This window comes from Perognathus longimembris, chromosome 1 (genome assembly GCF_023159225.1).
Source record: "Perognathus longimembris pacificus isolate PPM17 chromosome 1, ASM2315922v1, whole genome shotgun sequence".
Lineage (NCBI taxonomy): Eukaryota > Metazoa > Chordata > Mammalia > Rodentia > Heteromyidae > Perognathus > Perognathus longimembris.
The window spans coordinates 103,875,913-104,020,091 of NC_063161.1; the positions used below are offsets into that span (position 1 = coordinate 103,875,913).

At 42.6% G+C, this 144,179-nt stretch overlaps 3 protein-coding genes across 3 annotated transcripts; 2 read left to right on the forward strand and 1 right to left on the reverse strand.

The window, feature by feature from the left end:
• Nucleotides 1-15,579: 15,579 nt before the first annotated feature.
• Nucleotides 15,580-72,825, forward strand: Spin1 (spindlin 1). Its single transcript, XM_048338101.1, has 6 exons — nt 15,580-15,701; nt 38,652-38,859; nt 51,699-51,747; nt 59,232-59,485; nt 64,131-64,364; nt 69,256-72,825. The coding sequence occupies exons 2-6, from the start codon at nt 38,808-38,810 to the stop codon at nt 69,453-69,455; spliced, it is 789 nt and encodes a 262-aa protein (XP_048194058.1). The 5' UTR covers nt 15,580-15,701; nt 38,652-38,807; the 3' UTR covers nt 69,456-72,825.
• A 22,730-nt stretch (nt 72,826-95,555) lies between these two features.
• LOC125352508 (40S ribosomal protein S27-like) lies at nt 95,556-97,920 on the reverse strand. Its single transcript, XM_048347653.1, has 2 exons — nt 97,829-97,920; nt 95,556-95,896 (listed from the first exon to the last, which is right to left on the reverse strand). The coding sequence occupies exons 1-2, from the start codon at nt 97,918-97,920 to the stop codon at nt 95,611-95,613; spliced, it is 378 nt and encodes a 125-aa protein (XP_048203610.1). The 3' UTR covers nt 95,556-95,610.
• A 2,288-nt stretch (nt 97,921-100,208) lies between these two features.
• On the forward strand, nt 100,209-108,920 carry Nxnl2 (nucleoredoxin like 2). Its single transcript, XM_048351952.1, has 2 exons — nt 100,209-100,510; nt 108,415-108,920. Exons 1-2 carry the CDS (start codon nt 100,209-100,211, stop codon nt 108,581-108,583), a joined length of 471 nt encoding a protein of 156 aa, XP_048207909.1. The 3' UTR covers nt 108,584-108,920.
• The last annotated feature ends 35,259 nt before the right edge of the window (nt 108,921-144,179 follow it).

Consider the following 144,179-nt stretch of genomic DNA (forward strand, 5'->3'; position numbering starts at 1 on the left):
CCCTGCTTTATATCTAGGGCAGGGGCAAGGGGTGTGGCCAGGTGGATTAGGAGGTGACCTCAGGGAAAGGGGAGGTAACTGCCTCCAGGTCTGCAGGTTACCCAGGTAACTGGGTGGAGACTTAATGAGGTGGGGGCATCTACATGGAGCCCTCAGGGAGAGGTCCTAACATTCCAGCCTTTTAATAGTTATGAAAAAGGGCGAAGACTCTCTGGCTGTTTCCTGCTGGCAAGGGGCAACAGCATTAGGGGTAAAAGGCAGAAATGTGGCCTCTCCTGGAGAAGGCGAGCAGCAGGGTCCCTTGGTGGTAGATGCCAGTCCTTGAATGAAGCCTGGAAGAAGTCTCATGAGGCAGGGGCTGGGCAAAAAAAATATTAAGGCAAAAGGAAGGGCTTAGGGCACAAAATTAAAAATTGGGTGACTTGGACAGTTCTTATACTCAGGTATGGACATTAGATGGACAAGCTACTATCTCTTGATCCCCTGGCTCTGATTAATTTTGAAAGGGTGAGACAAAGTGACTCCATTTTGGATGCGATCATTTTCCTCTTACTCCACTCCATGATACTTGTTCCCAGAACTGGCTGAGTCCCAGTGGTCTAGGTGCTTGTTGCTGGGATGGCTTGCCCCCCGTTGGCAGTCACAGGATTTGAACTCAGGGCCTGGGCACTGTCCTTGAGTTTCCTTTGCTCAAGGCTAGCATTCTACCACTTGAGCTACCATGCCACTTATGGTCTTTTCTGTTAATGTGGAGCTGAGGAATCAAACTCAGGGCTTCATGCATGCTAGGCAAGCACTCTACCACTAAGCCATCACGGCACCATATATGTTAGGTTTTTAAAGTAGGTAGCCGGTAAAGGAGAACACCACGCAGTATTCAGGCAGGAGAGAAAGGTCTACAGGTTACCCAGGTAACTGGGTGGAGACTTAATGAGGTGGGGGCAGCTACATGGAGCCCTCAGGGAGAGAACCTAACACAAAGTTACAAAGGGCAAAAGAGTTTATTGCCAGCAAAGGAAAATGGCACCGGAGTGCTCTCTCAGGGGGTCTTTATACCTTCAAGCAACTAAGGTGGGAGGTGCTCTGTTTGTCCCTCAGGCATCATCAGCCAAGGGCGGAGTCACATTGCCAAAGGGCAGATCTTATGTTTGGGCCGGGCATTCTATGAGTTTACAGTTTCATTTTCAGTTTTCTCATTGCTAGTATATAAATATGCAACCTATTTTGTATATTGATATATCGTACAGCTTTGCTGAACTCTTTTTTTTTTTTTTTTTTTTGCCAGTCCTGGGGCTTGGACTCAGGGCCTGAGCACTGTCTCTGGCTTCTTTTTGCTCAAGGCTAGCACTCTGCCACTTGAGCCACAGCGCCACTTCTGGCCATTTTCTGTATATGTGGTGCTGGGGAATCGAACCCAGGGCCTCATGTATATGAGGCAGGCACTCTTGCCACTAGGCCATATCCCCAGCCCCTGAACTCTTTTTTTTTTTATTATTAGTTCTAATAGTTTTTTAGTAGATTCTTTAGGACCAAATGACTTATACATATGAAAGGAGAAAATGTTATGGAGTTCAAGGGAGGGGATTCCCCATCCATCCAAGAGTCCACCACTCAGAGACAGTCTCAAGCAAAAAGATGAAAAAAGATGGATTTATTGGGGAAGTAAAAAAGCGAACTGACCCACCAGGGTGGCAGCCCAGACTTGAAGCTGAAACTGCGACCAACCGTAAAAAGCAGGCTGATGGGCCAGGACTGCAGCCCAGACTTGGGGGCTGGGACTGCACGATGTGGGGCCGTGCTCAGGGTCAGGTTATAAAGGCAAATACCACATGGTCAAGCCAGGTCACACATAGGTGGCCAATGGAATTACAGTCTGCCACATAGCAACTGTTTGAACCAACCTATCATTCTAGTTAGAATTGGTAAGTGAATTTGGTGGGTTCCCACATGATGCAGGCTGATACACCTACTCATGGGAGCCCACAGGTTTAACCTTGAATGTTCCATAACCCAGGTGGTCAAGCAGTTTATACAATCTTATCACAGGGAAGGGAACCTTTCCTGGACAGGGCAGGGCCCTCAACTCTGAAGCTCTGGGGTGGGGGAGATCTTAGTGAAGATGGGGTCAGCTTCTGCTTTCTCTAACTAATCTGAGATGGAGCCAGTCTGACATCCCCCCAACATCAACTCTCTCTCTGTCCTAGAGATTGAACCCAGAGCCTCAAGCTTGCTGGGCAAGCAAACAAGGGGTCTACCACTTGAGCTATATACCAAATTCTCAACTCTTTTAACAAGAAAAATGCACATCTAATCTATTATGGATTATAAAGAAAATCTAATAAACCGATAAAGATTTTAATTTTTGACAGCATTGTATAATGTTTTTTTTTTGGGTGGTGGTGCTAGTCCAGGGGTTTTAACTTAGGGCCAGGTGCTACTTTTTATGCTCAAGGATACTTGAGCCACACCACCACTTTCAGCTTTTTCTGTGATTAATTGGAAATAAGACTGAGACAGTCTCACAGACTTTCCTTTTGAGGCTTCAAACCATGATCCTCAGTTCTCATCCTCCTGTGTAGCTAGGATTACAGGTGTGTGCCACCTGTGCCTGGCTATGGGTATTTTTAAAAACAAATATTCAGTCTTTATTGGGTGTTTCTGCTTCTAGGAATGTATTCTAGAGCAGCTATCATTTTGTTTGGGTATATAACAGGTGCTTAAAAGCTGCTTCCAAGTCTGGGAATGTGACTTAGCAGTAGAGAGCTTGTCTAGCTTGCATGAAGCCCTGGGTTCGATTCCTCAGCACCACATAAACAGAAAAAGCCAGAAGTGGTGCTGTGGCAGAAAAGATAGAGTGCTAGCCTTGAACATTTTTGAAGCCAGGGACAGCGTGCAGGCCCTGAGTCCCAAGCCCCAGGACTGGCAAAAAGAAAAAAGCTGCTTTTGCTGAAAAGCACTGACTTTTTACTTGAGGGTGTAAATTAAGTAAAATCAAGAGAAAAGCATGAGGTCCCTGCCCTCATTTGTTATTAATTTTATCTAAGCCATCCACCATCTACTCACCTTGGAATCCTGATATAACTAGATTTGGCAAGGATGTTGCATACCAGATATCCAGGTAGGCCTTGAACCCACAAAAATAGTCACTAGCACTCAGTCAACTGGGCCAAGAGTCTTTATTTAGCTGTGCACAGCGTTTGCTGGCTACCACCGGGATGGTGACAAACAGCGCCAGGGCCAAATAGGGCCGGGCTTTTTAAGGGCAAGTATCACACGTACCACTCGCAGGTGGTCGTGGGATAAGAGTCACATTTACCACACACAGGTGGTCTGGCAGGTTAGGCAAAGCAAGGAAGCAGAATTACTGTTAGTGATTACAATTCCAGTAAGCCCCAGCAATCAAAGCAATACCATTTCAGGAAATTCCAGTAACAAGGCAAAGCAATACAACTTCAGTAAACTCTGGTGAACAAGGCAATGAAAACAATACAATTTCTGGTTCTAGGTGTTACTAGTCTTAGCCTTACGCTTTCTTTTCCAAGAACTTCCCCTAAGCTGAGTGGTCTTCCTCATTCCTTTCTTTTGCCTAGGTCCAGCTGCTTTGGGCTCCTGTTATTTGGCTTAAGTTTGCCCCTCCCAGGCCCACTACCTTATCTAAGCCTGCTGTTTCTAGGGGCCCAAAGAGTGGGCTTCCCCTTCACCTTTCACTTGGTTTCCACAAAGGACATTTGGAAGAAAGTGCTCCAAAGGAAGGGCAGGTCAGAATGTCCTCAGGACAGATATAACAGATGTCTTTGGACCCCTCCCAAGATAAGGACTGAGATAATGGTCAATCAAGCCACCCTAGACCTAGAGTATTAAATCATTATACATGCCACTCTTCCAAGGTCTCCATTGCTTTGTCAATTTAAACGTATAGCTTATGTCTCCAAAGACAGCTGAAGATGAACCAAAGTGCTCTCTTCTCATGGCTGCTTGTGACACATAATAAACTTCCTTCTGTTATGCCAGATTTCCGGTCCCCAAAGACCACCAAGGAGCCAATACCGATGCAAATGCAGAGTCTTTATTGCAAGCTGGAGCCTGGACTCCCAACTGTCACCGACACAGCAGATCTGGATTGAGAGTCCTGGCCCTCAGATAGGCAGGGTTTTTATTGTGATTATAAAAGGGGCAGGGTATTTCCAACTTGGCAGATACTTGATTGGATGGCATTTAGCAAGCAAGTCTTGTCCTATTTCTATTGGCTTTCTACCCTTTCAGTTATCTATTTTGGCTTTGATATCGGGAACTGGCCTCAATATCAGGAATTGACAACAGGTGGTCACATAGCACTGATGCAGGGGGTTAGTGCAGGGGGTAAAGCAAGTCACAAATGGGTTAAGCAAGCTGTTTACAGAAGCAGAATATTGTGGTCAGGTTGACCTAGTACCAACTTTATTTTAACAATTATGACCATGTTTTCCCATTACCACTGTTGTGCCAAGTCGCAAGACCACCACCAAGAAGACCACCAAGACTCAGACATTCCGAAATGCAATAGCAAGGCAAGACTTTATTCAAGCGGGGCCGCGGCCCGGGCCTCATCCTACCCACTGACACAGTGGAGGTTAGGAGGGAGCCTCGAGCTACGATTACACAGGGCTTATAAAGGCAAAAAACAAAGTTACAACAGTCAGGTGTTCAAGCAAGCAAGATTAGGACACAGGTACAAATCTGATTGGCTCAGGGTTCGAGGCACCTCAGGGGTGGTCAGAATTAAGCATTCCCAGCGGTTAGAGTTCTAGACTGACTGGGCCCTAATGGGCTTATCCTGGGTCTGCTCACAGGGCCTGCTTATCTCAGGTTCACGTGGTAAAGTGTGGTTCACGTGGTAAAGTGGGGCCTGACTTCAAAGTCTGGCACTTCATTTCCCCCTTTTTCTTTTTGGTACCTTGGTAGCCAATCATGGCTCCATTCTGTCCATTTCAATGGCTTGCATGTCTAGGGGATGATATAGAGGTAAGGCATGGGCCAGTAGGGCCCAATGTAGTAACCAAAGGGCCTGTCACCATTTCTCACAAGTACAGTCTCTGTACCTCTGTTTTGCGTGCCTCTAGTTTATCCTGCTTCATCTTCCCCAAAACAACTCTGGTCCCTTGGTTTTAAAGGGGGGCTGATAGGTGAAGATCATCCATCTTCTGTAACTTCTTCAGGCTGACTCAGGGGCATTGACCTTACCTAGCCAGGAACCTATAACCTTAGTCTACTTTACCAAAGGACTGCAGGATTACCGCAAACTGAAAATTAACTTTCATCTATACAGACTTACCATTAGCTGTAGAGTGTTTAGTATCCAAATGTAAGCAACAAAATAATACATAAACTTCTCAGCTGTGCTCTAAGGGTCGGGTGGCTATACCCGTATTCCTGAGCAAGCCCAAAACTACCTAAAATAAGGGGGTCACCTCACTTTGGAGTGAGCTGCCAAAATAACATCAACACTAGCCAGGGTAGTAAGGAAAGAAGGCAAAAAGAAAATTATAACAATATTCAGTCTTTCTTTTCTTGAGGCGAAGGCGAAGCGGCTGAGTTGGGTGCTTGGAAACCTCCCATGTTCCACCATGGTAGTTGTCGTCCTGGGCAAAGGGGTCAGCTGGCCTGGCGTGGAAGCAATGAACCCAAGTGGCGATGCCGTCTAGGGTTCCTTCCACCGTGGTTCTAAGGATTTCAGTCCCCTGGTCTGAATAAATGGGGGGTAGGGACAGAAGCAGAATCATATAATGCCTTAAGTTGGGGTCACATTCTTGTGCACGAGCTGCAAATAATCGAGTTTACACAAAAATTCAGCATCATTCAAATCAGCAAGCAATTCAGTCTGAAGGCTAGGGATAATGGGCGGGGGGTACCCGTACATTATTTCAAAAGGAGTAAAGCCAAGCTGATAAGGGAGAATTTCTTACTCTAAGCAGAGCAAAAGGAAGGAGTGACACCCAGTCTGCGCCAGTCTCTAAGGCCAGTTTAGTTAAAGTTTCTTTTAGAGTCCGATTCATTTTCTCTACCTGTCCTGAACTCTGGGGTCTATAAGCACAATGCAATTTCCAATCCGTCCCCAGTGCAGCGGCTATTCCCTGACTTACTTTTGAGATGAAAGCCTATCCGTTGTCTGACCCAATGGTGGATGGGAAGCCATACCTGGGTAGGATTTCTTCCAGGATCTTCTTAGCCACTACATTCGCGGTCTCATGCTTTGTTGGATAGGCTTCAACCCATCCTGAAAAGGTGTCTACAAAAACTAGCAAATATTTGTATCCAAATTTTCCAGGTTTAAGTCTACTTCCCAATACACACCTGGCCTATCCCCACAGAGGCGAGCTCCTTTAGTAATTTGTTGATTGGGGGCATTGGTAAGCTGACAGGCCTTGCAATTTTTAACAATATCTTCAATAAGTTGATCTCCTTGTCTAATTTTCACTTTGGAGTGTCGGAGCAAGTCCTGCGTTTTTCGGGTTCCCATGTGAGAAGCTCTGTCCAGGGGTTTTGTGGGCCATGGGAATTTTCTTTATCCACTCCAAGCCTTCTTGGGAATACTGGGGCACAGGAGGCAAAGCTCATGGCCCTGGGTCTACTAAAGTCTGTTCCCAGGAACTCTGACTTGTCTGGTTGATTTAGGCACAGGGATTTTCAGCACAGTCTACGTGCATCTGACAGCCAACACTTGCTCTCCTGACTGGCTGGGGAACTGATCTCTGATGACCTAAAAAGTTACCTTTGCAGGGCTTTAACAGATCTCAATAAGGACACAATCTCAGGTCTACAAGCTTTCTTTCCTAAACAGATGTATCAGCTTAAAATTCTCACTGCCAGTCAGAGCTTTGAGTAAATGCGGGGGGTTGAGATTTTAATATATCCTCTCATTTGACAAACTTACCCTTACTACCCACTATCACAGATGACTGGCAAGTTCCTGCCCAGTAGACAGACATGGGCATTAGAAAGGCATGCTTACAAACTATTCTTCTAGGACTTTCCGGCTTTGATTAACTTTTGAAAGGCCAAACAGGAGTGACTCTAGGATCTGACACCATCTCTGCCATCCAAGCAGCGGCTTACTGCCTCTGGATGCTCCATCACTTTTGTCCCAGGAGGAGTGACTTTCCACTGGACTTGGACTCAGGGCCTGAGCGCTGTCCCCCAGCTCTCCAGATCAAGACTAGCACCCTACAACTTTGAGCTCCACACCACTCCGTTCCCAGCACTCTGCTAGCTGCTTAGAGACAAGTCTCTCACAGGGACCTTTCTCTGCCCGGGCTGGCTTCAAACAGCCGATTTCAGATCAGTGAGTCTTACAAGAGGCCACTTTACTCCAATTATAAGCAACAAGGTAGTCCACACAGAAATAGTTTTTAAGCATGCTCTCTTATCTGGAACTTATTAAGGGCCAGTATTAGATCTTGACAAACTTGTAGAAATCACCTGTGCTTCTCTGTGGGCCTGCTGGAAACTGTTACAAAAAACCTACAAAGAAGCTGGAATGGCAATTAATCATTTTGGTAGCCATAATTCTCCTTTTCTCACTTTGCAATAATTATTTAGGACAATTTTACTTCCAAATTTCTTATCTAGAAATGTATTCTTGATTTCCAAAGCCTTTTTAACACTAACACAACACTTTAGCTTTTATCCGCATCGGAAAAACTGAAGCTCACAGGCATTCTGAAACCAGGTGCCGCCCTTTGCCTATGGGCTGCTTGTTTCAAAAGAGCCTTTTTTTTTTTTTCTTCAGTCCCAGTTACTGCATGGCATGAAGACCTTTGAATTTTTCCTTAATGCAAGAATTACAATTAGAAATACTTATCCATTCAGCTTTCCAATATATTAGTGAGAAACATTGGCCCATTTTGCCATTTCTTCCTACATACATAGAGTTAATGAGAGTTTACTTCTATCCCCATTAGTTTAGTATATATATATCCTTTTAAATCCAAATTTCTGACACTTAGCTCTGATTTTTTTTTAAAATTTTAATTAAAGAACCCTGAGAAATCCTTTAAAGCAGTTGGTAATGCCCAAACTTGATGACCCTTTGAATTTAAACTTAAACTTAGTTTTGCATCATACTGCAGTCTTGAACATGTTCACACTCACACATGCACACACATATACATTTTCAAAAGATCTTAAAGTGCGCAGAATAAGCATCGGCCGTACATTTTCCAGTGGCAAGAGGTATACAATCTTACTCCTGCAACACCCAAATTTTAAGACAAAACTTTTAACAAATGATTTTAGCATTCTCCAGCCTCATTTTCCAGGGCTTGATAGTCTTACTAAAACCCTTCTTGGTTTTTCTTTTGTCTGAATGGCCCAAATGAGGGGTGTAGATTAGGTGTTGCAAAGTCCTGCCTCCCTCGGGTGGCCAATTAGTTCCCTTAAAGATGGGCCATTCTGACTTGCACAGGGTGATCCACTTTTCCTTCTTAAGGGCCACACTCTAGTTCTGAGCTATCTCCTTAACCTCCCTCCAGTGAGCTAGGATCAAGTCTAGGGGCCTAGATGGAGGTTCCCATGATAGAACGTTACCCATAGCTCTGATCAGATGTTCAGTCCAAAAGGCTACAAAAAACAAAACAATTATAACAATACAAAAGGAGGAAACACACAGGCAAGAACAAGAACAAGAAAAACTACGAGTTGGAGATGGAAATTTCCCAAGTTCGCCCACAGCCTCCTGCAAGGGTGCAGAAGGAGTGGACTTAAGTTGAAGGCGGGGCTCCAGGGGTCCCCCTTCAAGGGTGGAGAGTCTCCCCAGGATTGCCGAATAAGCACGTCTGCTTCAACAACCCCTTTAAGAAATAAGCAAAAGCAAAACAAACAGACACATTACAGGACAAGACAAATGAACAGGGCTGTTTTCTTACCTTGGAGTCTGGGTCTCGGGGGTCTCTGGGGCTATCCCAGACGAAACCCCAAATGTTATGCCAAGTCGCGAAACCACCACCAAGAAGACCACTGAGACTCAGACATCCCGAAATGCAATAGCAAGGCAAGACTTTATTCAAGCGGGGCCGCTGCCTGGGCCTTGTCCTACCCACCAACACAGTGGAGGTTAGGAGGCAGCCTCGAGCTACGATTACACAGGGCTTATAAAGGCAAAAAACAAAGTTACAACAATCAGGTGTTCAAGCAAGCAAGATTAGGCCTGCTCAGGTTCACGTGGTAAAGTGGGGTTCACGTGGTAAAGTGGGGCCTGACTTCAAAGTCTGGCACTTCACCACTAAGGAAGCTTGAGCGGACTAAAACAATCCAGTACTCAATCATAAGTAAACCAGCCCAATAGTTACCATGGCATTTCTACTACTATTATGGTTATTTCTATAGTCTATGACTATGATCATTTTTTACTGTCCATTACCATGGCTGCTACCCAGGTATAGAGGTGAATAAGTGCTCCCTACATTTTTAAATGTCAAACTATAAGAAACTAGTCTCATGGGTGGGGGTGCAGCCCTCTATCATGGAGTCATCACCAGGGTTTAGAAGCTGTTATAATTTTAACACTAAAACTTATATTTAGTTACTCCAGTTTTCAGGTCAGCCCTATCACTTCCTCTTCACCTCACCATATCTCTCATAATATATCGTGGCAAGTGGCTGGATCTGACACACAGAACTCCAAGAATTTAGGCCTGGGGTTTAAATATCTGGTTTCAGGTACAGTAAGTACTCCTAGGGATATATAAACAATGCTGAAGGAACATGTGATACACAGGCAATGTTTGATTCCATTTAGATACAGTTCTAGGATAGGCAACATGAATCTGTTGAGAAAACAACTGTCACCATCCTATTGCTTGATCAAAAATCCTTCATATTGTTTCTCTAAAAGATGAATACTTCCTCCTCAGTTGAAATAATTCTTATTCTCCAATAGAACTCTACATAATCATCAAGTAATCTGTGGCCTTGCAGTTGGAAAACTATGGTTATGTTATCCTTCGAATAAAGCACTCCATCAGTTCAAATCCTGCCTTCAACAGGGACCTTCTAGTCTCCTATATTTAAAACTTTTCCCTCTAAGTTCTCTACATAGTGCCAGATTGGTTCTACAAAGTTTACCCCCAAAATTTTACTGAAATCGTCAATTGTTTCCTACCATGAGATTCCTTTATATGTGTGAAGTTGTGCAGAGAATTTATTTTAACCTTTGACATAATGTGGTTAAATACCTTAAATTCTCCCATGTCCTGATATCTGAGACTCTTCACAAGCTGTATGTAATAAATCCACATTCCTGGATAAATGATGCATTCATTTATAGTAAATAGTATTGAAACCTACTGGATTCTAGGTGTTATGCTCAAATGCTGGACCCCCACAAGGACCACCAGAGACCCACACCAATGCAAAAGCAAAAGGAGTCTTTATTGCAAGCTCGAGCTTGGTCCTCCGTGCACTGGGCAACCAGTGACGCTAAGTGGCCCTGAGGCTAAGGCTTCCAGTTGTTTTATACATTCTTTGGGGAAGGCAGGGACTTAGCATACATCATAGCATCTTTTAACAAATCAACACACACCGCTGAAAAATTATAAAATAATCCTAAAGCATGTTTGGCGCATTTGGTAGCGGGAAGGAATCTGGAAAGGGTCATTGGTCAGATCAAGGGACCCACGCATTTAAAGTTGATTGGTTAAGCAAGGGGGATACGTGTACAGCTGCAGGGTTTTAATTAGATACTGGAAACCACACCTGGGTAGGGGAGTTCTGGTAACTCCAAAACTTGTTTTTCTTCTCTGCTGGCCACTCTTATGGTTGTTTATGGTTTTTAGGGCTTACAGTAAGGTCAGTCAGGTACAGAATGGGGTCTTAGTACAATATGGAGTTTCCTAGGTCCTTAGCCACAAAGCGGTTTACAGAAGCAAAACTAGCAGTTAGTAACTACAAAACGGTGGTTACCATTTTTAGTTTCTCACTAGGGAGTCAGTAAACAGACCAGTATTAGTGTAATAACAAGGATCAGACATTGACAGTGTTATATAGGAATTCAGTCACAAGAAACAAAGACTTTTGTCACAAAGTCCTGCAGCCCCCCCTGCAGCCCTTAACACTGTTGGAAACTGAGCCACGAGAGTAGTAGAGGAAAGAAAGAGCAGAAAAACAATACAAACAAATCAGATCAACTCCAATGGAGAAATGAAGTGGGATACCATGGTGACCAGAAAAGCAAGAGACTTGAGGCAAAGTGTAACGATGCCTAAGCTAGTCTGAGCCTAAACATGATCATGGTTATAGAGAGGCACAGGACTGACAGGTTCAGTAACCTAACCTTCAAGTCCCTGCCTGTAGGAATTCAGGCATGCTCATCACCAGAGGTGGGACTTGACCTTACTCTACCAAGAAGATAAAGTGCCAGTTAAATCCAATTCCCTATCATCTACCACGTGGCCAAGATGGCACTGGTTAGACCTGGTATCCTTATTTCAACAAGACATTGTAAAAAGAATGAACTGTGGTCAGGGGCGGCTTCTGTGAGGTCATCACTTAAAGATGAGTGAAAGCTTTGCTCAGCTTCCATGAAAAACCACAGGTCCTTGAGATACACTCAGAAGAAGCACTTTAGTGTTTCACATAAAATGTGTCTCACAAGGTTAACATTTCAGAAGGGATGTTTTAGTATCGAAACCAGATTTTTAGTTAACATTCTCAGGCCCAACGTCCAGGAATTCCAAGTTAGGTCTACTTCCTCACCTTCATAAGTCAAATAGAAACATCGTGAAGGTCAGAGAAAGGAGATTTATTTTATATGGCAGCCATGGGAAGACAGCACTTTAGTACTTCTTTAGCTGTCTCCAAGGGTATAGACAATTGGCTTTAGGTTAAATAAGGAAAATTAGGCATAGAAGGGTGGAAAAGGGATGTATAGTTAAAACAGTCCCAGGTCACAGGTATGGCCTGCTTGACCAATTGCTCAATCTTTGTCCCTGGAGGAATGGAATGGGAACAGGAAGAAGTTGCCTGGTTGACCTCCTGAGCTTTTGGAGGTTATTTCTGGAAGATGGTTACTGGTTACTTCAGTTACAAAAAAGGTGTGGCCTGTATGACGGGCAGTTTGCCTTCCACAAAAGATACTTATCCATAAATTTTCTCTTTCCAGAAGCCTAAGGTGATTGCAAAGGGACTTCGGTAGAGAATAGCTCAAAGGCCACAGATACAAAGCTGAGGGACTTTTAGTTAATTCACATAGCTCAGGAAAAGCATCTTTTAGGTTGCCTTTTATAGTATAACAGGTTGAAGTAAAGAGAAGTGGGGAAGAGAAAGAGAAATGTTTCCAGCTCCTCATGAAGGAAATGGAGGTCAAAGACTCAAAATGCCATATCCTACCTATAGCTTTCATTCTGGTCAGTCTAGCAACCTAATCCTTATAGAACTGTTTTAGGTGGGTAGGAAGGGTGAGACCTACCCCCCAGGCCCAGGTTTTGCTGACATGCCTTTCATTCTTTCTACCTCTATCTATTCAAGAATTCTCAGATTCTTACCATTTCAAAGGAGAATGCAGTTTTAGATAACTCCTCTCACACATGGTAATATTAATGACCAGAAAAAGATGTGGTGGAAAGGGAACTTAAATGCCTTTTCAGATTACTTCCTGTTTTTAACTTTTGAGTCTAACCCTTTTCATATATAAAAAAAATTCATTTTCTCTTCCACTGTCTATCCTGCTACACTACGGTGAGTTGAGACTCAATTGTTTGGATTTCAGGCAAAAACCACTGGTACCTGGCGAAGCTGAGAAATTTAGTAACACTCTCCAGTATATATAAAATCCACCTAGAAAGTTCCCCAATTGTTCTTCAAATCTCAGCTTTTTCCTTCAGATCAGTTGATGGACTTGGCTGTGGTCTTCTTTGGTCCAATGCCCTAATTTTCCTTCTTCCTTCCTTTCTGTCTTTCTTTCTTTATATACATATTTTATTTTATTGCCAGTCCTGGGGCTTGGATTCGGGGCCTGAGCACTGTCACTGGCTTCTTTTTGCTCAAGGCTCTACCACTTGAGCCACAGTGCCACTTCGGGCTTTTTATGTTTATGTGGTGCTGAGGAATCGAACCCAAGGCTTCATGCATGTTAGGCAAGCACTCTTCCACCAAGCCACATTCCCAGCCTGAAAGGAAATTATCCCAGAAGACCACACAGACCATGGACAAAGTCATGTGGAGCAGAAGAGTTTGCCAGCAGAGCGAGCAAGGCCTCATAAAGGAGTAAGGACCTTTATACCCTCATGCAGCTAGGGTGGGCAGTGCCCCACCTTTCCCTCAGGTATCATCAACAAGGGCAGAGTCACACTGCCTAGGGCAGATCTTATGTCTGGGCTGGGGCATTCTATAAGCTTACACAGCCCACTAATTTTCTTTGTATTTTTCCTGATACTGGCTTTTTAAGAGATCACTGAAGTTTTTTTTTTTTTTTAATTCCTTCTCAATCTAGATTTATCTGAGTTTTCCCTCACTTTGCCTCAATTTATTTTTTGGCAGGAATATATGGATGATATAGAATACTTTGGACAATCATAGCTCTTGAGTATAGCTCTTTCTGATGGTAAATTGTGAAATGATATTGGCTCCATCACTATTATTATTTTGTGGTACTGGATATTGAATTCAAAGACTCTTGAGCGGTCCTGGGGTGTTAATTCAGGCTCTGGATACTGTCCCAAGCTTCTCTGCCCAAGACTAGTGCCCAATCCGTTTGAACCACAGCTCTATTTTAGGGCTGTGTGTGTGTGTGTGTGTGTGTGCGCGCCCGTGCACGCCCGCTGTGGTGGTGGCTAATTGGAGATTAAGAGTCTCCTTGACTTTCCTTCCAGGGCTGTCTTTGAATCACAATCCTTAGATCTCAGCTTTCTGAGTAGGTAGGACTACGACATGAGCCACCAGTGCTGGGGCATCCCAAGTTCCTGATAGTCCTGTGGGCCTACTGATGGGAAATTTAAATCGGGTTGGGAGAGGGGGTTTGCTATTGGCTTCTAGTGTGATGCTGCCAAACATTCCATTATACACAGGACAATCTTTCTAAAAAAGTCATCCAACAGGTAATCCTAGCATTCTGGAGGCTGAGGCTGGAGGCCAGACTAGACACTCAAGGAGACTGTCTTAAACAAAACAAAGAAAGCAATCTTTCTATAATTAGCTTAAGTGGTCAATAATGTCGAATGGAAACCCAAGGGGGTCTCACCAATGACATGCAGATATTCTCACTAGTCTTCTTTCCACCATACCCTCCTGGTTCCTGACATACTCTGCTACAGAACATTAAACACACAAATTAAAGCTAATCATTTCTCAGGATGGACTGATTGTATCTGTATTGAATGAGCCCATCCTGAGCCTGCCAAGTATGTCATCTGAGACAAATATTTTAATTAGTGCAGGTACATATTAATCTTATGGGGGGAGGGGTAAAAGGTGCCAGTAAAATCCCAAAGAGCATTGCTAATCCACGATTGTGCTGCAGGTTGGCGTGTACCAAGTGCTTTCCAATAACGGCTTGTAATTTGACCTGACAACACTGTGGGAGGCGGCTTTAAAAGATGCGGCCATGCAGTGGTACTCGAGGAAAACAGGTCTGTGACCCGCTGGCTCCGGACACTAGGCTAAGAGGGACTGGAGAGACAGCCAGGCTGGATTTAGAGCCAGACTCAGCCTCCAGATCCCTCACTCCACTCCGCAGGAAGGAAACCCATCCTAGACGCTTTTTCTCCCCCTGCACGCGACCAAAAAAATACCCGAAAGGCGTCCTCCTTTAAGCCGAAGTCAAATGAATTTACGTGCGACCGTGGGAACTTGAGCGCCTGACCTTGCGAGGGGAGCTGGGTAGGTGCTGCAATGGAGGTTGGAGTATGCAGGTTTCTGGCCTGGCAGAAGCCAGATCCCGGTCCTTACCCAACCCGGGCTAGGACTTGAGGGTACCAGCCAGGCGGAGGGCGGCCGGGTGAGAAGCGATTTTCTGCGCGGAGCCAGAGGTGCGCGGTGACGACGCCGCCCGGCCCCTCCGCAGTGCGGTGGAGGGAGGACGGCTCTTTTCAGGGGAGTCACGGGGAGCAAATCCATTCTTTTAAAGGGCTCGCATCCCGCAGCCCCGAACCTGGACGGTGGGGCCGAGCTGCGGGGTTCCGCGTCGTTGCGAGCGCAATCCCGCGCGCGGCCGCGCCATGTGATCCACCTTCATCCATCTTCCCGGCAAGCGAGGACGGGCGGCCGACATCTCTGGACAAAGAGGACGGTGATCTTCAGAAAGCCCTCCTACGGCACGAAAACAAAACCCTCCAGGCTTACCCGGAGCGGCCGCGCCCATGCGGGCTCCACGCGGGCTCCGGGAATCAGAGATTCCGCTGCGCAGACCTCCGCTGCTTTGCAGCCCGCACCTAGCTTTCCCCAGCCTGTGCCCCGCCCTCCAGGTGAGCGGCGCCAGGCCCCGCCTCCGCACTAGTCCCTCCCCTCCATGCGCATGCGTAATACGACCGTCGGCGCCAGGCGCCGGGGCGGCGCGGCCGTCGCAGTTCGGCGGGCGCAGTGCGCGTGCGCCGTGGCGGCTGGGGGGCGGGCGGCGGCCGCGGCAAGGAGCGGGGGTGGGGAGGAGCCGTCTGGCTCGGGCTGGGCCGGCGGGAGCGCGAGCGAGCCACGGCGGACCCTCGGGGTCCGCGGACTGCGGCCTCGGCGGCCGGCAGGTGAGATGTGCGGGTCGGGCGTGCACCACGAAGGGCGCGGGCTCTGGGCGCAGCGGTGGTCTGGGGACTCAGGTGAGCGCGGGCCCGGGGCGCATTGTCCGCGGGCGGCGCCCCTTAGCGCCCCCTGCCGGCCGGGCGTGGCGGGCCCGGCACAGCAGGCTGGGCCTGGGGCGGGCGCGCGCTCCTTTGTTCGTCGCCCCCACCCGGTCCCCGCCGCCCCCGTCAACATGGCGGCCGCCCACCCCCACCCCCGACCCCCTTCCCGGCTCCCCGGCCCCTTCGCCCGCGCTTTGTTCCGCGCTGGGCGGGGGGCTGAGGGCGGAGGCGGCCGCCCGCAGCTTCGCGGGCGGGGGAGCGTTGCGTAACCCCTGCCGGTGGGGGAGGGGCGTGGCGAGACCCCCGGGGTCGGGTCACCCGGGGGACGCGGCTCAGCCCCGCGCGGCCGCCCGGGGCGGGTAGCTGCGGCTCCGCTGCAGCTGCGTGTTCCTGGGGGCTCGGGGGACGCCCCCTCCCGGTGCGCCCTGTCGGGGGGCGCGGTACCCCATCCTGCGTGACCTTGGGTGTGCGCGCAGGAATGCGCCCGGATGGTTGTGCGGTGCGGGACCGCGCCGCGCCGGGGGTCGCAGCCCTCCTGCGGGTTTGGTGCGTGCTGGGTTTCCACCGGGGGCTTCACTTTGAGGGATGACATCCGTCATCAGTGTCATTGCACGGCGCATCGCAAAGTTTGTTTACGCGATTGTTTTTATATTGGTGTGCTTTTTCGTCGTGTGTGAATTTGATTTCGGGTTTTGCAGAGGATTTCCCTACGTGTGGAAGTGGTTTTTGGTTACGTAGCATGTGCATCAGAAAGCATTAAGAGGTACCTTTAAGTCTTTTAAAGGATTTCACAGTGTAATGTGACTTGTGCCAAAGACTGTATCAATACTGAAATGTGGAAAGACCTCAGTAACTTTGTTCGAATTTCCTGGATGCAAAACTGCAGTCTGAAAGGGGTGTTGGGAAGGAGAGTAATTGCATTTTACATAGCTTTTGTTAGGCAATGGAAATTAAGCCTCAACTTGGGGAGAGTGCTCCTATGAACACTTTTTCAGAGGTGGTGAAAATTTGGAGCCGTCAAGTGAAGTGAGGCTACTTCAACTCATCTCTCTTACCATCTTCTCCACTCCCTAGCTTTAGTTAATGGGCAGACATACACACACACACACACACACACACACACACACACACACAAAGTGCAGTGGCTAGTATCCTCAGATTTGATAATTATATAGTAAGGTTGCACAATATGTTTATGTTTCAATTTTGGGTAGCATTAGTTTCTTATGGGAAATAGAATTTATTTATTTTTTTTAGTAGCAGAGTAGTGCTAAAACGATTATGAAATGGGTCAGGCAAAAGGTCTGATTATATTTTACTCATTTTTTATTTATTGGGGATAAGGTTTTACTGTATAGCCTAGGTTGACATTGATTAGTGCTCCTGCCCCACTTTTGGTAGTGGGATTACAGGTGTGTGCTGCCATGCCCAGCCATGAGGTCATGCCCAGCCACTTTCTACTGCTATGCCCTGCTACACTGACACTTGAGTATGGAATGATGATGAGAGAATTGTGTACAGTTGAATACAGACACACTTTTTAAACATTTTCAATTAGATTGGTTGACTCCTTGAATATGAAACCGGTGGATAATGGTAATGCTGACTGGCCTGCTTTTGAGTGTGCCTGTAACAGCAATAATATTGGCAGAAGTATTGAGGTGACTGTGTGTGTGTGTGTTGGTACTAGGGCTAGAACTTGTGGCCTGGGTGCAGTCCCGAAGGTTTTTGCTTAAAGCTTAGTCATACTTCCTCTAATGGGTTTTTGCTGGTGAGATAAGTCTCACAGACTTGCCAGCTCAGGATGGCTTCCAACTGTGATCCTCAGATCTCAGCCTCCTTTAGTAGCTGGGATGATTACAGTTGTGAGCCAGCAGCAATCTGCCTAGGTGACATTCTTTGTCAGAACCTTGCTAGTTCTGAGATTGGAGATACTACCCGGAAGATTGAGGTTCCTCCAGTAGGTAGCTTTGGGAAGCAGTGCTACTCTTTCCTTTTAGGGTCAGAATCCACACTAACATTGGAGGATCTGAGGAGTGTTGCAGTCTTGTTCTCCATATTTTGCCTCTGAACTGTTTTTCTTTTGTTCTTGGTTCAGTATCAGTGAAACTCAAGAAGTCCAGTGGACAGTGGATATTCCTTGGAATAGCCTTTGCAAAATGTGGGTCATTGATGTTTTTAAAGAATAAAATGACAGTGTAAAGATCTTGCCCATGTGATTCTAGAACTAGACATTTGATTTTTATAAAATATCTGTTCTAATGACCTGAGCAGGGAAATTGGTTTTATTTTATTTATAGGTTTATTTACTTTAAAGTTTTTGTTCTTTCAAACCTAGGTTTCATTGTGTTGTCCAGGCTGGCCTCAAACTCCTGAGCTAAAGTGAAATCCTTGGTTTCAACTTCTCTAGTGGCCTGATCTACTGGCTCTGGACTTAGAAACTAGTCTCAGACCAAAAAGGGCCAAAGAAAGAAGGAACAAAAAGGACAGATGACTTTAAAGTCACTTTCTTAATAGGTGGGGTGCAGGGGACATAGCAATATGACAATAACTGATTACTTCAGTTACTTTTTGTAAGTATTAAAGCCGAGGGAACTTTGTTATGTGGATTAAAACTGGCCTGATAGGAAATGTGGTTGTCATCTCCTGAATTCTTTGAAGGTCAGTTAACAGCTTGGTTTCAATTTGGTTACTTGAGTATGACTCCATTTTGATATATAGTCCAGTCTTGGACATAGTACAGGAGCCTACTAGGAAACTAACAGTGACCTCTTGTGATTCTTCACAGTGTCCTGCTGTATCTTAGAAAATGGTGCCCCTCCCTTACTTGGGAACTGAGAGTTCATGAAATTAAGGTGTTTTGTGTATGCCTTTATGTTTTATGGGCACTGTATCAAGTTTGGCTCTTACATTGATAAGAGTGTGACTAGGCTTAACTGGAAGAAGGTTAATTATAGTGTTTTCAGTTTCCAGTGGCGTACCTGATTACAGTTAAATCTTCACTGCTGCACTCCTTAATTGTTAGCATTCTTTTTTCACATGCTAACTTAGAAACACATACAACATTTGAAAAAGGTAGTATGGTGTCTTGAAAAGGATTAAAGGTTGCAAATAATGCCTTCCAGAATTCCTAAGCCATTAGCAGAATCTCCATTTGTGGAGGAGCATATAAGTATAATAAATGTTAATTTATTAGCTGGTTAATGTGTATTCCTTTTCTTTTCCTGAATGAGAAATTGGAAGAAGAACATGAACTATTTTGCCAATTGTTTTGTTCAGTCTGGAAAAAAATAGTGTTGTGTGAAGGATATGGGCTCTGAAGTGGCAAGGCCATACAAGTCAGGACCCTTTTAGCTGAAATCAAGCACAAAGCTGCGTAACTGATTCATCGTATAGGTTTTTAAACCCTCCATACCTTAAGCTCAGCCTGGCCTGAAACCTATCATATATGGCTGTTAGGAGAATTGAATGAATCTTCCAGAGTTCCCAGTACAGTTCCTGAAATACAACAGTTGGTGCCAGTGGATGTGGATTTCTTCTCCCTTCTCCTTTTGAAGTTTGTGTCACTAGAGTATTTTTTCCAAATTAAAGTAAACAGTTTTCTTGGTTATGTGTCAGTATTTGGTTTAATTAAGTTACAATTCAGAGTTAACATCTTTTTGCCAATACTAGAATTTGAATTCAGGGTCTTGGCATTCAGCTTGCTTGTGCAGTTGGCACTTTACCAGCTAAGCCATGCCTTCAGCCTGGCTCTTTGCTGTTTGTATATGAAATCTTGAGACGTTTTCTTTCCTGGCTTATAAGTTAAATCTTTACGTGGTGCCTACTTTCTTACTTTAAATTGTTCTATGCCCTTCCTAGAACAATTCTTGTATGATTCAAGTTCGTAGCCAGAGGTGTGTCTTTACAGTCTTGTGGGGAAGATATGCATACAAACCATGAAGGAATTTTATGCTAAAGGATATCTGGGTATTAGAGTAGGGAGGAAATATTAGACATCTTGTATTAGAAGAAAGAGAACAGAAATCTACAAGATGGGGGACTACAGAGAAGAAGAGTTGGAGACCATCCAGGATTTCTGTACTGGAGAGTCCAGGTTATGTTTTGCTCCTGTGTGGGTGGGTGTGTATCACTTCTAAGGAATGAGAAGATCTACCTCATCAGGTGAAAGCTTTAAAGGCTGTGAAGTAAATAGGGCTCCTGACATGAGGTAAATGTCCAATGACATTTTGATGATAACAACACTTGTAGATTTGTATAACTGCCTTGGGGGGGGGGGGGGGCGCTTTGTGTGCTTACCAGCTAGTTCTGAGGGCCTCTTGCTCTTCCTTGGCTTTTTCACTCAAGACTGGCATTCTACCATTTGACCTGGAGCTCCACTTCCAGCTTCTTGCTGGTTAATTGGAGGTAAGTTTCCTGTAGATTTTTCTGCCTGGGCTAGCTTTGAACTGCAATTCACAAATTTCAGCCTCCTGAATAGCTAGGACAGGCTTGAGCTACCACCAATACCCAGCTGGGGCTAGATTTTGAATATTATATTTCACATGAATATAGTTGGTATTTGTTTGTTTACTTTAAGTTGGTTACAACTATTGAATGTAGGGTTAAGTTGGACCTTGTTTTAGAGCAGAATAGAAGGTATGCTGAAGAATTGCTGGTGTAGCCAGGTGCCGGTGGTTTATGGCTATAATCCTACCTACTCAAGAAACTGAGATTTGAGGATGGTGATTCAAAGCCAGCCTGGGCAGAAAAGTCTGTGAGACTATCCCCAATTAACCACCAAAAAGCCAGAAGTGGAGCTGTGGCTCAAGTGGTAGAGTGCTACCCTTGAGCAAAAGAAGCTCAGGGACAGCACCCAGGCTCTTGAGTTCAAGCCTCAGGACTGACACACAAAATAAGACTTGAAAAATTGCAGGTGAGCATCTCTGGCCTCTACCATAGCCTTTTAGAGAACTGAGTGGTCACTGGAGGATGAGGTTTGTCTGGACTTGAAGTTTAATAACATGAAAGGTGTCATCTACCCATCATGGATGTTATCCAAATGTTGGGGTAAGGCTCCTCCTCCCCTCTACACCCTCCAAGTACATGTTGAAACAATAAGACATTTAAAATATGTATTTGAGATAATTTTGGATTATCACTTTGTAAGATAAATGTTCAAAAAACCTTTGTAGTTAAGTCATCCAGTTTGCCTGTAGTTACATCCTTTCTGTTGCTAGCCTGAGTTGAATGAGAAGGAAAGGGAGGGAATCTGATTTTTTGTTGTTGTTCTTGGTTGTAGGACTTGAACTCTGGGCCTGGCTCCTGTCCCTGGGCTCCTTTTGCTCAAGGCTAGTGCATAACTCCACTGCTAGATTGTTTGAGGTTAATCAGAGATAAAAATCTCCTTCTTCTCCCAGAAGAAGGCTTTGAATTATTATCCTCAGATCTCAGCCTCCTGAATAGCTAGTTTAAAATTTTTAGCTTTTTTGTTTTTGAGAACAAGATCATATTTCCCAGACTGGCCTTGAACTCACTTGAAAACCTTTTGTCTTGGTCTCAGAAGTGCTGAAAGTATAGATATGCACTGCCATGTTCATCCTGCTTTTAGTTTTTATTGTGCTTTTTCACCATGTAAAATATTTATGTGGGCATTTATGCAGTTCAGAAAGCAGAACTGTTTTAAGGAGTCATAATCCTTGTCTTCTGTTCCCTTTAAGTTTCCTCTTGCTCTAGTACTATCATTAGTTTTGCACTATTCTTCTGAGGTTTCTAGTTTTGCAAATAAAAGCACACACTTCTCTTTCTTACGCCACACACACATTGCTATTCTTTCTATTAACTAACAATTGCCTCTTGTTTCCAAGGGTTCTGAATCCCAGGACTCAACTAACCATAGGTTGGAAGTATTTGGGGGAAAAAATGTATCTGTTAGTGAACAACCAAAGATGTAGTTTTCTTGTTATGATTTTCTATACAATACATATAGCATTTGTACTGCATTAGTTATTACAAGACCGCTAGAAGTGGTCTTAAAGTATGTGAGAAAGGATTTGTATAATCTTATGCAAGTGCTACCCCACATAAGGGATTGTAGCCCCTCAGGACTCTGGCAACGTGGTGGTAGCACAGGTGATGGTGGAGTCATGGATATTGAGGAAGGGCTAGCTCTGAAGATCATTTCATTTAATTCTGTTATCTGTGCTTGCAACCTATTTTTTTTTTTTTTTTTTTTTTTTTTTTTTTTTTGTCAATCATGGGGCTTGAATTTAGGGCCTGAGCACTGTCTCTGAACTTTTTCACTCCAGGCTAGTACCACTTGGAACCACAGTGCTACTTCCTTTTACTTGCTTTTCACTGAGTTCAATGCCTTTTCTATTTTTCTTAAGTATTTACCTTTCATTATGGCTGTTACTTTTGCAAGTTGATCTGTGACAGCAAAACTAGTATGAATTTCTTTTTTGCTCACAATTTTAATGAGAATCAATTCTTACTATAGCTCTTTGGCATATGATTTTTTTTTCATTTCTTAATTCTAGAACATTTGCCTTTTCATTAAAGGAGGCATTATTTTATATTTCTCTTCATTTGGCATATCCAATTTGCCACCCACCATCACTGTTTCCTGTACTTTAGGGTCGTTATTAAGTAAAATAAGAATTGGTTGGGCACATGTACTTTGATTCTGCCACCAGTGGATTTGATAGCCCAGATGGGCTACCAGTGCCAAGTAGTGTATATAGTGTGGTCCCACGAGGCAGGGGATGATTGGGCAGGACAGAGCAGGTAGCATAGGATACCGTCATGCTACTCAGAACAGTGTACAATTTAAAGGTTCAAATTGTTCCACTTATTATTTTCAGTTCGCATTTACCCACTGATAACTGAAAATGGAAAGTGAAACCATGGATGAAAGAGGACTGTAATTCCTTTGGTCCTGTATACAACAATGTTCTCTGCTTTTTTTTTTTTGGCCAGTCCTGGGGCTTGGACTCAGGGCCTGAGCACTGTCCCTGGCTTCTTTTTGCTCAAGGCTAGCACTCTGCCACTTGAGCCACAGCGCCACTTCTGGCCATTTTCTGTATATGTGGTGCTGGGGAATCGAACCCAGGGCCTCATGTATATGAGGCAGGCACTCTTGCCACTAGGCCATATCCCCAGCCCTGCTTTCTTACCTCTAGCCTTACTGGGACTTTCTGTGCTCACTGTCCTCTCCTTCCATCTTCATATTTTTCCTTTTCTCTGCCATGTTTTTTTTTTATTTCAAATATGCCTGTGCTGGAGCTTGAACTCAGGGCCTAGGCATTGTCCCTGAGCTTTTTTGCCCAAGTCTTGTGATTTACACTTGAGCCATAGCTCTGCTTCTAGCTTTTTTGAGGGGGGTGGGGGGTGGGTACTTAATCAGAGGTAAGAGCTTCACAGACATTTATTCTTACCTGGGCTGGCTTCAAACTGAGCCGTAGATTTCAGCCTCCAGAGTAGCTAGGACTACTGGTGTGAGCCACTAGTACTCGGCCCCATTGTTTCTTTTTGTGTGGAGAGATTAATCTTCACTGATGCCCATTGCCTGCTACAACTACCAGTTTTCTGAGGTTCTTGAAATTTTTTTCTTGACCTCCCTAAAGTTAAATCTTACTACTTTTAAAAATTGCATTGTTATATTGCCTTAGTTTAGTGTGGAGAACAGAGTGCAAACTGCCCTGCACAGAAGTCTAGGGTGAAATGCTTAGGCAACTGAGCATTTAAAGGGCTTGGTCTGCTCCGCAGGTGCCTATCATGGTATTATTCAGGAAATATTATCTGTGGCTTTGGCTCCTCCCTCTCCCAATATTGGGGTTTGAACCTGGGGTCCTACACATGCCTTAGCTAATAAATACTTTACCATTGAACTACATCCCAAGCCCCGTATTTTTTCCTTTTCAATATTACATAGGCTTTAGTCAGAAATAAAACTACTAGGGTAAGTAAATACATGGATGTATGTTGTGAGGAAAGCTGTCTTTTCTATCGAAGTGTGTTGCTTAAAGTTCCTACTTTGGCCTGGTGGTTAAGGAAAAGGATTTTTGAATGTAAAGTTTTGCCTTAAACTGGTTTCTTTTCAAGGTGGAATTAATACACCTGTTTGTTCAAGAAATAGCAGAAGTACCGGGCATTGGTGGCTCATGCCTGTAATTCTAGCTACTCGGGAGGCTGAGATCTGAGGTTCATGGGTCAAAGCCAGCCTGGACAGTAAAGTCCTTGAGACTCCAATTAACCACCAGAAACAGAAGTGGTGCTATGGCTCAAAGAGGTAGAGTGTTAGCCTTGAGCAAAATTGCTCAGAGACAGCACTCATGCCCCTGTTCAAGCCCAGGACAGATAACAGGAAAAAACATTAGTAGAGGTTGTGAGTATGTTTTCAGATTATTTAGGTACTGTTTATTTCAAAAGTCCCCTTAGGTAAATACATTTTACCCTATTCAAACCAGTCATGGGCAGATTAGGAGCCTGAGCTCAACCAGTCTAAGCAGAGGGCATGGCCTCCTGCATTAGGGATAAAAAGAGGAGCAGCTTGCCTGCACTGTGTGCTTGCTTGCCAGATTTTTAGCTGATGGCATACCCTTCTGCAGAAGTAAAATTTGCCTTGCTGAGATAGTTCTTCATTTTTCTGTCTATCGTTGTGACTCCAGTGGTTCTTGGAGAGCCTATTTATAGCAGTGTATTATTTCAAGGACTTGATACAGTCAGTTGAGTTTACACAGACTGTGAGCTGGGTAAGCTGTGGTCTTTGTGCCTGATACTGGAATTTGAAGTGAAGAGAATGGACACTTGGGAAAGGAAGTTGAGTCCAAAGTAGGGAAGATTGAGCTGGAAGTCACATGTAGGGTGAGGGGAAAGCTGTGCCAGTTCTGATTGCCTCTGGCTTTGGTTGAACAGGTGTCCTGTAAGAACAGGCCCTTGACAGGAAGCTAAATACATACATCTAGCTCAGGGGCTACAGGGGGGAGAGGTGAGTCAGAAATTGGCCCCAGAAATGGTTGCACAAAATTGCTGCTCCTCCTGCCTCCTCCATCTGCTGTGCAAGACTCTTAGGGCCTACCCAAGCCAGAAGCATATGGGGAAGGGGATTCTGAGAAATGTAGTTCAGCAAAGTCCTAGTTTTAAGCCCTCCTTCACCCCAGCCCCCCCCAAAGACTTGGATGTTCTTTAAGGGACTGCCATTAAAGACAGGCAAATAAAATTTCCGTTTTGTTAGTAGTGAGAGGATTGATTGGGAAGGAACAGAAACTTAAAAATGGAACTGGAGGCACATAGTGAAGAGGCTGTAAGTTAGTCGGGGGCTGGAGTGCTGCTGTGCTGCATCTTGTCACTGAGAGCAACCTGTCTAGCCATACCTCCCCTGCTGCTGGCCTCCTTTTGGGCAGTTCCCACCATTACTCTTGTGGGTTTGTGATGGGTAAGCCATGAGGAGGTAAACTTACAGTCCAAAAAGTCTGTAGTTTCACCATTGAAACAGGAACCTCTGGTACTACTTGTGGAAATGGATCTTACGGCTGTGGGTAGTTATGGAAAGACTAGAAAGATTAGACAGAATTTATTGATAAGGACCCTTCAGGTGGCGATTCTAGACTCTGAAGTGTAGGCTACAGCAGTTTAGTGGTTGGTTGAACCCAAGCTAAAGGAAGTTGAAAATTATGAAAGCAGAACTACCTTGGAATTCTGTTGAAGGAAAGGATTCGGAGGCTTAGAGAGAGAGAGAGGCAGGTTGATGTGGATTTATCATGTAATGGGATACTTGCTCAGCACTCTTGAGGATTCAGAAGTCATTCCGGATATTGCAGCTGTAAGAAATATTTGTAGCTGGGAATGTGGCTTAGTGGAAGAGTGCTTGCCTAGCATGCATGAAGCCCTGGGTTTGATTCCTCAGTAGCACATAAACAGAAAAGGCCAGAAGTGGTGCTGTGGCTCAAGTGGTAGAGTGCTAGCCTTGAGCAAAAAGAAGCCAAGGACAGTGTCCAGGCCCTGTGTTCAAGCCCCACACTGCACCCTTCCCCCCCCCCCCAAAAAAAAAGGAAGAAGGAAAAGCAAAAAAATTGGAGGAGAGCTCCAGTATTCTTGAGAGTGCTGGATATTCTCCCCTGGATGTCAGAAATTACTGTGGGGCTCGGTGCTACTGACTGAACTGGCATTTTTTAAGTATAATGAAGTTGAGGAGGGTGGCCAAAAAAAAAAAAGGTGAGTGTGGTTGCTATAGTGGACAGCTGTGTCAAAGCTGGAATCAGAACATGTCTGGGCTATGGTATTGGCCAGTTGATTATGCTATCCCTAGAACTAAGATATAGCTTTGGAAGTCTGAATTGATCTGTTTAAGTAGAAAAGCTCTAGATCTAGTGTTAGATCAATGCTCAGTTGATTGGTCTGACCAGAATTGTATTTATGTTGTGAGTATTGAAGATGGGACTCACGGTCTAGTGCAAACTAGGGAAATGCTCTACTACTGAACTACATCCCTGGCCCCAAACAGTTTGTGGTGTAAATTTGCAGACTTCAGTTAGTTTACAAACCCGTACAGTTTGAATGAAGGAGAGAAGCCAGATCTCACTCAAAAGATCATTTGTTGTTTTTTAATAGAGTATGCTTGGAGAAAAGGATGCAGCCTACTTATTTTATTATTTGTGTGTTCTACATGACTATGTTTGCCTAGATTTTTCCTCTTATCCTCTCCACCTAAAAGCTTAAACTTTTTTTTTGATTGGATAACTTAGGTTTTTGGTATAACATTTACAGACAGGAAGTGGTGCTGTAGCTCAAAGTGATAAGTGCTAGCCTTGATCAGAAAAGCTCCGAGACACCACCCAGGCCCTGAGTTCAAGCCCCCACGACCACAAGAACAAAACATTTACATAAAAGTGTACACAGTGAAAAATATTTCTTCTCTCTTGTCTCCTGTTAAGCATGTGATCTTGTGGGCACTTCTGTTATTAGTTTCTTAAATAATCTGTACATAAACCTTTAAATGCTCAGGAAATACATTCTGACATACTTTATTTTTAAAATTCCTCTAAAACAATTTTGCATCCCAGAAGAAAAACAATACCACATAACCTTTTTCCTCCATATGTAGATTTTTTTACTTGAGATTTTATCCCACCTGCCACAGGAAACGTGAACAACTTTGTTGAGGGTCTGGATCACTGGCTCATTCTGTTGTTGACAGCATCTCAAAATTCAGAGAAAGGCTTGAAGAGCACACAGCTTTTGTGAACTAGACACAACATTCAAAAGCTAAGCAATGTTTTTGTAGTTAGTTCTTTGAGATAGGATCTTGGTCTATTGACTGGTCTTGAAGTCCTGGGCTTAGGTAATCTTCCTGCTTCAGCCTCTGGAGTAGCAAGAACTACTGGTGTGTATGTACCATCATGCCTGGCTCTATTAACAAATAGTAAGAGTCTTAAATCACTCTTCTTCTCTCCTCTTGAATTGGAGAATGTGGATGTTACCACTACTGCGGCCTTGCTGCCCAGCTTCCTGTTCTGTCATCTGCCCACTCCTACCCCTTGGGTTTTTCTTTCTTGTTTTAATCTATGGGACTCAAACGTTTCTTCAGTAATACTGCTAGTGATAACATATGGTATAAAAATGTCTCAAGCTTATTCAAACATTGATTTGGAAGTATTATTCCTTATAATTTCTAACTTGTTACTGGCCATTTTTTCTTTGTGGAAACCAAAGAAAGGTATATGCACACACACATGCACATACATACGTACATACACACGTGCGCACACACACACACACACACATTTGTATATGGCATCTGATGATCCACAGAAACTCCAAGAGCAAGTTTTTCTGCATTTCCCAGATGCCGTGATAATACATTGCTGGTAGGTGGCCCTTAGAGTTTTTTGCATTCTCAATTCCATATGCTGTTAATCAGGAGTGTGTGATTCCAGGTTGCACTGAGAATGAATTAGAAAGATTTGGGGGTTGGGATTGGGGAGCTAGACCCAGAGGAAGAAAGGGTAGAAGAACCGAAAAATACAGTCTCAGACATCAAGTACAACAAGTGGTGCAAATGTAAAATCCAGCGATGCTGGTGAGGTGATAGATTTGGCAACATGAAAGTCATTGTTGAGTGACATTGTAAGTCACATTAAGTGGGGTAGCTCAAGGGAAGGATTGTTTTTGTTTAACGGTGATGAAAGTTTTTAACAGTTTCAGTCAAGAGAAAGAGTGGAACAGTAGAGACCAAATAAAAGAACTATCTTGAGCTTTAAACAATGACTTTCTATGTCTCTACATGTCATTGTTATTTTATCCGGGAAATGAATGTGCTTTGCCTGAGTAAGATTGATGTTCCTTGTGGGTGGCAAGAAAGTGTTGTTAGTGATCTGGACAGATAGAAAAAGGAGATGTGAAGTTGGGAGGCTTCCCCATGTGCTCTTTTACTCCACTGTGTACCTGCTTTCATTGAGAGGTGCTTTGTCTGATAGTGTTATTTGCTAGCATTTTCTCATGCTCTAGAAATGAGCTAGTATTCCTTCATTGTAGGCCTGCCTGGGTTTGCTCCTGAAAATGTTTTGTTGAAGTTTAGTTGGTGGTGAAAATACTCTGAAAAATGTTTTTTGTTTTTTTTTTAATCAGTTCTCTGCAAAGAACCTCGTAGAATATAAACTAACTTGAAGTTAACCGAGACCTACTTCTAGGGTCTTCAGTGTGTGTTATGCCCACATTCCTCCCTTCCATTTGGGCATATGGGCACTAATACTGTTGACATTGGTTCTTTATTGGTCAACTCATGGGATCTGTTTCCTAGACTAATTTTTTTTTTTTTTTTGCCAGTCCTGGGCCTTGGACTCAGGGCCTGAGCACTGTCCCTGGCTTCTTCCCGCTCAAGGCTAGCTAGCACTCTGCCACTTGAGCCACAGCGCCGCTTCTGGCCGTTTTCTGTATATGTGGTGCTGGGGAATCGAACCTAGGGCCTCGTGTATCCGAGGCAGGCACTCTTGCCACTAGGCTATATCCCCAGCCCCCTAGACTAATTTTTACATTTAAAAATTTTTTGTTCTGTTTTGCTAAATTGCTATTTTTGAAGGTTATTTAAAAATTTATTGTTATTATAAAGGCAGTGTACACAGGGATTACAGTTTCTTAAGATAGGTAATGAGTACATTTCTTTTTGGACAGTGTCATCTCTTCTCTCCCAGTTTTCCCTCTCACCTCCACTCATAAGCTGTATGGTTTATTGTTTTTGAAGGTTAATTTTTACAAGATACTGTTTTTCTTTTGTCTGTCATAGGGCTTGAACTCGGTCTGATGCTGTTCCTGAGTTTTTTTGCTCAAAGCTAGCACTCTATCACTTTGAGCCACAGAGCCACTTCTGGTTTCCTGGTAGCTAGTTGGAGACTGACTTTCCTACCCAGACTGGCTTTGAACATCGATTCTCAGATCTCAGCCTCCTGAGTAGCTAGGATTATAGTGCCTGGCATGCAAAACAGCTTTGTCGTAGAGATCTGAGAGTGAGTACAGCTGATACTTGGTTTTTTAAAAATTATTTATTTATTTATGCTGGTCCTGGGGCTTGAACTTAAGGCCTGAGCACTGTCCCTGGCTTCTTTTTGCTCAAGGCTAGCACTCTGCCACTTGAGCCACAGCACCACTTCTGGCTTTTTTCTATATACACGGTGCTGAGGAATCGAACCCAGGGCTTCATGTATAAGAGGTGAGCACTTTACCACTAGGCCATATTCCCATCCCCTTATTTATTTATTTATTTATTTATTTATTTATTTATTTTTATTTTTTGCCAGTCCTGGGGCCTTGGACTCAGGGCCTGAGCACTGTCCCTGGCTTCCTTTTGCTCAAGGCTAGCACTCTGCCACTTGAGCCACAGCGCCACTTCTGGCCATTTTCTATATATGTAGTGCTGGGGAATTGAACTCAGGCCTTCATGTATACGAGGCAAGCACTCTTGCCACTAGGCCATATTCCCAGCCCTAATTTATTTTTTTAATAGCTTTTGCCTAGAGGCTGACTTTTTTTGTTGGTCAAAGGCTTGAACTCGGTGTGGGTGCTGTCCTTGAGCTTTTCTGCTAATGCTCTACCACTTTGAACTCCACTTCCTGACATGCTTAATAATTAAAATCATTCTGTACAGAGGTCTTATTTAGTATTTCTAACAATTTCCTTTCCTTAGTATCCTGAGAATAATAAAAATGATGAAAAATGCATTGTTTTACCCCAGTGCCAGCGGCTCATATCTGTAATCCTAGCTGAAATCTAGGAGGCTGAAATCTGAGGATCTTGATTTGAAGGAAACTGGGGCAGGACAGTCTCTGAGACCCATATATCTAATTGGTCATGAAAACTCTGGAAGTGGAACTGTGGCTTAAGTGATAGAGTGGTGGCCTTGAGCTTGGGGACAGTGCCCAGACCCCTCAGTTCAAGCCCCAGGACCAGCATACACAATCACATAAAAAAACATGGTTTCATCTCTGGCTTAAAGCAACTTGCTCTATTTTAAAACTCTGATGTTATTGTTTGACCATGAGATTTTTCCATTAAATTTGAAAATTTAAAGGTAATTTTAGGTATTTTTCCTTCAGAATTGCTCTTTATCACAACCTTTTTTATTTATTTTTTATTTTTGGCCAGTCCTGGGGCTTGGACTCAGGGCCTGGGTACTGTCCCTGGCTTCTTTTTGCTCAAGGCTAGCACTCTGCCACTTGAGCCACAGCGCCACTTCTGGCCGTTTTCTGTATATGTGGTGCTGGGGAATTGAACCCAGGGCCTCATGTATACGAGGCAAGCACTCTTGCCACTAGGCCATATCCCCAGCCCTATCACAACCTTTAAAATACTAACTCATAAAGTAAGGTGTGTAAAGTACTAGCCCTTAAACAACCTAAATTACTAGTGAGACTTTATTTGTTGTTGTTGTTGTTGTTGTTATTTTGCTTAGTTCAAGTCCTAAGGCCTGTACAATGTCCCTGAGCCTCTTTGTGTTCAAGTCTAGTGTTCAACCACTTGAACCACAGTGCCACTCTTGGCTTTTTTTTTTTTTTTTTAGTAGTTTATTGGAGATGAGTCTCATGGACTTTTCCTGCCCGGGCTGGCTTTGAACCATGATCCTCAGATCTTAGCCTCTTGAGTGTGTGTGTGTGTGTGTATGTATGTGTGTGTATGTGTGTGTGTGTGTGTGTGTGTGTGTGCTGGTACTATAGCTTGAGTTAAGAGCCTCTCCACTCTTAGCTTTCTTGCTTATGACCATTGCTCTACCACTTGAGCCATGCCTCCTGTCTAGTGTTTTGCTATTTGGAGATGAGTCTCTGGCTACTTTGTAGAGGCTGGCTTTGAACAGAGATCCTCCAGATCTCAGCCTCCTAAGTAGCTAGCTTTATGTATCAGGGCCTGGCTTAGAACCTTTTTGAAGGGTGGCTTCACTACACTTAAATGAGCTTTATCTATGTATGTGTGTATGTATTTATATGATGGATCTGGAGCTTGATCTCAAGTGCCTGGGTCCTTTCCCAGAGCTTTCTACTCAGGCTAGCAGTCTACCACTTGAGCTACAGTTCAGCTTGTGGCTTTTTTGGGTAGTTAATTGAAGGTAAGAATTTTGCTTGGACTTTCTTGCTCAAGCTAGCTTCTAACTGCAACCTGAATAGCTAGGATTGCAGGCATGAGCCACTGGCACCCAGCTTAAATAAGATTTTAGGTACATTTACTCTGTTTACTCAGCAGTTATACAGTTAGGAGTTTATTGTATAGTTGAACTTGTACAGGTATGCAATAAAGATGTGCAAGGTATTTCATTGTAAGTGGTGTTAGTGACAGTAAACGATTAGAACAATTCAAAGAGGAGGTAAGGTAAAATATATTTAAAAATAATATTTCAAGCTGGGTGCTGGTGGCTCATGCCTGTAATCCTAGCTACTCAGTAGGCTGAGATTTGAGGATTGTGGTTTGAAGCCAGCCTGGACAAGAAAGTCCTTGAGACTCTTACCTCTAGTAAACTAATGGTACAGTACTAGCCTTGAGCAAAAGAGCTCAGGGACAGTGCCCGGGCCCTGAGTTTAAGCCCCATGGCAGACCAAAAGAAAAAAAAATCATTTCAGTATCTTGGTATTTGATTCTATCTCTATTAAACAGAAGAAGCTGATAAGGAATTCACTATACTACATGTGAGATTTAACATTTGATACCAGAACTAAGCTGTGATAGTTTCATAAAAAAGTATTTTGTGTGTGCCAGTACTGGGGCTTGAACTCAGAGCCTTCCTCTCTTGCTTAGGTTTTACCTTCAATCAAGGCTGGCACTTTAGCCACAGCTCCACTTCCTGTGGTCTTTTCTTCCCAGGCTGGCTTTGAACCACAATCCTCAGATCTCAGCCTCCTGAGTAGGTAGGGTTACAGATGTGAGCTACCAGCACCTTGCTACTCCCTCCCCTCCTTCCCTCCTTCCCCGCCTTCCCTCCCTCCTTTCCTCCCTCCCCTCCACCTTCCTCCCTTCCCCTGCCCTCCCCTCCCCTTCCTTTCCTGTGTTGGTCCTAGGGCTTGAATTCAAGACCTGGGCACTGTACCTCAGCTCCCCCCCCCCCCCCCTTTCTCAAACTAGCCCTCCACAGGTTGAGCCACCATTCCACTTCTGGCTTTTTGGTGGATAATTGGACATAAGAGTTTCACAGGTTTTCCTCCAAAACTGGCTTCAAAACTGTGACCCTAAGATTTCAGCCTGCTGAGTAGTTTAGGATTGATTATAGGTGTGATCCACCAGTGCTCAGCAGTTGTGTTTATGTGTGTGTGCTCGCGGATGCTGGTCCTTTGGCTTAAACTGAGGGCCTGTGTATCCTGAGTTCTTTTGCTCAAGTCTAGCACTCACTTGAACCACAGATCTACTTCTGGTTTTTTGGTAGTTTATTGGAGATGTCTCATGGACTTTGCTGCCTAGGCTGGCTTTGAACCATGATCCTTAGATCTTGGGGCTTCCTGAGTAGCTAGAATGACAGGAATGAGTCGCTGGTATCTGCCTCATTTTTTCCCCTCAACTACAGGTTATAAAAGCGTGTACTCATAAAGAGTGTTTCGACATTTGATTTCTATCTTTGTCTTGTCTATGGTCCTCTTTAGAATTAATTTATAGATCTTAAATAAATCTTCCAGAGATCTTTCACTAGCTTTTCTTTTTTTTCCTTGCCAATCCTGGGGCTTGAACTAGGCACTGCTCCTGAGCTTTTTAAAACACATGTTTGGTAAAACTTACCATTTTCTTTTATCAAATTTTTTTCTTACTAATTTTTAGCAAGATAAACATTCTGTTAACTGACTGTATTAAGTTTATTTTATGTTTTTTACATAGTTGTCCATCAGTGTTTTCAGTCTTACATCTCTTTGAGCACAGTAATTATTTCAGTTTTCATTTAATAAATGTATTTCAGGGGCTGAGGGTATAGCTCTTAAGCCTGCCTAGTATGTGTGAAACTCAGGATTGATCCCCATCATTGAAAAACATTAAAAGATGAAATGTATGTACCATTCTCCCATCTTGAAGTATTATTTTTCAAATCCAATCCTGAGTGACCCATGATTTTTTTTCTACTGAGTTTTATTCATTTTTATCTCCTTATGGGTCCAGTTTGTTACATTTTTTTTTGATAGATCCAGGTAGGATTTGTGCTTGCTCCTACCAGGCATTTGAGAGAGTCTGAGTTCATCTCAGTTCAATTGTAAGGATAGAGATGAATTGAGATTGTGCTATGCAGTTTAGTGCCTGACTACCCCTTGGCTTCCATGCAGCAAGTCCAGGATTTCAACTCAAGATGATTCCAGGTCAATTTGAGTTGTGTCTAACCAGAATTTCCCTCTCTTTGGGAGTCCTTAAAATACACACCTTTACAGAAGGAGCCAACTATATTTAAATAGTTAAAACCTGTTACTAAACAGCAATGTGGACAACAAGACTATCAACACCTAAATAATTCAGCATTAGCTTTTATGGTATTAAAATGAAGACTTTGATGTCTGTTAAAATAGGTTATGGGATTACCTATGACTTACTTCCTTTTTTATATGGTAGCCAAGTAATTATTTAAGGGGAAAACTAATGGGCATTTGAGATGAGAGTCGTTGTGCAGTTCTGATACTGACCACACGAGAGCTCATTTCTTCCCTAAGACGCACCTCAGACACAGGCCACAAACTGAAGGGATTCCAAGTTACCTGTACTCTAGAGTACCTTACTGCAAATTTGGAGGTTCCTTCAGTCCCCCTCAGGTTTGCTAACTTCTTAGAGTAATTCACAAAACTCAAGAAAGTGCAATAGTTGTGATTGTAGTTTTGTTGTTGTTTTGATTTTTGTCTGATTCTGGAATTTTAACTCAGGACCTGGGCACTGTCTTTGAGCTCTTTTACTTGAGGCCAGTGCTCTACCACTTTGGAGCCACAGTGACATAAAAATCTAAAGGACTTTCCTGTCCTGGCTGGCTTTGAACTGTGATTCTCAGATCTCAGCCTCCCAAGTAGCTTACAGGTAGATTACAGGTGTGAGCCATAGCACTCGGCTTGTGATTATAGTTTTACATCACAGGAGTATACAAACCACAGCCAGCCAGAGATGCATATACAGATGGGGTGAGGACTGTGAGGACACTGAATATCTACATTCAATCTCTCCTTTGTGCCCTCCAGTGTAATCAGGCCAGATTATCCTCCCAGTGCATACAAGTATGACTGCAGCATGCAGAGTACTGTCAGGAAAGTGCACATGGGCCTCTGTGTCCAGAGTTCTTACTGATCATTCATTACATCACCAGTAAAATTCTGTTGATTTTGTGTGTGTGTGTGTACGTGTACGTGTATGTGTACGTGCACCATTATTGGACCTTGAACTCAAGGTTGAGGAGCTGCTGTCCCTTAGTGTTTTTTTGTTCGAGGCTTGTGCTCTACTTACCACTTGAGCCATACCTCCATTTCTAGCCCTTTGGGTGATAATTGGAGATAAGAATCTCAAGGATTTTCCTCCCCAGGATGGCTTTGAACTGCAATCCTCAAATCTCAGCCTTCTGAGATTACAGGTGTCAGATTAGGATTATAGGAGTGATCCACTGGAACTCAGCAAAATTACTATTGTTATTATGTAGTTGTACAAAGGTGTTACAGTTCTACAAGTCAGGTTATGAAGCACTGTACAGTGCTTCTTAGTGTCACGTCTTCCTTTGTCCTCCATTTTCTCTACCTGTTCCTACCCTTAATTTATGTAGTTTTTTTGTGTTTTGTTTTGTTTTCTTGCATAATGTACACTGGCTATAGTGACTGTTCTTAGCACAATTCTTAGTTGAATTGCTGACTAGAGTTTGGACTTCCTCTCTCGTTCCTTTCTCTGGATATTGAACTGCTGTTTTGAGGCACAAAGCACCAACTTTTTAATCCTATGACTGGTCTTTCTATTGTGGCCAGCCTCTTAAAATTGACACCCATCATTGTGGTGTTGATGGACCATCCCTGGGATTTCTGCTAGATATAAGGTGGTTCATCCAGGAGACTCATAATAGGACAATGAAAAAATGGTTTAAAAAACATAGATTGATTTGTAAAATCAAAATATAAAAGCTAAGAGATCTCTGGAATAAAATAATTATTGAACTATTAAAATGTTAGCTAAAAATAAAGGACTAGGCTTTGGACAAATTCTCTTAAGTTATTAGCATCTTAGCCACAAAGCACTTGAAATAAATGTGCACCAGATCCTAGAAGCCAGGATATTTTTATAATGAAAATGTATAGAGGAGGTATAAACTGCTTACATTGAGCCTACATTTGTTTGGGGCTAAGTGGGATGGGAAAACACCAAATAGAGTCCGGAGGCAGGATTGTCCAAGAGGGGAGTGCTTGTGTTGCTTCCTGGTTGATTGATTATCTAAACAATGTGATTTCAACATGCTAGAAAGAAACATGTAGTGAGTTTTCGCCCTTTTGTAGCGAGTTTTTGTCCTTTGTTGGTTTATGTAGCTCAAAGTTGTGGTATAAGAACTCTTTATCTCTTCCTTTTCTCCATCATCTGTAGAGTAGCCAGACATAAGAATTCTTCTCTTATCAGATGTATCTAAGAATTGTTCAGAGAGGGTGTACTAATGTTAAAAATATGGACTAGTCAGAGGTGATTTTGAGTGAGATTTCAACATAAAGATTTTGGGGATGTTGCAGTTTTTGCTGATAAAAAGATCTAACCTGAGACAATTGAATTAACTGGCTCAAATGTGGCAGTAGTTTGAAGTGAGGATTTCTAAAAGGGATAGTGTTTAAAGATGTGTATGGATACTAGGATTGCAGGAATGTTGATAGGAATGCTGGTGGAAAGGAAATAAACCAGATATCAAAATCTTCAAAGTATGCAGATGACTGGAAGATTAGGTAAGATTAGCAGAAAGGTATAGTAGAATGCTTGCTTTTCTTTATCGAGATTAAGTAACTACATAAATTTCTCCCCTCCCCTCCCCTCCCCTCCCCCTCTCCCCTCCCCCCCATTTTTTTTTGCCAGTCCTAGGGCTTGGACTCAGGACCTGAGCACTGCCTCTGGCTTCTTTTTGCTCAAGGCTAGCACTCTACCTCTTGAGCCGTAGCACCACTTCTGGCGCTATATATATGGTGCTGAGTAATCGAACCCAGGGCTTCATGAATGCCAGGAAAGCACTTACAACTAGGCCATATTCCCAGTCCCCACCACATAAATTTACAGTACATGTTTTAACCTTCACAATGATAAGCATCATCATTCTAGTCTACAAAGCTTATGAACTCTTCGAACATTAACTAAAACTGTTTCTTCTAGATCGGGTAATAGTACTTTTCTTTCCTTTTGCTTAGTATCATCTGTTTCCTCTTTCTCATTTCCTCCCTCCCATCACTGCCCTTGGGTTGTTCAGTTCACTTTCACCAATGTCCCATGCAGCTGAGGGGGCCCCTCTGCTGTATTTTTTCACCTTCTTTCCAGTCATTCTGCAGTATACACATGTTTTCTGGTGGTGGTTGGCGTAGGAACAGTTGTATAACATAGATGGTAAGAAATAAAAACAGCTGTAGTGTTACACAGCTGAATGGGCAGGGTTCTAGGGTAACAGTAAACCACATTTTTTGCTCAAGCCCTTTGCTTTCTGGAGAGTTTGGGCAAGAAGGGAGAGGAGAGATAATATTAGAGTTGAAATAACTTTCTGGTGGTAAATGAGGTAAATGAGGATGAGAGGCTTGGTGTGGTAGGTTATGAATAGTCTCTGGGAAAAGATGGGTAACATTATTTACCCATGAATGTCCTAGCGTTCATGCCAGGAAGTTGTCATTTGACATACTGTTCCTTATTATAGATGGTTTTTGCAATGGTATTTGTAGGGTAGTGCTTTGCATTTTTGTTTTTTGTTTCATTGGAAGTTTGAACTCAGGACCTTGTGCTTTGCTAGACAGGTGTTCTACCACTTGAATTATATATCCCCAACTCTTTCATTACTTTTCTAATAGGGTCTTGCTTTTTATCCTGGTTGACCCAAATAGTTAGGATACTCAGCATGGGTCACTGTGCCTAGCTTGTTTTCTTTGTTCAGATAGGTTCATGCTATATTGTTTAAGCTGACCTCAAACTTAGATACTCAACTATTCCTCCCCCTTCAGCCTCTTCAGTATGTGAGATTTCAGGTGCACTGCACACCTGTGTAGTTTAGAATTTATTTTCTGATGTTGCTGCAATTTGAACTTGGGGGCTTTTACTTGCCAGGCTAGGCTCTACCACCTAAGCCACACCCTGTATCCCTTTTTGCTTTATCAAACAAGGTCTCATTGCTTTCCCATGCTAGTCTGGACCACCATTCTTCTATTTATTCTTCTACGTAAGTAGGATGACAAGTGTCACATACCCAGCTTTTTATTGGTTGGGATGTGGTGGTCTTGTGAACTTTTTGCCCAGTCTAGCCTTGAAGCAAGATTCTTGTAGTGGCTAGGATTATAGACATGAGCCACTGTCTGTACGTGGCTTAGTTTAGGACTTTTGTCTTAAAGTTAGATTTCTCTCTTCTTCACTAGACATCTTAATTGTTTTAATGATTTTTTAATACTTTAATTTCTAGGCAGTTAATTAAGCATTCTTTCTAATTCTTTAAATTCATGCAAGTAATTGACATGAAATGTAAGCATAAAGATTAATATACGAGAACCAGATGTCATCAGTGAAATTTGTAGTGGATTTTTTCATGTTTTATGAGAATGTATATGAAAATATGTTTCACTATGAGGACATTAAATTTTTGAAACCAAATTTGTTCTAAATGATAAGGCTGTTTTCATAAAATTACTTAAATGTTTGTATGAGTGAGGAAGTTTATTTGAGGTTTTTCTCCAGTTAATAGAAAGTTGGGATTAGAAAGATAAAGCTCAATTTTGTTGGGTATAATTCTTGGTCCCGACTAAGCCTGCTGATTTTCTTACCCTCCACCCAGCTGAGCATCTCTCAGTTATGACCCTGCCCAACTTTCACCTGCCTTCATAATCTGGCTCTTTTTTCTCCGCTGAGACATCAACTATGCTAGAATAAACCTTTCCTGAAATCCCAGTGTCCCCTTTTTCTGATTTCTAAGAGCACATGCATTAGAATATAGTGGGGAAGTATCTTCAGCTGATCTATGAGTAATTTTACTTTGGAGTCTTATTTTCCTCTTCAAAAGGATCTGTTGCCTCCTGTTGGCCCTTTAGTCTGTGCTAGGAACCCAGGTCTTCAGGAAATACAGGTAATTGTTGTGGGGGAGGGAAAGCACATTTTACTAAAATTTAGGTCTACATTGTGTGTTCTATTTAGTGGCTCTTGAGGTGTTTTGCTCTCACTGCTGTAGTAATGAATTACTTCACTATTTTGCAGTGTGCTTGTGATTCTATGCAATTTTGCTGAGCTCCTAGAAGAGACACTTGGATGGTGGATTAATGAGAACACTGGCATTCCGTGGGAAGTTTCAAGTTGGAGAGTTGAATTTTCACCCTAGTCAAGCAGCTCTGCTGCTCACATAGATACAGATGAATGAAGACCCCATTCGGAAAGACACCTGGCCAGCGGTCCAGAGCTGATGCAGGTAAGCAGTGCAACTCTGCACTTTTAAAAACAAGAACTTTGACATATACTTAGTGGTTTGCTATTCATGGTGCTTAGTGCTTTCCAATATGAAAAAACAAGTCTAGTTTTTGGAAAAAGGATGAATCATAATAAATACCTTCTGTATATAGGCTGACAAACATTTATTATTTTTATTATTATTATAAAGGTGATGTACAGAGGGGCTGCCATTTCATAAGTCAGGTAATGAGTACATTTTTGTTTAGACAATGTCATCCCTTCTTTGGCTCTCCTAGTTTTTCCCTCCTGCCTCCCCCTTTGCCCCCAAATTGTATAGTTCATTTTCAACATAGTATCTACTGAGTACCACTGCTGCATTTGTTCATCCTTTGTCCCTTCATCTTCTTATCCCCCACCAACAGACCTATAAACAAGACAGAAAGGGGGGAAAACCGTCTTGTTTCCATTTCTTGAAGTTCATTTTGGTAATCAAGGCATGGAGGTATTACAGTACCTTTGTGTTCCTCCCCTAAGAGTGTCCTTTTGTCTCACTATGTGTGAATGTCTAGAGTACTGTATAATTTATCATGTCCTGGTGTATTTTAGATCTAGCTTTCGCATTTGAGAAAAAGCATGCTCTGTTTCTCTCTGAGCTTGGCTTTACCCAACTTAACATGATTTATTCTCTCTAGATGGTCCATTTCCCTACATGATAATGTATTTTTAGTTGGTAAATTTTGCAAGTGAATATAAATACAAGATTATTGTATTATAAATCAAGGTTATTATATGTGTATTTGTGTCTGTGTGGGTACGAAAGCTTAAACTCAGGGCCTTACACTTCTTTTTGGTTGGTAGTGGGGCTTTAACTGAGGTCCTGGAACTCCTTTGCTCAAGGCCAGCTCTCTACCATTTTGAACACAGCTCCACTTTAGTTTTCTGGTGGTTAATTGGAGGTAAGTGTTTCATGGACTTTCCTGTCCAGGCTGGCTTTTAACTGCAGTCCTCAGACCTCAGCCTCTTGAGAAGCTAGGATTACAGAGTCACTGTTGCTCAGTATGCCTCATACTTTTGATTGGCCTTTTTGCTCCTGCCTGGTAATATACCATTTGAGTCAAACCTCCTGTCTGGCATGCTTGGTGGCTAATTAGAGATAAAGGACTTTCCTCTTCTAGCTGGCTTCAAACCTGGATCCTCAGATTTTAGCCTTCTGAGTGGCTAGGATTACAAGTGTGAGCCACTGGTACCTGGAGGACATTTTTTTTTTTTTTTTTTTGAAGGAAGGTGAAATGTTAGATGAACATCCTGGCTTGTTTTTTTTTTTTTTTTTTTTTTTGCCAGTCCTGGGGCTTGAACTCTGGGCCTGAGCCCTGTACCTGGCTTTGTTTTGCTCAAGGCTAGTGCTCTGCCAACTTGAGCCACAGTGCCACTTCTGGCCTTTTCTATATATGTGGTGCTAAGGAATAGAACCTAGGGCTTCATATATATGAGGCAAGCACTCTTGCCACTAGGACATATTCCCAGCCCTTAGATGAACATCTTTAAAGAAGAAAAATAGTAGGTTTATTTGAAGGAACTTTACTAGTTTGAATATGGAATTAATATCTAAGAGGAATTAAATCAACTGACATTTGTTAATAAAATGAGAATAAATATTTAGATTTTGGCTGATTACCCCACTCCTACTCCCAAGTATTATAGGGTACTTTATAAAATAGATACACGATACTTTTATGGTACTTACCTTATTTCAGATAGTATTAAAACATCATAGAAAGTCTGTGATAAAATTGTAAGATTCTTTGGATCTGAGAATTAATGCTATAAAAAAATTACTGCCTGTGCTGGTGGCTCACAACTGTAATCCTAACTACTCAGGAAGCTGAGATTTGAGGATCTGGGTTCAAAGCTGGGTAGGAAAGTCCTTGAGACTCTTATTTCCAGTTAAACACCAGAAAACTAGAAGTGGCATTATGGCTTAAGGAGTAGAGTGCCTTGAGCTGAAGAGCTCAAGGACCACCCCCAGGCCCAGAGTTCAAGCCCCGTGACCAACAACAAAAAAAAGAGAGAATTACTAATATTTCAGAAGTTGTTACTGTATGTTTGAGAACTGTGTCTCAGATTTTTGTGTGTGCATGTGTGTGTCATGGGGCTGAACACAGAGCCTGGTGTGTGTTGCTTAAAAGTTCATGCTTTGGCTTGGTGGCTTGGCTCTTGTTGAGGAAAAAAGGATTTTTGAAAGGTAAAGTTTAGTCTTATGAGGGACAAGGTAACAAACAGTACAAGAAATATATCCAATGCCTAACGTATGAAACTGTAACCTCTCTGTACACCAGTTTGATAATAAAAATTTGAAAAAAAAAGTTTAGTCTTAAACTGGAATTAAGACATACCTCAGATTGTTGAAGAAATAGCAAAGGGTGCTTATATGTTTTGAGATTGTGTACTGTTATTTAATTTCAAAGTCACCTTATGTAAGTATGTTTTCCTATTCAAGCAGTTCACAATCTCAAGCAGATTGTGAACCTGTGCTCAACCTGTCTGAGCAGAGGGGCAGGGCCTGATGTGTTACAGATGGATGGGGAGGGGCGGGGGAGCAGCCTGCCTGCTCTGTGTGCTTGCTGACAAAATTTTTGGTAGATGTTGCACCTTTCTGCAGAAGTAAATTTTGCCTTGCTGAGACAATTCTTTATTGGCTATGGTTGTGGCACTAGTGATTCTTTTTTTTTTTTTTTTGGCTAGTCCTGGGCCTTGGACTCAGGGCCTGAGCACTGTCCCTGGCTTCCTTTTTGCTCAAGGCTAGCACTCTGCCACTTGAGCCACAGCGCCACTTCTGGCCATTTTCTGTATATGTGGTGCTGGGGAATTGAACCCAGGGCCTCATGTATACGAGGCAAGCACTCTTGCCACTAGGCCATATCCCCAGCCCCGGCACTAATGATTCTTAGAGAGCATATTTATAACAGTTAAGAACTAAATGAGATGATTCAGATGTTTCATTAGGTGCTTGGCACATTTAATAATATGATTATCATTGATCATAATGTATATAATAGGATACTTTTATATTACTAGTGAAAAAATGCCCTCTGATGTATTGACCAGTGATTGAAACCTCCCAGTTTTCTGTTATTTGAAGTAACAATTACTTTCCAAAGTTCTTTTATGTCAACTATTTTAAGTCTAGCTTACCTGATTTTAGCATCCTCTAGTTGGGAAGTAGCATAGTAAGAATAACTGATGGAGCTCACTTTAGAGACTTGTTTGTTTTAGGGGGTGATTCTGTATGTCAACAAGTACTTTGATCTTTCCTTTTCTTCTTTTTATTACTTCTTATAGCATAGCATAGGCCAAAGATAAAGAGGTTCTCTGTAAATGCCAGTTGGCCTGTTAGTTATTTTTGCATGGGAGACTAGAGATTTTGCTTTCTTTTTCACTGTTGGGTGGGGAGACTAAACGTTTTTCCTCCCTATTTTCTAAACTCAGTACAACATAATACCTTTAGTCACCAGACTGTTGATGCAGTGGATTTTTGCTGTCAGCACCCAAGCAGTTCTATGGGGAGCTACCACCCAGGCAACACTTCACTCCCCTGTTTCAGTTCAGTTTTACATTACCTGGAGTTAGTGTCAGAGCTAGTTATAAATTTTATTTCCCACGGCCTCATTCACAAAACTCCAGAAACACTAGCTTGTACCTGCTTACTATGAAGGATATTTCTCAGGACATAGATGATTGAGTTGTTCAGGGTGAGGTATGTGGGAAGAGGCACAGAGCTTCCTACCTTCACCAGAATGCATCGCCCTGCAGGCATCTGATCTGGGTATGAGACAATCAGGAAGCTGTCCAAACTCAGCTCTCTTGGACTTTGATGTAGTTCTTTTTATAAAGGCATGATCGATTACATCACTGACCATAGGTGATCAGATAACCTTGACTGAAAGTTCTAACCTTTATGGTCTGTTTTGGTCTTTTCCATTGACCAATCTCCCATCTGGAGCCTTCCTCTAGTTGCTGTTTATTTTCTTAAGAACACAAAGATGCTCTTACCACTGTAGAGATTCCCCAGTTCTAGAAACAGGAGGACCAAATTTATATTTTACAAGTTTATATCCTACTTCGGGAAGATTGCTAATTCCCGGTCAGTATTGCTTATAAAATGTTTACTGATTCTTTCTGACAATGTGCTCTGTCCCTTTTAAATTCCTGTGTTATTAATTTGTCTATTTGCTAGTAAAAGGAAATTTACCCTTCAAAAAGGCTTAAATGTGCTCTCAGGCAGGGTCCATCCCAAAGGCTTCCTGGCTCACATATTTATGTCCTGGTCTGGTTGGGCTCTAGGTGCTTCAGCTGCTTGATCTCCTAGGGCCTCTACTGACATGGAGGATTTCAGAGCAAGTAGAATTCAACCTAGGCTGACTTCTGCTTTCTGTTCACTAAGACATCTCCAAGACCTACCAAAGTTCAAGAGGGAACCTGGACCCTGTGCTGGTTGGGAGGCTTGCCAAAAGACTTGTAACTTTGTTTTAAAATGGCCATGGTAAATAGATTGTTGCCAACTTCCAGTGTCTGCTCCAGTGGTTGTACCTAACTCAGCCTTGACATAGAGGATGACTAAGGGAATAGACAAATTAAATTTTATTTTCTCTTTAATTCTTTCAATGTATTAGAGATTTCTGTTTTGAAAATAAGGCTTATCTATGTAGTTATGAAATAGTTGGTGTTGCCTTAGAAGTACTATTTTTGGGGTACTAGGCTTTTCTCAGGGTCTAGGCATCTGAGACAAGGGCTTTCCTCACTGGCTCTATGCTCAGTCCAACATTTTTTTTTTTCTTAAATTGTATAGTTTTCCTTGACAGCCTTTATTTGACTGGTTTTCCAAAGCTTCTGGTATTTCTTTTTTTCTGACATTTTAATTATATTGACAAGTATAGGGAATGATATTAATGCATATTTATGTACCCAGGTACTAATGTTTAACAGACATTTTTTGCCACTATATGTTTATTTTTTGTTCATTTGTTTTTCTGAGGGTCCTAGAGCTTGAACTTGGGCCTGGGCACTGTATTTGAGCTGTTGTGCTTAAGGTTAGTTGGAAATAAAAGTTTCATGGACTTTTCTGCCTGAGCTGGTTTTAACTACAATCCTCAGATCTCAGCCCTTGAATAGCTAGGGTTACAGGCATTAGTCACCGGCACCTGGCTGCCATTAGATATTTTAAAGGGTTTTTTTTTTTGTTTTAGAAAACTAGATTCATTGTCTTATCAAATTAATAAAAATGTGTGCTTGGGGCTGGGAATGTGGCTTAGTGGTAGAGTGCTTGCCTAGCATGCATGAAGCCCTAGGTTCAATTCCTCAGTACCACATAAACAAAAAGCCAGAAGTGGCACTGTGGTTCAAGTGGTAGAGTGCTAGCCTTGAACAAAAAGAAGCTCAGGGACAGTGTCCAAGCCCTGAGTGCAAGCTCCAGGACTGGCAAAAAAACAAAACAAAAACGTGTGCCTTGGATGTGCCAAGTTGTGCTATGAAGCTTCTAATAAAAAGTAGGATCAGGCACCACAGGCTCTCACCTATAATCTTAGCTACTCAAGAGGCTGAGATAAGAATATTGTGGTTTGATGCCTACCTTGGCAGAAAAAAGCTGGAGCTGGAGGTATGGCTCATGTGGTAAAAAGCCAGCCATGATCAGAAAAGGCTGGTGGAGAGCCCTGAGTTCTAGTGTCAGTACCAGCACCAAAACCAACAACAAAAACAAAAAATATAAACAAAGAAATAAGTTCTTAAAATATAACACTTCAGAATTTGTAAATAGTAAGAATATTTCTATGTTTTGCTTTGGCTTCTGATGAGGAATTTAGCTCTGTAGCATACATTTTCTTCCACCATACTCCTAGTGGTTTTGGCTATGAAAAATATTTTTGGTTCTGAGGCTTGACCTCAGGTTCTGGCATTTTGCTGGTTCATTGGAGATCAGAATCACATGACTCCTGCCAGGCTGGCTTTGAACCACCATTTCAGATCTCAGCCTCTTGCATAGCTAGGATTACAGGAATGAGCCACCAGCACCCAGCTGCTTTTTTTTTTTTTTTAATGATATTTTCTGGATGCTATGTTTCCGTTTTTGTTGTGTACTCTTGGTCTAGATTAAGAGTGTGTCTTCAGGAATTTCAAGAGGAAGCAGCAAATGAGTAGACTCTTAAAGCTATAAGTAGAGTGTGGGGTGGTCTCTTCATGTACTCTACATTTGTGTATGTTTGAATAGTAACAACTTTTCAGAAATTGGCACAGAAGATGGATTTTCCCTTTCTTATTTTCTCTTGGAGACAGGGTTTCACTATATAGATGAACTCATGATCCATCTGCCCTGTTTTCCCAAGTGCTAGGAAGAAGGTAGGTTTTTGATCCTGTTGACACTGCCTTTACTTTACCCTTATTTATCCTTGATCATTTGCCTGGGTAAGACTAAGTTTGAAAATCCTTTCAGTCAGAATTTCTAAAGCATTGTTTTATTCATTGTCTTTGAGGTTCTGTTGTTACTATTTAGCCAAGTGGTGCCATTGTTATTTCTTATACTTAGTGTGTGGCCAGCCTTTTCTTTCCTTTCTGGGAACTCCTGAAATTGTCTTTTTGTTTTGATCATACTGGAGCTTGAGCTCAGGGCCTCCTGCTTGCTTGGTTGCCACTTTACCACTTGAGCTAAGTTTGCAGCCTGGCTTTTTGCTGCTTATTTTGGAGATGAACTCTCTCTGACTTTTCTGCCCAGGTTGGTTTTGTACCCAGATCCTTCCTAAGTTGTTAGGCAGACTCTTAAATTGTTAGGATTACAGGTGTGAGCCACTGGTGCTAGGCTGAAATTGTCATTTTTATGTGTTTTATAACTTTATGATAATTTCTGTTGGTGTATCTTTTTTTTCTTTCCATTTATGGTTTCAGGCTTTCAGCCTGTAGTTTATTTAACAACATGACATTTTGTGTTGCTGCTTTGATCCTTTACTTTCTCTTATCTCTAGATACATGCACCTCTGTTGATTTTTTTTCCTTTTCCAATTATTCATTTTATCATCTTATTCTTTTTAAGGGAAATTTCTTGACTATTCCAACCTTTTGAGTGTGTGCATATGTGTGTTTCAAATTTTAGCCAACATTTTAAATGTCCTGGAGCATTTTCAAAATTGTCATACCTGTTACTTAGTGGATGCAAGTAGCTTATATTTCTGAGAATATAGATTACATTTTTAAAGTACATATGAAATTAGCCCTGCATCTTGTGAGTTTCTCTGATTTGTTTTCCTTAATTCTGTTGTGATCCTGTAGCAGGGCACTAGAAATTGGTGGGAGCTATGTGACAGGTGGCCCTTGTGGCCTGGCACTATTCACTTACATTGTTGGGGAGTTCATGCATTCATATTTGTGGGTGTTTTCTCTGGAGATAAAGTTATTCTTTTGGATATTTGATACCAGGGGTTAAATTTAAATATTCTGTTTTCTCCCTTAAAATTATATAGTCAGATGCCCCTACCTTGTGCTGAAACTGCTGTGACTGCTGCTTGTCATACAAAATTGGGCTTAGTGAATTATCTGGGGAATAGAACGTGTATTACCTTGAAATTTCTCAAGTGGAAAGAGTACTGTAAGTCTTTACTTCAGAGGATGAACTTGAGTTTAAACAGTTTAGGTATATTTTGTTTTTCTTGTGCATCATGGTTTTGGTATAGATTGGATGTTTTTCAGTCATAACAGCTTATTTTGTAAATGATGGTTCTATTTCTTCCCCGCGCCCTCCCCCCCCCAATAAATTGATTGATGAAGCAAGATATTACAGAGGGTTTTTGTCGTTGGTGGTGTTTTTTGTTTTTTTGCTGCAAAGTTGGTGATCCTCAGATGGATGATGTAACTCACATTCTCAGTGATATACTGATACCAGTGCCCAGGTAGTATGTATAATACTTTGTTCCTTCTATTGTTACTTGCTCATTTCACTTGACAGTGTGTTTTAGTAATTACTTCAAGCAGCTTATAGAGATCTTCCTTGTTGCTTTTTACAATTGAATAGCACAGAGACTCTGTTTTTGTTTATTCTGTGATTTATTAAATAGTTACTGAGCATTTGGGTTGTTTCTGTTTGGCTGTTTTAAATAGTATCTGCAAGATATTGTTTGCATATCCTGGCAAGTATATCTTACCAGTGTGTCACTGGATTTCTGAAGTAGAATTTTTATTTAGATTAAAATGGAGGTGTAATTTTGTGAGAATCAAAGGATTCCTCTCCATAAATGCTACTATTTTATAGTTCTACCAGTAATATGGAAGAGTTTTTTTCTCCAGGTTTTCTAGTGACAAGTATTGTAAAAAATGTGGATTTTGTTAGCCTTGTGGTTAGGAAACTGTCTCACCTTTCTTTAATGTGATGCTGTATACCAAGTCCTAGAAAGGCCCTGTTTGGCCTCTCTCTCTGTTGTTACTGTGTCCATTTTTCCTCTTCACTTTTACAAGCCCTTTTTATGTTAGTATTATTACTCTCTTGTCTGTGATATAGGTTATTTATCTTTTTTTTTCTTTGTTGCTGGTCCTGGGGCTTGAATTCGGGGCCTGGGCTCTGTCCCCGAGCCTCTCTGTGCTCAATGCCAATGTTCTACCACTTGTGCCACAGCCCCACTTCCAGCTTTTTCTGTTTATGTGGTACTGAGGAATCAAACCCAGGGCTTTGTGCATGCTAGGCAAGCACTCTACCTTTGTGTGATCAGTTTAGTCTTTTGCTCACATCTGTATGGACCTTAGCCTCTATCACAGAAGTCAGACTGCTCTTTAGATTGGATCTTTGGTTTCTGGAATTTTATGTGTTTATTTCTTTTCTCTCTGAGTTTTCTGAACAATGTGTATGAGATGTAAATATTAGCACATGTATGTGTGGAGTGTGTGTCCTGAGTTGGTAGTTTAGCTGGGACTGAGTCAGGGTTCAGTCATTTTGCCATTTTGAAAGCATCATTCACTATCTTCATTTTCACCCAGTGCTGATTGCAGAAGAGTAGTAACTGTCATGTTTTTTAAGCTTTTATTTTGAAATAAGAACATATAAAGTTACAAAGGTAAGACCTTTAAGGACTTAATTCTTTAAGGACTTAAAGGGCATATTTAAAGAATTGTCTTTTTTATGAGCAGTTTTCCCTTCCTGGAGCCTTTGTCCCACTGACTCTAACAATTCCAGGTACAGACAGTTTAGGTTTTCTTATCCTGGCACTGCACTGGTTCTTATGGGGAATTGTGATTGGGTAAGTTGTGATCTTCTGTATTTACCTGACTTCTTTTCATTTTAGGGGCAGTTGTTTGTTCTATGGCATCAATTCTCTAGTCAATTGGAGACTTGCTAATTCTTTAAACTTTTTTACTTGCTAGTAGAATATACTAATGCATATGAAAGGTGGTGAGGTAAGCCAAAATGGCTCTCTTGGCATTCAGATTCCTGCCTTACTATCTTTTTTTCTGGTCAATTGTGGGCCTTGAACTCAAGGCCTGCGTGCTGTCCCTGAGCCTCTTTGTGCTTTAGGCTATGGCTCTACCACTTGAGCACCACTTCTGTTTGTTGAGTGGTTAATTGGAGATGAGTCGCCTGGGGCCTTTACTGCCCAGGCTGGCAAGATCCTCAGATCTCAGCCTCTTTGAATAGCTAGGATTACCCAGCCCTGCTTTACTATCTTAATCTCTCATCTATAATGGTATTCTTTCTAGACCAATTGACCATTTAATGCCCTTATTTATTGTTGAATGATTGTAAATGTATCACTACTACAGCTATTTTGCGCCAGTATTGAGGCTTGAGCCCAATACCTTGAGCTCTTGCATGGCTTTTTTCCCCCCCCTCAACGCTGGCTTTCCACCATTTGAAGTGTATTGAGGCTTGTATTACAATTCAGACTATGGTTTTTATCTAGTTGAATGTTGCCATGTGAACTAAGGGAAAATGTGTATTTTGCATTATTCATTTCAAATTGGCTGTTCATGATTTACAGGTATTCTGAATCCTTTCGGATTGTATCAATTGCTAAGCGAGGAGAGTTGAGTAATTAAGTGTAATTATATGGCTATTACTTTGTCTTCAGTTGTGCCAGTTATGCTTCATGAATTTCAGTACTCTCAATTACGTTTATATGCATTTAAGATTATTATGACTTCTTGATTAATCAACCTTTCTATCATTTTGAAATGTCCTTTGTGATCCATGGAACTATTGTTTGTCCTGAAGCTAATTTGTGTATTAATTATTGGCTCTTCCCTTTCTAGTCTCTTAATTTGCTCAGTTTAGACTATTTTCATCTACCATACTTGTCCTTGGTGTTGGAGGTTGGGAGTAGAAGACTTGACTAGTAATAGTAATAGTACTACTAATGGTAGTCTGAGCCCATAGGCGAACTGATTTGCTTCTTTTCCTGCACCTGAGAGATTTATGCTGGTGTCTCCTAGCTTACATTGGCTGTTCTTTAATTTACTTTATTGTTATTTATAAAGGTGATGTACAGAGGAATTACAATTTACATGAGTCAGGTAATGAGTACATTTTCTTTTGTACTATGTCTTCTGCCCCCTTGTTCCTACTTCTTCCCTCCTATCTCTGTCCATGAGTTGTGTAGTTTACTTTCTTCTGTGTCCAGTGAGCTTCACTGCTGCATTTTTTCACCTTTTCCCCCTCAAGTTCTATACACTGACTGTTCTTTTTTTTTTTGGCCAGTCCTGGAGCTTGGACTCAGGGCTTGAGCACTGTCCCTGGCTTCTTTTTGCTCAAGGCTAGCACTCTGCCACTTGAGCCACAGCGCCGCTTCTGGCCGTTTTCTATATATGTGGTGCTGGGGAATCGAACCCAGGGCCTCATGTATACGAGACCAGCACTCTTGCCACTAGGCCATATTCCCAGCCTACACTGACTGTTCTTAACAACAATGTGAAGATTCTGCTATCTTTACTTTTCTGTATTTCATGTATTTTCTATTTGGAGTTTTTTTTTTTAACATTTTATCAGTGGTTCTGAAAAATTGATCAGGAAGTAGACATGTGCCTATGACTCACACCTGTAACATTAGCTTCTCAGAAGACTGAAATCTGAAGATGGTGGTTCAGAGCCAGCCTGGGTAAGAAAGTCCATGGGACTCTTATCTCCAGTTAACCACAGAAAGCTGAAAGTGGAGGTATGGTTCAAGTAGTTGACTGCTAGCCTTGAGCACAGAAAAGCTTAAGGACAGCTCCCAGTCTCAGAGTTCAAGCCTCAGAACTGGGGGAAAAATAAATAGTTTTTATTAGGAAATAGTGTGGAGTGGTTTTCTTTGAGTTTTCATCTTCTTATGCCTTTGATGTGCTTGTTGTTATTGTTTTCTTTTTTTTCCCCCTACTGATTGCCCCGAAAGAGGTGATGAATAGAATTTTACATTATCCCAGAACTCTTTATGTGAAGATCTATGTCAAAGACTGAGCCTCCCCTCCAGATTACTGAAATCAGTAGTGTGTTACCCCTCACCCTCATTACTGAAGCTTCCCTAATGAGAAGGCGCCTCCTGGGCTATACTCTGTTCCATATTTCCAGTCAACACTTCTCCCTAATTGTAGTGTGGTTCTCCTCTTGACAAAGCCTGTACCCCTTCATATTCTATCACCTAGATATTGGTCTCAGGAGTGACTTCAATGTCAGGCCACAAAGGGCTTGCTTTTTTGCTCGCAATTCCTATAGACATTCATACATTCATTGCCTGCCCACCCCAGTGTGGAAACCAGATGCTAATACATTTTGTCCTATTTTCTACTTGTGTATGAAAATGTAGTTCTGAAGCTCCAGCTTCATAGCAAGAATTCTGCATTCTTACAATTCTGTTCACATGACTCTAGTTATGGATAGGGAGGGAGGAAGAGAGAGAGTATGTGCATAAGCATGCATGTGTGTGCCAGTACTGGAGCTTGAACTCAGGGCTTGAGTCCTGTCCCTGAGCTTTTTTGCTCAAGGCTAGCACTCTACCACTTTGAGCCACAGCTCTACTTCCAGTTTTCTGGTGGTTAATTGGAGATGAGAGTGCCTTTTCTGCCGGGGCTGGCTTTGAACCACCATCCTCAGAGCTCAGCCTTCTGAGTAGCTGGCTTGGTTTTGTGTTTTAATGGCTGATTTGGGAGTCGAGTATTGTCTCTGCCATTTTGTCTGCCCAGACGATCTCCTTTTGTAAAAGTTAAGTAAATAAACAATTGCTTATGTTGTAAGGCACAAAAATGGAGGGGCCACATTTTTGAGAGGTTGAATTTTGGAGTCCTTATTAAAAGGCTGGTGACTGCATGGTGGACTCTTGTCTCAAAGATTAGCAGCCAGCAAATATACTTAACACAGTTAGGAAACTGAGCCTGAGCTGTGAAGACCAGAGAGGAAAGAAAGAACAAAAACAATACCAACAAGCCAATTCAGCTCAAATGGAGAGCTGAGTTGGGATGCCATGGTGATTGGAGAAGAGATAGGTGACAGTACATGAACATGGAGACACGTGGCATGGCATAATGGCACCTGAGCTGGTCTGGGCCTAAATAGGGTCAGGTCAGGGGACAGGGTCACAGGGAACGAGTCCTAGACACTGGGCTGACAGGTTTAGTAACCTATCATCCAAGTCCCCACCCCTGCCGCCAGGGATTCAGGCACACCCATCACCTAGGAGGTGGGGGCTTCACCTTATTCCACCATGTGGCCAAGATGGCTCTGGCCAGATCCCCAGCTCCCCACTTCACTTAACCTGTTGGTTTATTAACAGACAGATGTACTATTTTTGCAGAAGTTAGAAATTTCCCAAGATCTGGTATATTCTTTCCACTTTGCACTAACTGCAGATCACTTTCTTGCAGGCCATGCTGGAGTGTCTGCAAATATGATGAAGAAGAGGACATCCCACAAGTAAGCAATTTGGAAACTTTTTAGTTTTTGTTTTTATCAGATATCATGGGTGATGTGCTTCATTGTTAATTCTCTGTACATTTATACTGTATTCTAGTCAATTTCATCCCTTCTGTCATATTTCCTGCCCCCCCCCCAGCCCATTTTTCGGTAGCTCTGACCCTTAGTTAACTAGCACACTTAAGTAACCTCCTTTTTGGTCAGTCCTGAGGCTTGAACTCTGAGCTTGGGAGTTGCCCCTGAGCTCAAGGCTATCGCTCTACCACTTGTCACAGTACCACTACTATTTAAATACCTCTTTAAAAAGCAGATTCCCAGCTCACTTTAGTCCAGTGTCTGATAACAGTACAGTCATGTTTCCACATTGTTCCCTCTGCTTGGTCTGGCTGAACTGAGCTTGGTTGTCCCTCATCGGTTGAAACCTTTAAGAATCACGGTCTGCTCCCATTTCTGTGGAGCCAGCCTAGTTGTAGGAAATAGCAGTGGTGTGCAAGTTGGCATATGGTGAACCTCTCCCATGTCTCTGGCAAATCTGATCTGTCTAGATGCAGGGTTTCTCCCTTTGTCTATATTTGTGATTTACAGGATGGTCCTTTGTACAGAAGCTGGGTTTCATGCTAGAAGGCTGCCTGTAATGCTGCACTGACTACTTTTTCTAAACTAGCCATTTAGAGAAAGCATACTCACATTAAAATGTGATTTAAGTATCTATTCCTTGTTTTGCTTTGCTGATGGTCTCAGCATATAGTTTATGCTGGTATCAAACTCACAGTCCCTTAGCCTCTTACATGCTGAGAGTATAGGTGTCCACCCCCACATCCAGAAGTAAAGTGACAAGTATGTTCTCAGTGCTATAATCTGTAGGTGTCTAGGTACAGAAACAGCTATTCACTGCAGGCTGTGCTCTTCCACCTTAGACCATGCTACAAACACCTTTACACAATCACTATATAGCAGCCACTTCCAAATTACTCATATTGAAAGTTTATGCCCTTATTGTATTCTAGTGACCTCAAGAGTATGGCATGTAAGCAAGCATTCATAATATTCATTTTAAGAAATGACCTAGAGAAGAGAAAATGAAAGATTAGATGAGTATGTTCTTGTTTCTCTGATGATTGCTTAGGTATTATTTCTTTTTCCTTTTGCCATATCCAGTGGTATGCTAATTAATGATAGATGTACTTAATATCTCACTGCCATACATGGTAGGCCACTTCTTGCCAAAAATAGAAGACAAAAATACACACAGAAATATGTCACAAATTGTAGGCATTGACAGGGAAGCAAGACCAATAATACATTGAAAGTAAGTTTTGCCACTGGAAACGTTTTGGTCAGTGTCACTTCTTCCATCATTCTCTCTCCATTTTCCTCTCCATTTTCTCCTTCCTATCCTTATACTAAAGTTCAATATCTTTCACATAGTGTACATTGAATATAATGACTGCATTTTCCCCCCCTTCTACCTCCATTCCTTTGCCTTTCCCTCCTTGACTAGCCTCCCAAAACATGTTTTTCCTTCCTTTGTATTCATTTTGATAAACAAGAGCTGACATTTTAAAATATAACATAATCAGTCAAGCACTTGTAGCTCATACCTGTAATCCTAGCTATTCAGGCAGCTGAGATCTGAGAATCATGGTTTAAAGCCAGCCTGGACAGGAAAGTCTGTGAGACTCCTATTTCCAATTAACCCCGAGAAAATTAGAAGTGGTACTGTGGCTCAAAATGATAGAGCACTGGCCTTGAGCTGAAGAGCTCAGGCCCTGAGCTCAAGCCCCACAACTGACCCCCCCACACCACCAGATGTGTGTGTGTGTGTGTGTGTGTGTGTGTGTGTGTGTACATACATACATACACACACATATGCTTTTCTACTTGGGATGTTCTTGGAGTAAATGGTCCAGAAAGCTTTTCCTTATTTGACATATTTCTAACACTTTACTTTGTCTTGTGCTCCTATTCATATGTTCACTTCATGTGGAAAAGCTTTAATTTTTGTTTTTCCTGATTTTGAAATTCTAATTAGTAACTTAAGATTAAAATATTTGCATGCTTTTGTTTTTCCGATTATATCATTCTATTTATATGAAATAAAATGTTCAGATTCAGCAAACCTGTTGATACAGAAAGTAAATTAGTGGGTGCCTAAGACTAAGGGAGAAGTGAGTAATGGTTTTTAGGAAAAGAGTTTGTTTGCAGGTGGTAAATAAAAATGTTCTAAACTTAGGATGTAGTGATGGTACCATAGTTCTGTGAAAGTACTGCAAAACCATTGGTTCGTATACTTTGTGTGTGTGCATGCGTGTGTGTGTGGGGGGGTACTGGGGCTTGAACTCAGCCTCACTTTTTCATTAGGCTTTTTTCTTTTAAAATTTGTTATTGTAAAGGAGATGTACAGAGTGGTTACAGTTACATAAACTAGGTAATGAGTACATTTCTTTTTGAACAGTGTCTCCCCTACCCTCACTCTCTGTGTTTTTCCTTCCTGTGCCCCCCCACAAGTTGTATAGTTCATTTTCAATATAGTATCTAATTAGTATCACTGCTGTGTTTGTTCACTCTTTGTCCTACTATTTTCGTGCTCTCTCTTTACCCTCCCCAAAACATGTACAAGGAAACACTCTGGACTGCAAAAGACAAAAAAATACACTTGGACATGATAAATCACACAGGACTCCAGACATTTACACAGTGAGACCAAAGGAAGACACTCCCAGGAGAGAACCACCAGGGTTCAGTTCCTTTGGCTGTTTCATTCACAGCTGGTACTCAACCACTTAAACCATGCCTCTGATTCCAGCTTTGTTTTTTCAATATTTAATCTTTACAATGGAAAATCTTATATCTATACAAAAGTGAAGTAGTATGTAAATCTAGCATCACGTACCCAAATTTAATAATTAGCAACATTTTAGGCTTAGGGTGTAGCTTGGTGCTAGGATACTTGCCTACTTTGAACAAGGCCATAAGTCCGATCACCAGCACTGCAAAATGGATGGACAAATGAAATTGGGCATTTTGTCAAATATGAGATGTTGATACACTGCTTGTTATTTAAGGAAGTTCTAAACCTGTCTTTAATTAGATGCTGGTTGGAAGAATTTTAGTCTCTCTGTCTATATCAGTGGAACTGAGGTGTGAACTCAGAGCCTTGCACTTGCTAGGTAGGTAGTCTTCCAGTTGAGCTTTATCACCAGTCCCGTTAAGTCTGTTATTAACAACGTAATTTAACCTTTCTATGTTGTTAATATTGAAGATGGTCTGATCTTTTTTCTTCTTCTTTAAACACTCTGGCTTGTAATGTTGGCCCAGTAGTCAGAAAGCTTGACTCCTGATTATAATAAATAGTAGACAGTTTTAAATTATTATTTATTTATTTTTATTTTTTGGTGCTGGTTCTGGAGCTTGAACTCAGCTTTTGTTCTCAAGACTAGGGCTCTATTGCTTGAGCCAAAACTCCACCTCCAGCCTTTTGGTTGTTAACTGGCAGCAAGAGTCTTGTGGACTTTGCTGCCAGTACTGGCTTTGAACCACAGTCCTCAGATTGCAGACTCCCGAGTAGCTAGGATTACAGGTATGAGCCACCAGTGCCTAGCTAATACCATCAGCATTTGTTGGTGGAAAAACTGTAAGAAGTTGTTCATTAAGAAAATTGCACAGAGGGCTGGGGAGATAGCCTAGTGGCAAGAGTGCCTGCCTCGGATACACGAGGCCCTAGGTTCGATTCCCCAGCACCACATATACAGAAAACGGCCAGAAGCGGCGCTGTGGCTCAAGTGGCAGAGTGCTAGCCTTGAGCGGGAAGAAGCCAGGGACAGTGCTCAGGCCCTGAGTCCAAGGCCCAGGACTGGCCAAAAAAAAAAAAAAAAAAAGAAAATTGCACAGAAATAACATGTCTATTAAATACACTTGAGTTCTTTTGGGAATAAGGAGATGACATGCTAAAAGTCATCTAAAAGTGATTTTGAAAGAGAGAGAGAGTGAAAAAGTATTGGGCCAGGAATGATGGTTCACTCCTGTAATTCCAGAATCATGGTTTGAGGGCAGCCAGGGGAAAAAGTAATGTAGGAACATGTGATTAGAAGGATCAACCAAACATTATTAAGAAGAACTGCAGATGATCCCTATTTACAGAAGAATATTGCCAGTATGGAAGAAGGGTTGTGACATTGAACTAGAAATTCTGCTAACTTTATAGTGGTTATGTTGATATTCAAAGTGATCAGAATTTCATGCATCTCGAATCTTTCATTTCTCCAGAGAATCAAAATAGAAGGAGGGAGAGGGATAGAGAGAAGGAGAAAGAGGGAGGGAGGACTCATAGGAAGGAATTGGCTCACATTTGTAGGAGGTAATAAGTCTGGAATTTAGAGGGTAGGCCAGCAGAAAGACCTGATATGGCAACATTCTTTGTCCCTAAGGCTGCAACACTGGTAGTGTACAAGTTTAAATAACAATTCTAGCTTAAAAATAACCTTCACAGTCACATCTGCACTGGTATATGACCATATACTCAGGTACTGTGACATAGCCAAGTTGACACATAGAGTAACCACATTGATGAACCTATTGTATTTGTGAAAATACAGTAGAATGATAGGATGTAAAACTACAGGGCAGTACATGTAATAGAATCCTTTCCTCCATATGCTGGGAACTTACTATGGCCCTTGCTCTTAGTGTGAAGAGTGCCTGGTTCTTTAAGGGAGTCACTTGGATTTTGGCCTCAAGATCAGAAGAAGTTATGGAATTAATTGACTCTTGGAAGAGAGCAAAGTATTTCTCAGAAGAGTTCCCATGTTCTAAGAGAAATGTGAAACTCTCATTATTTCCAGAAAGGCCAATTAGATCTCATTGCACATTCCTAGCAATTATGGAAATGTCTAGAAATCTACTTTCTTTAGGATATGAGTGTCACTAGTTATTAGGCACAGATAATGTTTAAATTTTAAATTGCAGTCTTTGTGCATTTATGGGGGATTGAGTGCAGAGCCCTGTTCAGGTTTTTTTAGGGTGTTTATATAGCTTTTATATTGTGAACAGTATTGAATTTGGTCTTTGTCTCTAATGTGAAGTCACGCGCTTTGGTTTCAAACTTCGTAAGGGAGTCAGACTGCTTATTGTATTTTGCAATTTTTTTCTTACATTTTGAGCAGAAAGTGAAAATCTGTCGTCAGAACAGATGAGTTACTCCCTGTGATTGACCCTAAGTAACAGGGTCTGCTCAAATAAGTAAATCTTATCTACTTACCTACTTTTGAATTTTGTGAGAAAATGTGCAGCAGTTTGAAAAAATTTGCAGATGAACCTTGCTGAGAAAAAGGTAGGTTATGAAAACAAAATTTATACATATATCTGTGATATCATTTTACTACCTGTGCACAAATGCCTGTTATAAAAATGTAAAATGTACCAAAACCCGGGCAAACAAGCCCTATTCAAAACTGTACATGATGCCATTCTCAGAGAACTATACACAAATAAGTTACAATGGCATGAAAGGCTCTATGTGCCACTGTGATAGTTTCATAGTCTCCTGTTGCTGTGTCTCATCTCCATAGAAATCTGCATAGGATGTTCTGGGGCAATTCCTCCAGGAAGTGAGGCAGTGTTTTAGCAAGTGGTCTCTGGTGGCTCTTGCCTTATTTTCTTTTCCACTTGTGATGCATATAGAAACTATGTGTTAATTGTATTATAATTGGTAAGGTTTCCTTTCCTGGTCAATAGTAGGCTACTAGTGTAGTTAAGTGTCTAAAAATCTCCAGGTGCCAGTGGCTCACACCTATAGTCTTAGTTACTCAGGGGGCTGAGATAAGAGGATCATGCTTCAAAGCCAGTCCAGGCAGGAAAGTCTGTGAGACTCTTATTTTCAATAAACTACTCAGAAAAAGCTGGAAGTGGCGCTGTGGTTCGGGGTGGTAGAGGAACAGTGTCCAGGCCCAGACTTCAAGCCTCAGGACTGGCCAAAAAAATACCTTAGATTTTTTTGTTCTTTTGAGACAGCCTTTGCTTATGTAGCTCAGGCTGGCCTAATACTTGCAGTCCTCCTTCCTCCTCCTGAATTCTGGGATTACAGGGGTGGACCACCATGCTGTGCTAAGTGGGGATTTGTGACTGAGGCTAGGCTTAGTGCTCTTAAGGGCTTCTGCCTTGTTCAAGAGTCAGCTGTGTTCCTTTTTTTTTTCTGTCTTGTCCCCAACATTTATTCTGTAATTAAGTACATCCATTCCTTCTGCCAGTCTTGTGCTGAACCAAGTCATTTGATTATTTGAAGCCCACAGAGGTACAGCTTCATCAGGCAATGTTCATGAGAAGAGCATTCTTTGCATTCTCATGTTTATAACTGCTCCATCCTCAAAGGGCAGCACACAGTTCTTACTGCATATAAATAGTGGAGAGCCTTAAGCTTCCATAGTGTTTTAGCACAAAGTGCTACTGTCAAAACCCCATGTTCTTTACTTTACATATGATTTAGTTCTTTTGCCTGGATACCTAAAATGTATTATTTTCGGTAAAATCCATTGATTAGGAGATCTCTTAGTATCACCTGTTCTGTGTGTGATTTCCCAGAGGGATATATTTGTTCAGGTGTTAGGTTTTATGAAAGTTCTGTAGAAATACATTTTTAGTATGCTTGTATATCTTTGGTTTACGTATAACACTTGTATAGATGTTTTATAGATGTTTCTGTCATCATAATCATGTTTGCCTTGTCTATCTCCTTTCAATTATTTGTCCATTTTCCTTTTGAACTCCTGTGGTTTCATTTCCACATGTCTCTAACATTTTTTCCAATTAATGGATTCTTTATACCTTGTCTAACTTACATTATGTCATAGCTAGCTGTCGCATTGTCCCATTCCTGGGCTTTTCCGTTTCTATAGATGTATATGTCTATAGTTCTCATATAAATATGTAGTAGTATTTATATTTGTATGTAATGTATATTTAAATAGAAGTATTGAGAGAGGGATGACTGTGAAGGAGATTTACTATTTGGAATTGACTCCTGTAGTGTGAAGTGAGAGAAAGCTTGTGGTTTGTGATCCGTGTGCTAGAGGCACAGAGAAGCTGATGGTGTAACCCATTCTGACTTCGAAGGTTGAGAACCAGGGGAGCGGCTGGTATAATACTCAGCCCAAGGCCCACAGGAAACAAACCATTTTACGTACTTGGTTCTGGATGAGGCCTCACCCATGAATGCTGCTCAAGTCTCTGGATGCAGGAATGTGGTAAATAGGCTGGTTTTAGTTTGCTTTGTTTTATTTTCTTAACAGGCGATCTAGAACTCCCAGTCTTCCTGTCATAGATTCCTGAGTGTTGGAGTTGTAGGGACTAAACACCGGGCTTGCTAATAGGAGCTTGCACCTATCTTGGGATTGTCTGTAATGAGAGCATACCAGTCTCTGCTAGTGTTGGATCTAAGTATGCATACTTGTGAGATAACACCTTGTGTGTGTGTATGTGTGTGAATACAGAAAACATCGGAGCAGTGTGGGGCCCAGCAAGCCTGTGTCCCAGCCACGGCGGAACATCGTAGGCTGCAGGATCCAACATGGGTGGAGAGAGGGCAACGGCCCTGTCACCCAATGGAAGGGGACTGTCCTGGACCAGGTGCCCGTGAATCCTTCTTTGTATCTTATAAAGTATGACGGATTTGACTGTGTTTATGGACTAGAACTTAATAAAGATGAAAGAGTTTCTGCACTTGAAGTCCTCCCTGACAGAGTTGGTAAGTTGCTTTGGTTTTTTGGTTTATAACTATTTGTGCATTATTGTTTGAAAGTGATGATTGAAATTGATGTTTTTGGACTATTCTTTGATATTGTTGATATTTTTACTTATGTTTGAAGCACTCTTGATGAGTATTTAAAACCGCAAATAAACCCATATTGATCTGAAACCACAGTCCAGAGAATTTGAAGAATTTAAGTTTGTATAACATATTCACTAAGAGACTTACAATCTAATGATTTTGCTCACTATTACCTAGACTCTGGTTGATAAGATTGCCATTTTCAATCCTATGATGTCATCATGTAGAATAGCTAAAGGAAATCTTACAGGTTGACTTTTAAATCTTTGTATGAGGTGCATCTTTCACTTTGTATTACATACATGATTATTGTACTTTGAGTCAATTGCAAGTACCCAAGAACTTCATTGTCCATTTTTTTTGGTATTTGTTTAAACAATGTTGAAATAAACAGCTCTTTTATGTCATGGTATCAGTTTTCCTTGCAAATATTCTTAGGATCTAAGGTCTAAGGTAAATAGTAATATTGCTCATTTTAGTTTTAAGGAGAGTGGATATACCCAAGTTAATGTTACATTCTTAAGGTTGTTTACTTTTAAATGTTTTATTATTACAGTGGTGTTCTTGTTCCTTAAGATACTGAGTTATGCTTTTAGAATTGTCTTTAAAGTTCATCTTGTTAAAAAAATAAAAGTTCAGTAGACCTAGAGTTTTATAGGATCAAATTGCAAAGGAAGGACCCTTTTCTTGTTTTTCAACCCCTTTTCTTGTTTTTCTTCATAATGTGCCATTCATTATGTTCTTAGTATAAGTGTTTCCCCCAACAAATTAATAAATCTTTACCACAGTAGCAAATTCATATTCTACCTCTTAGGTGTGCATCCTGTATTTCTTCCTGATCTTGACATCAATCCACTTCCCATATTTGAAACTTGTTAACGTATTCAATAATCTTGCCTACAGAACTTAAAGAATATTATTCAAAAACTTGTATCAGTTATTTATGGTAAATAATTGTCATGTAATGTTTTACACCAAATTTTAATCTATACCCATTCTTGGTTAAGACTGCTAGGTCAGGGCTCGGAATGTGGCTCTAGTGGTAGAGTGCTTGCCTAGCATGCTTGAAGCCCTGGGTTCGATTCCTCAGTACCACATGCACAGAAAAGTGGTGGTGTGGCTCAGGGGTAGAGTGCTAGCCTTGAGAAAAAAAGAAAGAAAGAAAGAAAAAAGAAGCAGCAGCTCCAGAGTGGCAAAACAAAACAAAAGATTGCTAGATTAGATCACTTGAACTTTGCCATGTATTGCTCTGTGACCAGTGGTCAGCTGTCCTTGTGTAATTATGGAACTGATAAAAGGAAGACAAGTATTTCTGGTGGTTGGATCAAGGGTTATTATGTAGCACTGCTTTTAGCTCCAGGCTACTGCAAATCAGCTATGTACTATGCTCCTTATTCAGAGAGTAGTCATTTGTTCTTAATTTTAAAATTACTATTCACTGTGAAACCTAAGTCTAAAATCTTTTGCCCTTTGTACTGTAGATAGGAGGAAAACTTGACAATACACTGGACTATACTTACATTTGTGTTTTCCTCTACTTAAAGGTTGTAACAAGTCAGCTGAAAGGCATGTAGTAACAGGACTCCCTCTGCAGTGACTGCTCTGTCACTGGGGGCCTTAGCCAGTCCCAGAAGCCAGTCCAAAGGTTTGCAAGTCTACATTATTTTCATAATGTTGAGATGGGATCTGCGCTCTGTATCTATACTTTGATAGATGCAGTGAAGCTTCCCACTGCCGATCAGCAAAACCTGATGCCAGCAAACCATACATTGGTAAAAGCTGTTCTAAGGGCAAGGGCAACACGGATAGTGATTTTACATTAGTGTAAAAAACAAAACTTTTCCCTTCCTGTTCTCCTTCCCTTTCCCATCTGAGGTTTCTAAGCAGAGGCTCTACCACTTGAGCCATGCTTCCAACCTCTTTCTGCTTTTGTTTTTCCGTAGGATCTTGATTTTGACCTGTGTATACTTGGACTGATTTTAATCATTTGAAAAATAAGTGTACAGTTCAGGAGCATTATTATGCTGAGTTGTAAAATACATCTCCAGAACTTCAGCACCCTGAAATACTGTTGCCATTAAACAACTCGCCTTTCTCTCTCCTTTCTCTCTCCTCAGCTTCTGGCACTCACTCTTCTCCTTTTTGTCTCTCAATTGGACTACTAAGAGTACCTTATAAATAGTATCATCCAGGAGTTCTACAGCTAGCTTATTTCACTGAGAATAATATAGTTGGGGTTCATCCATGTGGGAGCATACTGTTTGTAATCCCATCAGTGTACACAGGGTTCCATGCTTCATCTCCTAAGCACTTGCTTTTTTTTTTTTTGTGGTCATGCTAATAGATATGAGATAGTATACAGCTTATTGTGGTTTTGATTTGCAATTAATATTGAGCCTCTCTTAATTTGCTTGTTAGCCATGTGCCATATTTAGAGAAATGTCCTTTGAAGGTCTTTGATGATTTTTAAAATCAAGTTTCTTATTGTTGAGTTACTGGAATTCTTTGTATATTTGGAAGGCAGATACTTTTTTCTTTAATGTAGCAGCACAAGTCCATTGGGAATTGTTCAGATTCTATGTTGCAACTAACTTTTAAGGGATAGCTGTTGTTGACTTTTGAAGAAGAATATCTAGAATTACCTTTTTTTTTTTTTTTGCCAGTCCTGGGCTTTGGACTCAGGGCCTGAGCACTGTCCCTGGCTTGTTTTTGCTCAAGGCTAGCACTCTGCCAATTGAGCCACAGCATCACTTCTGGACATTTTCTGTATATGTGGTGCTGGGGAATTGAACCTAGGACCTCCTGTATACGAGAGGCGAGCACTCTTGCCACTAGGCCATATCCCCAGCCCTCTAGAATTATCTTAAAGACCATTTAGAGTGTTTTCATCAGCAGTATTTTTGTGAGACTGTATTTTATACACCAGCTTAAAGAATAGATCATAACAGGTTGATAGAATTAGGCGCCTCTCTCTCTCTCTCGTTGTTAAGATATTTTCATTTAAAACTTATTGTGTAGGTATTTTAAATAAATTTTTGTTTAATACAGTCCACATAAACACATGCTTTTTTACACTTTCAATAATGTTTAAAAATGTAAAAGAGTCCTGAAATCTGCTGACACAAAGCAGTATTTTTTTTTTTTTGTTTTAGGGTTTTATTTATTTATTTTTGCCAGTCCTGGGGCTTGAACTCAGGGCCTGGACACTGTTCTTTAGCTCAAGACTAGTGTTCTACCACTTGAGCCACAGCACCCACTTCTGTTTTTTTCTGTTTACATGGTACTGAGGAATTGAGCCCAGGGCTTCATGCATGCTAGGCAAGCACTCTACCACTAAGCCACATTCCCAGCCCTAAGGCAGTGTTTTAAATGTCATAAGGGGGAATTCCATGTCATCTCTGATTGTTACTACCTGGCTGATCAAACTGAAGAGTGAACATTTGTCCAGAAAATCTCACTTTTGTTCTTTTGATTTTATTTAACAGAGACTGATGAAAATGATTATTTAAAATTTGAGGACTGGCCAGGTGCTGGTGGCTCTTGCCTATAATTCTAGCTACTCAGGAGGCTGAGATCTGAGAATCGTGGTTTGAGGCCATCCTGGGCTGGAAAGTCCACAAGACTCCTCATAACTCCAATAAACCACTCAAAAGCCAGAAGTGGCTTGGCTCAAAGTGGTAGAGTGCTAGCCTTGAGCAAAAGAGCTCAGGGACAAGTGCCCAGGCCCTGAGTTAAAGTCCCATGACCTACAAAAAGTAAATAAATAAAATTTGAGGACTAGAACAACTAAATCATTAGGCTTCTCTATTATTTTCCTAGTATTAGAAACAAAAATTGGAGCCGGTAAAGTTTCACTTACTAAAAAGAATTATGGAGTAGGTAGGGTCTGTGGGCCATTTGATTTAAGTCATAGAGGAAGAAGGCCTTTGCTATCATGAAGCAGTTCAGATACTCATAGCCTGCCGTGGGGAATGTTACTGAGAGCTGTGAGTGTTGTGTGACTGGGATATTGGGCTTTTTCTACCTTGGTAGCCATGGAGAGTTATCCAGAGGGAATATGCTGGAGAAGGAGCTAGCCCTGAAGCACTGCAGAAGAGTATCAGGCAGAGGTGGATGCCTGCATAGAGGAGAGAAGGAACAGAAAGGGGCTAATGGATGGGCATCCAGAAGGAACATGGCATAAACCTGTAGGCAAAGTCAGGCTAACCTGGGTCTGGTAATCAGGGAACATTTTAAATAACAATTTATTATAACATAGTGGTCACTCTTTCTTGTAGGCTAGTAGTCATCACAGATTCTCACAAGATGGTGGGATAGGTTAATGAGAAGCAATCTTAACGTGGGAGCAATGTTGATGAGACGCCACCTGCTTCTTTTAAAACAGCTGTAATGAAACTCTTTGAGCACACTACTATTCATATGAAGGGAAGGAAGATGGACTGTATGCAGACACTTCACAGTTGGTTTAGTTCTACTTTTAAAGCTCTACCTACGATTCTTTATCTTAAATATTCAGTAAGATAGTTTGTCAACTTTCTTTTCTTATTCTTTTAATTCCCAGCAACATCTCGAATCAGTGATGCACACTTGGCAGACACGATGATTGGCAAAGCAGTGGAGCATATGTTTGAGACAGAGGACGGCTCTAAAGATGAGTGGAGGGGGATGGTCTTAGCACGGGCACCTGTCATGAACACATGGTTTTATATCACCTATGAGAAAGACCCTGTCTTGTACATGTACCAGCTCCTAGATGATTACAAAGAGGGCGACCTTCGCATCATGCCCGATTCTAGTAAGTATTTATTGGCAGCTCTTATTTCTCATTCAAGAAATTAGATTTTGACTTAAGATTTTGTTCAGCTGTGTGTGTGTGTGTGTGTGTGTGTGTGTGTTTGTGTGTGTGTGTGTGTGTGTGTGTGGTAGAGCAGGGGATTAGGGGTCCTGGGCTTAAACTGGGCACTGTCTGCTTTTTTGCTCAAGGCTAGCACTCTACCATTTGAGCCACAGCTTTACCTGCCGCTCCTTGGTGGTTAGTTGGAGATGAGTCTCAAAGACCATAGGCTGGCTTCAAACTGTGATCCTCAGTTCCTAGCCTCCTGAGTAGGTAGGTTTACAGGCACAAACCTGGTTTCATCAACTATTTTGCAGATGCAGTTTTATTTTTGGACATATATTTTGGTCAGGCACAAACTTGGGCCATATGACTTTTTTGTCCTCTTGTCACGAATTTTAGATAAGAAAATGTTTCTGAATCACTTTTGCTTGGTTTCCTAAATAAAATGAGAGGTATTGAAAAATTATTGACAATAATATTTATTTTTATTATTTAGAAATATATGAAAGTATGAGGAACAAAATAGCTGTTAACAATTATTATATAATCTCAAGCCTTGTTTTTATCTCTTCTTCCTCTACAGAATCACTTTGAAGCTAATCTTAGTCATTTATAATTTTATCTGTAAATATTTGAACTTCATAGAAAACATTGATTTTAGAAAACTGTTAATTGGGTGCTTTTAATATAGTTAATTAGTTAAGGGTTTGCCAAGTATGCATAATAATAAGGCCTTATATGTAAAACCCAGATCCACAGAAATCAAGAGTAGCAAAGAGATTACAGGATCAATGTTTAGACTCCTAAATACCATTTAGCTATTTCTACAGTAGTCTAAGGTAATGCAAATTCACCACGTGAGAAAAGTAGAAAAAGGGTGTGACCTGGTTTTCAAAACAAAAGAAAACATTTTTGTTGATGCTGATCTTTGTGTGTAGTCATCCCATGTATACCACACAGTCTGTGGTTTTAGCTTGTTTGTGTGGTGTGCAGTCTTCACAGCACCTCTAAAACATTTTCATCACATCAGAAGAAACCACATATCTATACCTCTCACTCCTCACCCTGCCTCATAGCCCTAAGCAACATTTGCTTTCTGTATACATGTGTTACAAATATATCAGTACTTGATTCTTTTCAATGACCAAATAATGTTTGACTTCAATTGATGGTAGCTTGAGTTGTTTCTATCATGTTATCTTGAGTTTCTGCTGTAAACATTCATGTCTGTGATTCTATATTGGCACTTACTTTTCTCTTCAGTATGTAGCTGGGAGTAGAATAATAGCTGAGTTATAGTGCTAATTCTAGGCTTTTTGGGTGAACTGTTAGACTGATATTTATAATGGATGCATCATTGTACATTTGCATCCACAGTGGGTTTTGTGTTGTTTGTTTGTTTGGTGTTTTGAGACAAGTTCTTTCTAGATGGCTGGGATTGGCCACCTTAGTCTCCTCAGTAGTAAGTTTTGAAACCTGGAAATGTTAGCCCTCTGTCTGTGTTTATTTTCAGCATTGCTTCTTCTATTTTGGCTCTTTTGCAACTCCATAGGTATGTTAGCTTCTTTATGAGGGAGTTCATTATTACTTCTCTACACGTTTTCAATGTATTTGAATCAATCTCTCACCCTTCTCACCCTTTGTCACTCTCCCTACTACCCTTCTTTCATTTCTCTGTTTTTCATAGCTGCAAATAATCTATTTTGACTATGTTTTTTAGCTAGATTTCTTTATCCTCTTTCTTAGCCTAGCCTTCCTCCTGCCCACAGCAGAGCCTGTTTTCATTTCTCAGTGCCTTTCTTTTGTTAAGCTTGTTCCTGAGTTTTTGCTTGTTTGTTTTTATGCTTATTGTAAATAGAATTTCTTTTGTTCTGAGACCAGGACCTGATCTGGGTCCATCATTGGCTGATGCTCTCTACCAACTGAACCACACCTCTTAACTCCTTGGAATTTTTTTAATGTTTTTTTTCTGTTAACCCTGCTATTTTTTTTTATTTTTTATTTTTTGGCCAGTCCTGGGCCTTGGACTCAGGGCCTGAGCACCATCCCTGGCTTCTTCCCGCTCAAGGCTAGCACCCTGCCAACTGAACCACAGCACCCCTTCTGGCCGTTTTCCATATATGTGGTGCTGGGGAATTGAACCGAGAGCTTCATGTGTAGGAGGCAAGCACTCTTGCCACTAGGCCATATTCCCAGCCCCCCTGCTATGTTTTATTTTGTGTTTTGAAACAGGATCTCATTAGGTAGCCCAAGCTGACCTTAAATACAATTTTCTAGCCTCAGCCTCTCAGGTATTGAGATTACTGGTTTGTGCTAACAAGCCTGGTACACTTGTTCATTTTTTAAAAATGTTTTCTTGTACCCTAAAGTAACACATTTTATTTCTTATTTTATTTATTTTTGCCAGTCTTGGGGCTTGAACTCAGGAGCTAAGCACTGTCCCTGGCTTCTTTTTGCTCAAGGCTAGTACTCTGCCACTTGAGCCACAGCACCACTTTCGGCCATTTTCTATATATGCGGTGCTGGGGAATCAAACCCAGGGCTTCATGCATGCAAGGCAAGCACTCTACCACTAGGCCATATTCCCAGCCCCAACTTGTTCATTTTTAAAGTAATCCAGACCCTTTCCTCACACACCTAAATCCCTGGTCTTGAACAAATGGTGACTGCCAGGCATGCCATATGTTAGGAGTATGGCAATTGTCTATTATTTCTTTAAGCTTCTTCCTAAATCAGTGAACTCATCCAGTCTTGAGTTTCTAACAAAATTCTTTTTCTTGTTTGTTTTATATTTGTTACCGAGATAATAATGAGAATTAGTTGTACACTAAGCAATTTAAATACCTAAGAGCATTTCTTCAACCTGCATGAAGTTCATTTTTAACTTTTGGGTGTGGCTGTCAGTCCCAGGGCTTGAATTCAGGACCTGGACATTACCCCTGGTTTTTTTTTTTTTTTTTTTTTTGCTTAAGGTAGGTGCACTGCCTCTTGAGCTTTGGGACCTAGATGCTGTTTCTGAGGGGTTTTTTTTTTTTTGTTTTTGTTTTTTGCTTAATGCACTGCTTGCTTGCTTATTTGTTTGTTTGTTTAGCTAGTAGCTAGCTAGCTCTGCCACTTGAGCCACAGCTCCACCCCAAGTTTTTTGGTGGTTAATTGATATGAGTCTCATGGACTTTCCTGCCCTGGCTGGTTTTGAACTGTGATCCTCAGATCTGAGTGTCCTGAGTAGCTGGGATTACAGGTGTAAGCCACTGAAGATCAGTGATTTTTAACATTCTTATAAGGAAATAGCCACTTAAAACAAGTATTCATAATAGAAAGCATGCGGGCAAACTGTTGTCTTTCCAACAACTTGCCCATTTTTTCATTTCTTTTTCCAAACATCTGTTTTTATGACTGTGATATGATTAGAAATTGTGATGCTCTGATAGGTGATTTATTCAGTCCCAGCTCTATTGCTGATAGAGTAGGCCTCAGTAGGAGTCTCGTCAGGTTTCTGAATTACACACATAAATTCCAAAGGTCTGGAAAAGTATGATGATGCTTGAGGGAAGAGAATTCGGGAAGAAAATAATTCAGCTTAAATTTTCATTTCCTTGCTTAAAAGAACTGATTATGTACAGGTATTTAATTTGTACTGCATGTGAGTATTTCTGCTATAGATCAGAATAGCATTGTTTGGATAGTCAGTGAAAGAACTTACCCAAAATGATAAACTATCACTTATCTAAATATATTATATGGTCCAAACTGGGATACTTGGAAGTTGATGCCTTACTGCTAATTATGCCAAGATAGCACAGTCTAGTACAGCTGAGACATCTGATCCTGTAAGGAAAAGGGCCTTGAATTAGTCAGGACACATGAAGGGTTTTTCAAAATAGATTTACCCCTATCCCCCCCGCTCTCCCTTACCCCTTCCCCTGTATTTTGCTTTTACTTTTGTTAGTGTTGGTGTGCTGTCTGTCTATATGTTCTCCTAGAGAGTCATAGGGCACTACCCAGTTGCCTGCACCAGCATCAGAAATTGTGCTGTATTTGGACTGGGCTAGATAGGGCTGTAGTTTAGCACCTATTTTTAAGGCAGGGGAAGTGTCCTTCCTTCCTTCCTTCCTTCCTTCCTTCCTTCCTTCCTTCCTTCCTTCCTTCCTTCATTCCTTCCTTCCTTTCTTTTTTTTTTTTGTTACTGAGTTAGGAAACTGATGAGGTATGCAGTGAAGTTGAGGGAAAAGAACTTGTAAGAGTTTTCAGTGTAAAACCAAGAGTAAAACCAATAGAACCCAAGTATTTTCAGTATCATATTGCCAGTAAATCCTTTAGGAATTGTCTGCTTTGAAATTCTTTTTCAGAGTCATTTAAACTTTTTTTAGGTTTTATCTATAATTTATCATGAGTCAAAGGAATTTTGGTTATAATTTTTTTTAGCTGTTCATCTATCTGGGTTTGGTAAGCAGTTTTGTAAGGTAATGTTTTATTGGGACACAGTGCACTCATTTCTGTTCTTGACTGCATTCATAGAGTTCAGTGGCTGGGCCACATGGCCCTCAAGCCTACACTGTTTACTGGGTGGCCCTTTAACTGTTTGTTTTCTTTTTTGGTACTAGGGATTGAACCCAGGATGTTAGACTTGCTAGGCAAGTGCTTTACCACTGAGCTATGTTCCAGCCCCGGGTTGCCTTTTAAAATAAGTTGACTGGCTGTTGGATAATCATGATGAATTCAGGATGTTGCTTTTTGTTTAAAAAAAAAAAACAAAAAACAAACCTTTGGTAATTGTTAAACTTAACATGTGTTTTGGTGTATATCTACAAAATTGGTGCATTTTTTTTCCTTTTCCTTTGAAAAACAGATGATTCTCCTCCAGCAGAAAGAGAACCAGGAGAAGTTGTGGACAGCCTGGTGGGCAAACAAGTGGAATATGCCAAAGAAGATGGCTCCAAAAGGACTGGCATGGTCATTCACCAAGTAGAAGCCAAACCATCCGTCTATTTCATCAAGTTTGATGATGATTTCCATATTTATGTCTACGATTTGGTGAAAACATCCTAGATGTCATCACAAACTTTGCCAAATTTGTGGAACTCTTAAGTGTATAATTTGTAGACATAAAGACTTGATTGCTTTCCAGTTTAATGAAAGCTTAAATGTCCCTGCGAACCCACAATCTCTGCCAGCAGAACTGGCTTTGTTCTGAGTAGTACAGATTGACGTGAACACAAAGCATCTTGTGTGAGGAGAACTCCTTCCTCTTGCAAGAAAGAAGTCTGTCTGTTGGGAGGGGAGTTTCCAGCAAGCTTGGTAAAAGTTAAGCTAATTATAATGGTCATTTAAATCTGGATAGATCTTAACCATTTTCTTTTCATTCTAACACTGTCTTACTCTGCTGCCACAATGCAAGCATAGTTCATTATTTTGTTACTGCCTTTTTTTGAGAGCTGTGTATCTCTTATCTACCTGTCTACCTGTGTCTGTGTGCCTCTGTATATAATTATATACACACACACAGCGTAACCGGGCACACACACCACTGGCAGTCCTTTCCTCTTGGATTGGGATGTGGGTGATACAATTTTCTCCAGTTTAACAGGAGCGCTTGACCCAAGTCAGTCATGATATGCCTGCTTTTTATTTAAAATTTAATTGGGGCCCAGGAAGCACATAGGGACGTTTACATTTTGAAAGTCAGAGGTTCAGAGCACCTTTTTGTCTGGAGGCTTTCAACCATAAGCCCAAATATGACTTAGTTGTGAATAGTTAATGACCCACATTAGAACTTGATAAGCTGGTGAGAAATCTGGATAAAAGACTGCCTTCAGTTCTAAGCTTTGTAAATGTTTTTGTTTACATTTTAATCACGTTATAAGTACTTTTTAAGTAAAGCCCAGGTCCTTGGTCCATATGGTATAATGTAGGTGTATTTTGGATGGCACATTTGATCCGTTATTTGTACAAATCAGTAATCTAGATTTTAGCACATTGATTTAAAAGGCAACAGTACATCAGTGATTTGTGTGTATGTGGTGAAGTTCCTAGAAGAACAGTTTTTCTATGAGAAATGCAAGTTTGAAGAATGGCATTGTTGCCTTCTAACAAGTTCTCTGGGACTTTTATATTTCTGTTACTATTGATACATGATTATGGTCAGAAGGTTTCTCCCCTTCTCCTCTCCCTGGCTTCTCCCCACAAAGAATGTCTCACAAATAATGGCTTCATCAATCTCTGACACCTTTTGTGATGATGGCTGTTCTGTTCCAGGTGTACTGTAAGTGTGGGTTTGTGTCTGTCCATGGCCCTTGGAGCTTTGCATGTCAGTTAATGTGTTACTGTAGAAAGCTCAGTCAGCTTGGGGGTACACCAGCAATTCTCTGCCACAGATTCCTTCCTTTCATGATTTCTTCTTGCAAAGTGGTGTGAGCCAGAAGTGGAAATGCAGATGTGGTAGGTCTGTCAGTCAACCAGACAGCTACCCAGTTGGTTTGACAGTGTGGAGAAAGATGGTATGTGAAACCAATCTCTTGTGGAGATTGAACATCTTACCTGTACTTTGGACAGAGAGCCTACCCCAGGGTGCGTGCTGTCAGCCAAACACTCAGAACTTTGGTTCTGGGGTCTGCATTAACTTCTGCTAGGGCTCTTCTCTATACTTGAGATCATTCCATGGTTTGCTTGGATTTCCATTCCAGCCTTCACAAAGGTGGATGACTTGTGCTTTTTAGATGGTAGCAAGCACTCACCACGTGCACACACAGTTACCCTGTGCCCAGCACTTGACCATGGGCAGCCAAGGGCAAGCTTCTCAAAGTTGTGTGGGATCCCAGTCTTAGGTGCTTGTCATGTGTGCAAACAGGTGTTGTCCTGCAGATCTGCCATGTGTCCCCATGCATGTAAATCTCAAAGCTGAGCCTGGCCTCCAGAGCCCATACTGACATTGGTGGCACAACTTGAGGAGTGTGTTCAGCATGCAGACAGTGCAGAACATGGTACAGTGACACTTCAGGTTGGAAAGTTCCTTTTGAAGTATCCTGAGGGTTGGGTCAATTGAAATAATTGTAACATTATCTAAAGGCTTGCATTGTGGTTTTTCTGCAAGCAACTATAATATACCCATGATCTCCCAGTCTCTAGAGGAATGCAACATGATGATAATGATGGTTTTAATCATTGTTCCATTTATTGCCTTTAGAGCTGAGGAAGGGGGAGGGGTCTTGTTTTTGTTTGTGTTTTTCACTTTTTTCTCCCCATTTTTTCTTTCTTTTTGGTGGCTTACACCACAGTGAATGGTTGTCACTGTGACTTAAGTCACTCTGCTCTTGGCCCACTTATCCTGGGCTTCACTTTAGGCTCATGTTTCAGATCTGCATGCATTGCTTGCATTTTCCTGGTATCTGGATGTTGATTCCTTGTCCTAGGAATTTAACATTATTTCCAAAATTATCATGAGACTTGTGGCAACACAAGACATGAATCTATGTATAAAATTTATTGGCCTTTCTCATTTACCTGCTCTAGTATTGTATCGTGTGTGCGTGCGTGTGTGATGTCAGGCTGCCACGTAAAAAAAATAACTTCAGAGAAGAACCTTGAAAGCAGACCATCCTTTTTGCATGCTCTATTCTAAGTAGAATGTTCAATGTAACTAACTAAAATTGCATGTTAAAGGTATTTAGGTTTTGTTTTGTTTCTTTTTTATTTCTTTTTCTTTGCTTTCAGTTTTCTGTATATTTGCTTACTGTGCTGTTCTAGTGGTTGTAGGATAAAAATGCACTGGTGAAGCAGATGTAGTGCCAACCGAAGGTGATTTTCCAGTTGTAAATGTCATGCAGCATTTGAAGGGACTGTGTATTCCCTACAAAATCACAGTGACTTCTAAGCCAGATTTCATTTCTGTTGTTTTATGTGCCAAACCTTGAAGTGCATTGGGCTTGAATCTCTGAACACTGTTAGACCATTAGAAGACCGTTTTTGATTGTCACAAATTGTAGTGCCTGAAAACACTCAAAACTGATTGTCTTAAAATAACAAAACAAAACAAAAATAAAACAAAGTGAAAGTCCTCCAAAGACGAAACAGGAACAATTACTATAACGAAACAATTGAGGTCAAACTGTCTGTGGTTCCTTGGAAATGCTGCGCTCTTTGTATTCTCCATCATTAGTGCAGTTCGGATGAATGTGCATAGTTCAGAGGTCTTTGTGTTCACACTTTAAACCTAGCTAAATGACCTCATCTTTCAAGCTTGAATTTATTTTTAGTTTTAATTTTATTTTATACAGTGTGTAGACAATTCCCTGTTCTCTGCATTTAGAAGTATACACAGTATAAACCTGTCAATTCTGTAAGTAATTTTTATAATTATGATGTAATTCCATCCTTCCTTAAAAATTCAAAATAAACCCTTTATGTGCAACTTCTGACTGTAGATTTTTTGCTCATGAGCAAAAATGTGATGTGTTCATTATATCTCTTGGAAAATTTTTAAACCAAGTGACCACTCCAGCACCAGTGAATCAATATCAGGTATAGATAGAAGTCTTATTTGAATGATGATGGCTGAGAACAGTAGTAGTCTGGGTATCTTTTAATACTAAAGCTTTCAATTTCATGGGAATTAGAAGTGTTTATCCAAAAACTTGAAACTTAAAGGAAAAATCTTAGGGAGAATTCATTATTTGTATTTTGTTTTTTCACATATATTCATCCTTTGACTTGTATTTATAGCACCTTATTCATAATGCCAGTCAGTGAGACTGGTGAATACAAAAACTTAAGTTCTCTGCACCATTGGTAGAGAAATGAATAATATTAAAACCTGTATGTGGCCTACTTTCAATCAGCAAGATAAGTGTAGCATTTATGATAAGCGTGTGTGTGTGTGCGTGTGTGTACGCATGTGCTGGTACTAGAGCTAGATCTCAGGGCCTGGGTGCTGTCTGTCTCTGAGCTTTTTTAAAAGCTCAAGGCTAGTACTCTATCACTTAGTTCCACGTCACCTTTTTGGTAGTTAATTTGGGATAAGGTCTTTTGTTCCTCAGATCTCAGCCTCCTGCATAGCTAGAAATTAAAGCTGTGAGCTGTTCTGTAAACTCTTCTTGAGTCCATAGCAAGAAATTTTTCCTGGTTCTTTCTAAGTCTTGCTTGGTAGGAAGGATAACAGTTGTGTTTGTTTTTAGACTTCCTGCAGAGGAAAGTAGTATGTCAAACACTAAACATGTCTGAGGTTCACAGTTCACAATCTCCCTCATGTTAGGACTGGAGGTATCATCTCAAGAGGCCTGAGACAGTCTCACTGTGTAGCTTGGGCTAGTCTTGAACTTGAGATTCTCTACTTTAGCCTCCTGAGTGTTGGTATTATGAGCTTGTCCAAGCTGGTGCCACCATGCTGTGGGAGAGCTCCTCTCAACTCACACTGGTAAAAGGAGTCCTGTTCTGATGAGACAAATACATGAACTATTGCTGTGCTGGTAACATGCATACTAATGTGTACCAGCTCAAGCTGCTGTAAATTCCACAGATTTGGTAGTGTAGGCATCAGAGATCTGTTTGTTGGGAGGGTTGGTTTCTTTGAGGCTTCTTCTTTGCTTGCATTTGGCTGTCTTAGGGTCATTCCTCTGTATCTATGCTCTAATCTCAATATAAGGACACCAACTAGATTGAGTCTCTAAGAGCCTCTCACATTACTGTAATACCTGGTTTCCTTTTTGTTTCAAGGCAGGCTATTGTTAAATATCTCCAGTTATCTAAACTCATAATTCTCCTGCCTCAGCCTCCAGAGTTCTGGGGATTACAGATGTGAGCCACCATGCCTGGCTGTATAGTCACTTGTTTGAAGGCCTATCTCCAAATGGAGTTTAGAGCTTCAACATAAATTTCAGGATGACAGAATTCAACCTATAATGCCATATTGATACAATATTAAAAATTGGTTGGATTTTTTTAATGTTGGTTAAAAAAGAAATCTTACTATCAGAATATTGTTCTTGGCAGAGACTGATACTTTCCAATACTTTTAATAAGGCAAATGTTCCATTTTGGTAGAACAGGGCCAGATTCAATGCAGAGACAAAGAAACATGGAAAGAATCAAATGTCAGTTTCAATTATAGCTCACCAGTTTATGTCTGTAGATGCAAGCAGCTCTTAGCTTCTCAGACTTTTTCTCTCCTTCGAAATAGGGAGAGGGAGTGTCCTACCCTCTTAGACTTCTAGTGAGACCCAGGCTCAGTGCAGGATGTGCCCCCACCCATTGTGGAAGTTCTTACCTGACAGAAGGGGTGCTTTTGTCTTCCAGCCTTTTCCTTATTCATTCTCAGCTTGATGTTGGAGATCACACTGGAGTTCCCATATAGGTTTGCCTGTTGTTATATCAGTTGGGAAAATCGTGTGTGTGTGTGTGTGTGTGTGTGTGTGTGTGTGTGTGTGTGTGGTGTGTGTGTTCACACTGGAGTTCCCATATAGGTTTGCCTGTTATATCAGTTGGGAAGATCGTGTGTGTGTGTGTGTGTGTGTGTGTGTGTGTGTGTGTGTGTGTGTGTGGTGTGTGTGTTGGGCTTGAACTTGGCCTGGCTGCTGTCCCTGCTGCAGACACTCTACTACTTGCTCTACTTCTGGCTTTGTGCTGACTAATTGGAAATAAAAGTTTTGTGGACTTCCCTGCCACAAACTGGGATCTAGTAAGCTATTTCATACTTTATGTTTTCTCCTGGCTGGGACAGACTGTACCTCCAACTTGTGAAAGGTTGCATCTATCCACTAGGTCTGCTTTGTTTTCGTGCTCATGAGCACCAAGTAGCTTCCTCACTAATGGGAGCTGCTGGAATTTGCAGCAGAAGCTCATGGCCAGTGCCATCCAAACAGGTCTCTTTTCAGGGCGGATTTGGCAGAGGGCCATGACTCTCCTTACAAAAGCAAGCTCTTGGCACATGTGTGTACAAGCAGGAGAGTAACCCTGGCCATCCTTGCTCACTTCTTTGGGTCCTACAGGCATGATGTTTTGCATTACACCCTCTTCCTCTTTGATTTAATTCCAAACAGTTTGTCTTTGGAGATATTTTAAAGTGTAGAAATTTTCTGAGTTAAAATTCACCGTGTGGGCTGGGAATGTGGCTTAGTCGTAGTATGCTTGCCTAGCATTCATGAAGCCCTGGGTTCGATTCCTCAGCACAAATAAACAGAAAAGGCCAAAGGAAGGTGGGGCTGTGGCTCAAGTGGCAGAGTGCTTGAGCAAAAGAACCTCAAGGACAGTGCCCAGGCCCTGAGGACTGGCCCCCCACAAAAAAAAAAAAAAAAATTCACCATGGGTGGAGATCGGTGGCCTATTCTAATAACGAACTACTCAGGACGCTGAGATGCAATAATTGAAGTTCAAAGCCTGTAGAAAAGTCTGTGATATATACTTTCAATTAAGCAGCAAAAAGCTGGAAGTGGAGCTGTGGCTCAAGTGGTTGAAGCACCAGCCTTGAGCAGGCCCTGAGTTCAAGCCCTAGTACTAGCACAAAATAATTCACCATCATTTTTGACATCTCATGACTGTTTTTTGTTGTTGTTTTGGTGTGGGTTTATTGCACTGTTTTCTCTCATATCTCGGTAAAGAGATAATGTGCTTTTCATAAGGGATAACACATTCACATCCTATTTTAATGCACAATCAGATAGTTTTTCTTCTAAGATTTTCTAAGTGGTTATGTTTTGTTTTGTTTTGCCAGTCCTGGGGCTTGAACTAAGGGCCTGAGCACTGTCCCTGGCTTCTTTTTGTTCAAGGCTAGCACTCTACCACTTGAGCCACTGTGACACTTCTGGCTTTTTCTGTATATGTGGTGCTGAGGAATCAAGCCCAGGGCTTCATGCATACAAGGCAAGCACTCTACAACTAAGCCGTATTCCCAGCCCCCTAAGTGGTTATTTTTAAGGCTGGTATGTAATTGAAACTACGCTGTGGTCTTGCCACAGAGCTGTGTAGAACACTAGAAGGTATGAGCAGTTGACACCAGGCATGAGTGGAGAGGCACAGCTTATATTCTGGTTCTGATATGGTGAAGTTAGATATGAGGTTACTTTTCTGGAGGGTTAACAATTTAGGGGGAATATTCTAACCTCCAGGCTAGAAAGTGTAATGGAGATAAAGATTGGCACCAACCTTAGGGTGGAATTTGACATGGTGTAACTTAGAAATAACCTTGTTTTGCTTCATTGTTCAGATAGTAGCATTCTATACATATAGATATATTTTTACTTGAGTATTTTCTAAAGGTGAGTATATGAAAATAAACAGGTAAGTTACCAAAATCCTCTTATGGAATTGAATAGATATACATGGTTATCTTTGCATAATTATTCTCGTAAGTTCTTCACGATTTAATTGTAATTTTTTCGTCTGTTGTGTTGAAGATTGCTTTCTTTCTAGATAAATGTGAACTGATACTGTATTATCTAGTAAACAGCAGTGTGGTCACTGTTAACATTTTCAAAATTGACAGTAGAGTTTTTGGAGGTTATGGTTTGGGAATTGCAGAGGTGCTCTGCTAGGCAACAGTTGGTCTTTTAAGGTAAATTATCAGTATTAAGAGTTAAGGAATTTTGGAATCAGGGTTCTGGTCTTCAATCATTTTTAACATGCTTGGGCTTTGGGCCTCAGTTTCTTTCCTTGCAAGATTTTCTTTCTGGGATCTGGATTGCCTCCCTCTCCTTTTGGTGGGGGTGGGGTGGAGAGATAGGGGGGATTGATGGTTCTGGGACTGGAACTCAGGGCCTCATGCTCTCGTTTAGCTTTTTCACTGAAAGCTGGCACTTTACCACTTGAGCCACACCTCAACTTTCAGCTGTTTTGCTGGTTAACTGGAGATAAGACTCTCAGATTTTTTTTCGGGGGGGGGGAGGGTCTGCCTGAGCTGGCTTCAAACCTTGATCCTTAGATTTTGGCCTATTCAAAAGCTAGGATTATAGGCCTGAGCCACTGATGCCCAGCAAATTGTATGTGCTTTCTTTATCCAAGGTAATAGGATTTCCTGTGTTTTCAAAAGCAATTTGATTTTGCAAAATTTTCAGGATCAGTGACAATCCCCCTATTGTCTATGAAACTTAAGATAATTTGGAATCTTGAAAAACTTATTGCTGTTACATCATTAGAGAGAGAGAGCGTATATGTTTATTTTTTTGGTGTTAGCCCTGGGGCTTGAACTCAGGTCTTGGGCACTGTCCTTGAGTTTTTGGCTCAAGGCTAGCACACTTGAGCTAAGAGCTTCACTTCTGGCTTTTCCACGGTAACAGTCTCAAGGACTTTTCTGCTCAGGCTGGCTTCAAACCATGCTCCATATATCTTAGCTTCCTGAGTAGCTAGGATTATAGGTGTGAGCCACTAACACCCACCTTTATTTTATTTTCTAAGTGTTAGTGAGTCTCAGCCTTGTCGTTGCTCACTAGTCAGGTCTTTTTACAATTGATGCCTTTGAACCAACGGTGACTAGAATGTAAGCCAGAGCACACGTACTTGTCAGGGTTCTTTAAAGCTTGCCTGGTAGGCATTTTTGTTCTTTTTTTTGCCCCCTTCTCTCAAGGCTCCACTGTACCACTTCTGGCTCCCCCTCCCCCGCCCCCTCTGTTTAATTTGAGGAAAGAGTCTAGCAAAATTTTCTGCCTGGGCTGGTGTTGAACCATGATCCTCAGAGCTCACCTTACCTGAGTAGCTAGTGTTATAGCAGTGAGTCAAATACCTGGCTTACAAATATATTTTCTGAATTGGAACAAGATCCTTTCTTCCGTGTTTGGAACCTTGGCTAGTTAGGTGTATAAGATCTGCTACTAGGTTCCATGTGCATGCTATCTGTCCTGTAAAAATCCAAAACCTTTCTTAGTTTCTGCGTCTTCCTATCATTGTTTTGCTTATGTTTCTTCTGCTTTCCATTAGTGAGCTTGTTGAGCTGGAACAGAGGAGTGATGTGCTGGGCTGTGATTTGGCTGGTGCCCTGTCCTAGTCAAAGTCACTGGATGCACTAAACCACTTAAACAAAATCCTATAGCTTTTTGGTTTCATTTTGAGACAGCATCTTGGTAGTTCCAGCTGGCTCTGTATTCTTGTGACCATTCGCATGCAGACTCCTGAGGGCACTGCCACACTAGGTGGGCCTGTGTTAGGTTTTTGTTAAGTTGCTTGTGTAACTATTTGTACTTTGTGAAAAATTGTAATTATTATAAATTAAAATTATTTTTATTAAGGATACTTATTAAGAGTACATTCATTGTTTTTATGCTTTTAAATTTTCTCTTAAAGGCCTTTATACTGATATGGGGCTTGAACTCGGGGCCTCACACTTGCTCACAGCTGACTTTACCATTTGAGTAAAGCCTCTAGTTAGTTCTGGCTTTTTTCCCCCCTGGTTAATTGGAGATAAGAATCTCATAGATTTAGCTGGGTGCTGATGGCTTATACCTGAAATCCTACCTACTCAGGAGGCTGAGATCTGAGGATTTCGGTTCAAAGACAGCTTGGGCAAGAAAGACCGTGAGACTCTTACCTCCACTTAACCTCCAGAAAACTGCAAGTGGCACTGTGGCTCAAAGTGGTAGAGTGCTAGCCTTGAGTAAAAGAGCTCAGGGACAGTACCCAGGCCCCAAGTTGAAGTCCCATGACCACCACCACCAACAAAAGAATCTCATAGATTTAGCCAATGGCTTATGCTTATAAACCTAGCTACTTAGGAGACTGACATCTGAGGATTATGGTTCAAAGCCAGCCTGGACAAGAAAGTCTGTGAGACTCTTAGCTCCCGTTAACCATCAAAAAGCCACATGTGAAGCTGTAGCTCAAGTAATAGAACATTAGCCTTGAGTACAAAAGCTTTAGGGATAGTGCCCAGGCTCAAAGTTCAAGCCCCAGGATGGGCACAAAAAGAAAAATGGATTTGACTGCCTGGGCTGGCTTTAAACAACAGTCCTCATATCTCAGCCTGTTGAGAAGCTAGGATTACAGGCACGAGCCACGGGCATTCAGATAAAAATTATATATATTTTTTAACACATTAAGTTTAATGTCAGGGCTTCATGCTTATAGGCATTTTACTGCTCAAGCCATACTCTGGCTGTTTTTTAAATGAGGGGTGGGGAAGGTCTTTATAGGTTGGCCTAGACAAAACCTGTTAGGTTACAGACATGCTTCACTACACCTTGCTTTTTTCATTGCATTGGGATCTCTGAAACTTTTGGCCAACCTTTAACCATGATTCTCAGGATCTCGACCTCCCAAGTAGCTTGCATTACATATCTGAGCTCAGATTAGAGACAAATTTGTTTCTCAAATTAGAGACAAACTTGTGCTCAGATTAGAGACAAACTTGTTTCCCAAAGGATTTTTATTTTTCAGAATAAGTTTCACTTCATTGTTTGGTTACCATCTGGAGTAAGTATTATTTTGGGCTTAAATGGATTTGAGAAGAAAATCATCTAACAGGGAAAAGTATGATAGTATAATATTAAGAAAAGGAGTAAGTTAATAGTTTCTGAGGTGCTTTTAAACTTTAGAAGAAACACTCCAGGCACTTTCATGTCAACTTCAGCAGAGTCCATCTTTAAGCAGGCCTTTGTGTCAGGCTTCCATACCCCCAGCCTCCTCAGCTGGCTCTCTCATTTCTGACACAGTTGCTTGTTAAGAACAGCATCTCACATGTCATGATTGGTGTTAGCAGGCCAGCTGTTGGCATTGTCAGCCACCTATGGAGGCCTCTAGCATCTAATGAACAGTCCACATACTGGGTGGGGATTATCAGAAGTGTAGATTCCAACTAGGCACTGGTGGCTCATGCCTGTAATCCTAACTACTTAGGAGAATGAGATCTGAGGATTGAGGTTCGAAGCCCAGGCAGGAAAGTACATGAGACTTTAATTAACCACCAAAAAAGCCAGAAGTGGAGCTGTGGCTCAAGTGGTAGAGTGCCGGTCGTGAGAAAAAAGTGAAGGGATAGTGATTAGGACTGGACTTCAAGCCTCAGTACTGGCATTAAAAAAATAATTAGGGCTGGGAATGTGGTTTAGTGGTAGAGTGCTTGCCTAGCATGCATGGAGCCCTGTGTGCAATTCCTCAGCACTACATATACAGAAAAGGACAGAAGTGGCACTGTGGCTCAAGTCTCAAGTGGTAGAATGCTAAGCTTTGAGCAAAAAGCAGCCAGGGACAATGTTCAGGCTGAGTTCAAGCCCCAGGACTGGCAACAATAATGTTTCCTGAACCAGAGGTGTGTCTCAGGCTCCTCTGCCTGGAAAGCACAAGGCCCCAAATGCAAACCAAAGTACTGCCAAAAGAAATAGGGTGGGGTGGGGGAAAGTGCTTGTTGATCTGAGATGAGTCTGAAGACATTTTTAAAAAATGAAGTGCAGGTTCTTGGGTGCTGGGATTAGGATGCACTCTCCCCCCTGAGCATTCCAGTAAAAGGATGGAATCCGGAATCCCTGTCATGAGGTTTTAACAGGGTGAAGACTTAATCTGAGTAGGGTTAGAGTTTAGAGGTGGGGCTTTTGGGAAGTGATTGGGGTTTGGTGAGGTCGTGAAGCCCCCATAGTTACATGCATGCTGCTGGGAGAGAAACCAGAGCACATGCTGGCACTCTCGCCATGTGATTCCTGGTACCATCTTGAGGCTTTGCCAACAAGAAGGTCATCACCAGATGCAGGCTTTGCCCTTGGATCAGAATTGTAAGCCAAAACATTTTCATTATAAAATTAAACCAGCCTCAGATACTGTTACAGTAATGCAAAAGGGACTGATAATCTGGACTTTGTGTAGTCTGAAATGGAAACCTAGGAAACATCTTGGATTAGGAATAGTTAAAAGTCATAGAAATGTTTTTATTGTTTTAATATTTGCAAGGCTGTATTTCATGGATGAGAAAACGCCTTTATGTTTCTAAAGACTTAATGCCTGTCTTCCTGTTTTAAGCCTCTTTGGAGGCTTTTTTTGTGCTAGGGTTTGAATTGAGGGCCTGTGCTTTTGTGCTCAAGGCTAGCACTTTACCACTTGAGTCACCACTGTACTTCTGGCTTTTTAGTGGTGAGTCTCTTGGACTTTCTTTGCCTGGGATGACTGAACTGTGATCCTCAGATCTCAGCTTCCTGAGTAGGTAGGATTATAGGCATGAGCCATCAACACCCAGTCCAGATTAGGTGTTTCTTTTTTTTTTTAATTAAGTAGTTGTACAAAAGTACAATTCCTTAAGTCAGATTGTGAGTACGATCCTTCCTTGGTCTCCATTTCCCCCTTACTGTTCCTATACTCGTATGTCGTTCATTTTTTACATAATATATATTGAATATAATGACTACATTTACTCATTCTTCATTCCTTCATTTGTGTTCAGATTTTTTTTTTCTAGACCTGAGTGTTGGCGCTGAGCTTCTTTTGCTCAAGGCTAGCACTCTTATTACTGGATACACCTCTACCTCCACTTCTAGCTTTTTCTGTAGTTAATTGGAACCGTGAACCTCAGATCTCAGCCTTCTGAATAGCTAGGATTGCAGGTGTGAGCCACCAGCACCCAGCTCAGATTACATTTTATGTGGCTATAAGAATCATTTCTATGACTTTAGGACTATGGAAACAGTTAAAGTTGCTGAGTCTGCAATATTGCATATATTCCAAGTTACTGCTGTTGAGCAGGTAGGATATTACAAATGGGTCTAGCTATGTTCTGCCTTGGATCTGCTTTTCAGGCTGCTTCTGATGGTGTAACCCCAAAGTTCACAGTTTAAATGTGGAAACCTTTATTTGAATGGAAACTCAAGTCACCTTTAGTGTATCTCCATCTTATACCTGAAAGAATACAAAACACAAAGAAAATTTATTTGGTGGAGAAATTGTTAGGATCAAAATGAATAACTTTGGAAGAACCTTATTTGTGACAAACAGCTACAGTAGATCCTTGGTATCCATGGATCTGAGGTTGTAAGGGGTCTGCCATTGAGGACAAGCCGTGTGTGCTCAGAGTATAGAATGCAGTACTGCAGATACTTGGTGTGTTTTCCCATAATGCCACTCCACTTGCTAAAGATGTGCCACATCAGCAAACCTCAGATTTCACTTGATCACTTTCAGTTAAGCACGTTCAATTTTGCTTTGTGCTCATGGGGAAGTGTATTTTCAGAAGATTAAGGGGAGGGTAGCACTTTATAGTTCATCTTGTAACTAAAACAAGATTAACAGTAACACAGGTTGAACTTTTCCTGAATTCACTGCCCTATGTTTTGGTTTTTGAAATATCTTGGTTGTTTTTTAAACTTAGATATCTTTCTACCATGCTTGATAAAAATGTGTGTAATAAGTTCGCATATAGATATATGTATAGAAACCCAGGTAGTATCTTCACAATTTATTTTCAGTATGTATTTAATTTTTTTCTGAGCAATCACATAGGAGCAAAATATCTAATTCTTCATGTACATTGGGGTTTCTGCACAGCCACCTTTGCTGTGTGTTTCATGGAGTTTGTGTTTATCATTAAGATACAGGAATTTGTCTATACGTCATCAGAATAATGAATGGTATGGGATATATGTGTCCAGTAGCTCAACACAGAGCGTGCTTACATACCAGTCTGCTCACAATCTTGATTACCAAGCGCTATTTCTGAATTACAGGATAGAGAGAGCCTGGTACACTCAGTGTCACTTTTCAGAGTCTGAGATACAGAGTTGGATTTAGGTCATTAATAACCTAATGTGTTATATAAATCTTTTGTTACTACAATAGTGGTTATTTAAAAAAAGCAGTAAAGAGATTCTGAACCTAGTATCTAGGGACAGTTTCACCAGTGAATGCTGACAAACATTTAAGGAAGAAAATAGAAAAGGAGGGAGTACTTCATGTTGTGGTTTGCTTGTGAGTGCCACACAGGTCCATGTATTACAGTGTTGGGCCCTATGGTGGGACCTTTGGAGGTGGTAGAACTTTGGGGAGGTGTTGAAACCTTGGAGGATGGTAAAATCTTTGTGAGGTGAGACCTTTGGGGGAGGGTGGGTCCTTTTGGCAGTGGAGCCTACTGGGAGGTCTTCATGTCATTGGAGGCAGGCTGTCTAAGGGGTCCTGGTCTTTTCTCCCTCTTGCTTCCTGGGTCATGATATGAGCAGTTTTCTCCACTATATGCCCACACCATCGTGTGCTTGGCTCATCAGAGACCCAAAGAAATGGAACCACTTGATCTTGGACTAGAACCCAAACCCTAAGCCAAAGGAATCCTTTTCTCTATTATAAGTTAATTGCCTCAAATATTTTGTTGTAGTAAAGGAAGGCTAACTTAACAGTTCATTCTGTAAAGCTAGTATTACCTTGATACCACAGCTAGACAAAACATTACAAGAAAACTGCAGATCAGTGTTTCCATGAATATTGATTTAAAAAAATAGATTGAATAACATAGAGGAAGGTTCAGATACATGACCAAATTAAGGTTTATTTAATATCAAAAGATGAATTAGTGTATTTCACTTATTAGGAGCTAGGAGGATAAAAGACAGTGATCATCTCAAATGATAAGAAAAGTCCATTTAACAAAACTCGACATGTAATTGTGGTTAAAATCTGAAAGAACTTAGCTGCGTTCTGGTGGCTCATGCCTGTACCTAGCTACTCAAGAGACTAGATCAGCATTTAGGTTCAAAGCCAGCCAGAACAGACAAAATCAAGAGATGCTTATTTCCAATTAACCATCAAAAAGCTGGAAACATATAGCTCAAGTGTTATAGCACCAGCCTTGATCAGAAAAAGCCAACTAAGAGCACAAGGCCTGGGTTCAAGTTCTAGTACTAGCACCAAAAATAATTACATTAAAAATAGAAGTCATTAACTGTGGGAGTTGTACGTCTTAAGTTTTCCTGCTAGTCTGCTCCTGACTTTGCTGTAGAGACACATTGAAGCAACTGAATGGGTTACAGTATGTTTGAAGTCAGTGTTACCTTTGAGATCCTGCCCTCGGGAGGGCGGGCGGGGGGGGGGCAGTTACCTTCTTTACCCTCCTTGTCCTTGGCAAATTAGCTCTTTGCTGCCTTCCCGTCTATATTATCTGTTGAAACTATGCCTTTTATATCCTAGTAGTTAACTGCAGAATTAACTTCCTGGGAGAAGGGACTGAAAAATACATGCCATAAGAACTTCTAACCAGTAGTGTTTCTTTACCAAATGCAGAACATCTAATAATTAAGATATTAACAGCCATACCTGTGGCAGACAAGCAGAACCCCCATATTTGCAAGCACCTTAATGCTGCATGTCTGATAGGCCCTTGCCCCATAATGCCTTGTACAGCCCTTGTGCCTTCAGCCTCTTAGGGAAGATGATCATTGGTGATGGACTCCATCTTGGTTTGTAGCTTCTAGGTAAATCTTTTTCCTGCCCCTGCCCCAGCAACATGTCCTTGAGTGATTCATATGGGACGCACTGGACACAGGCACCCCAGAGACAGCAGTCGTATTCATGAGATAGGTGCTCCTCTCTAAATGACTACTAATGTGATTTTCAAGTTGCTTTTCTAGCTGAGTGTGGTGGTCCTGCATGCCTTATCCCTCTGCTGGAAAAACTGAGGCAGTAGAATGCAGAGTTCAAGGCCAACCTGGAATATGTCATAGCAAGACAGTCTCAAAACAACAGCAAGCTTAGGGGACAGAGGACATCAGTAGAAGTATTTGTTTTTTATGTTACTGGGGCTTGAACTCATGGCTAGTGAGCTCTCCCTATTTTAGCTCAAGGCTGGGCTCTGACACTTGAACTACAGCTCCACTTCTGTCTCTCAGTGGTTAATTTTAGTTAAAAAGTCTCACAGACTTTCCTGCCCAGGCTGGTTTTGAACTTTGATCCTCTTCTGAGTAGCTATGATTACAATCATGAGCCAGACATATGTATTAGTAGTATCTACAGAGACTATTGAACTTTTGAATAAAGTAAATCAATACTTCTATTTTGTTGCTATACTTCATAAGGTAAAACAATAAAATTTGAAAAGTGTAATGCAACCTATAGTTTTAGATTCAAAATAATGGGTTGTATTGAGGATTGAACTTGGAGACTAGACAGACATTCTACTACTTGAGCTATCACTCTCACCCCTTTTTTTCCACTGACTTTTTTTTTTTTTGCCAGTCCTTGGCCTTCAACTCGGGGCCTGAGCACTGTCTCTGGCTTCTTTTTGCTCAAGGCTAGCACTCTACCACTTGAGCCATAGCACCACTTCTGGCCGTTTTCTACATATGTGGTGTTGGGGAATCAAACCCAGGGCTTCACGTATATGAGGCAAGCACTCTTGCCACTAGGCCATATTCCCAGCCCTCCACTGACTATTTTTGATGGAGATTCTTACCTTATGTCCAGAGGAGCCTAGGCTGTGACCCTATGTGAGTTCCTTATGTGTTGGGGATCACAGATGTGGACCACTGAGCTCAGTCATTGGTTGAGATGGAGTTGTTACAACTTCCTTTTACCCTGGGTTGACCTTGATCCAAGGTCAGTCTCTGATCTCTACCTCTCAAGTAGCTAAGATTACAGGCTTGACCCAGCATACCTAGTGTAGATTTAGAACAGTTTTAAATTCATATTCTGAAATTGGAAATATCAGACCAAACTCAAGATGTGTGTTGGTTTTTACAGGTTTTTGTAGTCTTAACTATGAAAATTATTTACTTGTAAGTTATGACAACCTAGTAGTGGTGAGCATACAGCACTCCTGATTTCCTTGAGAGAGGAGGAGGAGTGGGGCGAGATAATGTTGGGAACTGAGAAAGAGGAGGGAGATGGAAGGAAGGAAAGAGAGAAAAAAGGAAAGAGATGGGTTAGTGCTTGCTTTCTTCTCATGATTGTTGCCCTTGATGCATCAACTAATAAACTGCCGTTTGGAGAGGAGGGAAAGGAAAAAAGAACCAGGATTCCTCAGAAATGTCTGATTTCTGTTAAGGCAGGAAATGCCCAAGACAAGCTTTGACACCTGTAAACAAAAACAACAAATAAAAACAGGAGTCATTTAAAGAGACACTGAAGTAATCTCAAAAGGGTCTCCCTGGTCAAAGAAGTGACAATTTGAACATTAAGAAGAAAAATTACTGCAATAGATTGAAGCACATCAAAGTTATAGAAATTCATTTGTATTAATAAAAATGTTTAAATAAACTTACTATTAAAGTGTTGGAAGAGGAGCTGCTATTTCATTAGTCAGGTAATGAGTACATTTCTTTGGACAATGTCACCCCTTTCTTCACTTTCCTGCAGTTTCTCCCCTCCCATCCCTGCCCACAAGATACATAGTTCACTTTCCACATAGTGTCTACTGAATGACATGATTGCATTTGTTCCTCCTTCCTCTATTTCTGCACTTCCTTTTGCCCCCCTCTAAAGACAACAACAACAAAAAACTCAAAAGCAAAAACACCACTACCATCAATGACAAAATTGCATTAATAAACTTTTTAAATAAAATGCATTGGTTCACTTCTCAATTTTGAATACTTGTGAAGAATCAATAATTATGACTTATCCAGCTTTTTTTCTTCATGGATTGTCCATCACGGAAATCACAGCAGAGAAGGCAAGGGATATCTTCTTGATGGAAAAAGTTCAAGGCCGTTACAGGAGCAGCCAGCCCATGTAAAAGGAAGACACAGGACAGCATAGAGGGTGACTTATGAAGAACTTCCTGACAAATAGGATCATGGACACTAGCAAGACTGATGGATCCCTGTGGTTGAGTCTCAGGGAAGGGGCATGATTATATCTTGGTTAGAACAAAAGCAGCTTAGTCTAAGGCAGAATGCACCTGGTTTATCTCAAGTTAATACAAAAGGCATCAGCACAATACCTGCACTGACCGTTGGAATGGTTGTAGTGTTTCTTGAATCTGTGTCGTTTCCTGTGTTTATGGTCTGCTGGGAAACGGGGTAGGGACACAGATTGGGATTACAGCTCAAGATGGCGGCAGTCAGGCCAAGGTAGAGCCCTACAAGGACACGAAGCATATTGTGAAACAGGTGAGATGAAAATAATAGATGCTAAAACCCTTGGGAATTTTTCTTTTCAGTACTAAAGATCGAATCTAAGGCATTCTATGGCAGTATGTCCTCTACCATTTGAACCACACCTCTAGCCCAGCTTTTTTGCTAGATGGTTGGAAATACAGTCCCATTTTCTCTGCCTGGGATAACTTATATGTCTCAGCCTCCTGAGTAATTAGGTTTAATGATGTGAGCCACTGGCACCTGGCCCCTTTATGGAAGTTTTTGTTTGCTTTTGTTTTGTCAATCATCAGGCTTGAACTCAGATACCAGGCACTATCCTTGAGCTTGTGCTCATGGCTAATACTTTGAGCCATGGCTCCACTTCTTGTTTTTTGGTTAATTGGAGTAAAAATCTCACGGACTTTCTTGCCTGGCTGACTTTGGACTGCAATCCTCAGATCTCAGCCTCCTGAGTAGCTAGGATTACAGAAGTGAGCCACCAGTGCTCTAGGGAGGTTTTGATCCTAGCTACTCAGGAAGCTGAGATCTGAGGATCATGGTTCAAAGCCAGCCCAGGCAGGAAAGTCCATGAGACTCTTATCTCCAATTACCCACCAGAAAACTGGAAGTGACACTGGCTCAAGTGGTAGAGCACTAGCCTTGAGCTGAAGAGTTCAGGGACATCACCCAGGCTCAGTTTTCAAGCTCTATACATATATGTATATGTGTGTGTGAATAGGTGTATAGGTGTGTGTGTATATATATATACACATATATATGTATATCTATATATATATCCAAAGGGTTCCTCCCCTTCTTTTTTTTGTATTCAAATTTTTATTATCAAACTGATGTACAGAGAGGTTACAGTTTCATACGTTAGGCATTGGATACATTTCTTGTACTGTTTGTTACCTTGTCCCTCATGCCCCCCTCCTCCCCCGTTCCTCCCCTTCTTCCTTTCTTTCATGCTGTCTCTCCTCTCCATTTCCCCTCCCTTGTCCTTCCACTCATTCCTCTTCCTTTTCCCCTCTCCCTCCCTCTCCCAATATTGAGGCTTGAACTCAGGACCTCATGTTTTCTCTTGGCTTTTTCAAACTCAAGGCTGGTACTCCACCAGTTGAGCCACAGTTCCACTTCTAATGTTTTGCTGGTTAATTCAAGATAAGGATCTCACAAACTCTCTTGCCTGGGCTGGCTTTGAACCTGAGTCCTCAGATTTCAATCTTGAGTAGTTAGAATCACAGGTGTGAGCCATTAGCTCCTGACCTAAAGGGCTCATCTTAATTGAGATGTGGCAGGCAAACAACATCTAGTGGGGCAAGTTAGCTATCCTTTGCTTGGATCTTAAGATGGAGTTAAGGGCATTAGGTCACGGAAGCTCCAAGAATGTCTAGTTTCTGGCAACATCCCTTGTCGTAGTATTCAGTTGTACTCCAATCACTGTCCTGGGGGGTGGGTATCTCAGGAAATAGGGCAAGGTAGGAACTGGTATCCCCAAACTGGGAACGCCTCTTCCTGCCACAACCCTTTAGACCCCTAAAAGTGAGGTCTTTGAGGCTATTGGACAGCTCATGTGGGGACCTACCGCCCCACCCACTTCCAGCAGTATTCACAGGGTGACTTCTCCAGGGAGCCTGGCTAGGGCTCCACACCTCCATACATACACTCTGCTGCCAGGCCGTGGGGTGATGGGCTCTAGTTTCTGCTCCTGACTGCGGGCCAACGTCTTGGCTGCTCCCCTCACCTCTAGGGGTGCACCAAGCCAGATGCCATTTTGTCCATCTACCTTTGTGTACTCAGGATCAGGGCTGTGGATGGAGCTCAGTGGTAGAGTGCTTCCATCCCCAGTGCTGCAAAACAAAACACAAAGAGACGCATCCATGGAATGAAGAGAACCCCTATCAGCGTGGCGCATCCACAGCAATGCTTATGTCGCTATGCTCTTTGTGCATGTGGGCTGGTACTGGGGATTGAACTCGGGTCCTAGTGCACTGTTCACTCCAGGTTGGCTCTCTACCACTTGAGCCATAGCTCCACTAATAGTTTTTTTTTGGTGTTTAGTTGGAGATAAGTGTTGCAGATCTTGAGGTGCCAGGATCTGGCTAGGTGACAGCAAAGGCTCCATAGCCATTGATTAAAGGGCTGCAAGTACTTGCCCTTTCTTGATTTGAGGAAGTGTTCCTTTTAGCTTCTGAGCCTGGGGGCTTATGTCCTTTACTGTAGGGAGTATGGTGGACAAAGACTGATTGAAATAGAATGAGGAAGGATGTATGGCGTCTGCACTTACTGGTACTGTGGGTCCTAGAACAATATTTGCAAGCATTTGACAAACATAGAAATTGTATAATAGCTAAGGATTTTGCTGGAATAAACAGTTGTGCCATCAGCCACCTCTCCTTCATCCCCTTGTTCCTCGGGGCCCTGCTCGTGTCCCCCAGACTTTCCTGCCTAGGTTGCCTTTTAATTGCAATCCTTTGATCTCAGCCTCCTGAGTAGCTAGGATTACAGGTGTGAGCCACTGTGCCTAGTGTTTCCTTGCTTTTAATCTCACCTGGGGAAACCATTTTCCCTTTAGAGACTCACCTACAGACAACGTGTTTATTTTCCCAAACCCAGACAATTCACTCATTTGTACTAGAATGAGGTTGGGGAGGCTGGAGGAAAAAGGGAAGTAGGGACCCTGTGAAAAGAGGAGAAACTTTCTGCAGTGATTTTTTTTTTTTTTTTGCCAATCCTGGGCTTTGGACTCAGGGCCTGTGCACTGTCCCTGGCTTTTTTTTTTTGCTCAAGGCTAGCACTCTGCCACCTGAGCCACAGCGCCCCTTCTGGCCGTTTTCCATATATATGGTGCTGGGGAATCGAACCGAGAGCTTTATGTGTAGGAGGCAAGCACTCTTGCCACTAGGCCATATTCCCAGCCCCTCTGCAGTGATTTTTGATATGTAGAGAAAGAAAGAGGTAAGATAGTTTAGGACATTCCCCATCACCACAGTGTGCATTCCTGTTTTTCTTTTTTTTTTTTTTTTTGGCCAGTCCTGGGCCTTGGACTCAGGGCCTGAGCACTGTCCCTGGCTTCTTCCCGCTCAAGGCTAGCACTCTGCCACTTGAGCCACAGCGCCACTTCTGGCCGTTTTTCTGTATATGTGGTGCTGGGGAATCGAACCTAGGGCCTCGTGTATCCGAGGCAGGCACTCTTGCCACTAGGCTATATCCCCAGCCCCAACATTCCTGTTTTTCATAGTCACCTCTCAGGCTGCTAATTAGGGAAGATTGCAGCTCATAGTTACTCTCAAGAGGCCTCAGGGCCCATGCTTGGAGTCTGCTTTGAAATCTGCAAGTGTGTAAATATGGTGCAGATGTCAGTGGAGTGGTGTTGTGATGGCAATGGGCGTGTCCACCTGCAACTGGTGTCTTGAGTAAGAATCCACAGCAACTCTGGTGGTGAGGTTGTCCTTGCAGAGAGAGGCACATGAGCAAGTGGGCAGTGTCCCTTTCATTACAGCCAAACATCTTACCATAGCCACAATTAGGAGACAAAGCTGTTTGTGTACTGACACCACAATATAAGGGGCAGTGTCTTGTGGATTTAGAAGTGCCAGTGAGCCTTCCAGAATTGTTGGCTGCAGGCTTAGGAGAAACTGAGGGTCTCCTAACTGGAACACAGGAGGATCTGGGAGGAGTCACAGAGCCCAGACCAGGTAGGAGCTTGAAGCTGACAGAATCCCTCATTTCCTCATCAGGAAGCTGGCTTTCCCCAGGAAGAGCAAAACTAGCCTTCCTCCCTCTCTCCCTCCCTCCTTCCTTTCTTCCTTGCCATTGCTTTAAAAATATTCATTTTTTTTTTCCTGGAGGGTCTTAGGCCACCCCACTCTCCAGAAGTACTGTTACTCTTCCATCTCATCAGACCTTCTGCCCCCCACTCCCCTCCCCTGCACCCCCCCCCCCACACACACATAGATACATGATTATTCTTCCTGTGTGGCTCTGCTGAGCCCTGACATCACAAAATCCCACCTGGACCAATAGGTACATCCTCCCTACTCAGAATGGTCTGTGTAAAGAAGGACAAGAGGCCCTGTCCCATCCATCCTCAAGGGCCCAGCCTCAGAAAGTAACACCAGAGGGACACACTGCATGGACAATTCTTGTCCTGGGGCTCAAGGATAAGAGTCACTATCCTGGACTGAGCCCATTACAAGTGACTCTTTCCAGGAAGACATAGGATAGGCATCAGCTCAGACCAGAAATTGGCCATTTGGGCCCAAAGGGGAATCCTTAAACAGGGTAAGTTGCAAAACAAAGGAGGAGAGGGAAAGAACCTATAGAGGTGAATCTCTGTTGTGCCCTGGGTGACATCCCAGGAAAGACATGTGAGGGGTGGAAGAAATGGCTTGGAGAGGTGGCCTTTCTGGGGAGGGAGGGAGGTGTGTGTGTGGGGGGGGGATTACATGAGCCTCAAAACTAAAATAAAATGTTTTCTCATCTGAAGAAGTGGTACATGATGTTTCTTTTACAGGCAACTCATTAAGCTATCTATTGATCTCATATGTTTTCTGAATCCCATTTTTTTTTTTTTTTTTTTTTGCCAGTCCTGGTGCTTGGACTCCGGGCCCGAGCACTGTCCCTGGCTTCTTTTTGCTCAAGGCTAGCACTCTGCCACCTGAGCCACAGCACCACTTCTGGCCATTTTCTGTATATGTGGTGCTGGGGAATCAAGCCCAGGGCCTCATGTATATGAGGCAGGCACTCTTGCCACTAGGCCATATCCCCAGCCCCCTGAATCCCATTTTTATTTTCAAGTAAGGATTCAAAGAAAGACAGGAGTACTCATTAATAAAAAAATAAATTGCTGGACACTGGTGGCTCATACTTGTAATCCTAACTACTCAGAAGGCTGAGATCTGAGGTCATGGTTTGAAGCCAGACTGGACAGGAAAGTCCTTGATATTCATCTTCCATTAACCACCAAAAGCCAGGATTGGAGCTGTGGCTAGTCCTGGAGCAATGAAGCTCAGAGACAGTACCCAGGAAATGAGTTAAAGCCCCAGCATGTGCACGTGTGTGCACACACATACACACATACACATTACAAAGGGACCAACAAAGACATGAGGAGATATACACATCCACCAGGATCAACTGTAATGTCAACACCAGCACATGTCCTGAGGTGTGCCTGAGATCTCGGGCAGAAAAGACACTCAGAACAAAAATCACTTGCCTTTGTCTTTGATCCTGTCCATTAGAAGTGAGACTTTCTTTCTGGTTTATTTTTTCTGTGTTCCTGTTGATGGAAAGATGTTTCAGCCCGGTATTTTATGGTTTTATTATTATCCAAATGTGTTCCTTAGAGCCTCCAAGTTTGGCCTAATGTGAAGCCCATGATTTCACCCAGGCTGTAAGGCCCTGGGCTTTGCACACAATTAACATGGCCCTGGAGGGGTATTGATCACTTCTCTGTCAGCCTCTGGTGGCACTAGTGTTTTAATTCAGGGCTATGAACTTATTTAAGAGGGCACTCTACCACTTGAGCCATGCTTCCAGCCATCTTTGCTCTGATTATTTTTGAGACAGTCTTATTTTTTGCCCTGACTAGCCAGGACCACAATTTTTCTATATACTTTTTCTACTGTAGCTGGGATGACAGACATATGCCACCATTTTTCTGTTGAGTTGAGGCACCTGGAGAGCTTTTTCCATGGCTGGCCTCCAACTTTGAGCCTCCAGACTTTTCTTTTTGCCAGTCTTGAGGCTTGAACTCAGGGACTGAGCATTCTCCTTGGCTTCTTTTTGCTCAAGGCTGGCACTCTACCACTTGAGCCACAGCGCTTCTTCTGGCTTTTTCTATATATGTGGTGCTGAGGAATCGAACCCAGGGCTTCATGTATAAGGGGCAAGCACTCTTACCACTAGGCCATATTCCCAGCTCGAGACTCCAGATTTCTGCCTCTGGAGTAGCTAGGTTACAGGTATAAAACACTGGCTGTGTGTGTGTGTGTGTGTGTGTGTGTGTGTGTGTGTGTACTCCATCTCAACCAATAGCTGATGAGGTAGTGTGTGTCTGTCATTCAAGCAACATAAGGAGCTGAGATTGGGAGGATTGAAGTTCCAGGCCAGCTTGGGTATAAAAACATGAGAGAGGCTGGGGATATGGCCTAGTGGCAAGAGTGCTTGCCTCTTATACATGAAGCCCTGGGTTCAAGTCCCCAGCACCACATATACAGAAAGTGGCCAGAAGTGGCGCTGTGGCTCAAGTGGCAGAGTGCTAGCCTTGAGCAAAAAGAAGCCCGGGACAGTGCTCAGGCCCTGACTGAGTCCAAGGCCCAGGACTGGCCAAAAAAAAAAAAAAAAAGTGAGAGAACTCATCTCAACAGAAAAATCTGGGTGTGTTGACTCATGTCTGTCATCCTAGCTATGGCAGGAAGCATAAATAGGAGGGAGGATTGAGGCAAAGAGTAAAACCCCCCCACCTCTCAAAAATAACTGGAGCAAAAAGGGCTAGGGACATGTCTCTATGGTAGAGCAATTGCTTAGCAACTGTGATGCTCTGATTTCAAACTCCAGTACTGCAAAAACAACAAAATATGTGTGTGTGGGGGGGGTTGATGAAAGAGTAGGGCATAAATCACAAATTGTGTGTGTGCATGCGCGCATGCACATGCATTTCTGGCTTTTTGCTAGTTAATTGGAGATAATAGTCTCATGAGCTTTTCTGCTTAGGCTAGTTTTGAACCATGGTCTTCGAATCTCAACTTCCTGAGTAGCTAGGATTATGGGAATGAGTCACAAGCAGCCAGCAACAAATGCTATTTTTTTTTTTTTTTTTTTTTTTTGCCAGTCGTGGGCCTTGGACTCAGGGCCTGAGCACTGTCCCTGGCTTCTTCCCGCTCAAGGCTAGCACTCTGCCACTTGAGCCACAGCGCCGCTTCTGGCCGTTTTCTGTATATGTGGTGCTGGGGAATCGAACCTAGGGCCTCGTGTATCCGAGGCAGGCACTCTTGCCGCTAGGCTATATCCCCAGCCCAACAAATGCTATTTTTAAGTGATTGAGAAGCCTTTTGATAGGTTAGCACATTTCCAGCTGGAGAAGGTCTGTTTTTCACTATTTGTATTTTTGTCTCACTGCCCAAATAACCAAGTCAGCCTCATCTGAAAAGAATAATAAAGGAAATTATCAAAGAACACCAGTCATAGGAACTCCTAACTGATCATCTTTAGGTTTATGGGGACATCTGGTAACCTGTGGAGAGCATTGAAACCATATCAAAAGAATTGATTACTATAAGAGTTAATGACCATAGGGTACTGTTGGCTCAGGCCTGTAATCCTAGTTACTCAGGAGGCCGAGATCTGAGGATCTCTATTTGAAGCCAGCCCAGGAAGGAAAGTTCATAAGACTCTTATCTACAATTAACCACACAAAAGCTGTAAGTGGAGCTGTGGTTCAAGTGGTAGAGTACCAGCCTTCAGCACAAAAGCTCAGGGTCAATGTCCAGAGTTCAAGCCTCAGGACTGGCAAAAAAAAAAAAACCATGACTATTGTTCTGCCTAACCAAGATTTTTTTTTTGTACTCCATAAAGCTTTAATGGGAAATTTTTAAGTCAGTGTTATGAATAAGCTACAAATTATGTCATATTAAGTTTCTGGGTTGGTGTTATTTTGGTGGGCTTTAACTCAAGGTATTGGCACTGTCCCTTAGCATTTTCTGCAAGGCTCGTGGCTCCACCACTTAAGCCACAGCTTAACATTGGTGATTAAGTGGCAATCTCATGGACTCTCCGGCCAGGCTGGCTTCGAACCAAGAACTTCTCATCTCAGCTTCCTGAAAATTATAGACATGAGCCTGGCACTCAGTTTACTCTTACAAACATCTTCTCAAATGCAACATCTGCTTTGTGTTATAGGATAACTACTTTCTGTTATGTCCAATGTGTAGATCAGTGTGAAAATTCAGGTGTCTTCAAGTGGTTCATTGGTTCTTACCAGATCCTCCTCTTTACCCTCTTTGTGGTGTTGGCAACAACAGCTTTCATCTTTCTACGTAAGGAGTCTTTATATCTGCACCGTGGACTTTGACTTGGAAACTGCCTTCATTTTATTTCGCAAACTCAAAAGACTAGCATTCTGTCTTCTGGTTGCCCCTGAATATTTGAGGCAGGAAGTTCCTAGCAGTTAAACAAAACAATGAACATGATATATCCAAAATGTGTTTATTGGGATGGTTTCCCACTCATCTTGGTTCTCGGTGCTTTTAGTGCTGCTTCCTTCTGAAGGAACATCCTTCTGTAAGCCTTGCTTTCCCTCCTGTAGGCTGGCAGAGGACAGTGGAGCAACCAACACACAAAACTACTGTCTGTGCATGGCTAAAGACCGTAGTGATTTTATAGCATCCTGGGCATTTCACATCCATGAAGTAGGAGTTGGGGCTCTGCACCAGGTGCTTCTTCTTGTGGTTCCTCTTCTCTTCAGGAGAGGGATGGAGAAGTCCTTTGCGAGAGGCTGTTCTCGGGAGGAGGTCGTCACCGTCAGAAAGCTGCCTAACCAAGATTGTTAGCAGGATTGTTTAACAAACATTTGATGCACTGTCTGGGAAATTAAGGATTAAGTGCAGTATATCTTTTTCTGACTTGAACTCATGGATTGGCTACAGTACTAGAGTTTGCACTCTGGCCTCCAGTTTACTTGGCTTGCTAGGCTTGCTTGCTCAGCGGGAGCTTTCCCACTTGAGCCATACCTCCAGCCTAGCTTTTTACTGGCTATTTTGGAGATGAAGTCTTTGGGACTTTTCTGCCTGGGTTAAGTCTCCAGAATTCAGCCTTCTGAGTAGCTAGGATGTGAGCCACTTGCACCTGGTGACATCATCTTTTTTATTACTCAGTTTGTGTACTTGTAAGTAAGTTATACATTAATACACTGTTTCTGAATTTCTGGTAGAAACTCTGCAGGTTCGTGTTCCTAGTCTAAGGAGCAGAACTGAGTGAGGGATGCTCTACTTATACTGTGACGGGGGCACTTCTTGGCTGAGTACATACACAGTGTCACACCTAGCGAAAGAAGCAGTCTGGGCTGGAGGCAGGGGAGAAAGAACAGTTGTTTCCTGGAAAGACTTCTTCTCTCATCCCAGGAGTGGGCACTCATTCTCTTCTCCCATGGCACAGGAGAAACAAAACAAAACAGTATTTATCAAAGTGATGTGGAACCTTCTACACTGGTTTATTATTTTGGTCAAAGATTAAAAGCCAGCACTCACATGTAGCTGAGGGATAGATGGAGTGCTTGTCTAGCATGTATGAAATGCTGGGTTCAATCTCCAGTGCAAAACGAGAGAGAGAGAGAGAGAGAGAGAGAGAGAGAGAGAGAGAGAGAAACCCCAACAAAATAGCAGAGTATATCAAAATACAATCTGAATGATACTTTGAGTCTATCTGTGGTGTTTCATTATTCATATTTATGAATTTAAAAATATTTCTTATAGCTAGGTCCTATCATCTTAGCTACTCAGGAGGCTGAGATCTGAGGACTGCAGTTCAAAGCCAGCCCAGGTAGTAAAGCCTGTGAGAGTCTTACCTTCAACTAACTTTAAGGTCTCAGAGTCAGCTTGATGATTAAGTCCCTGCCCAGTGTCCCTAACCTGTTTACAAAATCTGTTAAGTTTCTATTTCCCTAATGCTGTTTTCTTGGTGTGACATACGAATTCCCGCCCCAGGTGCTACAGTCTTGTTACGCTTCTTCTTGGAAAGTGACTCTCCCCTCAGTTCTTGTAGCCCACATGACACCTCCTTCTCAGAACTGACTCCTCCCCACCATTCCCATAGTCCACATAATGTGACCCATGTGACCCACATGACTGCCCCCTAAAATTTTGTTTAAATTCCACCCACATCTGTCTACTGCTGCTGCCTCCATTCCTGCACAGAGCAGCCTGGCAAGTGTGTCTGTCCCCTAATAAAGCCTTGAGCCCATGTCTATCACTTACCTCTCATTTCTTACAGTAATCACCAAAGGCCAGAAGTGGAGCTGTGGCTCAAGTGGTAGAGCATCAGTGTTGAGTGAAAAAAACTAGGAGACAGTGCAGGCCTTGAGTTCAAGCCTTAGTACCAAACACACACACACACACACACACACATTGCTTTTGACACAGCAGTTTTGCAAATGTAAAGGATACCTTGTGATATTTCAATATATGTGTACAATGCCTAATGATCAGGTCAGAGTAATGAACATGTCCATCTGTGATGGGAACATTCAGAACTTCCTCCACTGTACCCAGATAGTGGTTGTCAGCTCTAATTGCTACAGTACTCCTAGCATGCTATTGAACTTTGGAAATTCTTCCTCTTGTCCAAACATGCTCTCCCACTATTGTTCATCTCTCTTTCCCTGCCTCCTTCATATTCCCAAATTTAAACTAAAGTCAGACTCCACACATAAGATTTAAATGGCTCACAGTGCTTCTCAATTCTCCCCACCCTTCCCATTCCGTATGCATTTCCTGGTTTTCTAAGAGGACAATAGTCCTACGTTCTGGCTGCCTGCTCTCATAACTGCACCAATCAATCATCCTCCAGTCTCTGTTTAGCTTTCCCAATCTAAGTGCATTTGCACAACCCACCTGACCGGTTGAGCCAGCAATGAACAATCTTTGCCTATTTCCGTTTCAATTAGTGGTCAGACAGGAGGGAGCCAGAGCCACAGAAGCTCAAATCTCACCTTCCAGGATTTCTCTGACCACTGCATTTGACGTTTCACTCCTCCCTGTGGCTTGTCTTTTTTCTCATCTGAGCATGTAGAAATATCTGCTTTGCTTTGTAGTCTCTCTCGCTACTGGAAGTTCAGACAGGATGCAGGGCTGGGCTCTGAGGGAGGGGAGCAGAAGGCTTCCAGAATCCAGGTGGATGGAGCCTGGTGTAGAGAAGACACCTCCCCCAAATTCTCCCAGCTTCTACAGTGGGTCCATTCAATTAACCAACACTTGGCAAATTTGCAGAAGAAAGGGCATACACATTAATTAACTTAATACCACTTGTATGAATGCATCCCAGGGAAAAAAGAAGCAATGAGGTTTGAGAGCTTATATTAAAGTGGGGGGCTGGGGGGTGGGAGGTAATGCAGTCCACTTACTGAAGATGAATAGGGCAATTAGAGGAACAGATGAAAGTAGTGCGAGGTTATGACAAGGAGTGTCAGCAAATGGTGTCAACTTCCTCTTGCCTGGCTGGTAATTAGCTCATATTCCCTGGCTAAAGAGTACCAAAGAGATTCATGACAATCCACTTTCTTTTGGAGCATCTGTTAGGCAGCTATGAGAACAAGGGCAGAGAAAATTCCACTTTGCTCTTTTCCCACTCAAAATAACCAACATACCAAAGCATTCTATTTTGGGTCACATATTCTCATTTTTTCTCCATTTGTGTGTGTGTGTGTGTGTACGTGTGTGTGCAACAGTACACACAAGCACAAGTGAGCTATTACATTCAAGTGAGCTTGAACTCTGGGCTTGGGCACTTTTTGTTCAAGGATGGTGCTCTATCACCTGAGCCACAGCTCCACGTCTACCTTTCTGCTGGTTAATTGGAGATAAGAGTCTCATGGATTTTCCTGCCTAGGCTTGAATCTTTTTATTTTATTTTCTAGGCTTGAATCTTGCTTAGACCACAATCGTTAGATCTTAGCCTCCTGAATAGCTAGGATTACAGGCATGAGTCACTGGTGCCCAGCTTCCTTTACAGTTTTTTAATGTTTTGTTAATCACAAGTCCCCCCCCCCCCCACACACACATCCTAATTCTGAATGGTAGAAACATTGCACTTAAACAATTCTCTTAAACAATTAGTTTGCCTCCCCTCCAGCTAGGCAGGGAGCTGAAACTTTTGCTCACAGTGGAGACCCTAGTATTTATCCAGCACCTGGTACATTAATAATATTCTTGATCTCCAAGATTCTTTCACGACAGGATGAGGGTTGTGGGGATACACACCAGCAAAAAACAAAGTCTAGATTTCTCTATGGTGCGTCCTCACCTGGCCTAATAATCTGCACCCACCTTTTTTTTTTGAGGGGAGCACTCTACCACTAGGTCATATTCCCAGCCCTCCCCCCTCCTTTTTTGGTCCGCGGTGGGGCTTAAACTCAAGGCCTGGGCGCTGTCCCTAAGCCTCATTTGTGCTCAAGGCTAGTGCTCTAGCACTTGAGCCACAGCGCCACTTCTGCACTTTTCTGTTTATGTGGCACTGAGGAATCGAACCCAGGGCTTCATGCATGCTAGACAAGCACTCTTACTACTAAGCCAAATTCCCAGCCGCCTAATAACCCTTTGCTATCAGAGTCACCTCCACCCTCCCTCTTTTCCTTTAGGAAGGCAGAGGGAAGGGGAGTTTCCAGGCCGTGAAGCGGGACGAGGACTTGGCTGGCTGTTTTGCTGGGCGGGGCAGGTCGCGGTGGAGAGGATTCGGACCTTCGAACTGTTGAAGTGAGAGGTAGAAGGGAGCGCGGGGGCCAATGGGTAGCAGGGTGTAGGCTGGGGTGCAGTCCGAGAGCGGGAAGAATGGGAGGGCGGGCAGGGAGCCGAGGAGCCCGGCGCGCAGGGACTGGAGGGCCTGTGGTGGTGGCAGGTGCTGCGCCTTGGCCTCCGGGACTGGGGTGTGTGTGATTGTCCCTCCTCCAGGGACAGGGGCGTGGCGAGGGCGGGGCTCCTGCCCCGGGCGCTGCTGGCACCGGGCAGCGCGGCGCATTGGGGCCGCTCACTGCGTCCGCGGGTCGGTGACCGTCCGCCTGCAGGGTATTTCCCGGCTGGTGCCCGGTGCCGGCAAAGCTCATCCTTCTGTCAGTGGCCGCCCGCCCGCGCGCACCATGGTGGACTTACTGGGCGGGCGGCACCTGCTGACCCGCGAGGGCAAGGCGGTGGAGGCGGAGTCGGCGCTGCAGAACAAGGTGGTGGCTCTGTACTTCGCGGCGGGCCGCTGCGCGCCCAGCCGCGACTTCACGCCGCTGCTCGGCGAGTTCTACGCGGCGCTGGTGGGCGAGGCGCGGCGGCCCGCGCCCTTCGAGGTGGTCTTCGTGTCGGCAGACGGCAGCGCGCACGAGATGCTGGAGTTCATGCGCGAGCTGCACGGGGACTGGCTGGCGCTGCCCTTCCACGACCCTTACCGGCAGTGAGTAGGGGGCCCGGGGGAGCAGGGGTTCCCCTCCCTAGGTCCTCCCAGGCCTCCTCCCCTGCATCCCGGTGCTCGTTCACATTTCCATGTCGGACTTCCTCCCGCCCTCCCTCCGGTGCAGGTCCTGGTTCGGGCAGATTCTGTGCAATCGGTTCCAAACTCGCAAACTGGCAAACCACGCACGTCAGCCTCCCTGAACTTGTTGAGCTTGGGTACCGCCCGCCTTTCTGAACCCCGCAGAGTCTGGGGTTCCCGGGACTTGCCTTTCTCTGGGGCCCTGGGCTGGGGTGCGTTGATCACCGCGCCCTCCTGCGTTCAGTGTGCGGAAGAAGGCGGAGGGGGAGACCCCGAGGTCGGGAAGCCGGGGTGGTGACCGGGCGGGGTGGGAACCGTGAGCAGTGCCCCTCAGGCAGTGCTTGGGCTGTGCCGGGAGGCGGGGAGAGGCCAGGTCTTCGGGAGTACATTTCAGAGCGTTATTATAAACTGTGAAATTAGGGAATGTAAGTTTCGTTATTGTAAATGTAGGGGGAGCTTAGGTGGAGGCAACTGTTAGGTCTGGTAATCTTAGGGAAAGGATCTTGGTCCTGCTGCTGTTGTAGAACCTCAGCTCTGTACTGAGTGTCTGAATTTGAGAGTAAACTTGACTTTAGTGCCGGTGAGAGCAAGGTGGTGGGGAGATAGGTAGGAGGAGTAAGGCTGATCAGGTTAGCGATGGGGCCCTGCCATGTAAGGGCCATGGCTGAGGCCAAAATCACGTCATAAAGTAGATTGTCCTTGCTCCTCCCCTCTTCCTCCCTCCATGTGCAGATGCGAATTTCCCGGCCTCTTGAGTGTATTCACTCCTGGGGGTTAATCCCATCTTTTAGAAAAGGGAGATTGGGAAGCTAACGTTGGGACTTCATAGATGCATAATTAACTGGAAGGAATCAGATTATTCTCTTACACACAGGCTTTTGGGTGAGCTAGGCACACAGCCCAAGATAAAGATGCTCAGCCGTGGGGATCTGTGAGACCTCTGTTAGAGCAGGATAAAAACCTTACTAAGTGTAAATGACAGCTGATTAACTTTGCTAAGGATCCATGAGAGAATCAGGTCAAATGATTTGCATGACACTCAGGTTTATATTCAGTTCTCTCTCTCTCTCTCGTGTGTGTGTGTGTGTGTGTGCATGTGTGCCTGTCCTGTGTCTTGAACTCAGATCTCATGGCCTGGGCACTGTCCTTAAGCTTTTTTGGCTCAAGGCTAGCACTCTACCACTTGATCCACAGCTCCACTTCCGGTTTTTTGGTGGTTAATTGGACATAAGAGTCTCATGGACTTTACCCACCTGGTCTGGCTTTGAACTGCGCTCCTCACATCTCAACATCCTGAGTAGCTAGGATTACAGGTGTGAGCCACTGGTGCCCAGCTATATGCAGCTTTTTGAAAGGACACTTTTTTTTTTGAAGGTGAGAGAGAGTGTGGTTAACTAGGCAAAGAACTGAGGCCCTAGGAGAGCCTTGCTCTAGGAATCCCCACTGGGATGGTATGCAAGTTGTTTTATTTTTGGAGCTTAAAATATACATGCAGTGATCATGGGGTTGATTGCATCCAGAAAAGGGCTCCTAGCAACGTGGAGCACTCTGGTCTATACAAATTCTGGTTCTCCTGCCCTGGTGGCCATTTTTTTCTGCCAGGCCCTGAGTTCAAGTCCCAGGACCAGCACCAAAAAAACAAAAACAAGAAACAAAGGCACTTCTGGTCCCACACTGCCTCGTGCTAACTCTCCAGGGGCTCCTTGATTCCTGTTGTCCAAAGGACCAAGCCAGAGTTTAGTATTTGGTTCCATGGGGTATATATGTGTGTGTATGTTTGATGGGTGGCTGGAACAAATGAACAGTCTGCAGCCCACTGGGGAGAAACTGGAGTTAGAAGTTGCTCTTGGGTAAGGCAATACCCTTGTGTGAAAGATAAGGTTATGACTGGGTTAGGTGATGGGAGAGACAGACATTGCAACAGTACCCAGGATAAGGATGAACAGGACTCTGGGATTTTTCATAACTGGTTATGATGATGAGTTATGGTGATGATGACTTCCTCCTCCAAAGCATTTCTATTTTCTTTGTTTTTAAACTTAATTTTATTGTCAAGGTGATGTACAGAGGGGTTAGCATTTCTGTTTTCTGTGGACATCACTCAATATCTACCGGGGTGGATAGGACACCAGGGAAAGGTGGCTGGGGCCTCTGCCTTTCAGTTGCAAGGTTGTATTTGTCTCTAGGCCAGAGGCTGTCAGGGTGAGAACTTGGGGGCCAGTATTGGACACTTATAAAGTTAAGGGGGAGCAAGTAAAGGACAAACTCAACTCTCTTAGGTTCCTTTAATCCCAGCTTGCCTCCCTTCCTCCTGTCAGAATTCAATTTAGTGTGGCAAGTGATTAAGAGAATAGTGACATAGCCGAGTGCTGGTGGCTCGTGCCTATAAACCTAGCCACTCAGGTGAATGAGATCAAGGATTGAGGCTTGAAGCCAGCCTGCACAGAAAAATCCCTCTGAATCTTATCTCCAATTTAACTGGCAAAAATAGCCAGAAGTGGAGGTGGGGCTCAAGGGGTAAAGCATCACCTTTGAGGGAAAAAGCCAAACAAGAGAGTGAGAGCCTGAGTTCAAGCCCCAGTACCACCAGAAATAAAGTAAAATGATAAGATAAAACTAAAATAAGATAAAATAAACCAAGTATAGTATAGTAACTCAAGTATAGTAACTCAAAGAGCTTAAACAATAGATGATCTGGGCTAGCTTAAATAAAACAGCAGCAGCCAGGAGCTAACTCTTAAGGGAGGCCAGAGGCCACTGAGGATGGAGTTTCTGCTTGATGCTAGGCTACAGGGAAATTTGCCTGGTAAGTCTAGTCTCTCTTCATGGTGACAGAATGGCTTCAGTGGGACCGTCCCCATACATTCTGCTTTTTCAGCACACAGCAAATGTTCTGTATTCTGGTTCTGAGCTTGTTGGTTAGTCATTTCTATGTGAATTAGAGTGGCCAGGAGGTATGTTGATTGAGTATTTGGCCTATTTGGAATGGGAGGCAGGGCCCTCCCACCCAATGTTTTTTTTTTGCCAGTCCTGGGGCTTGGACTCAGGGCCTGAGCACTGTCCCTGGCTTCTTTTTGCTCAAGGCTAGCACTCTGCCACTTGAGCCACAGCACCACTTCCGGCCATTTTCTGTATAGGTGGTGCTAGGGAATCGAACCCAGGGCCTCATGTATATGAAGCAGGCACTCTTGCCACTAGGCCATATCCCCAGCCCCCCAATGTTTTTTTTATTTTCATTTTTTTTTGCCAGTCCTGGGGTTTGGACTCAGGGCCTGAGCACTGTCCCTGGCTTTTTTGCTCAAGGCTAGCACTCTGCCACTTGAGCCACAGCGCCACTTCTGGCCATTTTCTGTATATGTGGTGCTGGGGAATCGACCCAGAGCCTCATGTATATGAGGCAGGCACTCTTGCCACTAGGCCATATCCCCAGCCCCTTTTATTTTCATTTTTATATTTTTGTGTTGGGATTGGGACTTGAACTTAAGGCCCTTAGCTTTTTTGCTCAAGCTTGTACTGTATCACTTGAGCCACAAGTACAAATGTTTCCAGACACTAATGCCAGCAGGACCCACCAACCCATCGGAACCGCAGTCCCTGACCTGCAGGCAAAGCAGGGATTGCTTTGTTTTGTTTTGGCATACATTAGTTCATTGTGATATTACCGTGCATACATATGATGTACCCCATCAACCTCACCTCCTCTGATCACTTTCCCTTATGTCCTCCCTTCAAAAATATTTCAACTGGTTTCATTGTTCCATTTTCATACAGGTGTGTAAAGTAGTTTCACCATTGTAAAAGCCTGCCATGTTGGAGTCTCCAGGACTTTCTGCCCTAGGGGAGGGAAGAGCAGCAGGTGTGGAAGAAGGCAGAGGATGGCCCAGGACAGAGTGGGTGAGAGCATAGGTAGCAAAGCTTGGGTTTGTGGCTTAGCATCTGAAGCCTTCCTTGGGAAGCCAAACACCCTGCATTCTCTGGTATGATTTAGCTATGAGACTTGGACAAGCTGCTTAGTCCCCTTATGCTTCCTGTCTCCACTGAAGGAATAACTAAGCCTATCCCCCAAGGTGCTTGTGAGAATTAAATGACTTATTAATTCATAAGCAGTTTGACCCCCCCCCCAAAAAAAACCCCCAAAGGAGTAGTCACATAACAACTACAATGGGTGTGCCAGGTGTGGGCGGCTCACACCTATAATCCTAAGTACTCAGGAGGTTGAGATCTGAGGATGGAAGTTCAAAGCCAGCCCAGGTAGGAAAGTCTGTGAGACTTTATTTACCACCCCGTTCTTTCTCTCTCTGTCAGTCATGGGGCTTAAACTCAGGACCTGTCCTTGAGCTCTTTTTTTTTTTTTTGCCAGTTGTGGGACTTGAACTTGAGGCCTGACTTTCTTTTTCTCAAGGCTAGCACTCTCCCTCTTTGAGCCACAGTGCCACTTCTGGCTTTCTCTGTTTATATGGTGCTGAGGAATTGAACCCAGGGCTTCATGCATGCTAGGCAAGCACTTCCCAGCCCTGTCCCTGAGCTCTTTTGCTCAAGGCTAGCACTCTACCACTTTGAGCCACAGGCTACTTCTGGTTTTTGAGTGGTTAATTGGAGATGCTCAGGCTGGCTTTGAACTGCAATCCTCAGATCTCAGCCTCTTGAGTAGCTAGGATCACAGGCTTGAGGCACCTGCACCTGGTGAAAATTCTGTTTTAATGTGTGTGTGTGTGTGTGTGTGTGTGTGTGCTGGTACTAGGGCTGGAACTCAGGAGAGTTTGCACTCTCACTTGGCTTTTTTATTCAAGATTGGAGCTCTACCAACTGAGCTATGCCTTTTTATGGTTAATTGGAGATAAGGGTTACCAATTTTCCTACCTAGGCTGGCTTGAAACCATAATCCTAAAATCTTTTTTTTTAGCCTTAATAATATATTTATTGAACTTAATATGGCCAAAGTAGTCATATGTCATCCATATAAAAATTTATGTTGCATTTTATGGTAATTTTGTCAAATCTAACATGTGTTTTTTATGCTTACAGCACATCTCAGAATTAGCCACACATAATCCTAAAATCTTAGCCTCCCAAGTAGCTCACAGGTATGAGCCACTGGTGCTTGCTTAATTTTTCCTACTTTCTTGTGGTTGCTTTATTGTTTTCTTGGTTTTATCATTAAAAAATACTTCTTTAAGAAGTTCTATATAAGTACAGGTGTAATTTTTTTTCAGAATATTTTCAATTTGAGGTTCATTGCACCTATGAATATGTTATACTTGGATATTTGGTTTTAAATATCCTATAGTTTGCCTGGCTATTTCACATACAACATATAGCTACTTGACTTTTAATCTCATTCTCAGTAATAATTTCTTGCTGGTTTTCAATTTCATTATACCATGGTTGGATGAAGCAATCTTGTGAATTATTGATCACTTGAACTTTATTAATGAGGCTACGATTAATTTTGCCATGGCTTCCCATATCTTTGCAAACTAGGTATATTCTCGTAGTGGAGTAGAGAAAGAGAAACTTTCCCCTGTTTGAGTGACAGTTTGTCTTTGACCTGGGTGCTTGGAAGCAGCAGCAGATCTTGATGGGGATGTGAGGGAGAAGGTGTGCTAACAGGAGGGGCTCCTTGTGGGGAGTCTTTTCTTCCCCTCAGGGCCCCAATCCTCAGGGCTGTACAGGGAGGAAATCTGCTTACAGTCACCTTGAGGCCTTGTGACCCACCTCAGTAAACAGGGAAAGGATTTGCCCCACTGTGCTGGCTGAGGGAGGTAATCTCCAGGAAGATTACTGGGAGCCCTGCAGCAGTGCACTGGCAGGTATGCCTGTCTCAAAGAATCTGAGGAACTGTGACAAGACCATTAGAGGTGCAGGTTACAGGGAGAAAGAGCCAACCACATCCACCACACATCACTGAATTCTTACCGAGAGAGTCTTATTGGATTTTGGATATATTGAGAACTCATGAAACTTTAATCTTCACCAGTATATGCACACTGGAGTTTTCTTCTCATTCATATTTATTTGTTTGTGTGCTTATTCATTTATTTATGCCAGTACTGAGGCTTGAACTCAGGGCCTAGCACTCCCATTTGATTTTTTTAAATTAATCTTTTTTTTTTTTCTTTCCCAGTTCTGGGCATTGAACTCAAGGCTTGAGCACTGTCCCTGGCTTCTTTTTGCTCAAGGCTAGCACCACTTCTGGCCATTTTCTATATATGTGGTGCTGAGGAATTGAACCTAGGGCTTCACGTATGTGAGGCAAGTACTCTTGCCACTAGGCCATATTCCCAGCTTGATTTTTTTTTTTTTCACTTAAGGCTGGGGCTCTACCACCAGAGCTATACCTCTATCTCTGATTTCTTTTTCCTTCCTTCCCTCTATTCCTTCTTTCCTTCCTTTGTTACTTCCCCTCTCTCTTTCCTTCCTCCCCTCCTTTGGTCATCCTTCCTTACTTGGTTGCTCTTTTCCTTACTTCTTCCTTCCTTTCCTCTTTCTTTTCTTTCTTTGTTTCTTCCTTCCTTCCTTCCTTTCCTCCTCCTCCTTCGCTTTTTCCTACTTTCTTTCCTCCTTCCTTTCTTGCTTTCTTTTTCCCTCTCTCCTCTTTCTTTCTCTCTTCCTTTCTTTCTTTCCTTCCTTCCTTCTTGCTTCCTTGCTTCCTCCTCCTCTTTTTCTTACTTTCTTTTTTCCTTCTTTCTTGCTTTCTTCCTCCCTCCCCCTTTCTTTCTTTCTTTCTTTCTTTCTTTCTTTCTTTCTTTCTTTCTTTCTTTCTCTCTTTCTTTCTCTCTTTCTCTCTCTCTTTCTCTCTCTCTTTCTTTCTTTCTTTCTTTCTTTCTTTCTTTCTTTCTTTTCTCTCCTTCCCCTTCCTTCTTCCTTCCTTCCTACCTCATTCTTTCTTCCTCCTTCCTCCCCTTTCCTTTTCCTCCATCCCTCCACTCCCTCCTCCCCTCCTTCCCTCCCTCCATCCCTCCCTCCCTCCCTCCCTCCCTTCCTTCCTTCCTTCTTCCCTCCCTCCCTCCTTTTCTTCCTTCCTTCCTTCCTTCCTCCTTTTCCTTCCTTCCTTCCTTCCTTCCTTCCTTCCTTCCTTCCTTCCTTCCTTCCTTCCTTCCTTCCTTCCTTCCTTCCTTCCTTTCTTCTGTACTTCCCATATACTGGGACTGGGACTTGAACTCAGGGCATACACTGTCACTTAACTTTTTCACTCAAGGCTGGAGTTCTACTACTTGAGCCACTCTTCCACTTCTGGCCTTTTGCTGATTACTTGCAGGTAAGACTCAAGGACTCTTCTGAATAGGCTGACTTTGGACTGTGATATTCAGATCTCAGACTCCCAAGTAGCTAGGATTTTAGATGTGAGCCACTGGCGTTTTGCAGAGCTTGATGAGTTTTCTCTTGACAGGATATACAAAAGATTCCTGGCTTTATTTGTGAGTTTAGAACTGCAGTGTGAGTTTTTAAATGGTAGGGTGGGGGGTCAGAGTTCAGTGGTAACTGCTTAGCATGTTCAAGACACTGGTTTTGATCCTCAGGACTTCAAAAAAAAGTTTAAAATAGCAGTTAATTAAGGTAAGAAGTTCAGTTTCTCAGGCACGTTTGAAGTTACCACCCCCTTACATGGCTGGTGGCCATGATGTTGGGTAGTGCAAATGGACAACCGAAACATCCCTGCAGACATGTCTGTGGTCAGGACTGGCATAGACCAGGAACCCATCACCTCCGCTGGTGGCCTGGCTGTAAGGTAGTGTGCCACACACACCAAGGCCAGGTCCGCACGGCCCTCCATTGCGCATGTGCAGAAGTGCTAAGCCTCTGGTGTTCTCTCTACTCCCCTGCAGTGAACTGAAGAAGCGATACAACATCACCGCCATCCCCAAGCTTGTGATCGTGAAACAAAATGGGGAGGTTATCACCAACAAAGGGCGGAAGCAGATCCGGGAGCGAGGGCTGGCCTGCTTCCAGGACTGGGTGGAGGTGGCCGACATCTTCCAGAATTTCTCAGGTTGATCAGGAGGGTCCTGGAGCGAGCGCCTGGACAGGTGCAGCTCCCTGCGGCGTGAACATTGGAGAAAGAACAACGCCTTTGTTTCACCTTCCTGTGCATATTTTCATTTTCTTTCAAAACACAAGTGTGGTAAGCTGTGACAAAATAAATGTTGCTCAGGGGGAAAAAAGTCTCATCCTGTAGCTTGATTAGTTTGTAGTTTAGTTTTTGCATAACCTTATCCACCTACCTGTGCCTAGCAGGGACGCTCATGTGTCCCCACTAAGCTCTCAGAAAGCTATGCAAATGTTTATTTGTGTATACCTCTTCAGGGAACATGATCTATTTATTGATAAAAAATTTTTTTGGTCAATCTCATTTAAATAATATTCTTCTACAACTATGTTTATTAATCATATTTGTAGACTGTATACTCTAATAAACAAATATTTATACCTTGAGTGGTTCAGTTGTTTTTCTTTCTCATTCTTAAACCAAGTGTCATTAGGAGAAAAATGAGTTAACATCATGTTTCAACTATTTTTAATTATGGGGCTTCTTGAAAATCTCCACTTTGTCTTCATTTTTAATACTTAATACTATTTTTTGTAGTGCTAAATATTTTTGTTGAAATAGACTTCCTTCCCCTCCCTCCTTCTCTCCCTCCCACCCTCCCTGCCTTCTTTCTTGCCTTCCTGCCTCCTCCTCTCCCTTCCTCCTTCCCTCTCTCCCCTTCTTTTCCTTCTTCCCTTCCTCCCTCCTTTTTCCCCCTCTATCCCTCCCTCTCTCCATATTTCTCTTTCTCCCTCCCATTCCTCATCCCTCTTTTCATTGTTAAACAAGCACTCTAACACCGAACTACATCTTCAGCTCCTTTTTATTTTTACTTTTTATTCTTAACATTTTAAACATTTTAATTAACTTACATTAGTTATACAGAGGAGTGCTTTCATTGTTACATTATAATGCGTCAAGAACATTATAATAACCTAGAGGGAAATAAAAGTTTCAAGGCTATGTACAACTACAAATGCACTTAATGGCATTTTGCTCAGCCTCTCCAATGTCAATCCCAGAAGATATAATGAAGCCCAGAACTTCTTTTCAGCTACTAACAACTACCATGTTTACATAAAGCCCTGCCCATTCTCAGTCTGTTTCTGTCACTACACAATGCAGGAGTATATGTACATCTTCATGCTCAATCTTAACATTTCCATGCACACAATACCATACCTATAATCTCACACCACACATTTTCCCCCACACAAACATCACACCACATAGCACACACACACGCACACACACACACCATATATCACACAACCCCCAACATTCATGGCACACAATCTACATATACCACCTGTATTCAATACTGCATATACCATACCACACAACACAAAATGATGGTCCTTTTCCACACATGTCATACACATGCATGCACACACACACACACATACATGCACACACACTTCTCCAGAGGAAGAGAGAAGATGAAGACACAGAAGCTTGCCAGTTAGAGAATGGAGGCTGCTGGCAAAACTGACTTAGGTTGACTCCACAGACAGAGACACACCATACAGGTGTCCACCTTTATTTTGCTAATTTTTTTGGAAAGTTCCCCATGATTTAATCACCTCTCATCTGTAAGCTCTTCACACTTACAGCCATCTGAGTTTTGACAAAGGAACCCAAAATATATGTTGGCCAAAAAATAAAAAAACAAAAACAACCTCTTAAACAAATGTTATGCTGGGAAAACTGGGTATCTATATGCAGAACAATAACTGGGTCCCTGTCTGTAATATCATTTCAAAGTGGATCAAAGACTTGAATGTCAGGCGGGAAACCTTAAAACTACTACAAGAAAGAGTAAAAGAAACACTAGACTTTATTTGTAGAGACAGGAATTCCCTGAGTAGAATTCCAGAAGTTTAACAATTAGAACTGACAAATGAGATTACATCAAGCTAAAAGCACAGTGAAGGTCATAGTTACTAAGCTAAAAATACAGCTTAGAGAATGGGAGATAATTGCCAGCTTATACATCTGACAAGGATCTAATTAGCAGAATACATAAGAAACTAAAAAAAACCCCACTAGACTCCCAAAGAAATAATAATATATGGGTAAAGATGGTAAATAGACACTTCTCAGAAGAAGAAGCATAGATGGCCAATGAATATGTGAGAAAATATTGAAAATGCCCATCCTAAAAGAAATGCAAATCAAAACAATAATGAGAACCATCTCAAACATCAGAATTGCCATCAAGAATATGAACAATAAGTGCTGTTAAGAATGTAGGAAGAAGGCACTCAAATACACTTTCGGTGGGACTATAAATTAGTGTAATCATTATGGAAGTCAGTATTGAGACTCTTAAAAAAAACCCTAAAAATAGGGCTGGGAATATGGCCTAGTGGCAAGAGCACTCACCTCGTATACATGAAGCCCTGGGTTTGATTCCCCAGCACCACATATATAGAAAATGGCCATAAGTGGTGCTGTGGCTCAAGTGGCAGAGTGCTAGCCTTGAGCAAAAAGAAGCCAGGGACGGTGCTCAGGCTCCAAGTCCAAGGCCCAGGACTGGCAGAAAACAAAACAACAACAACAAAAAAAAAAAACTAAAAATAAGTAATACTCTTGGGCATTTATTTAAAAGATTGCAAGTCAGGATACAATGTAGACATCTGCACACTGAAGTTTACTGCAGCACTATCCACAATAGCCAAGTTAAGGAAACAGCCCAAATGTCCCACAACTGACATGGATCAAGAAAATATGGCATACACATATATGTGTATATATATGTACATATATACCCATACACATACATGTATCTGCATGCAGAACAGAAACTGGATCCCTGTCTTTAATACTAATTCAAAGTGGATCAAAGACTTCAATGTCAAACCCAAAGCCTTCAAACTATTACAGGAGAGAGTAAAGGAAACTCTTAAGACTTTGTAGAGGCAAGAATTCCCTGAGTAGAATTCCAGGAGCTTAACAATTATTGTGTATGTATATACCTACACATGCATATATATGTGTATATGTATACGTATACACATATAGATGTGTATACATATGTATGTATACTGCAATTGTATTCGTCCATTAGGAAGACTAAGTTGTCATTTTTAGGGAAATTAATAAAACTGGAAAAAATAAAAGTGGCGAAAATCAGGTTCAGAGAGGAACAGGGTACCCTTTTTCTCTTGTATATGGAAGTTGGGCCTAAACTAAATTACGAAGATACGAAAGCATACAGGGCCATAGGCTGATACACACAACCAAACTGATTAAAGTATGGTATACAGACAAGTGGATTTCCATGGTGTTACCCCTCTGAACAATTAACAGACAGTTTAACAACAACAACAACAAAGGATCAGAAAGCTGAAACATGCCTGAGGAATGTGGCAGTTAAAGGAGGAGGGCAGATGACTGGAGAGAGAGATCATCCTCCATGTCCATGTGTGAAAATGGAAATTACTTCAGAAGATGGGCAGGGAAGGGATAGATGGGAGGAGAATGATGTAAGGAATGACATCAAGCAAGATGCATTGTGCACAGAAATGGACATGTTAAATTGAAATCCCTTTGTATATAACTATTTGGAGACAACAAACATAAAAAAGAGGTAGGAGGTTCAGTGAGTGTGCTAGCCTCTTCCATTGTGAGATGACACAGTGAGGCAGTGCCACCTATGAACCAGATAGAGGGCCCTCATTAGACATGGAGTATCTGAGCACCATAGTCTTAGACCTCTAGCCTCTAGAACTGTGAGCAATAATTTCCATTATACACTCCCATGTCTGCAATACTTTGTTTAAAGTAACATGAATGGACTAAGAAAGAACCTATGAGTAATGGGGCCTCAATTCTCCACTGGCTGAGTCTCCTCTGGAGACATTCGTATGTCTCTAGTGGCATGTCTACCCTCTATTTTAGAGTAAATCTCTTCTGGAGGTTTCCAGGCTTCCTGCAGTGTCATGTTACCTGCATTGGATACCTGATGCGTGGTCAACCTGGCATTGAACTTTGTGATTGTCCCAAAGCTGCTCTATGCCCCTTGACTGCATTGAAGTCTCTTATTTTTGTCTTTGGTTTTAGCCTCTTATTTTAGTGGAGTATTGCCTCTAATACTGTCCTGAGAAGAATTATATGGTAGATAAAACCTTTTGGCCTTTATCCTTCACGTCTTAATGGCTAGTTGGCTGAGTGTAGAACTTTAGGTTAGAAGTAATTTTCCCTCAGCGTTTTGCAATCTGGTTGGACTGTCCCATAGTTCTCATTTCTTTGTTGTATCTGGGAGGTCTGATGATGTGGTGGACTCTGACCTTTTGAGTGCAGTCTGTTCTCTCTCAGAGTTCCTCAGACCCCTGACTTTGCTGCACTGGGCGCTTCTGCAGTGATGGAGTCAGCCTCCTCTTCACCCAATCCAGCACTTGTGAGTTAGAGTGACACAACCCAGCTGCAAACACACACATTTACTTCTGGAAATTCTCCAGGAATTGTGAGAATTTTCCCTATTCTGGTTTCTTGTCTTTCTATACTACCTAGCATTGGGATGTTAGATTTCCATCCTAAATCAACTCTCCAACTTGATGACATTTTCTTTTCATTCCATCTGCCATCTATTATTATTTTTTGTGACTTCTTCAATCTTATCTTCTAGCCCCTTTATTTGCTGTCATGATGTTAATCCAAAAGGTTCTTTGTTTTTCTGAGTCAGTCTCTCTCTCTCTCTCTCTCTCTCTCTCTCTCTCTCTCTCTCTCTCTCTCTCTCTCTCCACCCTCCTTTATCCCATCTCTCTTAACATTCTGTTCTAGTTCCCTGTAGGCAGTATTTCTCCTTTTTCAAAGCATCTTCCAGTGTGGCCTCTGCATAGCTCCTCAGCCCTGTGGGTTTTAGGAGGGGCTAAGTAGGATGTCAGCAGGGTTTGGTATGAGCTCTCCTATGGACTGGTGTTGTGGGGGTCATTTTGTTGGGAACATTTCTTTCTTGGACTGGTCACATATATTAGAAGATATTCTTCTATATCTTTTATTAGGAATAGGAAATTCTGTCAGCCAGAGGCTGGCTGGAAGCATGCCTGTTTATGAAAATGGAATTCCTACTTTTGGTTACATCTCACCCAAACAAGACAGCCTCCTCCCCTCTGGGGTGAAGGCCCATCACTTAGGACATGAAGGGAAGGAAACCTGGAGATCTGACATTTAATGAAGAGATGGTACACATGACTCAACTTCAAGTGTGTGTGTGTGTGTGTGTGTGTGTGTGTGTGTGTGTGTGTGTGTGTGTGTGTGTGTGTGTGTGTATGTAGCTATGATTCCTTAGGCCACTAGGTTCTCATGGTCCCTGATGTCAGCTTGAATCATGTTTGTGTGTCTGTAGTAGCTTCTGCCCCTTTCATGCTTCAATATACTTTTGCTCTGTCTCTTCTCATTCTCCTTTTTTAAATTCCTCTTCTCTTCCTTCTCTTCTCCTCCTCCTCTTTGTTTTCTCAGCATTTAGCAAAAAAAAAAAAACTCTTGTTTTTTTAAAAATTGATGGCTTTACTAGAGACTGGAAGTAAATGCATATGTTCAAACTGTATCTTACTACTTTCCAAGTATATTGTTGCTTTGGCAATTACCAAGAGAACCTTCTCTCCTTCCTTACCTTCCTTTTCTCCCTCTTTTCTTCTTATTTCCTTCTCCATCTCTTCCTTTTACCCTTTTCCCTTTCCTCCCCATCTCTTCTTCCTTTTCTCCTTTTTTCTCTCCCCTCTTTATCTCCTTCCCTCCTTTATTTTTCTCTTCCCTCATTTTTCTTCCCTCAAACTGGTTTGCCCTGACAAATGGAAAAAAGGCTTTTCTGCCAGCTACCTTATTGTTTTGTGTAGTTCTTCCTTTGCATCTGGATTTTCCAAGAACATGATGTTCCTATCTTTAATGTTTGTTATCTTTATCATCTTCTCTCTGCAGTTCTCTTGTCTTCAATTAGCATTTAAATATTGAAGAGTCAGACTGAGACTGTACCTGATGTTTCAGGTTCAAGTTTAATAACTCAAGCTTGGTCTATGATATATTTTTTATCATAATAAAAACTCCACGTTGTTTTTAAGTCTTTTAAACTTTTCATCAGGAAGGTTGAAATTTTAAATTTCATTTTAACCACTATGCTAATGATGATAATGATGATGATGGTGATGATGATGATGATGATGATGATGATGATGATTTTGGGGGGGGGGTTAAAGGTGTGTCTCAGTAAAGCTCCAGCTAATGAATGAAAGCATCAGGCACTAAGTTTGAGTCCTGGTGTTGGCCCTAAAAAAAGAATAGAAATAAAATAATATTTTATTATTTTCTTTGACTTATTAATATGGTGAGTTGCTCGTAAATTTCCTCATTTGAATTATCCTTACAATCCTGCCAGATAAATTCTACTTGTACTGTGGTTTATTATTATTTTAATGACTTTTAGAATGAAACATGCTAGTATCCTGTCCAGGCTTTTTTTGGCCAGTCCTAGGGCTTGAACTCAGGGCCTGAGCACTGTCTCTGGCTTCTTTTTGCTCAAGGCTAGTACTCTACCACTTGAGCCACAGTGCTACTTCCGCTTTTTCTGTTTATGTGGTGCTGAGGAATTGAACCCAGGGCTTCATGCATGCTAGGCAAGCACTATACCACTGAGCCACATTCCCAGCCCTGTCCAGGCTTTTTGCAGGGATCTTTGTTGTGGTGCCTATCTGTGCTCAACCCTTGCTATTCCCAGCACTATGCTTTTCGCTTTTGCAGATGTGTGCAGGTGCTGCCTGCCTACAGAGCTCAGTGCCCATCCGCCCTTTGTGCACCCACCAGTGGGACTTCCGCTGAACTTGGAAGCTTTTCATGGAGTGCAACTATGTTTTTGTTTGCTTTATAATTCCTAATGGTGTACTTTTCTTTTGGATGAACAGAGTACAGAACCATACTGGAGTTGGATCTGCATTAATTAATTATTGTGCCAGTACTAGTGCTTGAACTCAAGGTCTCACACTTTTTTTGCTGTTGGTTGTGGAGCTTGAACTCAGATCCTAGGCACTGTCCTTGAGCTTTTTCTCTCAGGTAGGCTAGCACTATACCATTTTGAGCCACAGTACCACTTACAGTTTTCTGGAGGCTAATTGGAGATAAGAGTCTCAACAGACTTCCTTGCCTACACTGACTTTGAACCACAATCCTCAAATCTCAGCCTCCTGAATAGTTAGGATTACAAGTGTGAGCCACTGGTGTCTCACACTCTTGTTTAGCTTTTTTCACTCAGGGATGGTACTGTAGCACTTGAGCCACAAGTCTACTTGTGGCTCTTTGCTGGCTAACTGGAGCTAAAAAAAAGTCTTCTGGATGTGTCCACCACTGCTGGTTTTCAATGATGACCCTCAACTCTCAGCCTCCTAAGTAGCTAGGAATACAGATATACACTGGGCTGGATCTGAACTTAGGTGTCATATAGTTGGCATATTTTATTCACTTATCTTTGCTTCAGACCCTTTACCTGTACAAATGGAGAAAATCGGGGTAACTATCTTATCAGGCAGTTGGGGAGTTAGATTAGATGGATTGCTAATATAAGCAAATTTCTTAGGACAGTGTCGGGTACACAGTAAACAGTACATACATATTTGTTGTCCTTATGATTTATGCTTGCTCATCTGATTGGCTTCTGGGAATAGTTTTAAATGAAAGAACACAACATTGTTTCAATCCCTACTATTGACCAGAGCTTAGGGATGTAGGTGCTTTGGAAATTGTGAGGAAGTACCTGAGGCCTGTAAGATGGGAAAATCTTACAGACCTAAAAAATCTGAAAGCTTGGCAGAATCTGAGCTAGCATCTTATTTTCTTGACTGGTATCCTTCCTCTCTCCTGCATCAGTTTGGGGTGTGAGCGATGTAGCAGTTGCTATAGTGAGACACACTGGTTCCAAGTGAGAGTTGAATTTAATTATGGTAAATTCCTGGATCAGAAGACATAGTGTGGGCCCACCAAATTCACCCCTGGCTTCACTGTGTTTGGGGAACTGCCCAGGGCTGAGAGGGGCTGATTTTGTTGTCTAAATATGACAAAGAATTGAAGGAAAGGACATGAGAAGATCGAGTAACAAGTTGGGAACTTATCACCGAGCAAGGAGAGAAGTCCTAGACCATTTGCCTCTTGGTAACTGGTTGGTCCATAGCACTCCCTGACCAGAGCTTCTCTGGGCTGCCTTATCCCGTGTGAGGCCTAAAGCTGGGAAGATATGTTTAAAGAACAGAATGTTAAAAGACAGAGTGTAGGAGTAAAGGATGGATTATCTGAGCTAGCTGGAAGTGAAAGGGAACAGACTTGTGGGAAGAGAAGCCAGGAGACCTGGGATGTCTTCTTAGGTTTCTCATCTTTTTTCCCCTTCCCCCTCCCCTGTTCATATCTCAATCACAGTCCTGTCTTTCTCTGTTTGGCTAGTGTAATGTTTATGTGCTCCTGTGAGCATCATCATTGGATGCTTCACTTTAGAGTCTCAGAGCACAGATGGGCTAGCTCTGATCCGTGAGCCTTAGCTCTGATCCTCTGTAGCTGAAATCAACCTTCTTCTCTTTTTCTATGTTGCTTACACAGTTCTAAATCTACTTCATGGTGGGAACTTCTCCCCAGAAACATGTGCTCAGCAAAGGTGGGTGGTCCCTCCCCTGGTCTATGTGGGATACAAGTTCCCTAGCCTGCATATCCCATCTGTATTCCTGGTGGAGTGTCTGCAATACCTCATGGTCATATTTAGGGGACCCCCCCCATCAGTGTGTCCCCTGAAATCTCACCTCTAAATGAGGTTGGGGGGGTTCCATCTTTCTTTGCCCTCAATCACTGCTGCTTGTTGAGGGCTGGGGGCAAAGGTGAGAGGCTCCTCCAGTCTGGAGGCAGCTGTGGAGCATCCCAGCTGTGAGGAGGGGAGGGCAGGGAGGAGGAAAAGGAAGAGGAGGGAGGGATAATTGTGCAGAAACAAGTCCAAGTGCACAGACAGCTGTGATCAGGGGCTGGAGAGCAGTCAGTGCTCTGGGCAAAGAGAGAGATGGGAAGTGCATGGACTTGTGAGTCATTCCTGGCTCTCAGAAGAGGAATGCAGTCAGCTGGGCTTTTCTTCTGGCTTATTTCTACCACCAGTGGAAAGGTGTGCTCAGCGTCACTGCTTGACATGTCACTGTGGCTGTGGGATCAAACCCTCTGCTTGTTACCAGCACTGCTGTGTAGCAAATGTTGGTGGCAAGTCACTAGGCAGTGACGAGGGTCATAGCCACTTCTGTCTCTGCTACTTAATATCATGCATTGGGGTTCCCACAGCCCTGGGAGGTTTCTGTCTGAGGTCAGGGTGCTGGTTTCTGGTGAGGGCTCTTGCTGGCTGGTAAACACCGTGTCCTTGCATGGCCTTTCCTTTCTGTATGTGAAGAGACAGATGTCTGGTCTTATCCTTTGCCTTGCATTTTTGCTTAGCTTTCTCAGTCAAGGCTACCACTTGATCCATACCTCCATTTCTGTCTTCTTGCTGACTAATGAAAGATAAGAGTCTCACAAATGATCCCACTCAGACTAGCTTCATACTATTATCTCATATCTCAGCCTCCTGAGTAGCTACGATGATAGGTGTGAGCTTCTGGTGCCTGGCTCTTCTTCTTTTCAGATCCTAATCCTTTCATATTAGGAACCTACTGTACAACTTCATTTAACCTAAACTAGCTCCCCAAGGCCTCATTTCCAAATAGTGACTTTGGAGATTACAGCTGCCCAACCTACAAATTATGAGTGACATAATTCAGCTTATAACAAGAACTCTGAGACTTGAAAGTCATCAATGCCTAAAATATGGAGTCCAGGGCCTCCACAGCAGGAGGCCATGGTGGCACTGTCAGAACACCCCCAGTGCACTGATTCCTCCTTTGTCTTCATTCTTGATGCATTTTGTGTTCAGATTAACCCTTGACATTGGGGTTTTATGCAGGAAAACTGGAAAGGTGACACATTGTCATATGAGCACGAACTTAATACTTTAGGGCCACAGAAACAAGAGTGAAAATGTCATAAAAGTGCCTTTGAAAATGTGCTCATGAGTGCAACGAGCAGGTGCTTGTGGTTTAGGGCAGGAAATGCAATTCCACTACAAGAATCACTGGACACAGGCTGGGGGTGGGGGTGGGGGCACCTGTGTGCACAATGGGGGGCTTCCAGCCTGTATAGGTTACAGACAGAGGCTATCCAGGGTAAATGTCCCCCTTTCTCTGGGTGGTCCAGGAGTGCCCCATACCTACTTCTTTTCCTGGATCTTTGCAATTGGATAGATGTGTGAATCTGGACAATATCATTCCACATTATGCTAGAGAAACAGATGCATTTCATTTTTTATTAATAACATTTATTTGGTGATAGTCCATTATAAGAAATTTGGAAGCTACCTGAGAGGGCAGAAATGGAATAAAGATCTGTACTCAAGCCACATGGGGCCCGGGTTATAGCTAGCTGATTGTAGATTTTTCTCCTTGGGAAGGCCTGTTGAGTCAGGAACTGCTCCACACTGCCCCCTGGTGCCCACTTGTCCCCTTGAATCTGAGCAAAGAATTCAGCCTCTTTGCCTACCAAGCAGGGGCCAGTTAGGAGGTGAGCCTTTCCTGGAAGCTCCACTATCATCCATAGATTTGCTGACCCATCTCTCCATGAAAGGCAGAGGAGAGACAGTGGAGAACAGGACCAAGCCCTGGAGCTAGACCCCCGACCCCCCCCCCCCCCCACCGCTTTGTGGCAGGTGTGCAGCCTGCCTGCATCTGTTTATGTGTGGCCTCTGGGTCCCTGATGGGGAACTTGGAGGAAGGAATGGGGCATAGGGATTTCACCTGACTTGACTTTCTGTTAATTAAAGGGGTACCACAAGTGGTATCTCCCTGCTTCTCTGTGCCCTTGCCATTTACTCGGGCTCTGGTTGCCCTGCTGTGTCACTGTGTCTAGCTTTGCCTTTCAGCAGTGGGCACAACTTGGATAGACTTCTCTCTTACTGGCAAGAGACTATGACAATCCAAAATGGCTGAAAAAAGGAGGTTGGTTAGCTCTCATTATGAAGAATCTGTGGGTTGGACGAGAGGAGACAGGTGTGGTCTGACCAGGGATGGAGTGCCATTGGCAGGGCTGCTGTCTGTCCCTTGGGGCTGGCTACTTCTTTGGATGGATTCTGGCCTAGCTGTGGCTGGCCTAGGCAATAGGACTAGTCTCCATGACTATTGTTCTTGGATGTAAGGTTTGTACAGGACAGTTGGTCTTTAGGCGGCTTTCCTTAGGGTGTCACTGTGGCTCGGGAGATAGAAAATTTACTGGGTGGGACTTGGCTACTTGGCTCTTTCCTAGAGCTGGCTTCAGGGGGCAGTTGCACAACAGTCCCAGAACTGTAAGTCAGGGAGGAAGGAAGTCCTAGTGAAAACTTGGGGCTGGTTACCGAAAATAAGTGGGAGTGGATGTGGACTGATCCACCATGTTTCTTTCCTTGAATCCTGAGAGGAAGGGTAGTACAATGAAGTTGTAAAATTATTATTCTTAAACTGGAATCTGGTAGACTCACACCTGAAATCGTGGCTGCACACGAGACAGCTCTAGAAGGTTGCAGTTCTAAGCCAGCCTGGACAGAAAAGTCTGAGACTTTTTTTTTTAAATCTCCAATTAACTAGCAAAAACTGGGCTAGAGGCATAGTTCAAGTGGTAGAGTACCAATGCTAGTAAGCAAGGTGAGTGAGAGAATGAGGCACTGAGTTGAAGCTCTAGAACCAGATTGTATGTGTATATCTCCACATATCTATCTATTTGTCTATCTATCTATCTATCTATCTATCTATCTATCTATCTATCTATCTATCTATCTATCTTCTTCCTCTTCCTCCTCCTCCTCTTCCTCCTCCTCCTCCTCCTCCTCCTCCTCCTCCTCCTCCTCCTCCTCCTCTCCTCCTCCTCCTCCTCCTCCTCCTCCTCCTCCTCCTCCTCCTCCTCCTCCTCCTCCTCCTCCTCCTTCTTCCCCTCATCTGTCTATCTATATCTCCTGTTGGGCATGTGGTATATGCTTGTAAATCCCAGTACTAGGAAGCTTAGATTGGAAAATTGGAAGTTTGAGGCCATCTTGGGCTACCGATTTCTCAAATAAAACAAAACAACTAAAAACCAAATAAACCCCTTAACTAAACTTATTATTCCTTTCCTCCCTAAATTTATGTATGTGTATATACCATATGCATGTACATATGTATTTTTGTGGTGCTGGGGATGGAAACAGGGCTAGGCATATTCTCTACCACTGAGCCACACCCTGAACCCTACCTAAGTGTAAAGGAGATGTTCTTAGTGTACACTAATTATTTCCTTTTTCTTCTTTTTACTCCCCCTACTTCTCCTCTTCTGCTTTCTGTTCCCTCCTTTTTCCTCCTACTTTCCTTCTTCTCTCCCTTTCACCTTTTTCTTCCCTACTTTTTCTTTCTCTCTCTTTTTTCCTCGATCCTTTGCTCCCTCCTTCCCCCCTCCCTTCTCTGTCTCTCTTTCTTCCTTTCTTTCTTTTCTTCTGTACCAAGCTTTCAACTCAGGGCCTCACACTTGCTTAGCTTGCTTGCTCAGTGGTGGAGCCTGCTACCAGCTGCTGTGTGGTCCCTGCCCTCTGTTGAAGAGAGAGGAAAAATGAGGAGAACATAACTTGGTTTGTGAGATGCAACAACATTGATTCCAATTTTGATACTAAAGCCCTAATTCTCGGAGCCCTGGCACATGAGCCATCTTCAGACATATATTCCACAGCTAGATTTAAGATCCAGGAAGGGAGCTGGGCACTGGTGCTCACACCTGTAATCCTAGCTTCTTAGGAGGCTGAGATCTGAGGATCAGAAGGTCAGCCTGTGAAGGAAAGGCCATGAGACTTAATCTCCTATTAGCCACCAACCAGCCAGAAGTACAGCCATGGCGCTAGTGGCAGAGCACCAACTTTGCTCAGCTGATGCTTTCTCCCAGTTGAACCATGCCCATAGCCTAGCTTTCTGGTGGTAATTGCAGATGGAGTCTCACAGACTTTTCTGCCTGGGCTGGGTTTTGAACTGGATCTCAGCCTCCTGAGAAGGTAGCATTATAAGTGTGAGGCACTGATGCCTGACTGCCTTCCCCCATCTCCAGAGAAGCTCAGTCTGCACAGCTGTCCATGGCTGGGATGCTTTCTGTCAGCTTCTCTGGACTTGGATCACTGGGCCCATCAGACTCCATGACAGAGGTGGTCCCAGTTCTGATACCCTGGGAACCTCTCATTCCCAGTGCCCTTCCTGCTGACCACAGCCTTTCCAAATGGAAACTGGCTGGTTCTGACTTTGTGTCCTGTGAAACCAGAATGTTTCCTGGATCTCCTCAGTAGCAATCAAGAGATGAGATAACTGAATAGAACAGTGAGGAAAGTTGGCAGTGGTGAAATTGGATGGGTCAAAGCAGTTTGTCTTCCTAGGACACTGCCACTGTAGGTCCTGGAGGGCTTCCCTTAGGGGGCAGCACTCGCCTTGCTCATCAGGCTGCCTCCTGGCACCGCATTCTCTTCCATTCTCTTTGGAATACCAGAGTTCCCTCATTCAGCAGGACACAACTTCCATGGGGCCCTGATTCCCTTAGTCCTCAGGGCTCTGCCTGGTGGCCTGAGTGGGAGTGCAGAGAATCCTGCCCGAAATGACTGTGTTCTGGGAAGACAGTTGCTTGAGTAGTGTTGATTCCCACAGTCATCTATTTGTGTTGGTATGGCAAAGCACTCTTCCATAAAACAAAATTATTGAAAGTCTCGGAATGGAAACAACACATCCCTTCTAGTACCCTGCTCCCTGCTCAGTTATCCAGCCCTTATTCCTCAGTTATTCACTTTTGAACTCTGTGTGTGTGTGTGTGTGTGTGTGTGTGTGTGTGTGTGTGAGTCCTGTGGCTCGACTCAGGATCTCTGTGCCTGAGATTTTATGCTCAAGGCTAGCACTCTACTACTTGAGCCACAGCTCCACTTCTGGCTTTTCTGGTAGTTAATTGGCGATAAGAGTCTCAGGGACTTACCTTCCCCAACTGGCTTCGAATTGTGATCCTCAGGTTATAGCCTCGTGAATAGCTAGGATTACAGATGTGAGCCACTGGTGCTTGGCTTAAACTTTTTAAAAAAGACTTTCTGCTGGAAATTACTTTCATGATATTAGTCAACATGCAGATATTATTTTTCTTGATTTAATCAATTTTAGACACTGTAGACTGGCTTTCTTTAATGGCAGATTTCCCTCCCTCCTTCCTTTCCTCCCTCCCTCCTTCCCTCCCTCCCTCCCTCCCTCCCTCCCTCCCTCCCTCCCTCCCTCCCTCCCTCCCTCCCTCCCTCCCTCCCTCCCTCCCTCCCTTCCTTTCTTCCTTTTTTTTTTTTTTTGCCAGTCCTGGGGCTTGAATTCAGGGCCTGGGCACAGTCCCTGAGCTTCTTTTTGCTCAAGGCTAACACTTTTACCACTTGAGCCACAGCACCACTTCCGGCCTTTTCTGTTTTATGTGGTACGGAGGAATTGAACCCAGGGCTTCATGCACGCTGGGCAAGCGCACTACTATGAAGCCACATTCCCAGCCCTCTTTTCTTTCTGTGATAGTACCAAGGCAAATTACCTTATATTTTCACTCAGCTTTTTTTTTCCCCCATGGCTGGTGCTCTACCACTTGAGCCATACCTCCCATTCAGTTTTTTTTGCCTGTTAATTGGAGACAGTCTCACAGACTTTCTTGCCCAGGCTAGTTTCCAACCTTGATCCTCTGAATCTCAGTTTCTGGAATAACTAGGATTACAGATGTGCCTCCAGCACCCAGCATACAGTTATATTTTCTATCATATATATCTTCCAATATATAAAATTCATAATCAACATTTATATCATATTGTTCACTTTGGTCCCAAGGAATGAATATTCAGTCTTGTGGAGTTTGGGGTTTCTCTTCGAGTTTCTAACTCCATCATTGTTTTCCATTTGTATACTTTACTTTTTTTTTTTTTGTCAGTTGTAGGGTTTGAACTCGGGGCCTGAGCATTGTCCCTGAGCCCCTTTGTGCTCAAGGGTAGTGTTTTACTACTTGAGCCACATCACCACTTTTGGGTTTTTGAGTGGTTAATTGGAGATAAGAGTCTCATGGGGACTTTTCTTCCCAGGCTGGCTTCAAACCATAATCCTCATATTTCACCCTCCAGGATTACAGGTGTGAGCCACTGGCGCCCTACCCATTTGTATAAATTTTTAGCCAAATTTCCTATATTGTCTCAAAATGTTCAATTAAAACTTACTTTATCATGTTTCTTCTTCTTCCTAAGGATCTTGTCTTCTGGAAACTTCTATAAACACACCAAAATCTGGACTATTTGCTCTCTAGGTTAGTGGCACATTATTTCTCTGGAGTGGTCAGAAGGCAGATTTCCCTGGATGCAGAGTTTAGTGCAAAAAGCACAGCAGAGGGAGCCTGCGAGGAACAGCCTCAATCTAATACTGACAACCTCAGGGTCCTTTTTGCCAGTGGTGGAGCCTGCTACCAGCTGCTGTGTGGTCCCTGCTCTTTGCTGAAGAGAGAGAGAGAACAAAACAGGATAGCACAACTTGTTTTTGTGTAATGACATCAACACTGATTCCATTTTGAAACTAAAACCCCAATTCTCAGAGCCCTGGTACATGAGCTATCTTCAGACATATTCCACAGCTGGATTTAAGATCCAGGAAGGGAGCTGGTACTGGTGGCTCACACCTGTAATCCTAGCTGCTCAGGAGACCTGAGGATCACAAAGCCAGCCTGGGAAGGAAAGACCATGAGACTTGAATCTCCTATTAGCCACCAACCAGCCAGAAGTACAGCTATGGCGCTAGTGGTAGAGCACCAGCTTTGAGTGAAAAAAGGTAATGGACAGAGCTCAGGCCCTGAGTTCAAGCCTCACTACCAGCACCAAAAACAAACAAATAAAATCTATGAAAGGGACCTCCGCTTCTGTCACTAAAGGAAAATTCACTTTTCCTGTTTCTCCCTTCGCACACCTGTAGTGTGTAAGGAGTTCAGAGGATAAGGACAAAGTCAGCTGGTCTGCTCCATTTCCTTTCGGTCATCTCCCAGCATAGCTCCCTGGCGCTTCTGGGTGTCACAGGAGCTATTCCTGCCCCACCTCCAGGCTGTGCACATTGCCCTGGCCGTGTACTGCGCCACATGAGAGCTGCAGGGTTCCCTGGATTCACCTGTGCTCATAGATGCTCTCTGACAAGGTCTGCGCATGCTCCTGTTGGGTGTGGTTTGAATAGAGGCCCTCAGGCCAGTGGGCAGTGGGGGTAAGTGGAGGCAGCTGCCTGAATCCGAACTATGAGAGAGCCAGCCTCCTCCAGTGTCCCTTGTAAAAGGAAAAGCAGGACCTAGGTTTGTCTGGCCCAGAGGCCTTTCCACTTTGGAAGCCATGGAACCTGGAAAGGGGAGAAATCATTGCAGCTTTAGATCCAGTGATTGCAAAGGAGGCCAGATACCTGCTCCATTCCTCAGCCTCCGCTTATTTCCAAGGGAATTACCAATTTAAGGACAGATGTTATTGTGGGGACACTACCACACTTTCCACATCGAATTAACCAACTAACCAACTCTCATTTATGGCCCATCTGCCAGCTTCTTGCTACACATTTTGCCAACATTAATTCACATGCTTTTCATAACTCCCCTCTGCCCCCCTACATAGCCTCTACCTTTCACAGATAGAACACAGAAGCTCAGAGATATTTAGTGACTAGCCTAGTGTTACGCAGTGGAAGTATCTGGCTTCAGAGCTCAGCTCTATTGAGTCTCATGCTGCAAAGTTCACAGCATGCTTTCCTAGGACAAGGTGATTCTCAAGGTTGCAGAAAGAAAAGAGAGACATTAATTATTTTATTCTATTAGGTTTTTATTTTATTTAAAATTTTAAGTTTAACTTTTTGTTTTGTTTTTTGCCAGTTCTGGAGCTTGAACTCAGGGCCTGAGCACTGTCCCTGGCTTCTTTTTGCTCAAGGCTAGCACTCTACCACTTGAGCCACAGCGCCACTTCTGGCCTATTCTCTATATGTGGTACTGAGGAATCAAACCCAGGGCTTCATGTATAAGAGGCGAGCACTTTACCACTAGACTATATTCCCAGCCCCTTAATTTAACTTTTTTTTTTTTTGCCACTACTAGGGTTTTAACTCAGGACCTAAATGCTTGTTCCCCTGCCCCCTTCTGTTCTCTACCATTTGAACCTTGCCTTCAGTGCCACTGGCTAACTGGAGATGGAGTGTTGTGCTCAGTCTGGCTTTGAACCGTGATCCTCCAGATCTCAGCCTCCTTTAGCTAGGATTACAGGTGTGAGTCACCAGTGCCTGGTTGAGACATCAATTTTGACATGTCCAACTTGCTAGGCTGTGGAAAAAGACATTGGACTGTGGGACAAGGTAGCGCAGGAACTCAGATCCTATACTGCAGGTGGGCCAGGAAGGTGAGCAGGCATTGACAGAGGAATGGTACCTGTTTTGTAGCATGAAGTACCATCACCTGTGCCATCCCAGATTTATAGTGTGTGTGTCCAGATTGGACAACATTGCCAAGAAGATGAACATCTTTTTTTTTTTTTTTTTGCCAGTCCTGGGCCTTGGACTCAGGGCCTGAGCACTGTCCCTGGCTTCTTCCCGCTCAAGGCTAGCACTCTGCCACTTGAGCCACAGCGCCACTTCTGGCCGTTTTCTGTATATGTGGTGCTGGGGAATCGAACCTAGGGCCTCGTGTATCCGAGGCAGGCACTCTTGCCACTAGGCTATATCCCCAGCCCAAATGGACATCTTTTGAAAGGAACTGAGTTTAGGCCCCAAGTTTCACCTTGTTTTTCCATTCTGAGTCCCTTCCTTGATCCTATCTCCTGCCATGATGTCCTGGGGTTTGCTATGGTGTGGGGCAGAGAAGTTCATAAAGTGGAATGTTCTTGGGGACCAAGAGAAGGCTGAAGAGCAAGGCTGGAAACTCACTGTGCACCTGAGGCTTGTGGGAAGGGTTCACCACTGGCCTTTCTCTCCAACAGCTGGAGTCTAATGTAAATATGCCCCTCATCTAGGCACAGCTGTGTTTCCTCTAGATGCTCCCCACAGTCAGAGGTGTGTGGCTTCCTCTCTCCAATGATCCCTACCTTGGGCTGGCACTGAGCATAGGCCAGATGACACCCGCCAAGTGCGTGAGGTAAGGACAGGAGGGCAAATATAAGGGCTCTAGAATGAACACAAGGTAGTGAAAGAGCTCTATTGTTCTCTAGTCATCACTGGACCACAATCCTATTTCCTATGGCCTCCTACATAGCTGGAATAACATGTAAACACCACTCAATCTGGCTTTTTTATTACAATGTGATCTCACTGATTTTGTTTATTTATTTATTTTTGCCTAGCCTGGCCTCAATCTGATTCTCCTGACCTCTGCTTTTTATACAGCTGGGGTTACAGGCATGAGCCACTCAGTCAAAATCTTAGCCTTTCTATTATGGGAGTATGAGTTGCTGAGTGATGAGTCCCTCAGCTCCAAGGGACTATTTGGCATTAAAAATGGGGTAGTATGTGGGCCTCAGCTATGTGGAAGTTTCCAGTAGAAAAACAAGTTGTGGGATGGGAGAGGGGTTGAATATCATCCATAATAGCACTAGAGAGGCTGAGCGAGAGGAGCACCAGAATCTAAGGGTTTGAGGCCAGCCTGACAGTGTACTGAGACCATCTGATGAAACAAAAGCAATGTGTACTGAAGTTTTGGTCTTATGTTCTAGGAGCTGATTAATTCTTGGCAAAGCCAATCATTGGTGGGAGTCAAAGACCCCACACCAGCCCACCACATTGCTAGAACAATATTTGTTGATTCATCTTTTATATTAGCACATATCATTGTATGAGAGGGGTTTCATTGGTGGCATTTCTACACGTGTACAACGTATGCCAATCACCCTCTATGGCGCTCCTCCCCTCCCTCTCACTTCTTAAAGCAATTTCAACAAGGTTCCATTGTTCTATTTTCAACTCAACGACTTGGACCATATTCAACCTTATCTACCTTCCTCCTACCTGTTCACATCCCCAAACAGAACCTGTTTACTTTACTCTCATCACATTAATTAATTTTTAGTTTGTATTAAAGAGAGGTTTACACTGGTATTTCAGACATGAATATATATATTTTGCTAGAGTAAGTATTGCTTTCCCTATCCTCTTCCCCTAGTCCTTTATGGATCCACAATTCCTTTGAGTTGATTGTGCCTCTGTGTGTGTGTGTGTGTTTGTGTGTGTGCGCGTGTGTTTGTGTGTATGTGCACGTGTGTTTGTGTGTGTTTATGCACACATGTGCGCACTTATTAGAGATAAGAATCTGTCTTGGGCTTTCTTGCCTGACTTTAAATCTTTACCCTCAGAGCTCAGCTCTGCGCATTTTTTTTTTTTTTTTTTGGCCAGTCCTGGGCCTTGGACTCCGGGCCTGAGCACTGTCCCTGGCTTCTTCCCGCTCAAGGCTAGCACTCCGCCATTTGAGCCACAGCGCCGCTTCTGGCCGTTTTCTGTATATGTGGTGCTGGGGAATCGAACCTAGGGCCTCGTGTATCCGAGGCAGGCACTCTTGCCACTAGGTCATATCCCCAGCCCAGCTCTGCGCATTTCTGAATTATTCACATCTTTCTTTTTTTTCCTCTCTCCTTCCCCTCAAATATTCCCATAGTTAGAATCATTTTTCTATATAGTATTTGTTGATTCCAAACAAATAATAACCTTAATATATATGTGTATATTTATGAATGCACACAAATTCTTTCTTGAGATGCACCTGATCATTAGCAACAAAACAGACTTTCTTGATTTCAGGTACAAGGTAGAGATCGGATACCCTAGATAGGCAAAGTGCTCAAGGTGAAAGGAGAAAACCTTAACAAAAGTGGCCAGATGCTATGTGAGGACTCTGCATGTGCCATGGCCTCCTGGGAAGGCTCGGGTCCTGGGGAGTGGGATTTGCAGGTGTCACATGGCTTCCTTTGCCCCTTGTGAAGGAGAAACAAATTCTTTTCCCTCTGGGTGGTCATAGCTAACGGGATATGCAATATGCACACACACACTAAGCCTCCAGCAAGCTTTGAGGGTTTTTGGAGACTGCTCCACCAGCAGGGGTCCCATAACACTAGTTTAAGAGCACCCTAGGAGAAAAATGTTCAGAGTGCAGGAAATAAAACCAGACCATTTCCACGCTGCTGCCATGGTGCCTGGTTTGCCTTTTCTTTCCAACCTTTCTCAGGTGTGTACTCCTTTAAAAGTCCTTTCCCAAAACAATTCTCCCCAAACTCTTAATGGCTACATAATACTCCACTGCAGAGCCACATGGTCACTGTTCAATAGTTAAGTTGTTCTTTTTTTTTTTTTTAATCACTAGCTGTAACACTTGGAAATGGTGTGAGTTTTTTGTTGTATATATTCCTAGAAATCGTATGATTAGGTCAGATATTTTGAAAAGATTAAAAAATGTTCTTGATACACATTGTTAAATTATTTTGGGGCTGGGACTATGGCCTAGCGGTAAAGTGCTTGCCTTGTATACATGAAGCCCTGGGTTTGATTCCTCAGCATCACATATATAGAAAAAGCCGAAGTGGCACTGTGGCTCAAGTGGTAGAGTGCTAGCCTTAAGCAAAAAGAAGCCAGGGACAGTGCTCAGGCCCTGAGTTCAAGTCCTAGGACTGGCAAAAACAAAACAAAAAATTATTATTTTCAAACATATTGCTCCAATTCAGTAATTTCACCAGCAGAGTGTTGTGTTTGTGTGGTGTGTGCATGTACATGATTATGTGTACATATGTGCTATGTACGTGTGTGTGCTTGTGTGTGTGATGTGTTATTTCAGGGAAATGGATGGATCTGGAAACCATCATATTAAATGAAGCAGGCTAGGTTCAGAAGGACAAAGGTCACACGTTTCTTCTTATATGTAGATGTTAGATGGAAAATGTAAATGTATCTGTTAACACATACAGGATCACGTGTATGTATACATATATATGATGAATCTGGCTAAAGTATATGTTTTTGTGAAATACCATGGTGAAATCCTTTGAATAATTCACATACGCTTTATTTTTATTTTATTTTATTGCCAGTCCTGGGGTTTAGACTCAGGGCCTGAACACTGTCCCTGGCTTCTTTTTGCTCAAGGCTAGCACTCTGCCACTTGAGCCACAGCACCACTTCTGGCCTTTTTCTATATATGTGGTGCTGGGGAATCGAACCCAGGGCTTCATGTATACGAGGGCAGCACTCTTGCCACTACACCACATTCCCAGCCCCCACATACACTTAAAAAAAATTGGAAAGTTGAACTATGTTTTGTCTGGGGTATAGATACTAGTGCAAGAGGGGGCAGGTGAAGGGAGATATAGGAGATGAATATGGCCAAAATACTTGATACACATGTGTTAAAATGGAATAAGAAAATTTGATGAGATTGGTTTGGGAAGGGAAACAAGAGGGAGAATGACAAAGGGGTGATTATGTTTTGTTTTGTTGGTCATGGGGCTTGAACTCTGGGCCTGGGCGCTGTCTTGATCTCTTTAGCTCAAGGATAGTGCTCTACCACTCTGAGCCACAGCGCCACTTCTGATTTTTCTAATGCTTAATTGGAGATAAGAGTCATGGACTTTCCTGGGCTGGCATTGAACTATGATCATCAGATCTCAGCCTTCCGAGTAGCTAGGATTACAGGTATGTGCCACCACAACCCAGCACCTGGCCAAAGGTGTGATTATGATCAGGATGTATTGCATTTACAAATGTATTTATTAAAATGAACATCCCTTGCACAACTTAGTTTAAAAAACGAAGAAAAGAACAATTCTTGGAAATGAAATAGCTATTTGAAAGACTATGAGTATCATTTAGGACTTAGATGTATACTGCCTGATTTATCTTTAGAACAATTGTAATGTTTTCCTGAAATAGCGTATTTTATCCTTATTTTTGATTGATTATAAATAATAATAGGTTTCATCATGACATTTCTGTACACGTATAAGCATACTTTGATCATATTCGTTCCTCCATAACCTTTTGCCCTGTTCCCCTTGCTGTAGGCTCCTCTCTTACCATAAAGTCTTTTATATTTATGTCTTTTTATTATGCACGCTGACTTTGACGCCTTCAGGTATGTATGCAGGAATGGGGTAGCTGAATCATGTGATAACTCTACTTTTTGTTTTTTGAAGAAGCCTCCACACTGACTCCCCGGGGCCATATTAAGTCACAGCATATAAAGGTTCCTCTGTTCGGTTCCCCCAGCATCCTTACTAGCGTCAGCTACTGTGTTCTTGGTGATGGGTATTCTTACTAGTATAGGATGGAAATTCTAGTATAGTTTTGATTTCCTTTGTGACTAATCATGTTCAACATTTTTCGTGTACTTCATTTGAGACATGTCCAATTTGTTTTTCCACTTATTGATTAGATTATTTGGTGCTTGATTTTGTGTCTTCTTTGTACATTCTGGATGTGATATCAGATTGCATAACTGGCAAACATTTTCCACTATATTGTAGGCTTTTATTCATTCTTTCCTTTGCTGTGTAGAGCCTCTTAATTGGATATCATCACTTTTTTTGGTCAATTCTTGGCTAATATTTCTTGAGCAATTGGTCTTATTCAGAAAGTCGTTTCCTATGCCTGTATCTTCCAATGTTTTCTCTATGTTTTTCTACAGTAGTTGAAAACTTGCAGGCCTAACATTAAGGTCTTTGATCCATATTGAATTTATTTTTGTATGGGGTGAGAAAAGAAGTTCAGCTTCAGTCTCCTATGTGTGAATATCTAGTTTTCCAGTACCATTTGTTGAAGAGGTTGTTTTTTTTTTTTCCTCCAATGTATGTTTTTGGCACTTTTCTTGAGAATCAAATGGCTGTCTAGCTGTGTGGGTTTATTTCTGGGTATTCTATTCTGTTTCCTTGGTCTACATGTTCATTTGTGCCAATAGTAATACTGTTTTTGTTACTGTATATTCTAGTTTATCAGGCTTCTGTTCATGCTCTGAAACTCTTTCATCTGCGTGCTGTACTCTGTTGGTAAGACTTTCCACTGAGTTTTTCCATTTGACTTTGTTTTACAGAGCTTTTAATTTCCATGAGTTGTTTATTTTCCCATTAAACCCTCTTTGTTGAACTACTCACTCATATCTTGTATTGTTTTTCTTAATTCACTTAGAATTTTTATTTTTGGTAATTTATTGCAATTCATTGATCTTTTCAATCCAATATCTTTGGAGTCAGTTTCTAAAGACTTAAAAACTTGTGGAAGAGCTAAATTGCTGTGTTTTCTCATGAAGCTTGCATTCTGCACACACGCACACGTGTGTGTGTGTGCGCCAGTACTGGGACTTGAACTCAGAGCCAGGGCACTTTTGCTCAAAGCTGGTACTATACCACTTGAGCCACACTACCACTTCCAGTCTTTTGCTGGTTCATTGAAAATAAGAGTGTTATGGAATTTTCTGCTTGGGTTAGTTTCAAACTGTGATCCTCAGATCTTAGCCTCTGAGTAGCTAGGATCGCAAGTGTGAGTCATAGGCACCCAGAACAACTAGCTTGCATTATGTGTTGAAATTTACACAGCAGTCTTCTCTTGGCGCTTTGTCCTGGGGTATCAGGTTGTTGTGAAGTGATGATTGTATTTCCAACCAGATTTTGTAGCATAGTTTCCCTTGTTACTTCTTTGGTGAGGACTGGTGTATTTTGACACAGTAAACATTATGTCAGAGCCAGAGGGTTCTGCTTTTTCTGTAGATCTTTTAAGAGTAAGGTACTTCTAGAAGATCAGGCAGGTGTGTGGAGTATATGAGCTATACATACTCGGCAATTACTCCCTCATTCTAGTCAGCAATGTACAATATGAAAGAGTGTGGCATCAACCTATGCTGTGGCCCCAGTAGGTACTATGTTCACAGTCTTGTTGCTTCTCTCTATTGTTGCTATGGAGATGAATAAAAAGGAGCAAGTCAAGCTGGACACTGGTAGCTCATACCTGTAATCCTAGCTACTCAGGAGGTTGAGATCTGAGGATCACGGTTTCAAACCAGCCCAGGCAGAAAAGTCTGTGAGATTTCTATCTCCAATTAAGCACAAGAAAAACAGAAGTGGAGCTGTGGCTCAAAGTGGTAGACTGCTACCCTTGAGTGAAAAAGCTCAGGAGCAGCTGGGCCTTGAGTTCAAGCCCCACAAGTGACAAAAATAAAACAAACAACAAAAGGAACAGATCTTTAGGCTCTACGCAGCCATATAGCTACATAAATCCTTCTTGTAAATCTCTGTGTGAGTGTGTGTGTGCATGTGCCAGACCCATGTGCTGGTCCTTGGGTCTGGGGACTGTCTGAACTTTTTCCTTTTTTAAAAAAATTAAACTTTTTTCTTTATGGTCAAAGTGTGGTACAGAGGGGTTACAGATTCATATGTAAGGCAGTGAGTACATTTCTTGTTCAACTTGTTACCTCCTCCCTCATTCTCCCCCTCCCCCTTTCCTTCTCCCCTAAGAGTTGTGCAGTTGATTTACATCAAATGGTTTTTTTTTTTTTTTTTTTTTTTTTTTTGGCCAGTCCTGGGCCTTGGACTCAGGGCCTGAGCACTGTCCCTGGCTTCCTTTTTGCTCAAGGCTAGCACTCTGCCACTTGAGCCACAGCGCCACTTCTGGCCGTTTTCTGTATATGTGGTGCTGGGGAATCGAACCCAGGGCCTCATGTATACGAGGCAAACTCTCTCGCCACTAGGCCATATCCCCAGCCCATCAAATGGTTTTTTAAGTATTGCTTTTGGAATGGTTTGTCTTTTTGTCCTTTGTCTCTCAATTTTGATATTTCCTTTCCCTTCCCCAGTTATAATACCCATATAAACAGTACCCAGGGTATTCAGATGAGATATAGTGGTAGTGGGGGTACAACTCTGAACTCTTTTGCTCAAGGTTTATGCTCTACCATTTGAGCCATATCTTCTTCATTTCTGTTTTTTTTTTTTTTTTTAATGGTTAACTGGAGATGAGTCTTTCAGACTTCTCCACCAGGGCTGACTTTGAGCTGTGGTCCTCAGATCTCAGCTTCCTGGGTGACTAGTTTTACAGGCATGGCTACCAGTGCCCAGCCGAATCTCCCCTATTTTTTGAGCTAAAGTATTTGCTGAAGTTCAGGTGGGATGGGCTGTGTGTAGATTGAGGTTTGCTGCCTTGTAGGTGGGCTGGAAGGGTTGCTCAATGGTAGAACATCCATACAATGGACTGCAAGTGCAGCTCAATCCCCAGTGCTGCAAGAAAGGGGAAGCAAACAAGGAAGCAGATGTAGAAACAAAATAGAAATCAAATATATACTACAACATTCATAGAAACAAAAATGGTGGGGTCAAAAAGAAATGGAAATTAGATAGCTTTAAGTGATAATAAAAAATTAACAGAGAAAAAAATGAGAGTAGAAAGCAAAAAGGAAGAATCAGGTAAAGGGAGAAAAGAAAGGCTGTGATTACAAGAAAAAAGGCAAACAAAACAAAATACTTGATTATTAACAGAGTAAAAGAGAGAGAACAAAGGCAAATAATAGAAATATATATAAAGAAAATAGAGAAAACGTGTGTGTATGTGTTGTATGGGTGTCTCAATGGGTGAATCAATCACTTAGCAAATTCAAAAAACCCCACAGTATTAATTAAAGACAATAGTTTCAGGTGCTAGTGGCTCACAGCTAATCTCAGCTACTCAGGCAGTTCAGATCTGAGGCTGTCAGTTTGAAGCCAGCAGGGCAGACAAATCCTTGAGATGCTTATCTTTAATTAACCAGCAAAACACTAGAACTAAAGGCATAGCTCCATAGTAGAGTCCCAGCACTGAGTGAAAAAGCTGAGAGCACGAGGCCCTGAGTTCAAGCCCCAGTACCAGCACAGAAAGGAAAAAAAAAAAATAGAAGTATTGTCTTCACTGGGGTGATTGTGCAGACACCAGTGGATACATACTACCTGAGCCAACCTACTCTTTTTCTGTCCCTTTGGAGCCCCCTGGAAAGAGCAAAGTCTTGGGGATATTCATCTTTTTTTCTTGTATGTGTTGTATGCTTATTGATAGGGAAATGCTTTGGGACTGGAGCTGGTAGGGACAGCCTTGCTTCCCTGATGACTAACACAAGGTTGTACAGAACACATGTTTCCTCAGCTGGAGTTCACTGTGGAGTACAGCTGGATGTGCCCTCAGGACCAGGCTGATATTGAGATCCATTTCATGTTTACATTTCTGTGCCTAGTGAAGACCACAGAGGATGACACAATAAAACTGTATTGGGTGGAGGTGTGCAGCAGGCCCCACACTTGGCAGCCCTCCCCCCAACTAGTTTACTGAGCCCTAGTCCCTTCATGCAATCATGTATGCCTGCTCAGTCAGTCCCTGGGTCCTCTTGAGCTGGCTAAGGCTATGGGAATCACCAGCCTTATAGAAAAAGCAAGCTCCCACATGAATCTCACTGTGTGTGCTTGCTTCAGTGGCATTCTGCTGGGTTCACATGGGGCTACCCAAGATAGATGTCTGGGATAGCATGACAATCAATGCTTGTTGTGAATTCCAAGGCAAAGGAAAATGTAGAGACTTGTTTCTCAAGGCAGCAATGTTGGGCACCATACTTTTGTGTCTGTGTGTGTGGTGGTCCTGGGGGCTTGAACTCAGGACCTGGGCACTGTCCCTTAGCTTTTGTGCTCAAGGATAGTACTAGTTTCACTTCTGGCTTTTTTGGTAGTTAACTGTAGATGAAAGTCTCATGGACTTTCCTTCTCAGGCTGGCTTTGAACTGTGATTCTTAGATCTCAGCCTCCTGAGTTGCTAGGATTACAGGGGATTATGGGCAGGAGCCACTGGTACCTGCCCCACTGAGAATCACACATAGGTTGAGAAATGCAGAGCACGGTTCAAGCACCAGCATGCAATGTGGCTTCTAGGTCAGCCAAAGCTCAAACTCCCACTCTGTTTTGCATATGTCTGTTTTCCTTCACTATGTCTTTCCTTCTTCCTTTTGTCTTAGCCCTCTGCCATACAACCTTACTTCCATGCCCTGATGTGCTGTTTCTTGCTCTCTGGTCTAATAACCAGAGTCTCTGGGTTGGTCCAAGTCTCTGTCTGACCAATCTAAAACTTCATTGTCTCTCCTCAGCCACTCACCTTGATGAAAAGCTACTTCCTGGCTGTTTGGACTTTGAGCTGCTGAGAAGCTGGAAAATGCTGCTTGCTTCTGATTTATTGTCTTGACTGCTTTTCTGTTGTATGTGTATGTGTCTGTGTATGTTCAAGGTCCCTATTGGTTTTGTCCATGTATGCTTCATTTCATCTAGATTATTTTCCTTTAGATGTTATAGTATATTTTTAAGGTTAAAATTAATTCAAGTATTTAACAATATTCCTATACTTCTACTTGTTTTTTTTTTCTGAGTGCAGGCAGAGCTTCCTTGAGTTTTTTTGTTTTTGTTTTTGTTTTTTTTGCTCAAGGCTACCATTCTACCAATTGAGACGTGGCTCTATTTCTAGCCTTTTTTGGTTTTTAACTGGAGATTAAGAATCTCATAAACTTTCTAGCTAGGGTTGACTTCAAACTGAGATCTTCATATCCCAGCCTCCATGAGTAGCTAGGATTACAGGTGTGAGCTCAGCCATACCTCTACTTTAAATCACAGGATACATTTACTTTACTTTTTAAATTTTTATTTATTTTTATTTTTGCCAGTTCTAGGGCTTGACCCCAGGGCCTGGGTGCTGTCCCTGAGCTTCTTTTTGCTCAAGGCTAGCCTTCTACCACTTGAGCCACAGCATCCCTCTGGGCTTTTTCTGTGTGTGTGGTACTGAGGAATTGAACCCAGGGCTTCATGCATGCTAGGCAAGCGCTCTACCACTAAGAAACATTCCCAGCCCTTATTTTACTTTTTAAATTTATATTTTTGTTATTTTAAGTTGTTGTATAAAGGGGTTATAATTCAAAATGTCAGTTTATGAGGACAATGCATCGATGTACATCATCCCTTTTATTATTCTCCTCATTTCTCCCAACCTCACCCATACCTCAATTTTCCTAGTGTCATAAGATGTATATTTACTAGTATGACTGCATTCCTCCCCAGAATGTTCTCCTAGAATTTTTTTTTTCAGAGCTGAGGATCAAACTCAGGGCCTTGCCCATATCAGGCAAGTGTTCTTCCACTGAGTTAAACTCCCTCCAACCCCCAATGTTTAATAGCGATTTTAATGTCACCTTCTGTTAATTCTCACACCTGTTTCATATTGATGGATTGGCTTTTATCTTCATTCTAGGCTTTTTGTTTGTTGTTTTTTTTTAAAAGGCATTTTGGCTGACTTGATATTTTTTGATTGAATATAAGACACTGTGAATTTAAGGATGCTGGGTGCTGAACTTTTATTTATTTATAAACTCAGCGCCTGGGAACTGTCCCTTGGGTTTTGTTGTTCAAGATTAGCAATCTATTACATGAACCTCTGTTCCAGTTTAGGCCTTTTTTTGCTGGTTAATAGGAGATAAAAGTTTCATAGATTGCCTGCACAAGCTGCCTTTTAGCTGTGATCTTCAGATTTCAGCCTCCTGAGTAGCTAGGATTCTAGACTTGAGCCACTAGGAAGTGGCTTCATTTATATCCTTATAAATATGCTTGATATTTCTCTTCCCCTCCCTTGGAGTATAACTAAGTTCAGATACCATTTGGTATTTTCTACTTTACCTACAGATTTGTTAATTGTGATCATAGGAATGTTTAGTCTGAAGGTAATCCTGATTACAGAGGTAAGATTTCTGAGTACTAGATTGTAGATTTACAAGGCCCTTCCCTCTGGCTGGTAGAAACATGGTAGTCCTGGTTCTGTGTGAGCACTGGGCCCTGTTTTCTCCAATCCTCTAATTCCCTAGTTGGACTTTATTAGATCTCCCACACAGGTGGTAGTTATCAAGGACAACATTTAGGGATGTCTGGAATTGTCTGTGGTGTGCTCCCCTGGGGACACTCACCTCTGCACCTTTGAGGAGCCCACGGAATGCCTGGGTTCTTCTTCCTGTAGTGTGCATTGACAAGCCGGGATGGCTAAGGACTCACATTGACCACTGTCTTACTGCCTGTGTCCAGTGTACAAAGGCCAAGTACCTTTTCTGAGAACATACAGCTTGTAAGATAGAGCCAAACTAGACCCAGTGCTGTTTCAAGGATCCAGACTTAAAACCTCCACAGCAAAGTCAGAGAATTTTTTTTTAACAAAAAATACCTGAGATAATCTAGTATAAAATTATTTCTCTAAATGCTTGTCCTTGACCAAATCTCTCTCCCCACTTATGCTACGCTGAATTCTGCTATACAAGGCAGACATCAAGATGAATCAACAATATACTTCCTTAATAAAAATATACATCCAAGGCAGCAAGTATAATGTGGTAATAGACTTGCACTGCAATGGCAGTGAGCAGCTGCTGGGAAGTCTGGTCAGGATCCACTACAGGGTGAAAGGTAGGATTTCCATTCCAAGACTGGATAAGATTCTGAAAAGCTCCAGATCTCCACTTACATTCTAGACTGTAGGCCAAGACTTGATTTAGAAGTGTGGCTCCTTCAGCATTCAATGACAGCCCTTTGCACTCAGGGTTTCCCCAGAGGAGTGAATACAGTGACTAGCTCTCCTCCTTCCCTAGACTATGGCAGCCAATACTATTGTAGTTAGAGAAGGGATGAGCTGCTTGCCTTCAGGGATTGAGAGCTTTATTCTCTCAGGAGGGCGAACAAATTTCCCACCTAACTTGGCTCATGAAAGTCCATGGGTGGCTGGGAATATGGCCTAGTGGCAAAGTGCTTGCTTCGTATACATGGAGTCCTGGGTTCAATTCCTCAGCACCATATATATATATATATATGGCCAAAAGTGGTGCTGTGGCTTAAGTGGTAGAGTGCTAGCCTTGAGCAGAAAGAAGCCAGGGACAGGGCTCAGGCCCTGAGTTCAAGTCCCAGGACTGGCAAAAAAAAATAAAGTCCATGGGTGGATGTGAGACCTTTTTCTTTATCTAGGAAGAAATATTTGCCTACATTTATATGGGTACAAACTCTGAACTTCATGAGCCAGACAAAATGGTTTGGTTTATGCAGGTTGTATAATTCTAGCACTCAGGAGATGAAAGCAGGAGAGTTGGGAGATCAAGGCCAACTTTGGATACATAGTGAGATACATACTACAACAATGACAATGACAACAAAATGAGCTGGGTGCTGGTGGCTAATGCCTGTAATCCTACTATTCAGGAGGCTGGGATCTGAGGATCACAGTTTGAAGCCAGCCTTGGCTGGAATGAGACTCTTACCTCCAATAAACTACTCAGAAGAGCCTCTTTGTCTCAGAGACAGCAACCAGGCCCCAAGTTCAAGCCCCAGAACTGGCAAAACAACCACAACAAAATAGATGACTTACTCAGTCTGAGATATGTGCGATAGTGTTCTTTCATGTTGCCTTTCTTGAATCATGCTTGAAGGATGTTCCTCCAGGGTGGCAGAGGACCAGGGTTGTTCTGGGGAGGACATTCTGGGCCGTTCAGGAATAGGTCAGGTTATGATCACTGGAATGTAAGCATGAATTTTGTCACTTCCACAGTGTGCCCTCATACCCCTACCTCTGCTTAAACTCAGTTCCCATAAATGGGCAGGGAGCTAATTCCCTTGGCTTCATTTCAAGAGCAGCTCTCTGTGTTCCCAAAGTCTAACTTGGCTTGAATATCTTTACCTATTAGGGTCATTTCTCTACTATGGTGGAATTACCCTTTTCAGTAGCTGAAAGCAATTCAGATTGTGTTTTTCTCAGTGGAAAATCCACAGTGAAGCAAATGTTACTGGAAGTTGCTTTTTCTCCTCATTGTCTGACTCCTTCCACAAATGACCATAATTAATAAAGATGTTTTAAAAGGGATTAATTTTGTTCTACAGGGTATAATCAGTGGAGCAGATAGATGTAATTATAGTTATAGATGTGATATAAATATAATCATCACTTGTCCATTTTTAATTCTACACATTTACTGCTTTGGGGGCCTAATACAACTGAACAAAAAAAATCTAGCCAGTAGCAACAGAATAACATTCCAACTGGGAGATTTATTACTGCCTCTGGAAGTTAGTCATAGCTGATATTCTGGGCTGCGTTTACTGTAGCATGTGATCTTACTTAATCAGATCAAGTTAAATATAGACTTGGAGAGGCTCATGGCAGAACATCTTTGGAGACCATGAGCTGCCATCTGGATTTCTGTGTGTGTGTCTTTTTCAGACAGCAGTGAGATGCAGTTTCCTTAAGATCATGCAGAGAGGCCAGCTCTTGCTGATTCCTGGAGAGAAACTAACTCATGTGAAAATGTATCCCTTGTTATATTTGGCTTTGTCAAGTAATAAGACAAAGTTCTGCTACCATTTTGCAAAACAATCCTCCTGGGTGCAGTTGAGGGAGCTGGGGAAAAGGAAGAAGGGTGATATTGATCAAGATACATTGTACCCATAAACTGACATGTTGAATTGGAACCTCTTTGTCTAAGAGCTAAAGATGATTAAGAATAAAAAACAACAACAGACTCCCCCAAACACCTGAACCATGTTACACTTCTGGCTGCCACACATGAATATTCCAGAAGCATTAGTGATAATGTATCTTCCTGGTATTCCTGAAGGTGCTCCAAGGCATTGTTGGACTTTTCTGGAAATAAAGACCTTCTCAGACAGGTAATGTACAGCAAAATATTAGAGAGGTTTGGAATTGAATGTTCTAGTTCCAATTCTCTCTCTAGCCCCTCTACCATCTCAGAGAAGAACAGAACAGAATTCTCTGGAAGGATGGAAAACTCTCCCTGATGATCAAGCCATCCAGCAAACATTCGCACTCCTGACCAGCTCTGCTCTGGACAAATGCTTTCTTGAGTTTTCACTGCACTTGGTGCATAGCTTTAGAATTATAGAGCTCTAGTGCTATAGGGGATGTAACTATGAGCCCAATGTTGGATTTAATTAGCCCAAAAAGTCTGAGTTCTCACAGGTAGTTAGGAGCAAAGGCAAAGCCTGGTCTCCTGGGCTTGACAGAACATTTCTTTTCTACTGTAACAGCATTGTTTGAAGTTAAACTTTAATGCTTTTTTTTAGTCTCCATTTGTCAGGCCTTTCCCAACAAGTATGATTTTACAAACTTCAGATAGTTTCTTCATATTCTTTTCTTCTTCTTGATATTCAGATTAAATTACGATATCCTGTGCTGGACTCAGAACAAGTAGCAGTGGCCAATTAATGCTGTCCAGGATGATAATTCATTGAAGTTCATTAAGTAAATAAAAATATTTTGGTCTCTTCATATATAGCATGCTCTGAGTATGTAGAAGTGAATTGTGTGTGTGTGTGTGTGTGTGTGTGTGTGTGTACATACTGGTAGTGGGAATTGAACTCAAGGCCTTGTGCTCTTGATTTGCTTTTTCACTACTTTAGCCACACCTCTACTTCTGTTTTTTTTTTTTTTTTTTTGTGGGTTAAAGTCTCATAGACTTTTCTGCCTGGGCTGGCTTTGAACAATGATCCTCAGGTCTCGGCCTCCTGAGTGGCTAGGATTACAGATGTAAGCCACCAGCACCCGTCTCATTTCTTTCCTTTGTATAATAAGCATCTTATGAGGTGATACATAGACCCTTTAAACATCCTATTTCTGATCATACAGCATTAATTTTAGCATTCTTTTTTTTTTTTTTTTTTGCCAGTCCTGGTGCTTGGAGTCAGGGCCTGAGCACTGTCCCTGGCTTCTTTTTGCTCAAGGATAGCACTCTGCCACTTGAGCCACAGCACCTCTTCTGGCCTTTTCTGTATGTGTGGTGCTGAGGAATCGAACCCAGGGCTTCATGTACACAAGGAAAGCACTCTTGCCACTAGGCCATATTCCCAGCCCCAATTTTAGCATTCTTTATTGATTCTTGCCTAAAATAGTTATGTTGAGTGGTGATCTTCTCATTTACCTTTCTTTCTGCATGTGTGTCAATTTTCCATGGCACGGAGGGCTGGTCCTTCCCTTATACCTGTGTATGGTGCATGGGCTCTTTGTCCATGAGTTTTCATCCTTTACCATTGTTACTGAGATGATTAAACCATTCCTTTTCTTTTGCTTTCTTTTTTCTTTGTTGCTGCTGTGAGACTGAGACTCAAACTTGGTACTTGTTCATTGGCTGGTGCTCTTTTAACAGGAGCCATGCCACCAACCCCTGATCAAAATGTTGCAAATTTTGCAAAAGTGAGTACTTTTTTCAACTTGGCTCCTGGGTCCTACTGGAGTGTTTGCTATTTCCTTATTTCTGGGGCTGCGCTGGGTACCAGGCTTACTTTGCACTTCCCCATCCTACTCATGGCTTCAGACCTATGGCCAAGGAGCCCAAGAACTGCCTCTCAGGTGCTCAGAAAAGAGGACCTGCACATGATGGTCCACCCTAATCTGTCTCAGGTGAGGCTATCCCAGGGTCTTTCTCTCAGGCACCTTTGCTCTTAGGCTATGTGTCCATCCAGGCCTCCCTCCTGCAATCCAGGCTGATGGTACAACAGGTCATTCAACAGTTCTACTCCTATCTCACAGGCAAGAATCAAACTGTATACTCTGAAAATCCATAGGCTGAAGTCTCTGTCTCTGGTATTCCAGAATGTGGCTGCATTTGGAGCAACACCTTCATATGACTGGGGCCTAATAGATTCTGGCTGCTACACTTATAGGAAGAGGAGATGAGCCAGGTGCCATGGCCCATGCCTGTAATACTAGCTACTCAGGAGGCAGAAGTCTGAGGATCAAAGTTTGAAGCTAGCTCAAGCAGGAAAGTCCATGAGATTGTTATCTCCAATTAGTCACCAAAAAGCCAAAAAGTGGTGGAGGGAGCTTTGGCTCAAGTGGTAGCGTGAAAAAGTTAAGGGATTCTACCCAGACCCTGAGTTCAAGCCCTAGTACTAGGTCACAAAAAGAAAAAGAGGAGGGGTTGAGGCACAGGCGCAGACACCATCCTGTGATGACACCAACTATAAGCCAAGGAGTGAGATACCAGCCTGTTAACACCTTGATTTTAAATTGCAATCTCCAATTTTTGTTGTCATGGCTACCCAGGCTATGGTATCTTGTTGTGGCTCACTGAATAACTAGTACATCCCCCCACCCTCAGCTGCTTCTCCTGTGTGAGTGGCCCAGCTCAGGAGACTATGCCACCACCATCTAGACGTTTGCATCTGTCTGTCATTCTTGCTCTTTGTCTTTGTCTTATAGGTGGATAATGCTATAAAAGGAAGTTTCCTTGCCAATTTTGGGTTATTTGACCTCATTTATATAGAAACGGTAGAATACAAAGCTTTAGTTCTTTCTCCATATCTGGCCATTTTCAGGAAAACGAGTTTATTCTGAGGATCCTCTAAATGTGGAAAAAGAGTTTTGTTTTCAGTGGTTTATGAACTTATAGGAATATCTATCCCATGGAAGTGGAGCTGTGGCTTAAGTAGTAGAGCACCAAGAAATCCTGAGTTTAAGCTGTAGTTCAGGGACACACACACACACACACACACACACACACACACACACACACTGCCAGGAATATTTATCTCATGTACTTTAAACTACTATGGTTGTCCTTAGCAGGTTCACATTTCCCCATCTTATTGCCCTTGCCATAGGCGGGGGATGGGGGAGGGGGGCTAAATGGCCCCCAGGGTTTATTGGACATTATTTTAGTAGCCCTTATGTGAAGCTTCTTGTTTTCTGCAATATATGATGTCCCAGGAACCAGCTGTGGTAGTGTATGCTTGTAATCCCAGCACATGGGAAGCTGAGGTGAGAGGGTTGCGAATTTGAGGCCAGCCTGAGCTACACAGTGAGACCTTACATCAAAACAGCAGCAGCAGCAGCAGCAGCAGCAACAACAACAACAATAACAACAGCAACATTAGGAGCCTCAATAACAGCAACAGCAACACCACCACCCCTAGACTAGAAAACTAGAGCATATTTTGGTTCCAGGCTCATTCTTTGTACTACCAGCCTCTATCTTGGGCTGGCCTTTATTTCAGTCCTATTGTGGATTGGCATTTAGAGACAATCCAGGTGTTAGGAGCCTGCACCGCTACCATGATGATTTGTGTTATTTGGACTTTTCACTGGACAGAGCTGTGGAATGCAATATATATAGATTATGTTGCATCATGGGTCCACATTGCTAATTTAATTTTAGATACAAGATGAACCAGGCACTGGTGGCTCTTGCCTAGCTACTCAGGAGGTAGAGATCATGGGATTAAGAGGCCAATTTGGGCAGAAAAGTCCTTAAGATTCTGTCTCTAACTAACCTGACAAAAGCTAATCTGGAGGCATGGTTCAAATAGTAGAACATCTGCCATGAGCAAGTAAACTGAATGAGTTCAAGGCTCTAAGTTCAAGACCCGGTACTGACAAATACGTACATATCTATATCTATATCTATATCTATATATCTAGATCTATGCATATATATAAGTTTAGG

Bases quoted from the DNA above. Each gene is read 5' to 3' on its own strand.
- Spin1 (XM_048338101.1), top strand. From the start codon at position 38,808: ATGAAGACCCCATTCGGAAAGACACCTGGCCAGCGGTCCAGAGCTGAT. The intron at 38,860-51,698 runs GTAAGCAGTGCA...ACTTTCTTGCAG, and splicing joins GCGGTCCAGAGCTGATGCAG to GCCATGCTGGAGTGTCTGCA. The intron at 51,748-59,231 runs GTAAGCAATTTG...GTGTGAATACAG, and splicing joins AAGAAGAGGACATCCCACAA to AAAACATCGGAGCAGTGTGG.
- LOC125352508 (XM_048347653.1), bottom strand. From the start codon at position 97,920: ATGATTGATTGGTGCAGTTATGAGAGCAGGCAGCCAGAACGTAGGACT. The intron at 95,897-97,828 runs GTGGGGAGAATT...AATCTTGGTTAG, and splicing joins ATGCATACGGAATGGGAAGG to GCAGCTTTCTGACGGTGACG.
- Nxnl2 (XM_048351952.1), top strand. From the start codon at position 100,209: ATGGTGGACTTACTGGGCGGGCGGCACCTGCTGACCCGCGAGGGCAAG. The intron at 100,511-108,414 runs GTGAGTAGGGGG...ACTCCCCTGCAG, and splicing joins TTCCACGACCCTTACCGGCA to TGAACTGAAGAAGCGATACA.